This window comes from Apus apus, chromosome 12 (assembly GCF_020740795.1).
Source record: "Apus apus isolate bApuApu2 chromosome 12, bApuApu2.pri.cur, whole genome shotgun sequence".
NCBI lineage: Eukaryota > Metazoa > Chordata > Aves > Apodiformes > Apodidae > Apus > Apus apus.
This window is the reverse complement of record NC_067293.1, coordinates 3,464,974-3,567,290: the sequence shown is the minus strand read 5'-3', so window position 1 is coordinate 3,567,290 and position 102,317 is coordinate 3,464,974. Positions and strand designations below refer to the sequence as shown.

General features: G+C 40.9%; 1 protein-coding gene across 6 annotated transcripts; it reads right to left on the bottom strand.

The window, feature by feature from the left end:
- Positions 1-28,948: 28,948 nt before the first annotated feature.
- Positions 28,949-102,093, bottom strand: KLHL13 (kelch like family member 13). 6 transcript variants are annotated; one of them, XM_051630590.1, is made up of 9 exons: positions 102,068-102,093; positions 91,897-91,961; positions 84,991-85,049; positions 48,032-48,194; positions 46,363-46,495; positions 45,317-45,513; positions 38,413-39,208; positions 32,694-32,807; positions 28,949-30,505 (listed from the first exon to the last, which is right to left on the bottom strand). In XM_051630590.1, exons 3-9 carry the CDS (start codon positions 85,008-85,010, stop codon positions 30,018-30,020), a joined length of 1,911 nt encoding a protein of 636 aa, XP_051486550.1. In that variant the 5' UTR covers positions 85,011-85,049; positions 91,897-91,961; positions 102,068-102,093; the 3' UTR covers positions 28,949-30,017. The 6 variants fall into 6 exon arrangements, with proteins under 6 accessions (XP_051486550.1, XP_051486552.1, XP_051486551.1 ...); XM_051630592.1 differs by having other exon boundaries at positions 48,032-48,173; positions 102,068-102,092; XM_051630591.1 differs by lacking the exon at positions 102,068-102,093 and adding an exon at positions 101,929-101,995.
- Between the last annotated feature and the right edge of the window lie 224 nt (positions 102,094-102,317).

The window sequence follows — 102,317 nt, the reverse complement described above, 5'->3', positions numbered from 1 at the left end:
GGGCATCATCCTGATGAAGTGTCAAATGATATGAAGTGCTAATGAAAGAAAGGAGAATAGACAAGATGAGATCATGAGACCAAGACAGAGAGAAAGTGGGAGTGAAGATGTATCCTCTAATGAACTTTCCAAAGTCTCTCCAAGCTCCTGAGCATGACAAGAGACACCCAAAACACGTTTAAGCACAGACCCAGAAGCCATTCCCTCCCCCACATTTCTGTCCAGGACAGTATAAATATTCCCAGCAAGCTAAGATACATTTTCAGTCTGGCCTAGAGTTTATCTGGGTATAAATCAGACTTTCCCAACCAAACCAGAAATTATTTCTTCCAAGACCTAGTAATTCAAAAGACCCATCTTTGTCAGAGGTGAAGTGTTTCATTATTAAATGATTTCTCAGCTGTCACAGGAGGGTACCAGCATTCTCATTATGTATTATGTATGGTTAGATTATTTTAATCATTTCCCTGCAAGAACAAACATTTCCCAACCTCATTCAAGTCTCTTTTGCTGTAATCCTGAGGTCTATGGGTGAGTCTGAGCCCCCACCTCCAGCAATTGTAAAAATATGTTCTATTACTAAGAGTGCTTGTTAGCAACACGTTCTTCATAGAATCACAGAATGGTTAAGGTTGGAAGGGACCTTAAAGATCATCAGGTTCCAACCTCCCTTCCATGAGCAGGGACACCTCCCACCAGACCAGGCTGCACAAGCCTCATCCAACCTGCCCTTGAACACCTCCAGAGAAGGGGCTTCCACAACCTCCCTGGGTAACCTGTTCCAGTGCCTTCCTACCCTCATGGTGAAGAATTTCTTCCTGATGTCCAACTTAAATCTCTCCTCCTTCAGTTTAAAACCACTACCCCTTGACCTGTCATTGCCCTCTCTGGTGAAAAGCCCCTCCCCAGCTTTCCTGGAGCCCCTTCAGGCACTGGAAGGTGCTCTGAGGTCTTCCCAGAGCCTTCTCTTCTCCAGGCTGAACAGCCCCAACTGTCTCAGCCTGTCTTCATAGCAGAGCTGCTCCAGCCCTTGGATCATCATTGTGCCTGGATTTATGCCTGAGGTTGTGCTGACCCAGGTGGAGGACCTTACACTTGGCCTTGTTGAACTTCATGGGGTTGGCACTGGCTCTCAAGCCTTTCAGGGTCCCTCTGGTTGGCATCCCTTTCCTCTAGGGTGTCAGCTACTCCACACAGCTTGGTATCACCAGCAAACTTGCTGAGGACACACTCAATCCCACTGTCCATGTCTCCAACAACGATGTTGAACAGCACAGGTCCCAGCACTTAGCCCTGAGAGAAATGGATTCACACCCTGGTAGTCTGGTCTGGATTAATTCACATTGTTCTACAGTGAGGGTTCCAACCAGGGAAGAGACCCAACTCTCACTGAAGGGTAAGAAAAACAATCAACATTTTTCACTGACATTAAATTCTTTCTTTTTAAATATGTAGACTTCTCTACTACTACCCTCAGCTTTAAAATAATAATATTTCTGAAAAGGGCTTTTAGCTTTCAAGATTCAGGATAAATGTGCCTTGCTTTTCATGTGTTTTAATGTAGACTGCTATTTCTACTACACCATTGGTCTAAGTAGCTACAATATTCATCTTAATAAAAACACTCAGAGGAAAATGCTGAAAATTGTGAGAAGTATGCATTTTTAAAGTCATTTTTCAATGTTTCATTTTAAAGAGTTGATTTTTACATCATAATTGCTATTGAACAATTTGACAGAGCAAGGGAGAGTGGTAAAATAAACTAGAAGGCCCAGTTCCTATCCTGATTTACAGGGTATGACCCTGTTGCTTTGTACACATTATCATTGGCATAAAATTCAAGAGAAGTGAAAATGTATCACACATGGTATTAACTCCTGTTAGACTGAAGTCCAACTAGACTGAGGCTCATGGGCCTACTGGAGTTTCTAACACTTTTCATTGTGTTATTGGGTCATTTATCATGGATTAGGTGTCACAGGAGTCCTGACTTTGCTGCCTGCTTCCACTGAAGTGGAAATCAGTGGCATCTACCCAGACTTGCTATAAATTTATTATACATCCACTGAAATGAAAACATATCTATTGTTAACAGAGGGGCAGCCAACATTGTCACTAAGCACAGATACCAAAACATTCATTATCTCTAAGAATTTTGATTATATTCCAGTTTGCTCATTTCTACTCTCCCATCAAGAGCAGCAAGGCTGCATTCAGAGGATAAAAAGGAGAGACAGGCTTTCTTTGTGTGCATCGTTGCTTGCCTGCTCTTTGAGCAGCTAATATTGCTTCTCCACAAAACCTATTTACAGTCAAGACTCCAGGCTTGCTTGTGTCTTGGTTTTGTTTGTTTTTCTTTTTTTTTCCTCCCTGCCTGGACTGCCAAGGGGAGCTGAGATTGGGAGATAAATACATGGGCTGCAGTGACTCTGGAGAAGAGCAGGGCTCTCTCAGGCTGCTGCTTGCATGATAAAAAGGATCTTTGCTGGTGAAGATGCTCCAGAAGAAAACATACTAAGTGTGGTGCACAGTGGAGAGAAAAGGGAGACAAAGTCTGGAAAAGAAAGTAGGAGCACTTTGTGCCATAAGAAAAGATCTAAGCTAGTCAGAATGAAAGAGAGGGATTTTCAAAGCACATAATTTCCAGATAATTACGTGGGATGTGGGTGGCTTCAAGGCTACAGCTCCTGCTCTGCCACAGACAGGTTTCAAGGTCAGAGTCTAATTTTATCCTGTGATAGAACAGTCTGCATTCTGCAGCTGCTGAGGCATGCCTGAATCCTCTTGTCCCAAGTGGTTAGCACCTCAGGTTTCCTTGTTTCTCTGAAGCTGCAGAGAGCACAAGAATGGAGCCATTTGGGATCACCCTGTGGCTTTTCACACGTGGACCTCATGAAGTGCAGGAGTGCCAGGGTGGCAGCCACAAACCCTGCCCTGAGCAGCAGCACAGCCACCACTGGTGGCTTTTAAGATGAGCCAGAGGTGATGAAAGGAAGGAATGAAAGCAGAAATTCCTTCAGTGGAGACAAGCTATGGAGAGTGTTGGGGGTTTTCACAGTTAACCCACAGAAGCCTCAGCTTGAAACTTAACCACTTCAGTGCAAGGCAGGGAGATAACATGAGCAGGGATTTTGTGCACATGAATTCAAGAGTTAGTCCCAAATGAGCTTGGCATCACCCTGAGAGAAGCACTGGGATGAAATCTGATTTCAAGCAAACTTAACAAAAAAAAAGGAAGCAAAGGAAAAGCAAATTAAATGTCAGTGTGACAGATCTTGAGGAAGCTGACAAGGATGAACATGCCTTGATGCCTGTTCCCCAGAGAAGAAAGGAGGGTTTGACAGGACCACAGGGCTGGTGGTTGTGACATCTGAAAATTGGTCCATTGAGGTTCCTGAGACAGGCTCCCTGAGATCAGGGCAGGCAGAGACCTTCATGGAAGTGGTTCCTGCTTTGGAGTAAGCACAGGATAAGATGGCTTTCTGCCCTCCTGGCCAGCCCTGTTATTCAGTCTTCTCTTAATATCCACAAATTCCCTCTAATTTCTCTATTGGCAACTGCAATGCAACCCAAAGAGACACAAGGAGCCCCGTGAAAGAAACTTTGCTGATGTTTGTTGGTGCTTAGAAAGCTTTGTCTGATGCTCAAGAGTATGTCACAAGAGAAATCATGTTATGGTAGTGTATTTTCTAACAATGCATTGACAATTCCTTGGGAGATACTGCTGCTGTCAGCCCTCAGAATTAAAAAAAAACAAAACACAACAAACCAAACAAAACAAACAAAAAAATAAAAACCAACCAACCAAACCAACCCCACAAAAACACCTCGATTATGGGAGACTTCCTGAACAGCAGCAGAGGGATCAACAAGAGGCTTGTGTTCACACATATCATGGATAGATCTAACTGAAAAGAAGCAGTCAATAATCCCCTTTATTCACAAAAACATGCCTGCTATCAACACACACGACCTAGGAGAGTTGTGTTGAGCAATTAGAACAGAAAAAAAAAGGGGGGGGGAAATAATAAATAATTTCTTTGTAAAGAACAGAGACAGATGCCAAAAAAATAAGACTTTTTTTTTTGCTTTCTCTCTTTTTTCCACAAAAAGATATACCTCCAGATTCCAGGGCTGTGCAGAAAATGCTGGAGAGCCAAATACCTCCCTGCAGCCCAGGGCTGCTGCTCTGCAATTGCCAGACAGAAAATGTCAGGTTTTGCTGTCCCCACCACATCCTTGGGCTGGCCTGAAATGTGGTTAAACAAAAAAGCAAATTTTGGAAGGGAGGTCCCTTCCCAGGGGAAGGCAGCCCCAGCCCCAGGGAAAGGCAGCCCATTGGGTGCATGAGCACCCTGGGAGGGGTCTGCTCTGAGCCCCCACAGCTGCCTGGTCAGCCCTGTCCTTGCAGCCTCCAGACACACGTGGGTTTTTACACACCTTGCAAGCCCTTTCTCTCCCATGAGCTCACCTGGAGCAATATTAAAGCAGTCTCCTCATGACAAGCCTGCAGACAGATTTCCTTGCCTACACAAGATCACTGCCAATTCCACTCACCAAGAGTATTGGTGGGGTCATGCCTGGAGCTCAGAGACAAGAGAGAGCTGCAAATTGTACAAGACAAATTAAGTCTCCATTGGCAGTTCTGAGCACTAGCACAAAGAAAGCTGCTTCCTCCCAGCATAGTTGTTTTCCTCCTCAGCAAGTTTGCTGGTGATACCAAGCTGTGTGGAGTAGCTGACACCCTAGAGGGAAGGGATGCCAACCAGAGGGACCCTGACAGGCTTGAGAGCCAGTGCCAACCCCATGAAGTTCAATAAGGCCAAGTGTAAGGTCCTGCACCTGGGTCAGCACAACCTCAGGCACAAATCCAGGCACAATGATGATCCAAGGGCTGGAGCAGCTCTGCTATGAAGACCTCAGAGCACCTTCCAGTGCCTGAAGGGGCTCCAGGAAAGCTGGGGAGGGGCTTTTCACCAGACAGAGCAATGACAGGTCAAGGGGTAATGGTTTTAAAGTGAAAGAGGGGAGATTTAGGTTAGACATCAGGAAGAAATTCTTCACCATGAGGGTAGGAAAGCACTGGAATAGGTTACCCAGGGAGGCTGTGGAAGCCCCTTCCCTGGAGGTGTTCAAGGGCAGCCTGGTCTGGTGGGAGGTGTCCCTGCTCATGGCAGGGAGGTTGGAACCTGATGATCTTTAAGGCCCCTTCCAACCTTAACCATTCCATGATTCTATGTCTTTGTAAGACTTTGCAAGACTGAAAAGAAAATCAACACATGGGGAGAGAGATATCTGGGCAAAGGAAAAGCCAAGGATGAAGCTGTTGCACCTAGGGCAGCTGGAGGAGGTGCAGGGCGATGCTGTGGGAGCAGCAATGGTGCTAAGAGCTGCGTGGCCACCTCTTGCATGGACAACAGAAAGCAGCTGATGTTTTTTGGCTCTAACTGAGCTGATACCAGCCACCCAGCCCCCAGGGTCAGCGACTCAGGGCCACTGCACACACCAAAGCATCTGGCAGCTGTAAATTATAAATTCTCCTCTGTAACACTCTGTTCAAGCAAACACTTCACTGTCTTTCCAACACCGCCTACATTTATTTTGCCTTGTACCTCACCTTGTATTTAGTTATATTTAAATCAGCTTGTTGTACACCAGCCCAGTGCTGAATACAAATTATGCTGCTGAAGATTATAAATTCTTCATGTTATTTTCAAAGAAGGAAAGATTTGCAAGGTGGGAGAGTCTCTCCTATAATCCTTTTACCATAATCAACCAAGCTCGTAAACTTACTATAAAGAAGACAATCAGAAAACTAGTATCACACTTGTATGACAAGGTTAGCTTGCCCTCCTTTAATATTTTACTGGTTATAAACTAGGATTTAAAATAAAAAAGCCTTCAAGGTATTTTCACCCCTAGCAGATGGCAGAAGTTGCAAGGCAAGAGCTGTAATTGAAAAATCAATAGCAGTCTCATAATTTACTGCCTCCTGCATCAGTGCTGAAAAGAAAAAGAGGGATGCATGTCTGCTGATGCTGAGAGGACCCTTTTTTTTTTTTTCCTCCTGTCTGAGAGGCCTCCCCAGAGCATGGCCACACCCCACTGCAGTTGTTTTGGAAATCTCCAAAATGCTCAGTTGTTTCCAGGACCAAAGCCAAGGGAAGAGATGGCACTTTGCCTGCTAGTAAGTCCCCAGTTGCTTTTCTTTAATGCCTTTGGAGCAGACTCATGAGGATTGGCAGGGGAAAGACCCTTCTGCTGGGACTGTGCCTTTTGCATCCCCTTGACAGGTGACCAGGCTCAGTTCAGAACACCTGCACGTAGAAAACCTGTGGTCCAAGAAATGCTCCGTGTGCCTACGGGTTAAACCAGTTTGAATTACATGCTTTCACACTATTTTTCTCCCCCAGATTCCCAGACCTATGCTGGACCAGCAGGACATGCTGCAGGACTGGCTCATGATCCCCACATTTAGAAGGAGCTGAATTCTGAAGCCATAAAGATGATCTTGGAGCTGCATCCTCAATCTTTGCCTCCTAAAGTATCAAGTCTTTAGCAGCAACGTGGAAAAGTAAGGAATGAGTAGCAACTTGCCAAGCTTTTCAGCAAGGGCTGAGACCAGCTGGACTGGCTCAGAAATGATGCTGAAGTACCCCAAGCACTGGCTGTGCTTTGCCTGCAGCACAGCCCCCAGACACAGGCTTCTGCAGCTTTGATTTTTGCAAACAAGTCCCCAGAGCGTGGCACAGCAGGCTGGAGGGGTGGGAAGCCAGCCAAAGAAAAGGGAAACCAGCCACAGAAAAGGGGTACCAGCAAGAAAAGATCATGATGAAGAAGTTATCAGGGTGAATGGTGCAGGGGTATAAGCAGAGTTCACTCAGGAGCAATTCTAGAAACATCCCACAGTAGGTAGATGCCAGGGAAGAGCATTTTCCTTTAATGGCCCCTTCATTTCTCTTTTATTGAATCTGAAGTATGCAATAAAAGGAAAAACATTTGAAGCCATAAACAGCCACAAAGAAACAGGCTGGCAGCTCCTGAAATACCAGGCAGGGCTGGACCCAGGCAGTTTAAGGAAGGAGCAGGGAGTTGGTACAAAGGAATAATACCCATGGACCCATGCTGGGGGCAAACCTCATCCTCACCTGAGATGTGAATGAAAATCCCACAGTGTCTACAGTGTCTACATGGCATGTTCCTGCTCCAGGACACTTGCCTGCTGGTTCCAGGGTCATCACTGGGGACCACAATGCCACCAGGGGAATCAGAGCTGGTGGAGACACAGGGGTGCCTGCACTGGAACAGCCCCACAGCAGAACCACATGTTACAGGTCCCAGAGATGTGCCAAGAGCAGATGATTCGGGACAAGGTTGACCACACCTCAGAGTAAAGAATCAACACAGCAAAATTCCACCCCCACGAGCAGCAATAACGACAGAGCACCCCTAAGTGAACTACACCTCACTGGCAAAATTTTGGCCCTGTATCTGAAATACCAAGGGAAAATGTTATTTTTTAATTTTTTTAGGAACTAATAAGGAACCAAAACCCCAGGCTGTGCTACAGAGCCCATCTAGAGGGTTAGGATTTCTGCTCCAACAGCACCTGGAGCAGAGCTGCAGCACAGGAGCACTTTGTGCTGCAGATGCTACAGCATGGCACCACTAAGGCTCAGTGGGACCAGAAAGCCCCACAGTGAAAGGTTTCAGATGAGACTCCAGGACCACAAAGAGTCTGTGCTGGGCTCCTCAGCTGCTCAGAAGAACCTCATTTATAGGAAAGACATGATAAGCAATTTCTCTGCCTATACACGTGGGACGCTGCTGTGTGCAAGGCAGACCTGTTCTCTGCAACTCAGATACACCTTCTGGACAGATCACACATACTGCAGAGCTGCAGAAGGCTTTTGATTTTGAAAATTAAAACCTAGCTCCACTGTACTAATGAGCAGTCATTATTTGAAGATGCCAGCATTAAAGTGAAAGGAGATAGATCTTGCAGCTGGGTGAAAACACAAAGGGGTGTCAGGGAGAAGCACATTTGCTTTGCTTTCCTTATGGACAAGAGGTGCTCTCATGCAAAGGCTGCTGTAGTATATCCCAAAAAGCAGCTAAAATGAAATGTTACCAGATGAAGTAACGAGGAAGAGGCAGAGCAGCAGTGACCCAGTGTTCCCAATTCCAATTCAAGCTCTGCCTGGAGCATGGAAGATGCCCAGGGACTCCAGGGAGGGGGAGTGGCTGTAGCCACTCGTCTGAGTGGGTTTGATCAGGGTGACCCCAATGCTGTAAAGTTTGATCTTTTCCCTCCTTTCAGCTACAATCTCTCCTCATTTAGTCTGTGTAAGCTCTTGCTGCCAGATTTTCCACTTCCAGCACCACTTTCAACAACAGACAAATACGTGTTGCCCAAACCTCCTTCTCCTTCCTCCTCTTTACTCCAGGGAAATCACAAGAAAATAAACCCGCAGCAGGCCAAAATGGAGCCAAAACCCTGGGGAGAGGCAGGGGCTCTGCACCAGGTGCTCAGGTGGGGCAGCTTCCAGTTCTTGCCCAAGCAGAGCAGGCAAGGAAAGGAAGGCAGGACGGGGACAGTTCTGCCCTGGGGGGCATGGAGGTAGAAGGAGGGGTGGGAGGGCAGCACCTACTCTAGGGATGGCCATGGAGAGGGCAGTGGGTACACTGGGGCTCTCTGGGAGAGCCCATCCATTTGGGTTATTCAATCCAGCTGATTTTTGCTGTTAAAAGAGCTTCATAAATCCAAGAAGGGAGCAAACAACATAATTAGCAACATAGCAACATAATGAATAGTGAATAGGGGAGAGGTAACTCATTGACATCTGTCTGCAAATAAGTCTCCCATTGGAGCAGGCTACAGAAACAATTTCTCAGAAGCTTATTGCATCTGCATGAGTCAGAATTGGCTTGAAAGCATTAAAAAAAAAAAAAGGTAAAAGTTCACCAAACCCTAACTGGCAACAAACACTTGATCTGCCTCAGAACTCGTATCATTACTACAGTGATACAAACAATGCTGGCTTTCCTATGAAGTGTGTAGAAAGATGTTAAATAACATCTACTGCTGTTTTTAATTTAGCTGGATGCTGCAAAATAATGTCAAAGTAGGAAAACATACAAAACAACCCAAGAGACCAATTTCCAGTGTGTGTCAGCAACCAAAGACATGAAAGAGTTCAACAATCATAGTTAGTGTAGACATGCATTAATGTTAATAATGGTTGTCCAGCCAGCAACACCTAATTGAACTAAAACTATTCACTCTGCATATCCAAGGAGAAGGCAGAATCTCAAGGCCATGATATAATCAGTCAGTGTTAGATCTGTACATGAGGCACAGCTGATAACACTCACTTGTGCATGGCATGGAGAAGATGCCACTGCTGGAGCTGCAGGTTTCAATTCCAGCAGATATTACTGTTTATGATAAGCCTTGATCTTTTTGTCATAAATTTACAGCTCCTACTGCTGCAGACAGATCTCACAGACTAAATCCATCAGAAAACATTACCCAGTATAGCTCTTGGCAACACCAACTCTGCTATGTCGACCAGCCAAAACAGGGCTCTAAATAAGGAGAACAACTTGGATCATATGTTTTGCTAATTATGCACAAGAAGTAGATGTAAACAAGCTCCATTAAGTTTGTTATGCATGAGCTCATGTTTTTGCACAATTCACAAATTAACTATAACTGCTCCTCTCAGATAAATAATGTTGAAACAATAAAGGTGACATTTGATGCCGAAGCCTATGACTTCATTGTGGTTTGCAGAGAAATTACCCTTAGATTTATGGTCTTATTAACCCATGACCCTGAAAAATATCTGATGGGACTTGTTTATCATCCTAGTCTGGTGGCTGAAAACAGCCCTTTTCTTGATCCAGATGACTCAATGCAAAAGCAATATGGGTCTGAACTGAATTCTTAAAAAGGTAGCCTGAGAAAAACAGCCCCAATTGGGTACCAACATGTATGCCCCTGTTTTGCCTGGGAGAAAAGCTGTCCCTAGATGTAGAACAAGTAGGGTATCTTTCCTTTTGTGATTGTAATCAGAGAAAATGGAAGTGCTAAAGAAGTCTAAGGTTCTCGAAAGTGTTTGTCCAGCAGTATCTCCAGATGAAGCCAAGCTGGTGATGCTCCTGCAAGAGCAGTGCATGGAGAGCCTGTGGGGTCAGGGTGAAGACACAGGGCTCCTCTCAGCTGCATCTCCACGTCCTGGACAAACACAGCTCCAAATTCATAAAGCTGTGGCCTCTCCCAGGGGCTCAGATCACACTGAGCATGTTGCTTTGCAATATCAGTCTCTTTTTAAACCTTCTATCCCTGGCATTTCTGGCTTGACTCCTAACTGCGTGCTCATTTGGGGTTTGCTGTTGTAAACCATTGGGAAGTAACTGCACTCAATATTTCAGTGGCTTTGTGGTTTCTAACAGTGCATAATCAAATCAGGGCAGACTTGGAATTTCTTTAATTATTTTGATACTACTTTCTTCTGGGTTGTCACATAACAGGAACAGCTTCTAACCCCATGTTAGATCCCACTGTTTTAATTTGTACCTACTAAGCACTGGCCCCACTGGCACTAGAAAAGATACATTTATTATTAAGACATTGCCTGGTTTGCTACAGTATCTCCTGGCAGAAAGAGGGAAAGTATCTCCTTGAGATGAAAGCACATCATTTCAGCCAGAACTGCAGATGGCTTTGTTGGAGAAGAGCAGTGGCCAGCAGGTTTCCTTCCTTGAGTGGGCCCGTACACGTGCAGGAAGCCTTAACTAACATTAATTGGATTTTTAAATCCCTAAATGACCTTGATGTCTCTTTCAAGTAGTTTGGAAGCACTGCCAGTTCACCAACCTTGCATCATTGCCAAAACGATACTGAGAGCTTTTGCATCAACAGGTAGTGGAGTAACACAACCTTGTCCCGACTGCTCTCTCCACACCTGAAGGGCTTTAAAAAGATAATTTGAGGATTTCTGCAGAAATCTCATCCATCTTCCAAAACTGTCCATTGCAAGGGATACTACTACTTTACTACAGAGTGCCCTGGGGACAGGAAGGCAGAGCAAAAGCCCAGATGGACCCAACAAGACCTGAGTCTTAACCCAAACCTAACCCACCCCTCTGAGTCAGAGCAATGGTGTTCTCTTCCTTACAGATGTGTTCAGGTATTCAGCTTGCTCAGGGACTCCTGCTCTGCCTAAAACTGCTCCCAGACCCTGAACATAACATTTGCTAGTGGCAGTCATGTTCTCCTTGACTAGGACATTCATAGGCTTCAACCATAGGTATGTTAGAATTATATTAATATCTTCTATATTATGTGAGGTAGATTAGAATTCTGTTCCATTTAATCTTGCTCATCCATCATTTATTTAACTTTGCACATTGCCATTCAAAGCAAGTATTTTAAAATCAAGTCTCTATTAAATATATTCAATTATCTTTTCATCTGGGTAACTGCTATCATCGAGTGCAAGAGCTTTTAATAACTGAAACAGAACATTATGAAAATAAAAACATTATTGCTAACATTGGTGTGTCCCTAGGTCCTCTTTTTAAAGCAGCTCAGGCATTAATCCTACAACTTATAAATAAATTATTATTTTAAAAAGACTAGGAAAACTTGTAGAAGCAGACAACTAAGCAATATCTTCCATCGTTGCTTTTGCTTTTTTTTAAGCAGGTGGGTTTATTTTCCATGCAGCACACAGAGTGGCTTTGATGTTTTATGCAATGCTGTCCCTCACTGCAAGGCAACTTGGAGTTCAGCATAAAATCCAGACTGCACAGAGAGTCTAACCTTACAGCTTCTGCACTCCTGTGTATGAAATGTCTTATATTTAAGAGTATTGATACTGCTTGAAAACTATGTGCAGCACAGACACAATTCTGGTGACACAGTCTTAATCACTTTGTAATTAGATGTGGGTTTAGTAATTTCAAAGGGGAGCCAACCAGTCTATTTCCATACTATTCTTACTCTAGGTCATGCCTGTAAATACTTCAAAGTGTTTTTAAAAACCAGTCTGATTTAATACATAATTATTTATGGAACTGATACTTCCAAGCAGAAGCCTAAGACAATAGCAACCTGCTTCCTAGCACTCGGCAAGGAACAAAACAAGGCAGAGACAACAGTGAGAATTAGCAGGTACAATAAATCACCTCCCTGCTTTCCAGAGTGTAAGAGCTTGGGATCAGACAGCTGGCCATGCTTCTTTAGGTTTCTCCTTTGTGCCAGGAAAATAGTGAGGAAATCTTAGGCACTGAAATGCTTTAAATGGTCAGAAGTTGGTGGCGAGACCCAGAAGCACAGTTGAAACCCAGAGGTGCAGGAAGAGTAACACACTCTAAGAGAAGATGCCCTCAGCCCACCTCTGTGGAGGCCAAGGGTACCTGATACAGCACCAGAGAAAGTGGCTAACAACAAGACAAAATGGCAAGGCTGATTGTACATTTTCATGATGTTTAGATACAGTCATTAGCTTTATCTGGGGAGAACACAAGCTTCCTTGTTACCCTTCCCCTTCTCCAGTGCAAGAACCAATGTGAACTGCTAATAAAGCACATTTGTTTCTGTTGTTCTTCTACCACAGTGCAGAGAACAAAAAAGTACCTCTGAAAAGATGTACATACGAGATTAGGTGAATTACAGGCAATATGAACAGGAGATACAGACAGATATTGACTGACCTTGATCTAAGTAATTCTTGCAGGCTACAGTGAGGAAGCTGCAGTCTCCCAAATACCTTCAATCATACCTCATTGGCCTCCAGCCAGATAAGGCTGCTAGAATTTTTTCATTTGTGGGATCCTATAAAAATCAATTTGGTTTCATGATGGTGATGAATCTGTCCTCTGACTAACCTTATTATTTGCTTCCTTGCTTTAAGGAGATCCAGGTCAGACAGCCTCAGATTTATTCGTACACTTTGGGTGTTTTGTTAATCATGCTGTTGCTTTATTGATGTTCCCATATTGGACAATTTTCTCCATTTGGAAAACACTTTCTAATTGTCAATACTTGGGAGACTGGGCATTTGTGATAAATCTTAATAAGGGGACAGCACTTCTGTTGTTCTATCAGAATGTAATAATCAGTTGTAAGAAAACTGGATAAAACCAAGTGAAAAACAGGATAAAATGCCATGTGTTCCCACCCGTGGGAAATCATGCCAGACCAATAGGACATCATTCCATATAAGAAAACTACCTTGTTGGGCTGGGGAAACACACTTGTCCTCATCTATCCAAAGTGCAGGAGCTGGTGAAATCTCCCTGTGTCAGTTACTGCTGGGAGGTGGAGAGGTTGGGAATTAAGAGCAGGAACCAGCTCCATGGGTCATGCCAGCAGGCTGTGCTGGAATGGGGTTGCTGAGAGCTCAGACATTACCAGTGATGAGAACACTGTTCCTGGTGACCCTTAGGGCCCTGGTCTAGGAAGCAGCTGTGATGTTCAAGGTACACTCTAGGCTCACATCCAAGGCAATAGCTGTCTTACAGAGGAAGATGTAACATCAAACCTGTGTAAAGCTGCACTGAACTGCCAGGCTTTGCTTTACCTTTTTAAAGCTTGAAACGGTCAGTCTGGGAGTCAGAGAAAAGGTGGTGACATCAGAGGGACTAAAACTGCTAAGGACTGGAGTGCACTGCAGAGAGAGACACTCACCTCTGCTCAGCATCAGGCTGGTAATTACTGCCCCAGACCCCTGGAATGGGAAGCAATAAGAAACATGTTTCATCTCCTGAAGAATCAGGATCGGGGGCAGGAAGATGTAATCAGCAGTGCCATTTGCTTCTAATTCAGAAACTTTCGAGGTCTGCTGCTGTGAAGCAGTTGTAATGAAGCAATTTCTACCACCGTGCTGAAGAGGAGAGACATAAGAGGCAGGAACAAATGGAAGGCTGCTCCAGCAGAATCATCCCTCTTGAAGAGCCATCAGGACTGCTGCTGAAGTGTTTTCAGTGCACGTGACTTAGCATTTATGACCCCCTAACCAGCCCCGTGCAGGCCAGTGTATCCCTGGCTCATCTCTGCCATCTGTGCCACCCTGAGCCTGCAGGCTGATCCTCCCTGCAGCTCCTGTGCAGTGACAAGGGACTGGAACACAGGCAAACATGGAGGCAGTGATCAAGCCTTCTGGGAGCACCAAATTTACCCCCAGAGCCCCAGTGGGAGCTGAGCTCCTCCTTGGAGCAAGTAACAGGAATCAAAGAGAGTGGGAGAAGTTCGGGGAACTCCTTCCAGCTGCTGTGGGGTGTCATGCTGAACTCAGGCTGTCCTCAAGGAAAATCCAGCAGAGAGCATGGAGAACAGGGCCCTGGAGAGAAGGTGAAACAAACTGTACAGCCACAGCTGTTGACTAATGAACAGCAACTTATGATCTAATTAATGATCAGTTAATGTTAAAACACAAGGCCTGGCCCATTCCATAAGCCAGCAGCAGCATCCAGGTGGATGTGACAAGGCCTTTCCTCATGGGAATTACTAGCAAAACCAGCAACCTCTCCCATGCAGACAGAATAATAATAATAGTGGAACTAATTTGACCAATTTTGGAACTAATTAGACCAGTTTGACTAATTTGGTGATCTGACCACACATTTAGGTTTTTCCCTCTCCCCTGGATAAAGCCCTTATATTATAATTTATTTATTATCATAAGGCCTTGTTTTAATCCAGATTAACCTCCTCTTTTGCACTGCTGGGAGCTGAAGAAACACAGGGAGTGCAGCACATTTTTGGGGATAGAGAAAAGAAGTATACAGAGACAAATCTCCCCACCTCCTGATAATGTTTCTCTCCTGATAATATTGCAGCAGAGCAGCACTCAGTAAATCCAGTTCAATCTATGGAAATACCTATAAAATCATTTAGTCCCAAGATTTAGCTCATATTCAACCAGACAGGGTGAATGCCTGTGTGGTTCCTCACCTGTTTGTTTGGTTTGTAACAAATCTGGTGCCTGGACTTGAGTAATAATCCACCACCTGGACTCTTAGTATTGATGCATTTTGGTCCAACCTTAAGCCTTCTGAAGACAGAAAGACCATTTTTACATACCTGCTGGTCCCAGCTATCACTCTGTAGAGAAAAAAAACAGAAGAACTTATTAAGGATTATACAAACATACACTTCTTTTCTTTTTGCAGGTGCCTGAATTACCTCTGTAAACTGCCAATGCCAGAGCAGAGCTCTGTAAGGCAGGGTATTTGTAAGGCCATTCAATAGATTTTAAAAATTGAGAAAGTGAGTAAACAAATAAAGAGTTTCAGCTGAAAACTATAAAGCTAGTTCACCAGCAAAACAAACAAAAATAATTAAAAATGAAATTATCAGGCCTTTAATACTACATTTATCAGACAATCTAAATATAGCAGCACTAGGCTAAAGCACTGTCTTTAGCAGGCTTGTTTCAACAATTCATTTGCTATTTAGCATCTACATTAAATTACTCAGCACCTTGCTTTTTTAAAACAAAGACATATAATAAATGTTTAATCTGCTCAAAGAGGCCCAAATCCCAGTGAGCTAAACATAGAAAAGGAGAGCAATACCAGAGAATGGTGTAAAACCTAATTAAAGACCTTTGGCTGCCACAGAACTGAAAACCAATTAAAAACCTCTTTTTGCCTAGAAAAGATGCAGAAGAAATTCCTAAATCTTAATTTGCTTCTGCCTTTATCTGGGTTGGGACAGGTCTCTGAAGCCTCTTCTGCCAAAGCAGGAAGATAAGAGGAGTGAGCAGCAGCTCACAGGGTCTGCCTCCCCCTTGGCAGGCAAAGCTGGGTGCACCATGATCTTTCATTATGGAGAAAAATCAGATGCTCTGTTAGAGAAAGGGCTTTTAAAACCCTATTTAAAATTTGACACACAAGCCTCCACACCTCGCTGCTAAGTACAGATGATGTTCAGCCCAGGCCTTCTTGAACCCACCTCCTTTTGCCAGATGTTTAAGCTGCTCTCAGCTTGGGCTGGTCTGGGTGCACGAACTGCAGTGCAAGCAAGGAAAGCAACCAACATTTTCAAGCTTATTCAAAAAAAAAAAAGGGACATTATAAGGATTAGCACAAGTCTGTCCTGCTCGGGGTAGTGCTTCAGCCAGATGCTTGGTACCATTTTGTCTTATTACTGCAGAGAGTCATGAAGGAGACAGGCTGGGAACACTCAGAAAGCCTTTTTTTACAGGTTTATATTTAAGAATCTAATCTAAGTCCTTAGTAGCCTTTTCTTTTTGTTAAATTAACACTTAATTCCTTCCTTGCTATTTGAATGAATTCATATCTGCAGTCAGCCAGAGGAGATGAAATTGGAAATTACAATTCTGGGGGTGTCATGCTGCATGAGTAATGAGAACTAGGGTTTTTTTACAGAGATTTTTGACATTTATTAATATTTTTTAATACCACCTTTTGTTCTGTCTGACAACCTCATTACAACCTGGGGTGTGAGAGTCACAGCGAGTGCAGAGAACAGAGGCAAGCAAAGGGCTCAGCTCTGCTCCTGGTTCCACCCTTAGGAAGGTGCAGCCTGCCCACTGTGTGCCCTCTGGGCACAGCAGTTGTCCTCCTGAGCACCACCAACGCATGGATCAGAAATCCCAGGCCATCCAGACCTTCCAAAATACCACCGGGGAGCCAGAGGGGGTCATCCAAGAGCACGGTGCCAGATTTGCCCTTGGGAGGTCGGAACGTGTGGATCTTTAAGGTCCTTTCCAACCTTAACCATTCTCTGATTCTGTGATACAAAAGCACCTTTTCTCCTGCGCATCTTCCTCTTCTCATGAACACTCCCTTACTTACATGTATCTCAATTATTAAACTGTTTTTTATCTCAACCCACACCTTTTCCCACTTTTACCCTTCCAATTCTCTTCCCCACCAGTCGGCGGGGAGAGCGGGGCCTAGTTCCTGGCTAGGGTTAAACCATGACGATGCCTTAAGTATTTGGTCCATCAGGCTCAAGACCCTCAAAATTAACCCCTTTACAGAGAGACACCGAGGAAGATGGGGGCCCAAAGACCATAGAGACACACATCCCACCTTGAGCAGCTAAAAATCTCTGCAGAGAGCCAGGTAGCAAGTTGGGCTCCGTCCCCTGCGCACAAGGAGGAAGGTTTCCTGCTCGTGCAGAGGTTCACGGTCCCCGGTACCATCAGGAAGGTGCACACAGAGAGCTCACCGTGCCCAGGGACCTCAGTGCACCTGCGAGCTCAGCACCGTGGTGCCAGCGCTGGAGAGGTGGGCAGGGCAGCGGGCAGAGCCCGGGCTGCTGCCTCAGAGCCGGACGGCGGAGCCAAAGGCAGCCGGGCGCTGGCCAGCAGCACCTGCCTTGCTCTCTCCTCGGTGTCACGCCGTGAAACGAGCGAGGAGAACTGGAAAACCTACCCGCCGTGGGGGCCAGCTTGAATTGCAGCCTCTTCCCCCCAGATGGGAGCCTCGGAGGGCTTTCCTCCCCAGCTGTGATCCTGAGCTCTCACCCTCTGGTGCCCTGGGGAACGTGCTCCAGGGTTCCTGGGGTTCTTTGGCTTCAGGTGGGTGCCCTTCTCATGGCTTAGCATTTGTAAGCAGCCCTCAGGGATCATTGCCATGAATCATCTGATCCGTTTGCTTATCATGCAAGTGAGCTTTGCTGCTGCACTTGTTCCATGAGAAAGGCAGCTTGAATTGGGGAAGGCAGCTTTAATCCTGCTGGAGGAGAAATGCCATCGGGAGCTCATTTAGTGCAGCTTGGCAGGAGCCCTGCATGTCGGTTCTCATGCCAGCAGACACTTGGGAGGAGGCAACTCCAACTGGGAATTAACCCATTTTGCAGTTGCTGCTAAACCTCTGGGTTTCATTATTTTAAAGAAAGGATTTTAGTCCCCATTGCTCATCTCTCGCAGAGACTTCTCAGCCTCAAGGCAGGTTGCCTTTCTGCAATGGCAATTTCAGGACCTTCTCTAAGGTAGGATGGATCCAGAGCTGACAGGCCCCAGGCCAACAGACCAACCCAGGTATCCTGACACCATCACCCTCAAGGGCTCTTCTAGACATAAAAAATAGGCTTATTTTCCAGCCTCCATTGGTACAGCTCTAGCTTATTTTTCTTAATGTCAAGCCTTCACTCCTGAACAACAGGCTGCCCTGAGAGGAGGATAGAGAGGGACTCTCTAGAGGTTTGTGCATTGTAAGGTCACAGCAGGCTTTCCCTGACATAACTCACTAATAGCATGGCTAGACACACTAAATAACTTAAAAGTCTAGAGTGGACAATTAACTATAATTTCAAAGTGATACTTATCCTACTTGGAAAGAGCACTGGATTTACAGTCTCTAATCCTTTGCAAAATGTCTGCATATTAAATAGCAATATTTAATGTCTGCATATACCCTCTTGGTGATCTTGTTAGTCTATCCTCTTGCTAAAAATACTCTTGGTTTGTCTCTGGGAATACAGTAATTCTCATTAGTAAATCATGGTTAGTCTTATCTAATACAACAGCACAGACTAATATACATGGAAAATACATCAAAGAAACTAAACGATAGCTTTGTGCCTTTCTGTGGGGTAAAAATGGTCAAAGTGATCAGTTATTTTCTTGTGAGACTATAACAGGGAAAAAAAAACCAAAACCATGACATGCAAAAGCTATAAATGAGCTTGTGCATCTATAAATCAGACCATTTACTTCACTGTGCTCACACCATGCATGACACCCAAAGCTCCATCTTTTAATTCCCTTTATGGCACCTCTTGGAGGTCCTCAACACGAGCCACACCTACCTGGCAGGGTTATGTGCCAGCTGGAAACAACCTCTCCAAGTGCTCTGCTTCCATGCCAGGCTCATTTTGGTTTCTTCTGTCATGGGTCTCCAACATCTCTTCATTGCAAGGACTTGGCCCCCAGAGAGCAGGCAGTTGCTTGTTGAACTGCTCCAAAGTGGGTGCTGCTTTCACATCATCCCTGCAGAAATTCTCCAGCCTGCAGGACACAGCACAAGTCCCTGTGTTGCCCTTCCACAGGAAGGCTTAATTTGGATAAAAAAACACGCATGTTTTACAGAAGTGTTAAAGCAATCAACAAGGTTGGTTTGGGCTCAACTACTGCATAAATCAGGATCTTCCTTTGTCCCCTCCCTGCCCCTCAAGGTCAGTTCCCTTACTGAGCAGCAACGAGGCTATTTGTTTAGATGATTTTTGGGCAAGAGAAAGCAGCTCATCACCTTGCACAACAGCATCAGGAAGGCAAGAACAATCACACCCACGGGTTTATTTGTCTGGTTGGAACAAAGATAACCCATCAGCAAAGAAACGTAACGACACTTTTTGAAATACAAAACAAGTCTTTGTGGGTAAAAAAAAAAAATAAAATAAAAACCCAGACTTACAGATTTTGTCTGGCAGTGGGACCCTCTTGGGATCTGGTTAGACAGCAAATACCACTTTGCATGCAGGAGCTCGTTTGCTTTCTCTGCTTCATTTAGCTTCTTTATTGAGAAAATGAAGTGACCAAAGTAATTATCATATTCTCCAGAAGGCATCAGTTTGGAGAGCATGGGGCAGCCAGTAACAACAGAGGCAGCCCCAACCTGCTGGGCAGGTGAGTGCTGGATTTGGCCCCTCTCACAAATGAAAATGGGCTGAGAGAGATGAGGCTGAGCACAACTGCAGCGAACCTGGCTGCAGGGGGGATGCTGCCTTACCTGGAGGAAAGCTGTGCCCTGGGAGGCTGTTGAAGCTCGTGGGTACCTTGCACAAGGCCTGAGTTCTTCCCTGGCCTCCACCACCTTCTTTCAGCAGCCAAACCCTAGGAATCTATCAAGCAAGCTTAAAGGTAAGCAGCACTTTCACTACAATTACTTTAAAGTCACCATAGCTTTTATAAAGCTCTCATTTTACCAGTAATATTATCATGTTGTCTTGGTTAAAAAAACCCCACAAACCTCCTTCATTGCTTGGTGACAGCCATGAACAAAACTTGCTCCACCCTGTGCCTCCAGCAATGCTACCCATACACTCCAGATTTTTTTATGAGCCTAAGATTACTTGACAGCTTTTCAAGACACATAAATCTGTGACCCACACACGAACTTCTCACATTGTTCCACATCACTCGCTGGAGTTGGAAGGAAAAGAAACCTTAAATAAACATAAAACTTTGCCTGTGAGTATTTAATATTCCTTCTTTTTCACCTGAGGGAAACCAGTTCTCTGGTTACATCCTGCTTCTTTAATACTTTATTCAGCTCTGAAAACACAATTATTGGTGACAGATATTCCACTAAGTAACCAAAGCTACTTGAACTGAATAAGTAAACTGAAAAGCTTTCTTGGGGGCCTACAGAATATATTTGCACTCCTTGTCTGGGGTTATACTACTGAAGTCAGATGATTATTGTCAAGGAAGCACAAAAATACCTGGTGATTTGAAAGATCTGAATAGGAGAAATGTTGCTGGCGAAATAGCTGAGGGGGCTGTTCAGAACTAAGAACAAGTTGCCTCTAAACTTCCTGCAGCTCTTTCCATAATGCACCTCTGTGTCCTAATGATGGAAGGCAAAGGTAGGAGCTTGTGGAGAGTCACAGAATGGTTTGGGTTGGAAGGGACCTTACAGATCATCCAGTTCCAACCCCCCTGCATGGGCAGGGACACCTCCCACCAGCCCAAGTTGCTCCAAGCCCCATCCAACCTGCCCTTCAACACTGCCAGGGATGGGGCAGCCACAGCTTCCCTGGGCAACCTGGGCCAGGGTTTCCCCACCCTCAGAGTGAAGAATTTCTTCCTAATGTCTGACCTCAATCTGCCCTCTTCAAGTTTAAAACCATTACCACAGGCCATGAGAAGGAGCAGGGCTGAAACTGCCAGATATTTGTCACTGCAGTGTACGTTTTTACAACCCAACATTGATGTAGAAACCACCATCTATGATGGAACGAACACTAAAACTGGAAGAATGACCATTTAGCTGCTCTTTAGCCCTTCAGCTTTTCTATTTAGCCATCCAAGGTGGTTTGATTTTTTTTGCCCTTTTTTTTTTTAAAAAAAAAAAACAAACAACAATGCATCCTGCTCCACCTTGACAGCTTGGGTACGATTTCTTTCCAGCCACAGACAGCTGCCAGATGTGATGTGATTAGCAAGACAAGACAGCCTAAACACAGAGCAGACAGCACAGCAGAAGACACGCAATGGGACTGCAAGCTACTTTGCAGGCTGAGACATACCCACCAGCCTTGAAGTTTCCATCTGAGAGTGGAGATGAGCATTAACCCCTGCAATCCCAGTCGGGGTTAGGCTCCAAAACTGACTGCGTTTAGGAACAACAGTTTCAGTTGAATTACAGAGAAGAAGGTGGATTTCTGTGACTCAGCTCTCTCAGACAGGAACATTTTCTGCTCAGTTTCACCATCATTAGCAGAGTTACTAAAATAATTATTGCAGCTCAGCTTGTGCACTGGTGACCTTCCCCTTGATGCTACCTCTGCAGTGCTATGGCAACAGGAGCTGGCGTGACAGGCTCTGCAGTGCCACAGCTGCTCTGAGCTGCAGGAGCAGAGGTGCCTGTGGGGAAACACTCCCCTCCAATATTCTGAGTTGTCAGACTCAGCCATATGTGTCTTTTCCAAGCAAAGGGGTAGGGACCAGGGGGAGACCAGGGTGAAGAGGGAAAACAAAGGAATAGCTGAAGAAGCTCAAATGAGTATTTCTAGTGGTAGCAAATTCAGATAGCTAGGGTCTCCCTTGCCAGGGTCTTGGCATGGCTTACTTTGGCTTCTCAAAAAAACCCCAAGGAATACACCCAGAGAAGAAGAAGATAGGGCTTGACACTGCAAAGTCATCTCTCTGTGTGGCATGGGAAAGAGGAGAAGACTCAGAGCAGGAACTTCTGTAAAAAGAAACTCCTGTGATTTTTAACTTCTCGGCTAATTGAGAGGCTGATTTGATGCTGCTCAAAATCGTAGCTGCTTTTCCCTTCAGCCAGTGGACTGGTAATGAAGCTGTAATTTGTCCCAGCAACCATATGGCACCCACTATCTCTCTCAAGTCATCTAGATTCCAAAAAGCCCACCTTTAAAAGTGTATAAATATGGAAGGAGGAAATGAAATGTGATTCCTTAAGAAGTGGTGCAGCTGTTTGTGGAATGACATGGGTTCTCATGGCATGTGGTGTTAACGGAAGACTAAAAAAAATTCATCTTAATTTGGAATAGACAGCAAAAATGAGGAGTGAGATGTAGAATGTGAGACATCTTCTAAAGCTCTCAAATCTAACACCTTGTCTGATGCAAACGTATGTTTAGGAACAGGATGGGGTTTTTTTAGGGAGGATGGAAGGAAGGGGAGGAAACAGGGCTTTTTTCCCATCAGCATCACTATGTGCAGGACACATGCTTGGTGGCACAAGGTCAGTCATGTTCCTAACTGCTTAGCTTCTGCCTGCCCCAACCAGCCTAGAATAAGAGAAAACGTGTGAGAAATGTTTAAGGACTAAGCAGAACATGGGAGAAAAAAACAAACATCAAACCGAACAAGCAGCTGATGAGTGATAAAACTGAGTGGTCTCATCTCAACACCCTCACACAGAGACCCCTCCACACAGTGACTGCAGCTTCAGCTTGCCCCACACTCTGGAGAGCAAAGACTCAAAGTGTTCCCATGAACAATCAAGGACTAAAAAAAGAAAACCAATCCTTCTTCCATGCTGTCAGATAAAGATACTTTCAGGGCTCCCCTGAGCAGGAAGCACATTATAAACCCAGCTCGTCCCTGCTCACCCAGGCACAACCCACACTCTGCCTTCACAAACTCATGTTTCCTCCACTGTGACCTTCAGCTTCCCAGTGCCCTGGGCTGGAGCCCCAGTGGGGACAGCAGCAGCCACACCATGGGCCTTGGCTTTGGGTGGCCTCTCTCACTGCAGGGATCCAACCCACCCCACAGGCAGGTGCATGGAAACAGGGACTCCAGCCTTGCTGCCTCCGTGCAGACAAGTGTACATTGTTCTTCCACAGCAGATGACAGAAGTCACAGCTTAGGGAATAAGGCAAAGATGTTTGATTTTTTCCTGCCCCAGCACTCTGTCACTGCAGGCCAAACAGAAACCTCCTGGGTTATTAAACAAGATAAATTTGACAGGATTGTAAATTATAAATTTGTTCCCAATTGCAGAGGTGCTGAGAGCATACCCTATCAGCTGGTTGGCATCTGATGTTTCCTTTTCTTTGTTTCTTCTTGCCACAGGAAGAAACATTCCCTCCTTAAATCTCTACAGCAAAAAGCAACAGCAGCAATGCCAAAAAACCTGAATGATTAACCAGAACCTGACAAGTCATGTTTTTGCTGGGCTCAAGTAAATGCAATAATGCCAGACTAGTTAGAGAAAATAGCTTTTTAAATTGTTTGTTTTGCTTTTCAACAAACAAAAAAATCCTCTATTATTCTATATGATTTTAAAACATTATTCAGAGTTAACTATAAAGAACACACTGGTCTCATGGGAACTAGGGCATCATTCATGTGATTACAGCAGCAAAGTGAGGTGCTTGTAATCCATAAGCACTTGAGACATCCCATATATACACACAATCAAACACTGATAGTGTTGTATCAACAGAAGCAATCTGTTTTGGGGACAGACTGGGGGATTTACTTATTTGCCTTTATTTACAGCAACAATCTTTTCATTGTTAATACCCTCAACTCCCAACAAAACATGCCTGAGAGGCAGCAACTCTCCCTCTCCAGAAACTGAAGCTTTCAAACCCAGACAGATGAGGACTTTTCTTTCTTAACTGCAATTAAGAAGCTGCTTTGATTTTCCACCTGAGTTCAGTTCTCCTGTCCCTGGTGCAGGTTCTCTAATTACATGAAGATGTTCCTTTGAAGCTGGGACAGCATTGCTCTCAACATGCCTTTGTGGGCAGAAATGGAGCCTTGCAAGCAGGGGCAGAGCCAACTTCACAAGCCAAAGCTCTACCCACCTCATAGCAGGGAATAAACCCTATAAAAAAACCCTATATAGGCACTAGCAAAAGTATATCTAAAATAATAAAATACGTAAAGCTGAATTAACAAGCACAGGCCTAAATAATCTGCATTTAAATGCCTGATTCAGGGCAGGTCTGTTCTCCAACACAAACTATAGTATTACCTGGTTGGACCAGATGATCCTTGAAGTCCCTTCCAACTTGGCATTCTATTATTCTGTTTACAAAAAAAATGAGAGGACCCATCTTCACCTCACCTAACAGGAGCCTGCACCCATTAGCAGGAGTTCCATGACTTTGTAATGATATTTCTTGACAAAGGTTTGGGTAAAAATATGGCAAGATACACTGGCAGGCACTGTGTAAAAAACATGGGGAGGGGACTCAGGTGATCAGTGACTTGTTTATTTCGGTGCATAAAACATCTCAGGAAGATTATTTCCATACTTCTAAGAAAAGGTTACAAGCAATGAAAAACAACTGGAAAAGAAACCAAGCAGGTTTTTGTTTGATTTTTTTACAGTGATGTTGGAACAAGGGAGGTAAAGGCAAAGTTGTTAATTCAACAGGCCAAGTGTTTTGGAACAATCCTGGATATGGGGAATACATGCTAAAATGGACCCATGTTCTTTTTTTTTTCCTTCAATAATTGATAGTTACCTGAATTAATGTTTAAAATCTGATGCATCTCCACAGTCTTTTTCCCCACAGTGTTGTTTATTCTCATCCATCTGTCCAAGGTTGTTCTCTACCATGATCCAGCGACCGAACCCTGCCCCTCCCTCTTGCAACTTCCACACGGACAGAAGGACAGAAGCAATGGCCAAGAAAAGGGTATTAAATACCAAAGAGTTACTGTATTGACCTCCTCCCAGAGGACTCAGCAGCTCTGGAACACAACCCTTCTTGAAAACGAGGGGATTTCAGTGGTCTCTAGATGGTAACTAAAATTTTAGGTCAGCCTCAAGAGATTTTCCTCCTGCAGAAATTATATCTGGGTTTGGGGATATTTGCCTGCAGGGCAGCAAGGGGCTGGTGGGTATGTCAAAGGCAAGGTCCTCATTCCCCAGCTCCACATGACCTTTAGCAGGCTAGGGCCATGATGTACTTTAGATAGAAGAATCAAAGCTCAGATTGATTTTGGAATTCAATCAACAGGCAATATGGGCAATGGGAGAGGTGCTTCTACACTTGCCCAGAGGAAACAGACCCCAGCCAACATGGAATGCTGCAGCCTAGGGAAGGGAGAACACAGCACCAGGCCAGCCAAGAGTGCACACAGGTATAAACTGAGCTGTAGTTCAGCTGAGCCAACTACAAGTTCTTTTAAAAATACATAAATAATAATGCTCCAGACAGTCTGTGGGAGCCCAGTGTCCACATAAGCCTCTGAACCACACCAACAGACACCAAAAAATACCTTTTTTTTTTCTGCCTAGAATAATTTTACCCTGCAAATGTACTGGCTTTGCAAGTTTCCAGTCCCAAAGATGTTTTCATCTGGTATCTTTTCACATTGCAATCTGAATTCATCCAAATTCTTAGGTAACAGCGCCCTGAATACAGGACTTTTTACTGAACGTCTGGGCAGGCTGGCAGCACGTAGCTAGCTCAGAAAGATCCAACTGAGCCTTTCACTCCCACCACAGATTCAGAGGGGCATTACTCATCTCATAAATAAAAAGTGGAAAACCCAAATAGCAGCAACAAACACTCCTAAAGATGAGGAAAACAACCCCAGCATTCAAAATCCAAAATTATCCACAGAGGAGGAGGCATTCCCCATTCCAGATCATCCCTTCAGGAATGCAGCCATGCAGGGCTCCTGCTGCTGCACTCATGCTGGAATTCCTGACAAAACTAGACATTGTTTTACTGAGTAAGACACGTTGTGGAAAAAATCCCACCACTTTTTCCCCAGAAGAGGTAATCAGCAGGTCCAACAGGGCTGGACATCAAAAGATGGAGCCTAAGGACTGAGAAAAATTCACTTACTGATCTGCAAAGGCCTGGCAACAAGGACATGTAAACTGATGCCAATCAATATAGTCACCCTAATTCCCTTGCTCATTCTCAAAACTGGGATCACCTTTTCACAGCTGCAACACTCATGGCATCCAAAGTTTTAGCATTAAGCAAAGCATAACTGCATTTTAAGTCTTTTTCTTTTTTTTTTCTAAGTCTGTACACAAGGAACTATCATTCACATTTCAACTAAAATACAGAAGAAAAAGAAAGGCCTAATAAGCTACATATGCTGTGCAAGTGAAGAACACTTTAACAGAGCATGGGAAGCATAAAGTGCTACATGAAACAGCTTGATTCATCCTCCAGATCTCTCTGGGTAATTATCTCTACACACACCTTAGAACACCATGTAAGGTGCAAGTCAGGAGGAAATGGGACACACATGAGAATGAATCTTATGAAGAATGCTTGAAGGAGCTGGGAATGTTTAGTCTGAGGAAGAGGAGGCTGAGGGGAGACCTCATCAGTCTCTACAGCTACCTGAAAGGTCATTGTAGAGAGGTTGGTGCTGGTTCCTTTTCACAGGTAATTAGTGACAGAACAAGAGGGAAGGGCTTCAAGCTGCACCAGGGCAGGGTTAGACTGGACATTAGGAAAAATAAATTCACAGCAAGAGTGGTCAGACATTGGAACAGGCTGCCCAGGGAGGTGGTTGAATCACCATCCCTGGATGTGTTTAAAGGTCGTTTTGATGTGGTGGTGGTGGATGTGGTTTAGGAGTGAACTTTGTAGAGTAGGGATGATGGTTGGACTCAGTGATCCCAAGGGGCTTTTCCAACCTGAATGGTTCTATGATTATTCCTTCACCACACTCAGACCTTTTACTGGGTTAAAGCTGCTTATGTATTTCCAAATATGCACAAGCAGGACGATGATCACATTTTCACATGCTACACACCAGCAGTGGGGCAGTTTTTCCCCATGGTTCTTGTCCTATTTCCACTCTTGAGTGCTGTGTTTCTTTGCAGGGACATCATCAGGGCCTTTTGACAAGCTTTATATGGAAGTCAGCACTTGGGGCATTTGCTGCTAATTGGGCACCAAAAAAGGGCAAGTCCAAATGACTCCTGAGGTTTCAGTTGGGTCTGGCATCCTGAGGCAGCTCCAGCAGCTCTCCCTGCCAGCACACTGATAGGTTCTAGTTGCATTCAGGTTAAATATCTACCTATTGTGTTTTATCCAGATGTTTTCTAATTTAGGTACTGGAACTGCAAAAACAAAAGCATTCAAGATTTATGAAAAAAGAAGCAGCTGCTTTATCATCTCAGATAGGACTGGCTCTAGATACTGATGGGTTTACTCATCATCAAAGCAGCTTTACCAAAAATGCAGATCAAGTATCTGCTGAAGCCACAGCTGTATCTTCAGAGATAGAAAGGGCTGGTTATGCTGTGATTAAGAAATATGTAACTAGTATCAAGTCATTTTACACTGCATTACAAAGGAAAACAGTTTGCAGTTTTTGGCAAATCTTTGATGTTTGCTCCTCAGTCCTGGTGAGTAGGTGTTAACTAATGGCATTATGAACACTTTAATTCAGAGGGAGGTATAAGAAAAACCTTAGAGATTAATTGGATTGAAGCACTACATTTAATCCACTGTGCTATGTCCAACACTGGTGACAAAATGACCTTCAAAAAGAATTCTTCCACTTTAAGTAGAACAGATAATGAGTCACTAAAAAAAAAAATCTCTACATGGTGGTTATATACCAGCTCCTGGGCTACTCCCAGGGCTCAGACACAAGACTTGCACATTCTGACTTCTAAGCCACCTCACAATGGTTAGAACATGCTCCTTCCAAAGGGAGGTACCAATGAAGACACCACTTTTAAACTGCATCTCCTCATCCCCAGCACACAGACAGCAGGATATATGTGCATTACCCAAAAGGAGTTACAACTACTTCAAATACTTTTTAGTTTAATTAATAGAATAGAAATGGAATATGTATTTCAGGGGATACAAGCCCAAGTAGGCTCCAAAATCTGTGGAAAAAAAAAATTAGTAGCATGTGACACTGAAATGACTGACATCCTTAAAACAACAGAGCAACATTTCCCCATCTAGTGCTTGGCACAGTATTAGAAGAGTGTTCTTAAGGTGCTGAACAAATTCCTCTTGCCTGGTTGCTTTCCAAGAGTACCCACTGGTACCACTATGACACCTGGAACAACCTTGAACTGCTATGCAGAATTCAGGTTCTTTTTTTTTTTTAAGAGGAAGAATTGCTTTTGATTTTAACCAAAACAACTAGAAAGCCTAAAGCTTACACATATATTTTGGTAGTGATCACTACGAGTAAACTGCATAAAGAATAAATATCAGTACTTCCAAAATTGACACCATAGTAACACAGATGCTTGATGCATCAAGCAGGGACAAAATACAAATAGCAGACTCCCAACAAAAGCTTAATAGACTTTACCTGGTTATTGGTCATAGGTAGAGGAATAAAATAAGCTAAAGGATTTAAAAAGGTGTCCCTAAATTATGCTCCTCTATGTTTAATCAGAAACCACACTTGTAACATGTGAGGGAAGTTCAGAACAAGCATGATGGTATTAGTCATCAATAACTTGGAGCTGCAACTTGGCAGCAGTGCACCCTATTTTGGAGCAGATAAACATTTCTGGAAATGTACACGACTGCAGACATAAGCAGTAGCTCTCCCAGGAAAAAAAGTAAGACAGTTTGTTCTTTTGTCAGTCCTTAACAATAAAATGAACACATCAGGCCAAAACAGTTTCTTAAAAGTAGGTTAGAAATATCCATTTGTGACTACTTCTGCATTGGTCTCCTACCAAATTCATCTACCCCCACAGATAGATAGATATATATATATATATAATGTGTATCCTGGAGACAGTGAGGCAGAGGAAGAAAACAAAATACATTAATGAGGTAGCTTAGACTGAATAACGCAGTTAAAAGTTTTATTGAACAAAAGAAGATAAAATGTGGTAGTCCAAGTTCACTGAGCAAAAGCAGCTCTCTGCTGAAGCTGCACTTTGTGCTAAATAACCTTATTAACTGAGACTATACAGAGGACACATTATGCAAGTTACCTCAACAGCAAAGGAGAAAAGGTAGATTAAATTTGAACTGATGGAACGGATTTGGTCAAATTCAGTGGCTTATATTAATGTTTCTAGCCCTTATCTACCTATATTCAGTACAGGCATCCACCAGAATATACAACTGCACTGAATTCCCATTAATTGTGTGTGCTCCCACGCAAGTGGAAGCCAGTTCCTGAAAAAACCCAAATTAAAAACCCCAAACACTTTAAATCATTTGTTTGAAGCATCACTCAACCGACCCAGGTAACACACTTGAAATATGTCATAAAAAAACCTCCCTGCCTCTACAAGATCCACTTCCTGGATAGTGGTAAGATTTTAAAATTCTTTTATTTCTCCCCTCTGCCTAAGAAACTTCACATGCTCTGAAAGTACCCACAAAGTCAGGTGGTTAAACAGATATGTCAAAAATACTCTGGAAAGAGGGAGGTAGCTCAGGCCCCTTGGCAACCTTCTGTCATAGTTCACACTGGTGTGATCTACCTCCCCTTGGAACCTGCAGTCAGAAATGGAAGGAAAAAGGATTTCAACTATGAAATTTAGGGTAAGAACATGTTCAATACAAAGCCTTCAAATTTGAATCATTTGGCTTCCAAATGTAAACTATCAGGTACCTCACACCCAATACACAACATGAATAACGTACCTAGGTCATACATTTTATGGACAATAACTTCTCATTGGTTCAACATTTGGCTCGGGCGAGAACATCTTTTTTTGTTAACCACTTGACAAACATTCTAGGCCAAACAAACAGCACAAATAATGTCAAAGTCTTTTTTCTTTTCCAGTAATTGTAGGAAATGCTGTAGGCTAAGCCTAACAGGAACTACTGAAGAAAAAATATTAGACTCCATGATGCAGATCAGAGGTGTTACTACAACATCGTAAGTCCCGGGATGTTCCTAAGGTGCTGAAAGAGGAGATTCTCTAGATGGTGACCCTGTGTTGTCCTCTGGTGGGAAAACAGTAAGAGTGCAGGCTCGAATGCCACCAAGGGATTCTGGGAGGTCAAACACTTTATGCCACTCATCTTTCTCTGGATCATATTTCTGAACTATTTCCACCATACATCGATTATTCCAAGAATATCCTCCAACAACATAGATTTTATTTTCAAAGACAGCAACCCCAACATCACTTTGCCCACGTAACATGGCAGCAATTGGAGTCCACTGGTCTAGAGTTGGTGAGTAATATTCACAGCTTAGAACATCATCATAATCACTCGTTCCTCTAAAGTGGTTTCCACCAATCACATAGAGCTTGTCTCCTACAGTACACATGCAGTGCAGACCTCTGACTGTGGTCATTGGAGCTTTCTGAGTCCATTTGTCTGTGTCAGGGTCAAAACACATAAGTTCCTTTTGGAAAGTATCGTGGGTAATTCCCCCTAGAGAAAATAAACACACATTAGAGCTCACCCTGGTAAGCAGTAATTAACAGAAACAAACATTGTCATTACTGAGTTCAGCCTTCCCTCAACCTGTCTCACATTAGCTTAGATCACTACACATGCTCCATTTCAAGTGACACTTTTTTTAATACACCTTCTTCCTTTAAATCTGAATATGGAAAGAAGCAGTGTCTCCTTACATAAGATTCTACTGGCAGTTTAAAAGAGGAAAAATTGTAACCTGTGCTTCATTTTGGCACAAATATTTCTTGACTTGCCTATATTCGCTTTGCTAGTTTCTTTTCTCACCATCAAGAAACCAAAAATCCATTTCCCTTTCAAATTTTGATATTATGCTATTGTGTTTTAAGGGGTCCTATTACAGAGCAGAATTTTCTTCAGAAAATCTTTTTCATCAACTTCAAGAGAGAAAGGACACAGACTTCTAATACTCTTCTGCTAATAGATGCCTGTTGGTCTCTCTGTATTTACCTTCTCCATGGCTCCCTGCAAAAGCTGTCAGAGAGGCTTCAGGGGAAATCACAGGGCAATTTCCCATCAGAGGATGAAATGTCCCACCTTTTCACAAGGCCACCAGGCAGGTCAGAAAGCAGTCACACCAATTTCAGACACCGTAGGCTTATTAGCTATGGCTTAAGGCCATAAAGCAACTCTATTTGAGGTGCTAGAAAACATGCAGAGAAGACACTGCTACTGAGCAACCTCCTGCTGGGCTAACCATTCAATACTGAATTATCACACTTGGATTATTAGCCAGAGATGGCACAGTGTCTACAGCAGTTATGCAAGACAGTACTTAATTCTTTAACTGGACAGCAAGGATTAAACACTGAAAAAATAGGACTATCCAGCCCTGACACTTAATGACAACCAGAGTAGTGGTGGGAGCCTGTCAGAGATAAGAGGCTTTAATGACAAAGGAACCAATCTTTACATTTGCAACCCCAGAAGTGTCTAGACTCACAGGGGTATCTGAGAGGAAAAGAGGACAGTAAAAATCTATGGGAAATAAGCAGCATCTACATGAAAAGACACACCAGGGAGCATACACACGTGCCACCTGCAGTAAAAGAAGCAAAATGAGCAGGAAATTACAAACAGCAGCACACAGATCAGAAGGTAGCTTCATGGACTTGCTCAGAGAAAAATAAGAAGCTGTACTTTATGGTAAATTTTAAAACAAATCCCTCCTAGTCTCTTGGCCTGATTCGAAATACCCTGAGGATCAATCTGCTTCAGTGCTGCTCCAGACCAGTTCTTTACAGCTGAGCAACATTGTCCTCCCTCCTGCACTAAAATTCAGCTTAGTTCTTAGAAAACATCCCTTAAAATTGCAGAAGAACATAGACAGGTCTGTGATCTCTGTAAAGGTCACTGACAGATAGATTGGAGCTCCTTGAAAAGTTGAACAGATACGAGATTTTCAGAAAACATACGGCCCCCAGTTTGGGAAAAAATGGAATGAAACTATAACCTCAGTGATTGATAGGACTGAGCATATTAAAAATGAAAGACCACTTAAAGTACAGATCTCATTTCTGTATGAGACATAGAATGGTGAAGGCTGGAAGGGACCTTAAAGATCATCAGGTTCCAACCTCCCTGCCATGAGCAGGGACACCTCCCACCAGACCAGGCTGCACAAGCCTCATCCAACCTGCCCTTCAACACCTCCAGGTGCCTCCCTAGGTAACCTGTTCCAGTGCCTTGCTACCCTTGTGGTGAAGAATTTATTCCTAATATCTAACCTAATATTGCTATTACCATGAAAATTTATCACTTTCCATTAGCTCAACGAAGGCAGATGTTCTTTAAAGTCTTAACATTTCCAATGCTCTCCAAAATGTATCAAAGAGGAGGTGTTTAATGGTTATATTGCTATATAAATGCATACATATGGTGTTTCAACAGAAAATTGTATTCTGAGAGTTAAATAGGAAGGACTTTGGAATTCAGAGCTGTCATTTATATGTAAACACGTAATATTATATCTAAAATAATTCTGTCAGACTCGTGTACTGTTTGACTGGCTTCATACAAAATGGCATCAATTTTTACACCACAGCAAACCTACTGCAGGCAGACTCATTTTGATTGTCTCCCACTGAAATAGAAGTTAGGTAAGGAATTGTTTCACAGAGATATGATCATAGGAGTGATTTACCTGAAATATACATTAATCCCCCATACACAGTTCCAGCATGACCATAGTGGGGCTCGTTCATTTTTGCGACGTAGCTCCATTCATTCATCCTGGGATTGTAACATTCCACTGTAGCTGTTGGAAAGAAATGAGAATATAAAGATATTGAAGCTAGCACGGCAGTTTGAGTACAGTCACAGTGGCAGTAACACATTCAGAAGCAGAGGAAGTATCAATGAGAAACACTGTTCAGCTGAGGAAGTGTCAAGGGAATTATGAAGTATTATGTCAAGTGACAAGACAGAAAAACCTCAAGGGCTTGTCCCACAGGAAGAGAGGAAAAAAGAACCCTCCTGCATTCTTGCCTTCCACTTGGCTCATTCCCACTCCTGCTTGACACACAGCCTGCCCCAGGTCATGAATCCTGCCAGGGGTACAGCTGTGGGACACCAGAGAAAATGGAAAGGGAGCTGGGTGAATTTTCTACCCTTTCTCTTGTGCAGCTTCCTTCACTGCCTGCTGCAGAGAGACAGTGAACTTTAAACCTGTGTCAGAGGATCAATGCATCTGGCAATCAGAACAGACCCATGTCTTCAGTAACGTCCCACCCATGCAGAAAAATCAGACTAGATTTTCTTCTTGGTATTTTGCATCAAAATGGTGCTGTACCCTCAAAAGGGGGCAGCAGCTGTTGACTAATTTTCTATTGTCTTGCAGTGTTTTATGAAGTACTTGCACAGCCACATACAGCACAGCAATGCAAGTCACTAATTCAAACAGTCACTCATTCAAATTTTTAAAGTCCGACTTGGTTGGGTTTTTATTTTTTTAATAAAGTAAAAAAAACCTTCTTATTTTTCTGATTTCATGGATTCTATATATCCATCAAGGACTTACACAGCCATCAAGCCAAGGAATGCTGGAGACAGCCTCTTGCCCAAATCAAGGTAAAGGCACAAAAAATTGATTCCACAAATTCCAGCTAAATTTAAATCAATGAGTTGCATTTCTGTGGACTGCTGTTTGACACCACATGCAATATTTGCCCAATCCTCAAATAAACTCACACTCTTTCTTGTATGAATGTATTCATTCGTTCCAATACCCTTTTCTAAAAAGGAAAGTTCCTTTCTACTCCGCTCTATTTAGCAATCAGAAGAAAACAAAGATGTGCAGAAATGTCAAGAACAGAGTAAAAGAGATCTGATGTGCATGTAATTATAGCTGTCCAGGTTCTACCCTGCCAGCAGACCCTTCAGACATGCTGCTCATTGCTATGCAGCTCCTAAATCAGCTTTCTACTTGCTTCCACAGAAACAAAGGCATTCTCCTTCCCACAGAGCTTCCACCCCGTGCTCGGGTGAGGAACTTGAAGTTCCAATACACTACAGGGACAGGAAGAGCTGAGTATATGCAAGGCAATCAGAAAGTCAGCAGCAACCAGATTAACGTGACATTCACCTCTGGACAGCTGTTTATCTCATTCTGCACCACAACCTGCAGTTCAGAGAAAAACCAGAGCCAAAAGATCACTTTAACAGGAAGATAAAACATGCAGGAATTGGTACTCATCACTACCACTGTCCCCACATTGTACAGACACTAATAACATGGGAAAGGACACTGTTGAGTCCAAGATACATCACTTTCTGATGTGGCTTCAAAATCCTTTTGAACATTACCAATACAGCTAAAGTACTGCTTAACAGTATTTCAGACAAGTCACCACAACTTACATCTCAAATCTGCCATGCTCTAAACCAAAGCTAATTATTTCCCAGCTGAAAAAACCCTATTATTCTGTTTGGTTGTTCCATGTAGTTGTTCCCCCATTACCTTACAAGGTCATTCAATTTCTCTCTTTTAACAGTATCTCCCTCTGTACTGAAAAAGGAGAAGTTATTCAAGAATTCCAGCAATCAAATGTACCTGGCAATTGGAGAGGCATCAGGATGTCCTGTGCATCATGTCCAGACAGAGCACAGTTTGCAAAACACTCAAAAGAACTGTTACTGTATTCCATATAGCATGAGATTGATGGATTCATTCTCCCAGTGAATGATTCAAACCAGGCTTTATGTTTAATAGCAGAACTTCTGATCTCTTCATTACCATAATCCAGGGAAGACAGGCCTCATTTTAGTAGAATTAAGCAATCTCAACAAACCACAAAGCTTTGGCAGTCCCAAGGGATGCTGTCTGCTCTCACTTTATTGTGCCATCTGTGATGCTATTTGAGGAGTATACAGATATTTACCACCTTTCTGTCAGCAGCTTCTAATGTGTCTTGAGGTTTATTACAGCAGCACTTAGCAACTGTGTGTGATGTCCCAAAACCCAGGATCTTAGTTTTGTTAGATTATTTCTATAGCACAACTTGCTTCTGTAGAACTCAAAGTTGATTTGGTTAAGTTAAACCTGCATAATTTTGTCCCTAGGACAGCAAGGAGTCACTTCAAAATAAGGACCTGCAAGAGGTCCTCCAGTTCATGCTTTGGTTTGACATTCACAGTACTACACTGGCAGCAAAAAGCCCAACTAGGTAATTATGCTTATTTTATTTCTTCAGTAACAACATTTAAAATATAGACACAAGAAGCTCACACAAGAAGTTTTACATAAACAAGGAGTTGCTTGAATTGAGGGTTAAGCATCAGAGGGCACTTGCAAAATAAATGCCTTCCCACTTGTTGGGCAGGGGATCAGAAGAACACAGAACACAGCCCTACCCTGCACTAGCAGCCTGCTCTTTCTGTCTTCATTGCAGCATGATGGTGAAGCTGTTGATGAATATGTGGTTTAGTCACAACCCAGCATCCCCCCTAAAGTGCTCAGGAAAAGATCATCCATAGACATCTCCAACTCCGCTCAAGCCCGACGTATCTGCAGAGCACCAAACTGCACAAGTTCTCTAACACTTGAAGGCACAGCTTCTGCCACCATCAGCAAGCACCACAATTAACTCTTTAAAAAATAAAAATAACGCTTCAAAAAACTACTTGGCTGAGAAGAGAAAACCACAGTCACTGATCTGAACACCACAAGAGCGGGAAACTGCCGCTCAGCTCCACTTCATGAGTATCTCTGTGAACTACACCTGGTCTTCCCTTTTGTCTCCTTTTCCAAAAAGTCCTGCCTGTTGCACACCTGCCTTCTCCAGGCTGGCCTCCTCCTCATGCTGGACTGCTGTTCTCTCTGCCTTCTGGGAATAACTTTGGCAAGTGCCTACTTGGACGTTTCGAAAGTACCAACCAGAACGATGCACAACCCTCCTAGGAGTGGGGAACACTTCTGCACAGCCCTAACCTGTCACTGGGTTGACAAATCTGAATTATAATTTCATAATTCAGTATCTTTCAAAGACACAGTTACCACATTCCAACCAACGAAGCAAACTTCTCTTGGTGGCATGCACTATTCAAACAGGAGCTGTTCATTACTGCAAAAGCACATACTAGTGAGGTAGAAAGTGGTATTTACAAAGTTCTCAGAAGATTGAACATTTGAGAACTGTTTTCGAAAGGCTTGATAGAGAGCCTCAAAAGTCTACTTTTTATTCTAGTGAATTTCAAGGGAAAAAATAGTAAAGAAATTAATGTTAGTAACTTTAATCCCTTGGCCCTTTTCCACAAGAGATGATCTGGAAAGCTGAATTCAGGTTTTGAGAAGTTTTTCTCTCAAACAGATTGAAATTAGTTTGAACCCAAGGGCAACTTTTTTAATACTTGTCCAACACACATTTGACCTTCTTTTCTATGAAAAGCTTAAGACTTTTTCTCATCTGAAGAGCAAGGGAAGTTTAAGCTGGATTTCATCTTTTGGCTGTCAAGGTTTATGAAAAGAAACCTGAAAATGAAAAGTGACTTGCCTCACAATTAACAAGCAAAGAAACTGAAGCCCCAAATCAAAGCATCAGACAGCTACAATACTTAGCATTTATAGAGTGCTCTTCCCACAGAATGATCAATGACATTTTTCAGGTCTGCGTAGAAATCTTTTCAGCCTTTTAATGATATCTTTACAGAAGAATTTTAGACAAGTGATAGATTTTTGTATTTTAATTCAGGCTGCAGAAGAGTGGACGTCAGCAGAATGATACTGCTTGATCTGATTTAGGAAAAACACTGTGCTCAAAGGCTGCTGTACAGATTGCACTGGCTTAGGGACATGATTATTTTATATTGATTTTGTTAGACTTGCAATTTTTCACCACCATTCTAATAACCCTACCCTGGTACAGTGCACAAGGACAGCAGTCTGATTATCTGCTATTCATTCACACCATTAGAACATAGCTCAATTAAGGTAGTTTCTCATACTCAAAGATCAATACATGTTAGTTTGTACATTTGGCCTTTTACAGGGTATTAAGCTTGCTTTTAGAGTGTATTTTCAGGTGAAGTGACTTAAAAACTGAAAACCTCTGGATCTGCATCAGGAAATGGCTGTCGAAGGAAAACGAGCTGCTGCAAAAGTTTCCCATGATTTTTGGATACAAGAGGGGTTTTTAAATGTCACATTTCAAACATTAAAATGGATTTAAAATTCCTAGAAAAAAAGCCAAGTTTTTTTATAGTGGAAGCAATGCACTGTTTCCTAAGAAAGTCTGAATGTGATAATGAAAAAAATGTACATGTGACTGACTGAACGCATTCATTAAAAAAAATAAACCACAGATACTGCAAGACAAATTAGGTTTTGCATTGTTTCAACGAAACATGTTTCTCGCTCTACTTAAAGATACCAGAGCATTTCTAAAGAGCACATCTCAGGAGCAAGAGATGCTGCTACAAAGACTTGACAAGACACTGCTAAGGACGGGGCTGAAAGCAGCAAACCAAATAATGAAGTGTTGTATCTGATTTAGATACAATATTGTGCTAAAATGCCAAGCATATCACTGTAACTTTTTCATTTTAAAGCACAGACAAATTAAAAGTGAGTGTACCCTCCCAGACCTGGTTGTGATGCTAACCACTATGGCTGTAGAAAAGGCAGTGGATCACTATGGGCCATTCTCTACAGACTTTTGTTACATTAAAAGCTGCCACGTGTTTATCCTTTGTCTCCAACCATCTTATTTCCCTGAGATTGATTGTCAGGTCAAGCCAAATGAATCAGCATTTGCAAAACAGTTAAAAAGGAGGTAGCAAGACAGGGTCATTCATATAAATAAGTTAAATGCATGTTCACAAGATCACGGGCAAAATATAATATTTTTAGTCATTAAAAAGCCCAGAATGTTAGGAGATCCGAATCTCAGTGATTTGTGGGTGAAACAAACCACCCAGTCATTTACTAGCACTGCAAAATTACTATTCCACAAAATACGTCTTTTAAAATGCAACCTTCATTCAACAGTTTCAGTTAGGAAGTCATGACCCCTTAAGCGTGAAAAGAGGGAATTTGATTTCTAGGCTGATTTTTTTGTGTCTAGTTGCATATTTATATATATACATACACACACAGGTAGACACACACTTACTTCATGTCTGGTGATAAAGGTGAAGACATTGGATGTTATGCGTCAAGATACATGTATTTGAAATTCGTTTTGCGGAAGCCCTTCTAAAATTAGCTGCTAACAACATCCAAATTCCTCTAGGCATTTGCAGTACTTCCAGAAAGAAGCTGCACGCCAACAACTTCAACTTGTTTCCTTCTCCACCAGGGCAACCCAGTATTCCAAAGCCCAAGAAGAAGGCAAGACAAGACACCCTGCTGCAGGTGAAGCACTCACCTAGCTCACCCGCTGCGTTCCGGCCACCGACTGCATACAAATGTCCTTTGAGGGCACTTAGGTGGAAGAAGGTGCGCTTCTCGTTCAAAGATGCCACTTGCATCCACTTGTTGTAGCGAGGATCGAACCTGAAGACCGTGTCCACCGCCGTCTTTCCCTTCGTGTCATAATTGCTCTGCCCTCCCACTACGTACAGGAAGTTTCCGATCACGGCGATGCCGTGCTGGTATCTTGGTGCATCCATGGGAGCCAAGGACTTCCACTCGTGGGCCTTCTCGTCGTACATCCGTAACTCCTTGCTGACAACCAGCTGCTGCCTCAGCACTCCGCCCAAGGTCACCAAGTGGGTACTGTCCGACCGAATGGCAGTCCTCTCCGACTGCATAACCGGTTGCATGTATGGCATCATTTGGTAGTTGCTGGCTTCCAAAAGCAAGTTCACACAGGTGTTGTCAGTTCTCATGAAGTCCACTGTCTGAACGTAGTTAATAAGATCCTGGGGCGTCATCAGTGGAAACCTGATGTTCTTCATGAGCTTTGCAGCGTACTCCATCCGCGGCTCCTCATACCGCAGCCAGCGACAAGCCGCCTTGAAGAGTTCAAGTTCAGTGCAGTGCTTAAGGCTATTACTTGAAAGCACAAAGGCAAGACGTTCAAAGGGGAGTTTCACAAATTCACCAGTACTTAATAATGCAGGGAAGTTCTTCAGGATGAAATTATTAACGTATTTATCCACTTCCGTGAGGTTGTAGGTGTTGGCAATTCGCCCAACCTCAACACAGTTTTCCAACGAAACCTATGAAGTAAACAGAAAGAGGAATCAAAACACTTTCTTAATTTGGTGTCTAACTGATAATGTAGAACTTAATTAATGCTACAGACTCAGCAACATCTCATCGTTTTCACAACGCTCAAGGTGATTTACACACGAGCAAAATAAATACTCAGTGCAATGTATATAGTCATGACTGCAAGGGGAGACCCAATGAGACAAGTAACAAGCAGATGGCATATATTAATTATGTCAAATACATTATACAATGATGATACACAGCAATTATACAGCACTTCATCTTCAAAAAGCTCTGCAAACATCTTTATAAGACAAGACACGTGGAAAATACAGTTAAGGGAGAGGTGATCAGCCCAAGGTTACAGAGAATAATGCAAAATTAGGTCTTGCCACTAGATATTTTCTAATGTTATTCAAACGGTATCGTCGTAAAGCAGCCAAAAAGAATGGCACAGCTACCTCTCCTATGCCACATAATTCAGATGACTTCTTTACAGTGCTCAGTCCTATGAATACATACCTTAGAAATGAACAAAATTGGATCTTTAGGTGGTGCTCTTACAGAGTATGTTCAAAATTAAATAAGTGTCAGAAGACAAAGGTAGTGATTTTATGTTAGGGGAAGATTTCCCCTAGGAATCCCCAGCAGATGAAACGTGTTAGGAACATGGATCATACCCTCATTTAATTCAGCACTGGAGTGACCATAGCTTGGTAACCACTTCTTTTACACTGTTGCTGCATCTGCCTTTCTTACACCTTTGGCTCCTACACTTCTGAGGTCACTTGGGATCCAAGGCAGAGCGAGGAAGAAAAACGGCAGGGATGGGACATCACTTTAAGTGGGTCTCCAGTGAACCCAGCCAATGCATTTCAGCAGCCTCTATGGCACATATTCAAAATCAGTTTTCAAAACCTTCTTGCTTAGAATTGCAGCTTTTTTGCATTCAATTCTTATTCTAACCTAAGCTTCATTTACACACACTTTCTAGTCTCTCTGTATACCAGTTCTATTCCACGCCGACAACCTCCACAACTTCGTGATTCTCATTATATTTGCAATGCCAAAAGAATTTAAGCTTCTAAATCTCATGGTGATTTAAAAAAAGGAATATAACCTGATTGCAGCCTAAGAATTCAAAGACCTTCAAATGACCTTCTGGTCATGATGGGGATTACAAGATTTTAATACTGTATAACTCAATCTGATCATTGCCCTTTAATGCTAGACAATTTAAAAGTCTAATGAGTATTGGAACAGGAGATTTTTTAAATCCACTAGAAACTGATCTAATGTGCCCTTAGAGTTAAGATCTGCAGCCATCCAAAGTCTTCACTCACACATCTTGAAAAGCCTTCATACAGCCAAAGGTTCCAAATCTTATTCTTCATCTCCAGGAATACTAATCCTGTAATAAGGTGCTATCTATAAAATCAATGTGTGGCAAACTGACAGAAGCTCTGTTATAAAAATATCCATGCAATACATACATGGAAATTATATTTGTATTACAAGACAGATCACATTTTTCTATACCAAAATATAATCACATCAGCCAACAATGACCTGTAAAACATTCTATCATGCTTAAGAAATGTTTTTTCTTCCTTTGACTGTTTTGGAGAGTCAGCATAAAACTAATTTCTGTTCATTTCCTTTTAGGCTTTTTAATTCCTATAAATTAATTGCATAATGGAGGTAAGAGAACACCTTAAATTAAGGAAATAAAACCAGGACATTCTTACTTGTAAAATTTCTTTCAAGTTCTGTAACAAAAATAAAGCAAGGGGAAAAAATCACCTTTTAACAAACAGCTGACTTAAAAACTAACCTGGAATGCATTCACTACAGAGATGCAGCACTTTCTCCATATCAAGGTAAGTGACAGAAAGATACTATTGCAGACAGAAAAGGCATGCTTGAAGTTAAAAGAGCAAAGCAAAAAAGGTACAGATCATGTTCCAGGGGTGGATGGTGTTCAGGTTGCAATGCAGTATCCAGACCTTGTGCAGAATGCAGGCCACTGATCCAGTGCCCAGCATGCATCTAGTTGATGTAGTCTCATAACTATGTTACACTGCAGATCTAAGCAATTGAACATATTCCTGGAATGCTTACATGTGAGAAACATTTTGAAACATGACACACTGTTAATGACTGATGAACATGTCATCAGTCGTTTCCAGTCATTCCCTAATTCTCAGAAAATTTAACTTATACTGCCTTAATTAATTCACTGGAATTGTGGATTCCAGTAGGGTTATTTTTTTTTCCATACTGTGCTTGCAAGTACTCCTCGTTATGCTTATGAGATTGTGCTCTTTGCTTGGCTTGTCAGCAAATTCTCCCACTCACCTCAAATCAGGGTACCATAAGAAATACTTTCTTAAGGGTTACTTTCCTTGGCAAAAGCACTATTACCAGTTTTATTGTGCTCGAAGGTAACAATCAATGTACCAGGTTAAACTATATTGCAAAGACTTCATGGTCATAAAATTATATACTCTGTAGAAGTCCTGAGCCAAAAAATAATCCTTCAACAGAAGGATATGCAATAGTAACTTCTGCCTAAATACTCAACACTGAACTGTGTTCAAGTACAGTAATGCTATTTAAACACTTCAGTACTTAAGTTAATCAAGTGTTGGTTTCCAAAAAATCCAGTTTGAGTTCTGCTATGGTAGTGAGGAGAGGTGTGGAAACCAATCTCTATGGCAGTCAGTCCATCAGGCACCCATCAACAACCAGAAGGAACTGCTACTTCTGGAAATCCCACTGCAGTGAATGGGAGGAATGGAAAAAATCAGATAAAAAAAACAAGACTGGCAGTACAGTGAATCCAGTAACTAGCAAAGATACTCACACAGAAAGAGTTAAAAGTCATAACTGCTCAAACAGTTAAAAAAATTCATAAGAAGTCAAGAATTTTAAATAAACACTATTTTACTTGAGCTTTGACTACTGAGCAGAATTGCTTATTCACATTACTCACTGTAATTGCTCATTACAAAGCAGAAGTAAAAGGTCCAGAAAGTACTAAAAAGCTTTTCAAAAAATAAAGGTCAAGCACAGCACAGGATTGTTACAGCCTGAAAAGCCAAATGCAAAAGCCAAAGCACTTTCGGGAGAAAGCAGTTGACTTAATTTTTTGAAATTTTGAAGCAAACACTTTGCAGGCTCTAGTAAATACTTAATTGACTATAAAATACCAGAAAACTGGACACAGAGCAAAATTATCCCAAGCATAAGAACCCTGGAGAACAGCTCAGCAGGAAAAACATGCACAGAAAAATGAAGTCCTTGAGCCCAGTACCATAAAACATTCAGCCATCTAATTTTCTTTTATTTCAATGACTGAGCACTTCACGTGGTGATTCAAAGCGTTTGTGTTGAAAAGAGCTTACATTCCCCTGAAATCCTCACATTTTCTATGGCTTCCCATACACAGAACTCCAGAAATAACAGCACAGAAATTTGACCAGCTTGGAAAACAGAATCAGTCACAACAGAAAAGGTGAATTGCTGGTGGCTGCCAGAGCTGGCCCCAGTGTTAGATCCAACGCTCCCACAAAACTGAGACCATCTTGTTCCATCCTTGGTTAACAAAGTTCTTACGCCAAGACAGGACTTCCAAACACTGAGACCACTGGACTATTTGCTAGTTGTTACAAAAGTGTAAAGCACAGAACTACAGAAGGAATGAAATGTTCTTCTGCAGCTGTGTGAAGGGTACAGCCAAGACATTGATTTTCAATGTTTTGGAGTGTTTTCTTTAATTCCAGTGTAACGTTAAAGTACCCTTTAATTTCCCAAGTGCTGGAATTTCCTTGGATATGTTTCTCTTCTTTCTCCAATTTGTGCACTGCTGCTACTCGTGCACTCTAGCACTCATTACTCTGAAACAACATTCCCAGGGCATTTTTATAAATTTTAATTATACTGTGACTCATTTAGGTGTGAACCTGGGCCAGTCCTAGTCTATCATACAGCTACAGATGGTTAAAACCAGTACTAAAAGCAAGACTGAAAACATTTTAGGAAATATTCCAGTGTTTCTCTGGGAGTCTGTTTGGCTGCAGAGTAAAGATTATCAGAGCAATAGGCTGCTTGACAGGAGGTGTGTAAAGGCAGGAAAAAAACACCACTTACAAGTCAGCTACAATACATACTATTCTTAAAAGGTCTCTTTTTTTTTTTTTTTACACAACTGTTAGTTCAAGCTAATGTTTTTCTTTGTAAATACTTTCAATACCCTCTTATGAAGTAACACAGCTACATTATGCTTTACATAAACTGACTCCTATAATCTCTTTAATAATGGACTCCCTAGGCAATTCCAAGACAATTGAACCGTCTGGGAACAGTTACATCAGCTTTCAGATGCTGCTCTCAGTCAGCTAATTTCACTAGAAATCAACTCAAGACTTGCTCAGAAAACTCACTTAAATTACAGGAATGTTCCTGTATAATGGGGAGTAATCTTTGTGAAACTAAGATATGGTAATTAAAAAAGGAAAAAAAACAACTCCAACCCATTTGGTCACCAACTCTTGTTCCTGTTCCAAAAAATTCAAAAGGAAGTTAATTCCGAAATTCTTTATACAAGGGAACATAACTAGCTTAGCAGCACAAACTTGGTTTTGCACTTCCTCTACAGTTACACAATGAATGAGATTCTGTTCCCTTAGACATAGGTATAAAGTGAAGTACTTAGGAAAAGAGAATCAATAACATTAAGAGAATTAATAAAGCCTTCCTGGTTCTTTCAAAATGCAGTGTCAAACAAGACGTTTCTTACTTGAAGCAAAGTGAGTCAACATGGTAAATGAAGGACCCTTCAGAAACAAGTCTTTTAAACATTCAAAAAATTCTTCCAAATAATATTATCTAACAGGAAAGAAGCTCCCTAAGACAGCAAAATAAGCAACCAGCTGCCCTACCCATAAAGGGAAAAGGGCAACACAATATCCCTGGGGCTCACCTCCCATCAACGGGAGGCCACTCCAAAAGACACCAAGACCTTATTACACTTTGGGCTTTAAAGCAACATTAACCCTGGAAAGACAGACTGCAGCACTTTGAAAAGTAAAAAAAACACCTGAGCAACAGAGAATAGGCTTTTAATAGAGAAAAATGCAAAACTGTTTGACATTCAACTTGAAATCAGCACAGCGTTCTTCTCCAGAGCACAGGCTCAAACCAGAACAGGACACCAAGGAAAGGAGGAGGAAAAAAGGTTGCCTGCAAAGTTCCCTTCCCCCAAGAGTGGGTTCATGACCTAAGGCTTTAATCTCTATAATAAATAAAAATCAGCAGGGCTAAGCCATAAACAGACTGTACTGCATTGGAACGCCAGTAAGGCAAACTTTCTATGTGTTCCAATTGCAGAAAAACAGCTGTGCTACATAAGTATTGATCTTTTAACTAACAATTACTGGTAGAAGTGGAAAGGGCTGCTGCTCTGGGGGCTGCCCCCTGCTTAGAAAAGCACTTAGTTTGGAGATCGTGAAAAAAACACTTCCCAGTAGGCACTGAAAGCCATTTTTCCTTCTAGCAAAATATGGCCATCAACATAAAAACCTTGTAGCTACTCTTCTCCTATAACCAACATTTCCATAACATCCCTATTAGAGGATATATTATTCTAAAGGACTGTGTAATGGTCTCTGATGATCACTACAACTGTGGGATTCATTCCTCAAAACAAAGAGGTTCCAAGAAAGTACATTAACAGACAGCAACAGCAGCTTGCTCTTCTATTACTTCTTCCAATTGAACTCACCATGTAGCTTTCTCACAGAATGATACAGAGCATGAGGGCATGAACTAAGAAATCCAGTAATGAATCTAGGAACCAACATTATCATTGCTGCTATCATCACTGCAATACACTCAGAAATTGGAAAAATTTTCATGTGGTATGACATTTCTATCAGACTCACACTGTGCAAGATACTAAGAAAAAAGATTTTCAAGCAAACTTGTTCTCAGTGAATCCAAATTATGAATATTGGCAAGTTTTAGAGTTAACTTTTACTATTACATAGTCATTGTTCTTTAAAAAACCCAAACATAATCATTTTAAACGTGAAACAAATAGTAAGTCTTACCCCAGAGATAAGGAACACTTTGCAGAAGTCCAAAACAGGTAAAATCTGCAAAAAACTGGCAGCTTCCAGAGTGTCCTGAAGGTTGTCCATGTTAAGGGAAAGTTTTGCAGTATAAATGAAATCAATGATCTTTTTTAGGCCTATTTTGTTGACACCATGAAGCTTAATGCACATCAGATCCTGTTCCTTCATTCCTCCTGAAAAAGACACGTAGGTAAGTTTATATGATCATTTTGATTGGGTTGAAATAATTTCATAAACTTACAGAAAATTAAAATACAACTTTATAGTCTAATTTTAAAAGCTGTAAGCAACAGTAGAGTTGTTTGCAGCCCTGATTCCCACACCCCGCTGAACCTGTGTCTGAGTGCCCAAGCAATGGCAATCTGGAGAGAACAGAATGCCAGCATTGTACACTTGCAGCCCAGAAACCAACCATGTCCTGGGCTGCATAAAAAGCAGTATAGCCTGCAGGTCAAGGGAGGTGATTCTCCCCCTTTACTTGGCTTTTGTGAGTCCCCACCTGGAGTACTGTGTCCAGTTCTGGAACCCCCAACATAAGAAGCACATGGAGCTCATGGAGAAAGTCCAGAGAAGGGCCACAATGATTATCAGAGGGCTGGAGCAGCTCTCCTGCAAGGACAGGCTGAGAGAGTTGGGGCTGTTCAGCCTGGACAGAAGGCTCTGAGGAGACCTCATAGCATCTTCCAGTGCCTGAAGGGGCTACAGGAAAGCTGGGGAGGGGCTTTTAACAAGAACTTGTAGTGAGAGGACAAGGGGTAATGGATCAAAACTGGAAGAGGGAAGATTTAGGTCAGACATTAGGAATAAATTCTTTAGTGTGAGGGTGGTGAGACCCTGGCCCAGGTTGCCCAGGGAAGCTGTGGCTGCCCCACCCCTGGCAGTGTTGAAGGGCAGGTTGGATGGGGCTTGGAGCAACCTGAGCTAGTGGGAGGTGCCCCTGCCCATGCAGGGGGGTTGGAACTAGATGACCTTTAAGGTCCTTTCCAACCCAAACTATTCTATGACTTTAACAGGAACTCCACCTGTGAACATGGCCTTGAAGTAATCACTTGCTGAAGCCATCATTGCTCTATGAACTGGAAACACTTCGTCACCATCTCCTGGAACAAGTGTCACATCACAAAGCAAACCTTCCACTCGCAGCTGGTCAAAACCCTGCAAGGAGAACACAATGTGGAGCAATCACTTAATTTGGGAGGAGAGCAGGAATCACTTTTGTTTCCCTTACTTTTCTGCACATATGCACCGTAGCTGCAAAAGTCACTAAGAAAAAAAATTAATATATTGGAGATAATGGTGATGACAGAGATAATTATTCATTGGAAAACAAGCAGAATAATTATTATTTTCCAGAAATGGCTGAAGAATGCGAAGTGCTAAAGCAGTTATTTTCAGGAAGGAGGTATTTTGTACACTTGCAGGTAAGGAATGGATCTTTTTTTTCAACCTACCCTTTATGGACATGGATGCATTGGAGACACATTTAAGTTCCACACCAGTGAAAGTGCTTTGCAACCTAAGAGGCTGCAAAATACTGGGGTCTGAAAGGAAATCTGTCATCCGGTTCCATGATTATCAAACTTATTACTGATGATTACTGGGCAAAAACTCACCATATATATATATTCTTTTCTAAATTACTTATAATGGCTAACTGCAATAAAAAAAGTCATCTACCACAGCATCCTGGAGCAAGATTTTCCTCCAAAGATATGCCTGGTTGAGGATACTGGTGGATGGGTAGAATTCTCACCTCCTTCATGCCCTGTGGAACAGTGGCTCAGACACAAACCAATTTCCTTCAGCCACACGTCTGCATACCTGATGTTTTTTTAGTACTGCCAAGAATATAAATATTGTCTTTACAGATTTAACACTTAGAGAAGTATTGGAATCAGCCCAGATGGTTTTAAATCTAAGGTACAGTAAGGCTGTATTTCTAGAACTGCCAAGGTAAATGAACATTCAGATTTGCCCCATAAAAAGTAAGAGTGCATTTGAAAAAAAAAAATAGTGTTAGCTTCAACAAATCAGAAGGTAAACATAGGATTATATAAAACTAATGTATTTCAGTGACTCAACTTGCCTACAGTTTCTACCAGAAAGGCTTTAAAACTACTCATTTTTTTAAGACAAAAATTGAATGAGGAGCAAAAAAGCTCTAAACACTTTGCTTAGTGTTCAAACAAGGCAGAACAATGTGCAGATGACCAGGCCTTAGAAACTAAAAGAAAAGAATCACCGAGTTCTCTGAATTAAAAAAAAAAAAAAAGTCAATTTTTACAAAACTTAGGCAATCTATTTAGGCAGCAAATCAAAAAAGTGGCAGTTCTCCAAGGAGTCACACCAAACAGAAGTCATCTGCACTCCTGAGAACGACTGCATTGCAAAGTAGCAAGAGCTCTGCAATCTGTAAGCTTGACTCAGCATGACATGTAAATCTCCAGCAGAAACAAGAGGAAAAAATGACTTTACTTCTATATTCTTAAAGCTTTAGAGAGGATAACACAGGAAAAAAAGTTACAAGCCATGGTTGCTTGTGGGCAGTGTCAGCACAGCACACTGACGTGTGCAGGGTTTTCAGGTTTTTTAGGAATTACTTGTCTGATAAAGTGTATTGAGTGGAAACATTGTTTAGAGCAGCCAAAATTCTGAGTGCAGATCAATACTGACACAAGAAAATTTAATTACCTGTAATACCACAGAACTGTGAGTATTGCTGGTGAAAAATCTTGTGGTCCCTGTCTTAGAAGACTGTAGGTGGGCAGAAACGCCCATATCGCTGCTACCAAGAGATACTTTCATATGAGGATCCTCCTCTTCCACCAGAGATCTAAGATTAGAACAAAGAAACCTTAAGAAGAAACTCATTGTCATTCAGTGCTCTTGTGTATTAAAACCACAGTCTTCTGGGATGAAACATAACAGCACAGAGGCTAGAGGTCAAAAATTAGCAGGTGACAAAATTGGTCCTTAGTGGTCCCCTTCAGCTAAACTAAGGCAGTGAAGCACTAACAGTCTCCAAAACAGTGACACTTCAAAAACTCCTTTTTAGCTAATAAATGTTTCCTTTTCCTTTCACCTCCCTGATTAACAGACCTGCACACTACTTGGATTCTATATGTACTTCCAGTGTTGTGGGACACTTGCAGGGGTTTCATCCAGTTTCCAAAATCAAGTGTCTCGCCAGACTGCCAAGTAAAGCTACAGGATTGAAACTCTAAGTGTAACATTAAAGTTCAGTGATTTCATTTTTAGGGCTTGCATTATCTTGTTCAAGTATAAGCATAATTACAGAAAATATATTTAGTGGAGTTTCAAGCTGTAATTTTAAGCCACCTTTAGAAACATACAACTGGAAGACAACTCATTTGTCTGGAAGACAACATACAACTCATTCAGGACACAATATCCAATATTTTGTTACTGCAGGCAACCACTTCATGATTTTGTGGGACTTCAATACTTATGTTTTTGATTCCAAGCAATTACTGTCCAAATCTAGATAGGAAGGACTAATTTTAGGTAGAATTATTTAAAAAATTAACTGTACTATTATTAGCCTTCCATTGTAATCTTGAGATGTAAATTAGGTTTTTATATAGAGATATGCACATGAAATTCTAACTACCCTCACCTGTAATTATTATAAAATGTAAATAATGTCATCTCTAGAAATATTAATAACTACTTCCTGTGATTTCCATGATCTAATGTACTACCTATTAGCATGCATAGTGCTATAATGGATATATACACAATATTAATTAGCAAACATAAGCTGTTAACCCACAGATGAAGGCATCTTCATTATTAATAATGACTCCATGTTTCAAAAAAAGATTCATAGCAGTTTGATATAATTGCTGCAGAACTCAGGTAGAACATTTTACAGATTTTAAACATGCAGGCTAAAACATTGGCTTCCAAGCTAGTTTCAGAAATTACTTTAAGAAAGTGACAAGAATATGCTTAGATTTCCCCCATCCCTCCCACTTTTGACTGCACTCATGAACAAATTTGGAATTTGCAGATCAAAAATAATTTTCATAAGTTGTTTTTTTCCCCAAATAAAAATTTTATTCTTTTTAAAATAAAATATTTATCACCCCTTCTTTGGGTGCATGGACTTTGTGAAGCAGTTTCTGAAACTCGCATGCCACCTTGGATAGCACTGATGTGCCTTTTTCAAACCCATGAGTACATAAGGTCAGCTATGAAAACATGCTCAAAACAAATTCACTATTCAACAGTGTACACGGGTCTGAAACAGGGAGATTTTATGCAAACAGACACAACAGATTGTAGGAACAAGGGTACATCCAAATGGCTTTGAATTCTAATGTTGCAACCCAATAGTCAGACATCTGAAAAAATGGATCAGTGTGGATGTACTGCAGCAAGCAAGAACTGTGACTGTTCTTAAACAGAACTACCTCTATTTAATAAAACAAATCCAGACTGGAATTTAGAGAAAGTTTTACAAGGTGTACCTTAGGAAAATGCTCTCCCACCTGTCTCTGGCACCCAACAACTCTGGACAATGAAGCAGCACAGCAGCAAAGCAGCTGCTTGCTCATGACCAAACATTTTTGTTCATTTTGTTCTGGGGTGGTTTGCAGTGGGGGGGGTTGTTTTAGTTTTAATACAGTCACCTCAAGGACAAAGACTAACATCATTTCAAAGGACACCTAGTCCCTACATTGGTACACGTCTTTCGAAGACGAAATATAACGTGAGGAGACTTGTAAGCATGGGTGGGAAGGAAGGGCAGCTTCAACCAGCATGAATCTGACTATCTGCTCTAGAAAGATCTTCCTCAAACATCAGATCAGATAGCCATTATATGAAGGAGCTTTTAAAACTTTTTCTAAACTCAGAAGAGAAGATGTACACATCAGTTTAAATCATTAAGAAAAGAAATGCACAAGTAAACTAGCTGTCCTGGCTGTCTGGAGGGGGCTTTTCACCATGTTTGCCACATACACCATGCTGCTTCATAAAGCATGCTGGCTGTTGGAAAATAAGTCTGACAAATGAAGATAAAGCCCTTGACCATGACTCATTTATTCCAAGAACAGTAAGGATAATAGAAACATTTTTCTAAACAGGCCACATTCCATACAACTCCCCAAGCTTTGTCCTAAGTGGTCCTAAATAACACAAGACACTTTATTACAACTGCAGAGGCAACAGAGAGGATACAACATAGCACAAAATTCCTGCAATACTCCAAAGTAGGCATCTGACAGGCCAGGTGTGCCTATAAGCACCTGATTTTCAATACATGCTAGGCAGTTGCTTAATACCTGTAAGCTCAGGAGCTCACAACTGTGTGCTCTTCTGGAGAAGAGATTTCCACCATTTCTCTTCCACATTTGCTGCTCTGCATGTACAGGAACTTGCTTACGTGGATTAGACATTTAAAAAATCACAAACTTCCACATCATAAAAATCCACCAGAATACAAAAAGTTACAGTAAGCTCTACTCTCAAACATTAACTTGGCTGAGTATGACTCCACAAGACTGAACTTGATCCAAGATTATATTATTCCTATATTGGGTTTTGCTTTAAAACAAAATAACTGTGGAAAAAATTGAGGGTTGTTTGTTTGTTTGTTTTTGGGGGGGGGTTAAATACATCACCTTTTTTACCTGCAGCTTTAAGAATTTTGGAAGGCCCAGCACGCTCTCCCATTATGCACAAAGTGACATTCAGGAGCTGATTTTGGCAGAAGTTACATTGTAAGTCAGCAATAAGAGCTGGCAACAGCGTGCTGATCCCCTGAATCCAGCCTTGTGACATTCACCAAAAGGGAAAGAGCACTCCCAGAGAGACCAGAAATGATGAGTTTGTCATTGGCTTTGTACCAGTTCCAGCATTTACCTTCACGCAGCAAGAGAAACCAACCTTTGCAAGACAAAGTGAAAATGCAACAGCTCTGATGCCCAGTGTTGATTACACAAAGAAACAGGAAAACATAAGCACTGTATCATATTCAATGAGAGTAATTTAAAACTATCCTGCTGAGGAATTTCAAAGCATTCAGAATATAACTCCTGTTGGGAGGGGCTGTAAAGTGAACATCCAGAAATAACTCTACTATTCACATCCCAAACAGATGGGTAATACAGTTTAGATTCGACTGAATTCCCAAAAACCCCACAGTAAGTACATCTGTCTTGTTGGGACATTTACCAAAGGTGTTATTTACATTCATTAGCATAGGTCTGCTAAGCACTACAATTAATTAGATAATAATGAATGTAAACATATAGATTTTTTTACTTTATTGTAAATACAGTAGAACACAATGAAGTTTACTACCAAAGAATAAAGCTAATTAATTTTCTAATTAATTTTATTGCTCTGATCAATAGGAGTCATTCAGTGAGGCAGCAGCAGCATTTTTAATCAGGGTTTAAAAAAAAAAAAAAGCTGGAGGAAACAGCCAAAACTACCTTAGCCTGTAATGATAATTCACAACAAGTGGCTCTGAAGGTGGGTATTAACCCCACTTCCAATGCATTCACTTGGTCTGGGGAGGGGGTTGAACATTCTAGCATTTAGAAGAAGGGAATTCTGGAGTTTAGTGTGAAATTAATATTAATACTGCAACAGTGAAACAGAGGATTGACTTAAGAACAAGGGAATTCTGGAGTTTGGTGTGAAATGAGTATTAACGTTGCAATAGTGAAACAGAGGAGCTGCCTCCTTCTGCAACTCCTGGGAAGCAGTGGCTCCCAGTTCAGAGAAAGGCACTGGAGGTTTAGTTGCTATCACAGAAGCTGTCAGTCAGAATTTTCTTCCTAACCTTACATTGACTCTTTCAAGTGCAGTATAGCTTTTTCCTGGCTACTGTAACCAAATGTGCTTTTCTCATGACTCCAAGTATGCCCAACAGGTATTTTTGTCAGGATGAAATATGAAATATGCATTATGTGGATATTAAATATCTTACTTTCCTAACTTCCTGTCAATTTTGAAGGAAGATAGCTTTGCTTCTTACCGTTAGAAAACACGCAAATGTAAGTTTTCTTTCTGTAGATGATTGCCAACGAGACTCACTTTCATTTATTTTCTCTCCGAAGATATTATTTCTAATCTTGTTCATCTAAAATGTATCTGAACACTGACAACCTGTGCAATTAGCAATTACTTCAGAACTAGCAAAACGACTAAACCAAATGTTAAGCTACAAAAAAAACCCCACTACAATAGGTCAAGAGTCTTGCCAACCTAACATGAAGCTACAGTGACTTTCTAGTGGTTGGATTTTTTAGGGGGTCTTTGTTGTTTGGGGTGATTTTCATGGCAGAGAAAAACCATAGCTAAGCACCACCCTAGCAGAGAAAATAAAGTTCAAAATGGAACAATTCAGTAGGATTATTCAATATCTCAGTGATCTGAAAGATACTAGTTCAGTGGCTTTTAAGCATTATGAAGTTAATAAATCCCTAAATCTTGTCACAAGGCAGGACAAAATATGGTGGGGAAACAAGAACAGTTGACTTCTGCTAATGAGAAGAAGATAAATCAATTCCATGGGTCTTCATGAGTTTCCAAGTTTAATTGCTAGCCCCTGCACATAAAGAAGGGGCACAAGCAAGTATCCAGACTGGCACAACCATTATAAGAGTTCAGTATTTCAGGGGAATCCTAAATAAGCAATTTGAAAACACACAAACTGGTCAAAGTATTTACAGGACTTCTGTCCATTCCTGCTTCAAATCCCATAGGAAATCTCTGTAGATTACTTGCAGTGAATTATGGAAACTGTGAACTGACTTTAAAGGAGCAACTTCAATATGAATACAACAGAGGAACCACTAACCCTGTAACCAGGACAGCCCAGGAGACCCTTTATTCAGATCCAGAACCTGAACCTTACTCACTTAATCCTCAGCTGAAGGCTTGCTGGCTAACACAGCTGCCCACACCTCCAGTCTAAGCTCAATTTGTACCTTCCTTCAAAGATGTTTTCAGTTCTGGAACTTTCCAGCAAATACTGACAAATATTTCTTAACTAGATTAAGTAACAATATAATTCACAGAGGCAAATTGCTTTCTAAAGCATATAGCAAATGTTACCCTCTTCAAAGAGGCATCCAGATGACCTATGATAAGCAGGGATCTGTGGAAACTATGACAACTTTTACTGTCAATTAGAATATTCAAATTATGGTGTTGCTGTTTTGTAGAGAGCTCAGTGGCAGGATTGAAATAAAACAATATTCTCTTATGATGTTTTCTGCAGAATCAGTTGAACTCATTCTGATGCAACAGAAGCAAGGCAACTATTAATAATATTGGGGATTTGCTCATTTACATCAGTAAACCATTGGTGTGTTTGAAGTTGTCAGAGCACAGTGCACAGGCTGAAAACAAAGTGAGCTCAGCCTACAGCTACAGACATTTCAGAGCTCATGTTCTCTGATTTATTTAAAACCCACAGTCTTTACATAACTCAGTAAAAGCTTGCCAAAGCCATACTGGCCAGACAATGAATTCTTAATTTCGTGAAGCTCAATAGCTTCTTTCTGAAAGGATTGTAACCTTATTTTTTCTGTCAAATTACTGTTCAATGAACCATGACTGCAAGTGTTCTGGTCACTGGTAAATGGCATCTTCAGCAATCACTCCTGGCAACTGTCAGTACTCTGGTATTCATCAGCAAACCTGAGTTCAATTTCTTATGAAGATATTCTTATTACAAGACAAATGTTTACTGTTTTATGACCTACCAAAAAGCCTGGTGTATTACAGGGCTATCCTTAACATGCAGCTGTGCATGTATTTTGCTAATGAACCTATTAATGAAGAGGTCAAATACAGTGACACTTTAATTTATTATTAGATACAGATTCATCCTTTCCTTTGTATGCATAATCTGCCAAAAAGTATTTTAGTATGCTTAGTCTGCCAAAAAATAATTTAAGTATTGACTATCTTACTGTCTTCCCATTATGAACAGATGTTCCAGCTTTGAGACTAATGAATTCAGGAATTCCCCAACAAATTACATGGCCACCTAGGAACTCAGGAAGCATAACTGATATGGCAGCACTGCCTGAAAGAAAATATATTGTTGTCTCTATTAAGAAATAGAGACAATAAGAATTCAAATATTAATATAATGTAGATGAATACATTACACAATCACAGTATTTCCCACTTCTCCTATTCCATGTCTTCTACCCATAAAGTTTTACGAAATTTTTTATTCTGGCAAAGAAGCTGCTTTTACAGTTGTCCTTCCCTAAATTAACATCTCATCTTTTTATTACTATTTTTTAAACAGGAATTTCTAACTTAATTCCTTTGTGGTAGTAGTAACCCAGTAGAACTAGCCAGTTTTATAACTTGTTAATGGTTTCTTATTACAAAAACACAACAAAACTTCATATAAGAAATACAAGTTTACATTTTAAAATAGACACAACTCCAGCTAGAAGAGAAAACAAAGACAAAAGGTAATTTTTGTTCTAATAGCTTGACAGAGCAAGTTAATTCCTCTTAACAGCCCAACTAAGTCTTCAGCAAAGTTCAGTTCATGCTTTGAGGGCATTCAGGTACTCACCCAGGCAGGACCTAAATCACTTTGTGGGTACCACAAAGGTGATACACACAAAGTATCAGGAGTAGGAATCATGCCCATTTTTCTTTCTTGTTATGACCACTCATTCCATGTCACTGAAGATGTCACTGTTGCTGCTGAACAGTTTAAAAGGCTGTATTTTTAATAGATGAACTAAAAGCTGGTAACATAACTAGGAACACTTGGCATTTGTCAGGTTATTGCATTCCTTAAAAATGACATTTTAATGCTGTTCACTTGAAAGGAACCACCACAACCAAAAGCTGGAAAACTTTTACCTCAAGTGAATTAACACTGCATTTTTACTACTGTGGATGCAATTTTCAAAAGTAGCTACTGCAGCAGGTGCAGAATACTGCTCACCCTGGGCAATGCTCTTGACATTTATATTTGAATATCTCCCCTTTTACACCTGACCTTGTTTATAGATAAGGACATTAGCAACAGCAGAACATTTAAACATCTTTTTTGTAACTTGATCCTGAGCTCTTCCAAATCTCCACTCTGGGAGAAAGGCATAAAATAAAGCTTAATGTTTCTTAAATTAAAAAAAACAAATACATGTTCCTATATCCATTTTCCATCTTTTCTCTAAACTAAGAGTCTTTTTTAAAAGCGGAACAGAAAATTCAGCTCAATGTAGCAGAGCAAATCGGTGAGATGGGGCATTTTACTTTCACAAGACTTTGGCTCTAGTCAAGGGCTGCAGGAGAGGAAGATACAGGCCTTCCAAAACCCCAAAGTCAGCAGAGAAGGACAAAGATCATTTCTGGACACATGCTGATGGGTAGCAGACACAGAGAGCTTCCCAACTCAAACTGCTAACACAGTTACAGCATGAGATGCTCGTTGCAGCTTAGAAGGTGTCTACAGGGGAAATCAGGCACCAAAGCAATGCAGCCTGAGCACCTCTGCAAGCCCCATCACCAAACACAGCAAGGCCACACACAAAGTGATTTGGAGGACAAGGCCACTGAACCTTGTTCAACCAGAGTCAGCCTCAAGGTAACCTAAAGTTATTATAGAAGCAACGTCTTGTAACTAGTGCATAAATGTCAAGCCTTTAAATGCTTTTGTTCTTTTTTTTTAATAGAGTCAGGTCTCCTTGGACTTCAACAAACCCAAGTACAAAGGCCCACAATTTCAATGGAAATTACCAAGGCTACTAGAAATACTCAGATGATCAGAGATGCCATCACTTTCCAAATGCCGATGGATCTGGGTGGAAAGCAGGACAACACAGAAATGAGAATATTCCCAACATCACTTGAACCTGCTGCTATCACTTGGTAGTAAGGCCACACTGTGACCAAAGGTAGCACAAAATTAGCCCCCACAAAGTCAGCAGAGAGACTGAGCAACAGCATCAAATGTTTCAGTATGATTTCCCAAGGACATGCACACAGAATCTCCTCAAAATTCGTTTTTAAACAGCTAAACTATCAGAGGTCTCAAGCTGTTTGCAGCATAATTACAGCCTGCTGGTTAATTCAAATTTGTTTTCCACATAAACAAAGCAATATTTGGCTCAGCCATTGCTATCAAGCTTTTGTTCCTCACAGTACTTAGTCCCTCTGGGAGCCTTCGTATCACATCCACATTTATCTGTTTGACAAAAGGTTTACATTCACTGGACCATTTGTAGCTAAGATTTGCAGACTCAGATAGTTTAATGATGCTAAATTAGAAATGGTTCTCTAATGACTTTTTGCCAAAGCTGGTGTTAGTCTATGGATTCTTACTATTAAAAACAAAGAACTAAGCAAGTGCACATGCTTGGCAGCTTTTATACAGAAGCAGAACTACTTTATTTCTTTGATGTGTAAAAAGGGAAAATACAGCAGTCACTCAAGAGGTTTCACAGCTTAGGTTGGACTGACACTGCATATCCTATTCTCTGCCCTTTACATTTTGGTCTGAAGTGTGCAAAAAGCCAGTCAAAATTCTAGCTAGGCAGCTAACACTTCCTGTGCATTGCAAAACACTCAAGAAAGACATTTTACTTCCACTAGCTGATTACAGTTCTCCCTGACTGTCTTTAAGTTAGTTTTCATACACACAGAAATTGGTAAATCTGTAGAACGGTTCCTTAGAGACAAAAACCTATTTATGAACAAGGTGTCACCTGCACAGTCAAGATTTGGTCATAGAATACACATCCCACAGGATTTCTTTAACAGATTTAGAAACAACTCCTGTTCAGAGTGCTGATGCTTTTTTCCTGTACACTGTAGAGAACAATTTTGATAGCTTAAAAGCCAACAAAAAAGTAAACAAGATTCTGATGATATGTTTAGGTAATTAACTCCTGCTCTTTGTGCTAGGTCTGCTCTATCATTCCTCTTGCTTTGTCACTTCCCACGGTTGTTTCAGCATTCCTTTATTACAATTTTCTGGGGATAAAGTATGGGGCATGAATTGGTTTAAAATGTAAAATAATTCCCCCTACATGATAGAGTTTAAATCTAAGCATGGCAGATAACAGGTGTGGGTAACCTGTCCATCCCACGAAAAAAACACACACATTTTTGCAACTTAGATATTGCAACAGTCTCAGTCACTGCTGGCCAAAATATTACAGCAATAATATAGATGTGCACTTCCATTTTAGTGTTATAGCTGCACATTATTACACTACAATTCCCACTACTACCATTTAGAACAAGTGACTATTTTAAAACCCCAATATTCACCAAGTATTTTATGAAAATCCATAGCTAACCCCATCCAAACTTCAACAGAAAATACTGCATAACACTAGAAAAGCCACCGAGTGGCAAATGCCTGGACAACAACATGTTTCCACAATAATAAGGAAATAATGTCAAAAATGACAAACTGGCAGAACTGACATTTTGGCCGAACAGGCTGAGGAGCATATTCAAGACAATTCAATAAAAGATGCTTTAGCTTGTCACAACATGTCAATATTGCAACATCATCCAAGGAGGGGAACATAATTTTGAAGACCACAGCATCGCCTATAAAGGTCTGCCCAGAACAAACACGAGCACTGAGAAACTCCTGACAACCAGGTTTGTTGGGGGTTTTTCTCCTTGTTTTTACCAGTTTGTTAATGCAATGAGATTTCATATTTCAAACTCAGAATAATCTACTGAAATACATATTATGTAAAAAGCAAAAGTAAGATCAACAGACACAGATGAGAACTCTATATACAAAATTGCTGGGATTAAAAGCAGTCTTCTAATTACACGATAAGCCCCCTCTATTCTCCATCCACCCAACTCCTCTGTTTGCAGGCACTATCAGATTAGTTTTAAAAATACTTGGAGTGACCTGCACATTGACTTTCAACATGTTGAGATTTGAAATACCTATGAAATTATTGCTTAAAATTGCAACGTTGCCAAAGACAGGCAAGTCTGCTTTGGTGTGAATCCCACGTAGTCTGTGAAATGCTCAAGAGCCCAATGAAAGGGTTAATTTACTAAAAACGACCAGTGGAGATAGTAGAGACACAGGGTGGTCTCCCAAAAGAGAACTAATAGACATGCTGTGATGAAATATGCACATAAACCTTTTCCCATTTAGGTGTACTTCATTGCATTGCATAAATTCAAAGAGCGCATTGTAGAGCAAAGCAGAGATTTGAAAGAGACACAAAAGTATTAACCTATATAACCTATATAAGCAGCTAAAACTAACCCTGATTACTCCAGAGTATTATGAATTTATTCTACTTTTCTGCACAGTAACTGATTTCCATGACTGCAAAGCATTTCCTATCAGACAAGTTTCACAACCGCATCACTCCGCAACGACAATTCCTGTTTCAAACCCTTGGACTGCAATATATTTGGAATATCACATTTGGTTATTTCTCCTAACATTAGTCAATTTTTTTATGAAACGGGATGCAAGGGACAGCATCCACTTAAAATATCAACACACTGTTCCATGTAAAAGGACAGAAGGTACAGAAGTTTGATTATTTTAAATCCTAAAAACCAAATTTTGCATTAAGAATTTTTTACCTTGGCATGTTGGAATCTAAAAACACGTATCTGAACACTTAACTTTTCAGAAAACAGCCAATCATTCTCACATGACGTATTTTTGAAAATGCTATTTTTGCATTATTGAATTCTTTGTAGATGTCCATCGTAGTACTTTAATCTCCAGAGCCTCCACAAACATTTCTTCCATTCATATTAGTGGAAGATGTGCACAACTTCAGGAAAGAATATAAATGTCATTGCTAGTGTGAATAAGAAAGAATTTTCTTGGTTCTGAATGTATGAGATGACATAACCCATGAACAATAATTGGGGGACATATTGCTTTACACCTCAAAGCCATTACGTGCAACAAATTCTGCACCATTCCTCACCCTCTCTGAAGAGGTGCTTCAGTTCTTACCCTCTACTTATGTCAGTCACTGCTTATTTTGGTTTTAACATGTGGCCCTCAATACACAGCTGCAATGCCAAGGAATACCACTTTTCCAACTTGGAATGATTCATTTTGTCCTTTGCTCTGATTCACTTGGTAAAACTGCTCATCTTGCCTACATAATATATTATGACTGTCCCCACACAGTCAACCCAACTGTTAACCTAAATGTGATTTCACTAGGAAGCACCAATAGCTTTCACAGTTCTTTTGACAAAAGGAATCTACATTCTAAACGCCAGTGTCATTAAGAGCCATTAAAAAAGGGTAAAGCAGCCTGACAAAGGCACGTGTATACACACATCTGCACATTCCTAACTCATGCACTAAGTCATGCTGCACTACACCTACGTATATTGGTCACATGCCAAGGATCCAATTCTAATACTAGTTTTTCGTATGTAATGTCACTTGATCTCCATCAACTTGGGGAAAAGCTAAAGCTACTCTGGAGAAGTCCCACCAGAAGAAAGAGGGTTACTGCATTCCCCTTCAGAGGGACCCTTCGCCCTCTGTACAATGTGAACTTAACTCCTGCAGCCAGGATATGCTGAAAATAATTCTAATAAATAACTGGTGGTAAATACAAACACCAGCCAAGAGGCAGCAATTCACTGCTGCTCCTTCCCGTTGCCAGGAATGCAGTAGCAGACCCAGCAAAACCAGCAGACTTCCCAGTAACAGAACCACACCCTCACCTACAAAGTCACCAGCTCATCTTCAGCAGGTCCTTTATTTTATGTACTACCCAGCCACAAGGTTCCTGTAGCAAAGGATGTTCTGGAATAAGCTCTTTGTACTCATTCCCCATCTCAGGAACTACCACAAACTTTTCAAGCAGAGACTACAGCTCAACTCCTCCAGCTGCACAAGCTTGCAGGAGAATTAACTGTTTCCCAGTGGTATTTTGTATGGAGATGCTCTCTGCAAGAAGCCAAATGTGCTTGTAACCACCAGTCTGGGCATTTCCATACCAGGAAACTAAGGCAGAGTCTGGGTATCAGGTACACAGCCCAAATAAAACTCTAGTAAAATTTGTGTGTCCTGACAAACAGTTTAACCTTCAGATAAGTTACTCGTAAATCATAAGCAGGATGAAACTTTTAAAGTTCAGGTCCACTTTATTAGAAAAATCTGAAAAATTTCAATTCCATTTTAAGTAAAAAGAAAGTTACCTTTAAAATCTCCCTATGCTGCATTCCAAATTACACTACAAACCTATTTTATAAGATTAAGATGTCTAATACTAAAGGGATTAAAAGTTTAATTATAACTTTGCATACTCTTGATCCAAAATAAAGCATATAAGTGCTCATCTGTGAATTCAAGAGTTTTATTGTAATTTATTTTACATCAATACATGTTCTGTTTCACACACCACTTATTCCTGAATCTTTTTCTTGAAATACAAGCCTTGTGTCAAGGTGCAGAATACTATTGATGAAGGAAAACTTATAAACATGAATATGAAAACCATCACATCGCATAAAACAGTAGCAAATTCACTGTAATCTCTGCAAGGAAGATAATTAATTCCATCACCTATTTTACTCATTAATCTAAATTACAATATACAGTATGTCTCAGTTGATATACACTGTCTAATCAAATAGATGCCATTTTGTAATGCTTCTCATTCTTTATAATAACGTATATAAATAATTTAAATGCTAAATTTAAGAGTCCTGCTCACATCAGGATCGTGTGCCAGTGAAGAAATGTCTCCATAAACACCGGGATAAACTGACTCATTATAAAAAGATGATTAAGGCTGCTGAGCACATATTTCTCATGCTCCAGATAAGCTCAGCATCATATAGTTAAGCATGATCACTAAAACCTGCTCACATGCTTTCAGCACACTGAAATAATCAGCTACATGATCCCCATCATAAAAGCCAGGGCACACAGAACTAGATGAGCCATTTAAAGGCGACACACAAAAGAAATGCTCCGTTTCAGCAGCAGATAGATCAGACTGGGTTATTTCTGATCTTTCTTGCATTTAATAAGTATTATAGTTAAAAAAAAAAAAAGCAAAACATACAACACTTATAGCAGTGTTTCCCTGAAAAAGATTCAAAAGACTCAACTCTTTTTTTATCATTATACTTTGTATTTAATCATATGTTTTTTTAAAAGCCACGACAGTAGCAATTTCTTGGAAACAGCTTATTTCTGGTAGTCTTAAACATAAAAAAAAAAAGCCTGAAGCACTTCCATGAAAATTAATCTGCAAATTAAAGCATGCACAGCACAGGTTCTAACTAGCCAGGTTAACTCCTTAGCTTTTCTGACAGAGAACAATAGTGACCACGCACAGGGTGTTTTATTGTCTCAGCTCCGCTGCTTACCGATGCAATTCTCAGCACCAACCAAAAAAAGAAGACATTTAGAGGACCTGTAAATACCTATTTCTTACAGCACGTCCCTACAACAGCTGAAGCAAAAGCCTATTTGCAACAAGACAACTGAAGCTTAAAAGCACGAATATAGCAGATATTAGGCTGGAATACTACTGGAAAGTAACAGTCTTTAGAGTCATTCCCAGATCGGGAAGTCATCTACACTGCTACTGGTGTTTTTTAAAGCAATTCTTCCTCATTTTCAAAAGAACTGCTTTCTTAAATCAAAGCTGAAGCAATTCAGTATCCTATGCTTGGTTTTATTTCACAGAAGGAAAAAAGTCACCTGTGTATGCTAACAGAACTCGCAGCAACAAAAGGTGAACAAAAGATCCATCAAGATCGGGAAGACAAAGGTACATTGTTTCCATGGGTATTAAAATACTGTTTTATGCTAAGCTACTTTACATGGAAAATCAGCATAACTATGTAAGGGTTCAGAGACGGATGATTTATATTTATTTTAAGTTCATAAAATGACATTCAGCTTGCGTTGAGGTTAAGATGTTCAAGAATAAAACAAGACCAAAGCAGGATGATTTCTTTTACACAAGAACTTACATGAACAAAAGTGTAATACAATACAGCAGGTGATTCCATGTTTCAATTCCAAATGGAATAGTAAGGAGGAAGGAATGTTAGCATATCCACTACAAATAAAGCCTACCTCAAAGCTTCACTTGTCAATTCAAGCTCAGCACTACAAATTAACAGCAACACGAACTTTTCAAAGAACATAAACTGTATTATTATGAACACGGCTTAATTTGCACAATTTCTCTACATTTCAACAAAGAGGGAAAGACTTGACACAACATCCACCATGAAACATCCAGGATAAAATCTAGGGGGATCTACATAGATAACAAGGTAAAATTCTGAGTGCCAATGTCATTCAATACAGAACAGGGTATTTTGCCACAGGGTAGTCTCACGAAAGCAATCCCACCTTAATATCCTCATTTCTCTCACTTACATGTATGCTGGAGAAAGTGGCGATGACCTGGATGTTTTAAGCACAGGAACTGGGAATTTCCAGATAGCAGGAGAGCTCGTTTTCCATTTCAATGGCATGTTGTCACCACGGTACTACAATAACAGTAAACAGCGTTTCCATAACAGACTACCAACTAGGACTTCCATTCCACACACTACTGCCACAGCAGTGGCTGCTGCTAAGAACAAGGAGATGATTCTGCCAATGCCTTTAAACCGATGCTTCCAATCTGTAAAACAGGGCTGCAAGGCATCTCCTTTTAAATCCTGCTGTCCCCTAAAGCAATATGATGATTCTATCCTTCTAACTCAACAATAGTGCCACCTCATTAGGGAAGCGCTGACTGCAGTATATGTTTAAAAAAAAGACTGCACTGTGCACACCAGCACAATGCAGCTTTATTTAATAAAAGCAGCTAATTTTTTAAAGAACTGTTTCTGATGCTATTGTTCTACCTTCACAGGGACACTGCAGCACTGTACTATATTCTCTTCCTATTAACCTCATTTCTGACCAATGGAAGCAGGAAAAAAAACACGGGTTTCATATGAAAATGAAACAACATACCTACTCAGAATACACTTGTCATCCTCTGAACATTCTTCTTTTGAGCTGCAACAATACAAATGGGATATAAATCTCAGCATAGCCTTAGGCCACGGCTAATAGAGATCAGTGACTAAATTCAGCAGCCTGTTTTCCTCCTGTGCAAGCTCTGACCAAACAATACAAGAATGCCATTATGGAAAAAGCCCATTGCAAAAATCAGTCCTTCTAATCCATAGCTAGGAAGACAAAATAAAGCATAAATCGCTGCAGGTCTCTGCATGCTCTTCTATTAGCTTCTGGTTCAGGATGCTCTCATTTTCCTATTCTCATTTCCAAGGAAGAGGAGCAAAATCTCATGCATTTTACAACATGCTATAGGAACACAAATATCAGTCTTCTGCAGAAGAGAAGCAGAGTAGCATGCTGTTAATAGCAGTCCTCGTAGGGACGCTACCAACAACCTAATTCTGAACGCCCCCCCAGCAGCTCACAAATTGCCTGAAGAGCTGCCCAAGCAGTCGGTCACGCAGGTGTCCATCAGGGACCACTCTGCAACTCTGTGCTCTGCTTGGTGACCTCCCGGGGCTGATGACAGCAGGGAGCAGGGACAGAAAGCTATTAAAAAGGGAATGGAGAATTTAATAGCATATTGGGCACAAACAGAGCAGGTTTCTAGGGAAAAGAAGGCAGAGCTTCAACTATATTGACTTCCCTATGGGGGAAAAATTATATATATTTAAAAAATCACTTGTAATATATTACCACAGGAGATCAGAACGACGCTAAGATGTTTCTTGTACAGGTTTCAGAATAGACTTTGTGCATCTTGACAGTTTCTCTGTTCATCAGGACAGCCTAATTCTATCACAAAAAAAGCCAAAACCCTGTCATAATACTCAGCAATTGAGAACCACGAGCAGAATTTCTATAAATTTAAGCATTTTAATAACACTCTATGTTTTTCGTAATGATGAAGCCTACATTGTTACATTTATTTTGGGGGTGAAATCACCAGGCAATAATTTTTGCTTCTCATCATTACTGAAAATGTTTGCGTAAAATAATTTGGGACATTTGAAGCTGTTACCATAACCACAGGCAAGGATCTAAACTAACCCAGGATGACCAGAGCCAAGGGTTAATTCAAAACCTATTGGACAAACAATTGAGCTCTCTCCCACTTCTTTGAAGAAGTTCTGAATTACACACGAGCAGCATTAACACAGGCAACAAATCCCACTGAAACTGCTACTTGAATGCTGAGCAGACATTTGCTGTGCAGAACAACAGTGTTACTATGCTATAAATATTAAGTAACACAGGGCCTGCAGAGAGCAAATATACAGTTCTAGCATAAAGAAGTCTTACTTTCAGTAAAAGAATGTATGCATTTACATTCCAAGAGCCATGCTTGTCTGCACACATTCTAAATATTGCGTGCAACACTCTCACACATCATAACCCCAGACCACTAGTTCATGTCTTCTCTGCTCTGACAGCCTGAGAGTGACATTGAAAGAGATTTTAGATAGCAGCTTTTATAACCACTAGGAAAAAGATGATAGTCTTGACTTCATGCACTCAATTTTGCTTTTGCATTTGCAGTCATACAGAACCTGTATGAAAACACAATAAGCAAATGCTGCTACTCCCTTCCTCACGCTGACTGGCCAAGAAGTGCAACCAACTGGAAACAGCTTCCTAAGTCTGGATGTCTCTGCTCTTCTAACCCCCAGGAGCTAATTAAACATTTTATTTATTAACAGCAGCATTACCAATATAAAAGAATTGGGCTAAGGACGAGCAGTGGGCCATTTTTTTAAAAGTCACTCTTGAAATACCCTTTTGACCAATAAAATATGAAAGCCAACTCAAGCCACAGTCATTCCCAAGCACTCACTGGTACTTGAGGCAATCAATGCACATCTAGAAAGTTCTGTTGCATCCCACTCCTGACTCCAACAAGATCACCCAACATAGAGGGCAGCATTAATGCTCAAATACTCTCCTGTGGGTGCTTCTATTCCATTTATGTTTCATTTAATTTACAAGATTCCTAATTAAAACCTTTACAGAAATCACAGTAGCAGTACATTTAACTTCTTTTTTTAAGTGTATGAACCCCAAGCACTGTCCCACTATCTCCTCCTAATGTCCAGCACACACCACTTGATCAAATGGCCATCAAAGCAAATGCTTTTCACTTGCAAAAGCACCACCACGTGAGAAATGAATCACCCATCTACACATAAGGAGGGGAAAAAAAAAATCAAATACCATTTTCTTCCTGTCAGTCACAAATCAGATACATATACCCAAGGAAAAGAAAACCTAAATGTGTTCTATGCTTTACATAAGCTACTCCTAAGACAACTACAAATCACAGAATATTTATTTTAATTAAAAACTTCAAAATACAAGTTCAGTTACACATTTAAAAATATGAGAAAAGTAACCTCATCTCCTAGACTACCCTGTAACCACTGAATATACTATGTTTTCTGTTCTCACCCTATACTGCTTTAACACTTGTCCCCAAATTAACTGGTACTGAAGGCGAAAAGCAGCATTATAGCTTTGTGCAGAATCCTACTTGCCAAGGAAACAGTTTTTCCTAGGCAAGCAGTATGAAAATATATCAAACTGGATCACCAAACTGCAGACTTGCTTTTAAGTCTAGAATTCTCTTAAATGCTGAAGTCCCATGATAACTGTAAAGATTAAACAGCTTCTTGGGACCATTCAAGAGGCTCATTTTCTGTATTTTCCTCACAAGTTCACATTCAAGATTAAAAGCATCTACCATTTGTAACTTGCTTAAAGCTGCCTTCCACTTACAATCTGAGTCTTTTTGCATATCTTTTATTCTGCATACATAACATGAGAAAGAAGAAGTCTACAGCTTTTAAGCAGTCATTTCCACACTAGTATTTCCAAAGCTGCACTGAGCAGACTGATGGCAAAATAACTGGCAGGGTTATCCAACAGTTCTGCAAAATATTCCTGCATAAAACAACTGCACAGGTGACATAAGAAGGAAAAAAAAAAAAGACCAAAAGCAAGATCCCCAGCTGCCATTTTGCAGACCTGAGCTGTTAGCAAGAGCAGAAGCTATTGACTGGGGTTGTACAGAAGGTACATCTAAGAGTGCTTTAAAGTGCCAGGCATTTCTTATCCCTCCTCTTCCACTTGCCACCCCAAATCCTTCTTTGCTGTTGACCAACAAGCAAGATTCAGCCCCAAATGAGGGAAAGGGACACACAGCACCATCGTCTGAAAGTACAGAAACAAACCACACACACAAAACAGCCCTTGGCAAGCATGCTGATCACAGCATCTTTTCTTCTGCAAGCTGTCCCTGATCTTCAGGGTAGAAATGCGCTAAAACATTTCCCTTATGATTTTCTTTTTCTTGTGATATCCTCTTCTTTCCATTGTGCAACACGAAGCTGCTACCACATTGTCCTGTGCATACAGACTGTCAATATGTATGCCTTTGCTGCCTTTTACATGCATTATAATATCCAAGTTCTCATTTTACAGCCTGGTATGCTTACATTTCTGGGACACGTGTAATTCCAACAAGCATTTCCTAGAAGACTTCCCTTCATGGTTGGTTCAAAGAAGAACTCACAGGCAGAAAGATGTATCACAGGCGAGTGGCAACATAAAACAATACTAGTCTGAAAATATTGATTCTTAGCCACATGAATTTTTGTAGGAAAACTAAGAAGAGTAAATGTTAACTTCTAGATATGACACTGGATTTTATGAGTTTGCACAGACTGAATTTCACTACTTCTTTCAGTCCTTAAACCATTAAAAACAAAATAAAAATATTTGCTGAGGTTAAAAGATGTGCTGTTCTGTTCTAACAAGCTGCTTACCTCTCTCCTTTCACCCACCTACTATGTTTCAGAGGAACCAAAAACAGTAGGGTGGAAATAGGGTTATTACTACACAGAAACTTCCTCAAGTCTTGCAAACCCTTTCTGGGGCAACCTGAAAAGTCTGCTGCACTTCCAGAATCCCAGGCTTCTTTTAGCATTACACAAAGAACAACATTCAAAATTGCCATGTTGTTGTGATTTATATCTCCCATTGTAGACAGAATGGTCTAAATACTTGTCACAAGTATTATGCTTTCTAACACTAGACTATTTCCTACTGATACAGTGTTTGTGTAAGAAGAGATGCCAGGCTCCACAAGACAAGAATAGGTGTAAATGGTGGTGTTAAGCTCAGTAAAGATCTTCAGACTTTAGAATCTAGTTGTTGGGAACAGAATCTCTAAAAATGCACTGATTCAAAGCCGTGTTTCCATTGTAAACTGGATATGTTGTTATATAATACAACCTCTGTTTTATTTCATTAGCACTAGCAAAGCTCAGTCCAGACTGAAGGCAGAAACTCAGTTTCACATTGGAAGGAATTGCTCAAACCTGTTGCATATCTTAGAACCACCAGCCTGCTGAGCTACTACACAAGACCATTTTGATACAGAAGAAAATAAAACAGAGCTCCCAAAACCGAGTAAAATATTCAGAAGGCCATAGAGCTCAAACAGAATAAGAATTTCAACATCAGATTATTTCAACATTTCAAATACAGCTGCAAAGGCACAAGTCTAGAAACTGAACAGGAGCAAGTAAGGATGTGCAACGTTTCTCTTCAGGATCCCAAAAATATTATGCTAGTTTAATTGGCTTCTTAATTCAGTTCTTTCCCCCTTTACATGGATGCTTCTCTTGCCTCTGCCTCTGGCTTTTCAATCTATTCAATTGCAGCTGTTCCAATTACTATTAGAGAATAATTAAAAGATGGCATTGACAGTACTGTCCTATATACAAGTCAGGTAATAAATACAATTATTTTGACCATACAATCATGAAAATATTAATCCCAAAATTCACATGAAGGGAAAACAAATCTTTGCCTAAGGAGGAATCCAAGGGAAACTAAAGCAGTTATGCCTGCAGTCCCCTCACAGCAATGTTGCAACACTCCCCAAATACTCAGGCAGGGGAAAAAAAAAATTAAAAAAAAATGCATCTGGCAATACTTCGATTGAAATTGCACCTTTTCCAGAAACTTCAAAGATCTATCTTACAAAGAAACAGTTTTTCAATTAGACGTTTAAAGTAAATTAAGAAATAAGCTTTAAAATAGCTAAAACCAGTTCTGAGAATTACACGTACTTTGACTCATCTGCTATCTTGTCTCAAAAGAGATTTTTCTTTTATATAACTGGGGAAAAAAAAGCCTTGGAAGCAGTTGCACTATGGACATCAAGATGCACACAAATGAACAGAGATGCTTATGAAATAGTCACAATTAAATATATTTTATTACTTGACTGCTCAGGGAGCAAGGAATAATCATAAATTGTAAAGCATAAAGAACAACCCCTCCTGCTGTCAAAATGCATAAGCAGCACAGGCTCTTGTCTCTATAGCAGTATGTGTAGGGTCATTTCTAAAACAGAGGGGAAAACAAATAAAAAAATCTTAAATCTTTAAATAATAAGTTAAGCAGTCAGGGCATGTACCACATGTTTAACAAGAAGTACTGCAGTTTGTCATCCACACACTCAGCATTTTTTCCTGGATCAATGAGGAAATTGCTGCAGCAACATTTTAGGATGCATCATTTCTGTGACAATTATTTTTATATATAAATATATTTCTCCATACTATATATACACACGTGTGTTCATATATATAGCTTGTGTATATATAGATGCACTATATATACACACACATTATTTACATGCGTATATATATATATAAAATATATATAACCCTGCATCTGACACAGCCACTTCCCCTTCCCTCCCAGACACCTCAGTTAGGAAAGATTTAAGTTCTTGCATGACTTTCAGACTACCAAAATGTATGTTCTTCAAAAAAACAAAGAGGCAGCAGCTGGCTGGCTGAGAAGTGTGCTAAGAAATTACTCAATTTCACACTTTCTTCAAAAAACCACAACCCTGGTCTTTGCAAGTTTCATTCATTAACAAGAAAAATATCTCGATAGTCTAAGTATGAAAGTTCTCAAATTATCCAGCAATACTAAACACTTTAAAAACCCACACTGTTTCCTATCAGGTCACAATCAGAAATTTTTAAAGCAATTTAAGCTTCCCAGACACTTGCACAAAAAGGAGGGATACACAAGAAATTAACAAGCCCAATCCCTCTAGTACTCCCTTTTAATATTTAGGAGGGTTAATTTATTAAAATACTAAATTCAGTTTCAGGTATATTTTGTAAATAGAGTCTCAGAAATATCTTAAATCTATTCCTAAGTATGTGTTTCTGGCCATGAAATAGTTATTTTATTGCCACATGTGGATGCCCTGCATTTTCTTGTTTGTATTCTTGGGGCTTTGCTCTAGAACTGAGGTAAGATTTCTAGCAAGAAATAACTTCCAAGAGTCAAGATGCACTGTTAACTTAATGACAAGTTACTGGTTATAATACGAAAAAAAATAATTCAGCTTTTCTTGGGCAAACTATTCTTACATAAAAGGCATGAGGGAAAATAAGGTCTGAAAATACTTAGTAGGAGGTAAAATCACCAATTTAATGAAGGTTTCCAACATCTGATCTAAGCCCCTGCACTGTGCTGACAACATACTACTAAGAAACCCTTCTGAATTAACTCGAATTATTCAGAGACCTGTGCTCATCTTCCCCAGGTGATTATATTTGATAAATCACCACAAAAATGTGAATGCACAGTCACAGCAGCCAGACTGACCCTGCTGAAAGTGACCAGTGTGAAGCAACAGTTATTTTTACCAGGTTAAGCTGTGAACTACAAAGAATTTCTTTCTAAAACAAGCTCTCCATAGCTGTTATGGTCTGTTGGCTGTGCAATTTACATTAGTAAAGTAAGCCTAAACACATTTACACATCTGCAAATATATTAAACAATTATTAGAAGGAGGCTTGGACTAAGCACCAGTCCCACCAGGAGCTCCTGTACCACAGACAGCAAACTGCAGATGACAGTAGTCATGTGTGGGTTTAAGTATTTTGAAAATATACTTAAAAGTTTGTAGGCTTTTTCATTATTCACATGGCATTCTATAGTCATTTTTTACTCTCTAAACCTTACTACTATCTTTGTCCACTGGAGTGAGTTTGTGTGGTCCTGTACCCCTATAAAGCAGTCCCTACTGAACAGAGCAGCATGAGGAGGCAAGAAGAAAGCACATTGATCACTAGTTTTCATTGTGTGCTTCTGTAATGACTCAATTTCTTCAAAAGACAAAAAGATGAGCTTTATCTGAGCACAGGAATTCCCACAGAATTGTCACCTCTGATGGATCCAGTCTGCTAACCACAATCCACTAGACTTCCAGTGTGGGCAGCCTGAGGTCTTTTTCTGAAGGCCTGAGTCCCTGGGGGATAAACCTGACAGAGAATGAGATTGAAGAGGTTTTGATAAAGATGCTGGTGTTTCAAGCCCAAGTTGTACAACATCCCTGTGGGCAACCTGGGAACTAACAAACAGCAGGAACAAGTCTTCTAGAAGATTTGAAGCTGCTCATGGTCACTGCACTGCTGCTGGCTCAATTCCTTCAAAAAGTCACAATAAACATGACACTTAAATAGATCAATTTAGTTATTTGCCATCATCTAGTCTTAAGCACATTAAATGCATTTTTTTATGAAGCAGCAACTTGAAGTTCAGCCTTTAGATGAAACTAGATGATTTCTAAGGTCTCATCCAGCCCAAACTGTTCTATATTTCTATACATAAGTATACAACACCAAACAACGGTGAGAACTTTGAACTGGGACAAGTCTCTCTCTGAAACAATTTGAAATATGACAGTTGCAATTCAGGTGTTTGCCTGCCAGAGGGAGCTGAAGGAAAGAAGAAAAAAATCCATATATATCAGTATTTTAAAAGTTTGGTTTCAAAGTACAGTCATGATAGCCCACCTCAAGCACTGTGTCCAGTTCTTAAGTTCCCAACACAAGGACTTGTTTGAGACAATCCAGAGTACAACCACAAAGATGATCAAAGGGCTGGAGCACCTCTCCTGTGAAGACAGGCTGAGAGAGCTTGGGTTGTTCAGCCTACAGATGAAAAGGCTCCAGAGAGAACTTTGTGGTCTTCCAGTATCTGAAGGGGCTACAGGAAAGCAGGAGATGGACTTTTTAAAAGGACATGTTCTACAATTCTATGATATATAGTGATAGGAGGACAGGTAACTGTTTTAAACTGGAAGATTGTGATTAGATGCTAGGAAAAAGTTCTTTTTACAATGAAGGTGGTACACTGGCACAGGTTGCCCAGGGAAGCTGCAGACGCCCGCTCCCTGGAAGTGTTCGAGGCCAGGTTGGATGGGGCTTGGAGCAACCTGATCTAGTGGGAGGTGTCCCTGCCCATGCAGGAGGGGTGGAACTAGATGATCTTTAAGGTCCCTTCCAACCCAAACCATTCTATGATTCTATAATCTCTGAATTTATATGTTAACATGTTAATAATTTATTCTAGCATAGCACCAGCTAACCTGAAGAGTTTAAAAGAGGCAGGAATTGGTCTCATTTTGCAAACTGGTAAAGTAAAACATCCAAACCATGTGTCATGGGAAAACATGATTCTGTAAGACAGTTCAGGAAAGCATTCCATTGCACACAAAGGACAAGCCCTTCTTTCCACCCTGTACTTCAGTTTAACTGCTTCAAACTTCAAAAACTTTACATCTAAAAGCCATCAGGACTCCCACCAGAGTTTTCACATTTTGAACTAGAGCAGTGTTATGGTTTAAGTGGCCTTGGCAGTGTTGACACCTATAAGAAGAACTAGAGAGAGCATCTTTAGGACTCTGAAGGACCCAGGAGGGTCAGAACAGAGTGGGGTCCATATTCCCTCCCACTTCCTGCCATACTCTATAAATAAAGCCAGGAAAACCAGAAGCTCAGCCCTGTTTTTCCTGCACCTTTCTTTCCTTGCTGCTGCTGCTCTGAGGTTCTTTAACTCACCAGGTGCTCTGCAGAACCCACCTCCATCAGGTGCTGTGAGGAGCCATGGACCCTTCTCCTGAAGCAGCCTAGCCACAAGGAATCCTCATCCATCTATTCTTACAATCACCATGATTAGTTTTTGTATATATCTGTATGTAAGTTTGTAGACCTGCTATTCCCCCCATGTTACTCCCTTTTCTGAGCTACAGTAAATTTGTTCCAGTTTCAGTTTCCAACCCTTAAGTCTCTCTTCTTTATTATTCTCCTTTTATCTTTGCTTGGGATGGTGGAAAGGGTAACAGGTAACAATTCTGCCCTCTGGTTTGTGGTTCACTCTGATCACTAAACGGGGACAAGCAGAATGATTATACCTTTAAATTGTTTCCTTGAATATTAAGGGCTAAACAGATCCAATTTTCCTTAGATGAAAATCTGACCAACAGCTTAAAAATCAGCTTAGTCACATCATATGTATTTCTTGCAATCCTAACACTTTTAGGAGTATCAGTTATGCCACCTTCTGGCATTCATAAGAACTGCTCTACGATACAAATACTTTCATCAATTCCTATTCTTGCAGTTTAGCAAAGCATTTCCTCACTCCCTTGGAACACTGATGCTGAATTTCAAACCTCTGACTGGAAGCACTGTTGGTGTCTAGCAATTCAAAGGTAATCTCAGATGAACTCGGTACTTTCATGATGCTGAAATCCTTGAAAGCTGAAACTTTGAGGCCTTTGAATAGCACACACTGGAAACATGAAAAGGAAGCCAGATTAACTCTGGGTGCGCTCGGGAAATCTCTGCTGAGGCAGCCATGTGCTTCTCCAAATCCAAAAGCACAGGATACAGCAGCCAGATTAGGAAGGGAGGAAGGCAAGGAAATAAACCAGATGTTTATTCCATAGGGTCAGCACTGAACTTGAAGCGAAATGCAGTTCGTAGCTTGAGATAAGATGAACATTTGCCACAAGAGTCTCTGTAAACACTGAAATAAAACTGTCCTGTGAACACTAAACTTGTGCAGGGAAACCAACACAGCAGTTCCTGAGCCACAGCAGTACCACAGAAACACTGCTACGGAGGAGTGTTCTTGCTTTAGTGCTTCTCAAATTTCTGCAAACTTAGGTTCTGGCTCATGTCCTAAATCAAGCAACAACATGCACAAACATACCTTCTTGTTTGATTCTTTCACTGAGGTAGAAACATAAGCTAACTACCAACCCTTGGCTGAAGAAAAATCAGCTGCTGGGGAGAATTTTTTTTCTAAAACATAACAAAACTTCCCTTTTTTTGAGGGGGGAACAACAGCAATACCCAATTTAAGCTCAAAATACTGATTTACTGAAAAGACAAGACCTCTTTGAAGACTACCAGGGATGTTAAATAGTTACAATCAATGAACAGTTACCAAGTGGTTCAGGATTCTCAGCCATCATATCAAGCACCTTGACGTAAAATAACTAAATCCCGTATTTGCAGATAAGCAGCCTATGATTATCTTTTACCAACACCCTAGAACAAAGCACAAGGCACAGTGTGACTAAGCTTTTACTTCATTGCTGTAATCTGATGCAAGCATACAGTTTTATTTTTGCCCTTCAGATTCTACGTAAAATTGAGGCTTAGCCATTCAATTCGCATAAGAAATTCTTTTTAACACCAAATTCCAGTAATAGGATTCAGCTCATTTACCCCCCTCCTTCCCTTTGCTCCCAAGTTCTGCACTGTAAATAGTCTTCTAATCCAGTACGTTAGCTGTCCGGAGAACAAGGCCATTCCTGTTCTTTAACAACACTCCTCATTACTCCTAAAGTCTGAACAGCACAGAGATGGCTAGTCTAACTTCAGATCAAGCCAGCAGGCATCACCTAATTACTCCTCATCAGCCAAGGTCTTTGTCACAACCCACTGAACAGCAGCAATGAAAAGGATTTCCGGTTTACAATGACAGACCAGTATGTCCTGGAAAAGCCTCTGAGCAAAACCCAAGACAGACTACTATGTATTTTACTACATGGGCCCAGCTCTAATTATCTGAAAACAGAACTGAACAGGTCACTCTGGTGCTCTAATTACTAGGGACACAGAAGAGGAAAAAAAAAACCCTTTCTGCAAGAGCGAAGAGGAACCCAGACAAAAGTCAAGAGATTCTGCTCTAGCCAAGAGAGAACAGCTTTACAAACCCTGCAAACTCCTCTGCTTCAGTTCTAATGTTCTGCTTTACTCCCACATTGCTCTGACTCACTCAAGTCATGTCAATCCACAGATTTAAGCAACTGCAAACACAGCTTTGCTATCCTCATCCAGCAGAGGTACTGAGGAACTCGCAGACTTGTTGATACACGACCTCTACGCTCCTTGGAAAAAACAGAATTGGGAGCTTCTAAAGATTTAAACACATTCACTTCAAATTAAGTTTCCTTCCAGATCCTTGGGCAATACACCTCCACTCATCTGGTTGTCAGCTTTGATTCAGCTAGCCTGCAACAGGTGAGCTGGAGCAGAAGAAAGAAAGTAGAAGTCTGGGATTTGGAACAGGGCAGTTGCATGCTGAAAACATTTGGAATCCAACATGATCAAGTTGGATGTGATAACATAGCTTGGAAAGATTCAGGGAGATTAGCAAGATGCTCAGGTTTCAGAAATCTCATGGGAAGGTCAGTCATAAATATACACACAATATTGTAACAAGGCAAAAGAGAAGCTATAGCTGAAAGTTTCCCGTGACAGACAGACTTCTGCATTTTATCAATGCACTGTTCTTTTCAGTTGTTAAATTTACTGTAACCTGCAGGAATCATGCTGCGATTTGGATTTCAGATTTCTATGTGCAACTGCTTATTAGATTGGTAGTCACTGTGCTGTAGAAGAACATACTTTCTGAGAAACTTAGTTATTTCCCTCAACAACCTCCACTGGTTCTGTAGGACGCTTCAGCTTTCACTATCCAGGACAGGACCTCAGTGTGAATAACCAAGCACTTCTCATTTTTACAAGATACTCTTAATAATATTAGCTCAAAGTGCAGCTCATTAAAGCAAATCAGTTTAAGATGTAAAACCTGCTCGTTTCCCCATACAATGAACAGCCAAGCAAGATATATTCTGTTTTTCCAGAACGATTTTATAACAAATGCCTAATTTTGCATCCAAGTGAACTAAAAACTGAATCACAGACATCCCAGATGTCTAAAGACAATGGAATAATCAGAAACCAACGTATTGCTGATGCAACATTAAAAATGGAATACACAAGTGGGGAGTTGTTTGATTAGTTGGGTTTTATAATGCAGTTTTTTTGGTGTTCAGGTGTGAAGGGTTTGGGTTTTTTTTTCCACTTACCTTCACTCTACTTTTCTTATTTTCACTAAGGCATGAGTATTATGCTTTGTTTTTAAATATATGAAGTACCAACAAAACAACAAAGTATACTTCCCTTTTCAAAACTAGGTAACTTATCAGCAAAATGAAATAAAAATCTACCTGATGCACCAACAGAAAAGTTTTGTTTTCTTCCCCTTCCCTTTATGACTAAAGAGCAGGGTAATTCCTCCATATTTGACTATACCACAGGTGCACTGGGTTTGCATGCCAGGAGATGAGTAGCAGGGGAGCTAGAAGGGTGGTTTCTGTGAGAAGACACCAGAAGCTTTCCCTATATCCAACAGAGCCAAGGCCAGTCAGCTCCAAGTCTGAGCCACAGCCGGTCAGGGCCAAGCCATCAACAACTGCAGCAGCACCTCTGAGATAACATATTTAAGAAGGGGAAAAATACTGCAGCAAAACATCAGCTAGAGATAGGGGTGAGAACATGCGAGAGAAACAACTGTGTGGACATCAAGGTCAACAAAGGAGAGGAAAAGGTGCTCCAGACACCAGAGCAGAGATTCCCCTGCAGCCCATGGAGGTCCATGGTGGAGCAGATATCCACCAGCAGCCCATGGAGGACCCCACACCACAGCAGGTAGATGCCTGAAGGAGGCTGTGACTCCATGGGAAGCCCTCACTGGAGCAGGCTTCTGGTAGGACCTGTGGCCCCATGGGGATTAAACTGCCTATTAAAACAATTCATTTTTCAAACAACAGAAATTAAAGTTTTTGAATGACCTGTGAATCACCAGTTCAAGAATCATGCCAGAATCATGCCAGTCTGTGCCCAAAAGTGTCCACTGGACGTATGTTGCAATGGACAAATTATGTGCAGAAAAACAAATCCCATTCTCCCTCAAAGGAGAAAGCTATACACACTATGTGAGTAGCTGTTTTAGATTCAGGATTCTACACCTCTTTAGACTGAGATCAAAGTACACAAGGTCAGTCAATGAAACCACAGAGACAGATCTGTTAGATTTCTTTAGTCTAAGCTTGCTAAAATAAGGTTGCTTAATGTCAATATAATGTTTGAAGCAGAAACAATTGAGCATTTATTCTTAAGAAGGATGCTCAAAACAGTTATTTAAATATATTCATCTAGTTAAAAGAAAGATTTAAATGTCATTATCAAAATTAAGAATATGGAAGTCTTAAATGGCATGAACAGAAAATGGCTAGTCATGAAAGATGCCATTGGATGAAGCAATATTTTCAACGACCTACAAGAGAAAACAAATCCTACCAACACTGTTTCCCAACTGAAACACTTATTCATGCTGCTGTATTTCATACAGCAGTGAAGAAAAGCACCCAACAGATCCCTGCCATGTCCTCAGGAAAAAAAAAAAAAAATCAAATCAAAAGAGAAATTCTTGGCACAATGAAGTTCCTTTACAAAGGAGTGTCAGAAACCTTTGTCCCAGCAGCTTTCTCATAAACTTAAGGAATCGAAGTTTATCTTTTCTTTTCAAGCATGAAGTTCCTAATTCAACTACAAAAAACTTGAAAACAAAGATATAGCACACATCTTAACATATTTTCTTTGCAAAGATACTGCACTAGAAACACCTTGTTTTTCTTGTTTCTTTGAAAGAATGAAACCAGTCACTCCAACAAATTCATCAGATCAGACAAAACTACCTTCACAGGTGTGCAAAGTCCAGCTCAAGATAAAAATGTAAACAATTTTATAGCTTCCTGAAATCAGGTTCAGTTACTTAAGGCACAATTGGTCCTTTGTTAAAAACTTGATGAAAAGAAAGGAAGACACTGAAATAAGGTTGGTGGTGTTTCTTCTGGGACAAGGTGATCATCTCTAATCTTGCCTTAAATCTGTAGGGGGTTTTTCTAAATATAAGCACAAAAAAGATTAAAGAGCAAGTAGAGTGCAATAAAATAAGACAAGATATACTGAAATCAGCTGTTCTAAGTCAGAAATCCCTTTCCAGCCAGATAAGGAAAGTTTTTATCACACTGAAAGATTTGATAAGTTACTGTTATTGCCTCCTTGTTCTAAAATTGGTCTTTGGATACTTAAAAGCAGATGCAAGGGAAGCTGGATCAACCAAGTCAGAAAAATCCACAGAAATCTTGGATTACAGAACCACTAAGGCTAAATATCTAGGGTTTTTTCTGCTCTGATAAAAATCACTGAGCTTTACTATTTGTTCTCCTTACCAAAAAAGTGTCAAGAATTAAAGTGAAATTCAAAAGTTGAACTAGGCCTTCAGACATTAAGATTATAAAGCCTTGGGTGAAAGTGACAATACTTAAATAAAAATATTTTCATTTCTTCTTTTCTACCCACATACTAATGTGAGTCTTTGGATAGATCTACATTTATGCTTTTCATCTTGCCTGCAGTGCTACATCATTCAGAATGTGCAATTTTGCCTGATTGGTAATTTGTTTGGTGGGGGGAGATAAAGGAGAGTGTTTTGTTTGCAGGATCTTTTCCCTTCCAAAGAGACTGAAGATACAGGAGACAAAAAGGTACCATTTCTCTAAAGATCTTAGACATTCAGGGTAGTAAGAGCCTTAAGCAAATGCAGTTACATTGATAAATTACTTTCATCAATTTATGTCATCAAGTCAATAAACTGTGGAAAAAACCTCTTTCACAGGTAGATCTTTCTTGTATAAAGAGTTACTGTCAAATACAGGACAATTTTTTCCAGAGCTATTTCTCTTGCATCTTCAAGATGCAACCTCTCCTCCCTTGTTATCTGCTCATCTTTCCCAAAACTAAATCCTTCTGGTTTCAGAAAAGCTCCACACTTCTTAAACCTTTGAAAATTCTGACATGTCTTCCTGCCTTATTCATTCAGTCACATTCATTTACTACAGAGCATCCATCCAATACTCGTTCTTCACAACATTAAGCATAAAAAGCTGCTCCCTAATGCCCTTCAGGGCTCAGTATTGCAGTTTTTGCAACATTAGTTCCCCATGGGCCTTTGGCAAATCGTCCAACAAGCACCTCTGTGTTGTCTTTCATGTGACCCCTTACGCACAAAGGTCCCTTAAAAAAAAAAAAAGCTATGATAAGTTCTCCTTCAAAACCACAAAGTCAGCGATGACACATGGCACTTGACATTTGTCAGTGCTGAAACACTGCAACTATTTCCTCTTAGTCATTTGGTTTGATTTTTGCATAGATCCCCACGTGCACCTGCTCTCTTTTTGCACTCCGACTTAGAAACACTTCAGATGAAAGATGCTTTATTTTACTTTTGTGTGCCAGCATTCCTTATAGGCAAGTATTCAAACAACAAATTACCTAAGTAGAGTTTCTGCAAACCAGAGATTGAGCTGTAGTTTTCACAGCATTTTCACATACACACGAAATAAAAGCATGGGATGGTTAAATTGCAAAGAAGCTCAACTTGTTGCAGAATCAGTCGCTCATCGAGATGAAGTACAAATGAAAAATCTGCTTCATTGGGAAGTTCGTACATTTCTTCAATTTTAATTTTTTAATTTAAAACATGAGACTGCATCCAGTGAGATAGACTATCCATAAGCCTTTGTAGCAAGAACCAGGAGCTCAAGGCTGACATAGCACAGGAAAGCATTACACATGCAAGTAAGCAGTAGTTGTTAAGGTAGCACTTTGCCTCTTGCAAACCAGTACAAAAAGCTCTTTATCTCTGCCAAAAGCCACTGAAACTAAACATGAGAAGCAAACTGATTACTGAGAACTCTGCTAGCATGGTAACAGGAGAGACTCCGGCCTTTCCATCAGAGGCTGTTCTGATCCAGCTGCAAACACCCATATGCAAGACCCATTGAGTCAGGGTTGCTTGGGAGCAAGTGTTAAAGAGGGCATCAAACACACATTTTAAAAAGATTCCCATTGGATTTTTCTCTGTAAGTGAAAAGACATTATGACAGTGTTACTTGCTACTTTAAAAAAAAACAAAAAACACCAAACTTAACAAAACAACACACTGTTTCAAAGCTATTTAATTTTGGCTCATTGAAGCCAAAGGAAGAGATCATTGTTAAAAACAGAAGTTGTGTCAAACTGCCCAAATTCAAAAATTAAAGGAAGCTTCTGTTACTAAACAACAAACACACTTGAGATTGCACACAGTTCATGAAAAGCCAGCAGTAAGCCTATGATGGATCAGTTCAGACTTCCCAAAATGCTATTTACAAGCACTGTCATTTCAGGAAAGCCACATATACTAAAAAGGAAACAAGACTGTTTAAGAGAACAGGACTCACTACACCCAACTCAATCATACAAATCCCTATTTAAAATTGTACAAGTAACTCTTGTTTTATGCAAACGATTCTGCTGCAAAACTAGCTTGTGCAGGACACAAAAGAGCACTATGAAAGCAATATAAACATCTGGTTTGTCAAAAATACACTCTAACATGCAGGACAGAAGCTGGCAATTAAAATCTTACTGATCTGCAGAGTATAAAGCTCCAGAAGAGCCACTGCCTTGCCCTCATCATCCTAAAACATGTCCCAAAACAGTCCAGAAGGATGCCTGCACCAAATCAGAATACAAACTGCTTCAGTGCACAGCTAGAGGAACCTTTAGTAAGACATTCTACAGACAAGAAAGCAAGATTGTTACATAGGGAAAGAAAAACCTTGATATAGTCTTAAAAAGCAACCAAGCCCATAATCTCAAAACCATTCAGCAGTTTCAAACTCTGCATAGCATTTGCAGCAGCACAATCATGTTTCTGTGCTCCCAAGCTAAAAGAGGATTATTTCATTGCCTAAATACACCAGCATCTGTACCCTAGTGGATCTTGGTTCTCAAATCAATCTGTGTTTTGGCAGTTACAGGCTTTCTAATTTGAATGTTAAGTTCTCTTTTATCAGATTTCCAAGGCTTGAAAATATTACCTTGCTATATGGCATCACATCTTTCCCACAAATGGGGCAGGGACCTGAAGCTCACCCAAGCAGCTGCACGTGTGACACCAGGCATAGGGCACTGTGCCAGGCCAGTCTCAACCCCCTGCATTGAAATGAAGCAGCAGAAAGGAGAAAATTTGCAACACTGATAATCGTGTCAAAGTGTTCTTTTAGAGGAAATCCTCTTTCCAATTTTAAGTTACCTGATCAACTCTTTCATGCCTGGATTTACACAATGAACCAAATAATTACGACAAAGTGAATCTAAGTTTAACCAAGTTTTTACATTGGCCCAAAAATATGATGTAAAAGTGTTCCTAAAATGTTTACGTCCTTACAGATTTACCACATCTTCAATGTTATGCAAAGGACTTCCATTTCACCTGCATTTTTCATCCCTCATAAGCCTTTTCTCCAACACAAGTCACCTATGGCTACAAATTCAGCATATTAAAGCTCAGTTCATCACCTATATTTAATAAATCCACACCAGCCTAACTGATTCCACTAACAAAAGTCTGATTAGACCAGCACTGCATTTTTAAAAAAAGCACACAGAAGCAATCCAGCAAACGCTAGTAAAATAAAAACTTATATTATCTCCATTAAGACAACAGGATTCCTGACATTTGGATCCCACTTTCTCTACACTCAGTGAAAAAAAAATCCTGGTAAGAAACCAGCTGCTGAGTGTCAGTTATTTTAAGAGCATAAAGACTCGATGTGGTCACTAAGATCAGGGCAGGCCAGTGGAACATATTAGTCCACTCAGGAGGAAACTGAATAGCTTAGATACAGCATGTCCCTTTGGTGTCCAGCTTGTCACATACACTCCTAATCTACTGATTACCAAGGGTACAGCTCAAGTACCTATTACTACTGCACAAATTAGACTTACTCAGACATGGGCAGATGTCAAGTAGAACAAGGCACCCTCATTCAGCCTGTCAGAAAAAAAAAAATCAGCCTAGGGAATGAGTGTGCACCTCTGCCTTTTGGTTTAAGTACATGATTTCTACAATTTTAAGTTAAACATTATCCAGCATACTTAGGAATCCGTATTTTTTAAGTTTATAAATGTAGGGAGTCAATACTACCAGGTGAAAAAGCTTTTATTGTACATTCACACTTTATTAACAAAGCCACATTTTTACTTAATGCACTGAGTTGGAATGTATATTTTAAATCCTTTAAAGTTTGCTGCTTGAGCAAAGGTGAAGCATTTTTCCACTTTTAACCAGACACAGGACATTTAAAAATGCACAGTAATAAACTATGTTAAAAGCTGTAACAGGTAAATAGCAGTTTTCATTATACATCCCACAAACTTCATAGAACTGTAAATACCACTTCAGCACAAAAGTTCAAGCCAAGGTTGTGACCATGTAGAACTGGGAAAATCAACTACTTCCTGCACTTCCAACCTGCAACACGGACTAAGCTCTATTGCATTCACAAGCTATCCCATGACATCTTACCCATACTCATGCTTGCAATAACCCATAAAAATTAACAAAACAAGCCACAGAGGTATTACCTGTTATTGCAGCTACTAATGCTGACACAGAGGAGCCTTAATGTAGGCAAATCCAGAAACACTCTTCATGGTGGGTGTCACTGCCTATAAGCCTTATCCGCTCTCTTAAGTACCAGGGCACAACCTGACCCAGCCACATGCTGAAGACAGGGAAAAGCTGCCTGCTGTGCAACTAGAAGATCCTTCACAGCAACCATCTGTACAAATTACATGCTAGCCCCACAAAATAACTTCTGTATTTTTCAGAGCCTTTTCGGAACATTGCAACACTAAAATATAGTAAACATCTGTAAATACACTCAGAGAAAAGTGTATTACCAGTAACTGTGGCATCACTATGAAAGTATTTTAAGCTATGTAGACTGACACTTGGAACATTTATATTTAACTATGCTTCTTGTGTTAAAAAAAAGGAAACAATCAAGTTCCAGTTGTATGAAGTTGATAATAACAGGTATCTTATTTTTAAAAATAGTGACATTATTTCTCAACAGCAAGTTTTTCCAAGCTCTATACAGTGATACCCAGGAGACAAATACACCTGCACTTTCCTAACAAAGTGCCTGCCCAAAGCACATAAAACTTATGCAGGCCTGTACATACCAGATGGCCACACAACTTCTACTTCCTTAAAGCTCCTAGAAGCTACAGCAAGAGTTTAAAGAACTTACTTTTTTTTTTTAAGAAAGTGTAAAGATGTTTAGTTATGAATAAGCTTCTTTGCCCTAAGAAAGCAGCCTTGAAAGTTGGAAAAAAAATAATCTGAACCAAACCAAATATTTGGTAACATACCCTCACCTCATCAGTAACATCAGAAATCTCTGCTATTAAGTTTAGAGAACTTAAACAGGGACACTTAAGAACAGTGTTACTCAGAGGAAGAAACCTAAGGAAGTAGCAGACACCTGGGCAAGGCCTACCTGACTTACTGGGTCAGAGGCAGGACTGCCAAAGGAAGACTGTCCCAGGGGCAGACCAGAGCAGTTCCAGGAGATGTCAAAGAAAGCTCTGCCCATGAGACCTAACCTGGGTACTGAGCCCTGATCAGAATCTGAAAACAAGAACAACATGCACCATGACCAAGGAATCAAATACTCCACTACTCTGGTTATCTGCAAAAGGCAATACAGAACAATATTTTTATTTAAAATATTAACTATTCTTAAAAGTTATGTTATCCTTATATAATATTCCATATTATCGCTGCCACTTAGCCAACTGTCACAAAGCCTTCATGGACTTGGGCCACAAGACAGTGATCTCAAGGTCACAGGGTAAATCAAATCAACACTATCTCCTGGGTAAGTCAGCTGGATCAGCACAAGGACTTCTGCTGCTTCATAAAGAATCCAGCACCTGGCCAGGATATTGTTACAAGGAAATCCTCCTGCAGCCTTCCTGAACTGTCAAGCAGAGCCTGGAAGAAGCCAAGGAAAAGATTACTACAAGCCAGTATTATCCTGAAGTAGATTTTCTCTTGACTGAAAGCAAGACAGACTATCAGCCACAATATACAGACATTGAACCTCATCCTAGACTGAGGAAATTAAGCGTTAATGACTTTAAGTAATCAGTGAATTTCAAATCACAAAATCTTATCTATAAAAATATGCAACAGGTTCCAGAATGAGAGGAGCCTAAAAACCATTTAAAAACTTTTTTCTTAGAGCTAGGTAACGAAAAAGGCAAATCCCATGCAAGAATCCAAGCTAGCTTCTTCCTTGGAGTTTAAGACATTACTAGCCACCATAATAAAAGAATATATTTCAATTAAAAAAAAAAACAAAACAAAAAAACCCAACACTTAAATTTTCATGGTATAGCATTAATACTACAAATGGAAAAATTAGAAATTGAGTTGCCTGAGGTAACAGCTGTTCTGATTTTCTTGGCACTGAAGAGCTCAAAGCACTGAAGTTGCCCAGAAAGAAACCATTCTCCTAGATTATTACCATTAGAACAAAGCAGTAGCTCCAGAGTATCAGAACTTATGGTTGAATAGAAAGCACCCAAGACCACATTACTACTATTACACTTAACATACTAGAAAATAAGCAAAAATACTATAATGGAAAATCCTAAAATAACATGCTGCTTTAATTCTCAACTGTTACTGGAAATTTGGCCAAGAGAAAGGAAACACTGGGATTAAGCAACCTGAAAGAAAGAGGTGGGTGATGAGTCTACAGCACAGGAAAACCGCATATTTATGTAGTCCATCTGACAAAGAAGACATTGCATCACCTAACTGTGATAATAAAAAATGATCTTGTTTCCACAAAAATAAGTCCTTTAAGCACTTAATTAGGTACATTTATATTCTGACAAAGGCTCCTCCTTTCCTATTTGGGAGTGCAGCTTAACTGCATATTCCCAGACTATGATTGTGTTCCAGCAGGCAGGAACTGAAAACTTTAAGGAAAGCTTCTACTGACTGCTACTACTCCTATCTTCTTCACAGCAAACGTAACAGGCTTCCAACCAAAACCAGAGAGGGACAACAAACATTAGAATGTAGAACAGGTAGCACCTACAAGCTTGACAGAACAGGCCCCCTAAGTCCTGAGTTAACTGTACTTAAGGTTGACAATATACCCAGAGGTTTTTACTAGTGTCTAGAAGACATAACAGCAGTCATCTGCAAAAGCCTTTGGTCAACTGATCACTGTAGAAGAGCCAAGCGTCATGGCTCATCACTTATGAAACCACACATACACAGCTGCTCTGTCTTCCAGCTCTTTATTTCAACAATCAGCTTCGTATATGGATTCCACAAAGGGCTTTATATTCACAGCTTTCCAGAGCCAAATGAAAGTGTTTTGCAAATGGACAATTACTCTAAGTTAAGAAAAAAAAATCAAATCCCACATTAGCCTTTTAGAAAACACACATCAGTTACTCACAAAGTGTCTCTCCACATCATCTCTGGTAAGCGAAAATATCTGCTCTGTTCTTCATGCACCTGTAGTCAAACAGAAAAGAATTGAAGCAGAAGTGAAGAATTGTCACAGACATCCCAAAAAAAAGCATCTGCCCCTCAGATCCCACAGATTTTTACAAAACATAGTCATGCTAAACATCGACAGACAATAGGACTTCTTCCCTGTTCCACTAACTTTCTACAGTAAAATTACAGAGATAAAGAAGCACCAAAGAAAGAAAAATGCTTCTTGTGTGCACGTATTACTCTGTTCTTTGCTGTGGAAAGAAGGATGAATTCTGAAACCTAATCAAGTGAGCAGAGAAAGCACATGCCCTAGATTTTTCAAATAATCTCCTGGTTTAACCCAGTTGCTCCTGAGCCAGACTATCCCACGAACAATTTAATAAAATGGAAGCTGAGACTCATTAAAGCCACCTTTTATTTTAAGATGGAAACAGCTCAAATTATTTATGTGCAAGGCAGAATCACATTAATTTGTGCACAAGAGGTCGAAATTTTAATGAGTTCCATTTTTAAGATCAAATATAGTTGATCAAGAACTCCCTGTTCATTTTTTTTAATGCCTCAAGAGTATGATATCTTACAGCCATTAACCAAAATGAAAGCCTACAGACTATATTCAAGTTTGTGAGCTCATACTTCCACTTCAAAGGACAGGGAAAAAGTTGTAACATTTCAGCTTGGACACACCATTTGGCAGCAAGCTTTGCAAAACAAACTATGCACAACCCCTGAAAAAAGCCACATGTGGGCTTTTTTTCTCTTATATACTTTACAATAATATGTCAGTGAATAATAAAAAATTAGTAGCTGTATAAATTAAGATATTTCTTTAAAGCAATTTACTATTAATTCACAACCCAAAGCAGAAAATCCTATTTCTTAATTAATACTTTTAACACACAAAAGTAAAATAGAATTTTTTAGATGTAGTCACAAAACAGTAAATGTATGTAACAATTTGAAATAACAAGTCAGTTTACATATAACAAAAGAACCTCCACAAATCATCCTCTCCCCTCCCATTGCTTTCTGGCAAGAGGACAAGTGGTAATGGATTAAAACTGAAAGAGCTGGATTTAGATTGGACATTAGGAGAAAATTCTTCACTCTGAGGGTGGTGAGACACTGGCCCAGGTTGCCCAGGGAAGCTGTGGCTTACCCCTCCCTGGAAGTGTTGAAGGGCAAGTTGGATGAGGCTTGGAGCAACCTGGGCTGGTGGGAGGTGTCCCTGCCCATGCAGGGGGGCTGGAACTAGATGATCTTTAAGGTTCCTTCCAACCCAAACCACTCTATGATTCTATGATAAAATTCTAGCTTCAAGGAGTAGGTCACAAGCAAAGTTAATTTAAGAGCCTGTCTAAATTTTTGCCAAAGTAGATCTAGACATTTAGTGGAAAGAAATCACACACAATATTTGTAAGCATGAATTATAAATTCAGTGTGTGCTTTGCAAGACTTTAAACATGCCAGAACTGAGACAGCATCAAACAGAATTGCTTAACAGCATCTCACTTGCTCCTTTTCCTTCCAGTGATATTAGAGCAGCTGGTAGAATAAGGTGGTTCTTAACTCCTGGTGTTGCTGCACCTCAGGACCTCCTTATTTCAAATAAACTTCAGGTTTTCCTCTGTTAATGAAGTCTGCTGAGTAAACAGAATCATAGAATGGTTTGAGTTGGAAAGGACCTTAAAGATCATCTAGATCCAGCCCCCCTGCATTGGCACGACACTCCCCACTAGACCAGGTTGCTCAGAGCCCCACCCAACCTGGCCTTGAACACTTCCAGGGAGGGGGCATCAAGAACTTCCCTGGGCAACCTGTTCCAGTGTCTCACCACTCTCATAATGAAGAATTTCCTCCTAATGTCTGAACTAAATCTCCCCTCTTTCAGTTGGGTATTGCATTTAACCACACTGTGGGCATGGCACGGGCTTCTCTGAAGGGGCAAGTACATCCACACCAGTCGGAAGGCATCAGAAGACAGGTGGCTCTCAACTTCACCAAAATGTACGGTTGGGATTAAATTAATACTAAGAAATAAATTAAGTTGGCCTCTTCCAAGAGGAGGCCACTGTACATGGTTTGCATATATAGTTAAGCAACCTCTTTCCATACACCTGCTTGGTGAGGTTAAGACCATGTTCCTTTGATATGGCCTTTAATAGGGTTGCTTATCTGTAAATATATATCAACGATGATGCTCACGCCACTTTTCTTAGATTGGTAAGAAAGCCTGGCCTTTCAATGATTAACTACAAATAAAAGTAACTTTTTTTAATACTTCCATTTAACAACCTTTCCCCAAACAGGTCATTCCAAGTCAACTTAGCTAGAAGGCTGCTAGTTTTTTGAGAAACAAGTGTTAGCAGTACACAGGAAATTTGTGCTGGACCAAACTAGGCCTGAATTCCTGAAAAGATCTGTTTCACCTTTTCCAGAGTCTATTTAACACAACAGACTGGATAAACTATTTAAATACACTCAGTACTAATTCTAATGACTATAACCCTAGTTTCCAATAAAGAGCTATTAAGTGTCATTTAAAAAATTAAATCCCTTCTATCTGTATATTTCCTCCCCTCACCTCAAGGTTTCTCTGTGATGGGGTTTCAGCAGAACAGCTTATGTTAATCCCCTCACATTATTCTCCTTGTGAAAGAAAGCTGAGCCAATTATGCTGCAAGGTGAAAGCTGAATTTTTCTTCTCTTTTTTTTTTCAAAAAACCACTGCTTATGGGACAAAAGAAACTCCCCCTCTGGAGCTGCATGGGTGGTTTGCAGTAGAAAATCATGAGAAATGCTACAGATATTTTTTTTTTTCTTGTATGTAGGAGAAAACTAAAGACTATAAAAACAAACAGCACAGGATGGACAAGCCAATGCACACGATTCTACAAGTGGCAACAGACAATTTTTCTTCAAATAAAGTACGAAATTCAGTAAGTGCACGAAGAATAGAGCACTAGTCTCACCACCACAGAAATTCAGATAGCTTGAATTCCATGTAAAATACAAAGTTTTCCATACTCAGAAGAGTTTCAGTTAATATTTAACTTTAATGATAGAGATGATACCAACTTTTCCATCCTCACCCTTGATTACAGATGCCCAACACACAAATATGATAAAACCACACCTCCAAATACAATTTTACAGCTTCACTACAACCACAGAAAGCACAAATCTGATCACCAGCATCTACTTGCTGCCTCCTGCCACAAGCTGTGGGCTGAATTTCTCACTGCTGTGCAAGTTCTTCAGATCTCTAGTTTGTGATGTTTGCTCCCGTTGCTGCAGTTATATTTTTGCTGTCATTCTTTCAGATATACAAAAGGATATATATTTATGAATAATAATTCATTTCCTATACAACCCACTATACCATAGAATCATAGAATGGTTTGGGTTGGAAGGGATCTTAAAGATCATCTAGTTCCAACCCCCTGCATGGGCAGGGACACCTCCCACTACACCAGGTTGCTCAGAGTCCCATCCAACCTGCCCTTCAACACTGCCAGGGATGGGGCAGCCAAAACCTCCCAGGGTAACCTGTGCCAGTGGCTCACCACCCTCACAATGAAGAATTTCTTCTTAATTTTTGTTAAAACAACCTCCAGCATGAATTTAGAAAGACAGATTAAAAGAGGTGTGGTTAAGACCCATGTAAACTTGATTAGCATTTCACAGAGAAGTTAAACTACTTCTAACTCCAACTTCATCAAATAAAAACAAATACTGTGTATCTGTCATACACCGGTGCACACAATTCAAATAGCAGACACCCTGTGAAACAAACTGGTTTGTTTTTATGCCTATATTTTGTCTTCTATCAGAAATCTCTACATTTTTCATAGTTGACAGAGGATGCCTACAGCTCACGTGGGTTACTGAAATCAGTTACAGTCAGCTCTGCAGAAATAGCAGCAAATTAGTAACAAAAGATGTTAAAGAATGTACAATAAAGTGTGGTGGCACTGTGGGAGGGCAGGCAGTGTCCAGCAGAGCTAAGACTGTCTCCCACCCAAGGAACAAGGCCAGCCCACCCCCCTGGTGGCAGCCCCATGTCCCCAGCACCCACTGAGCAACTGTGGAGAGCACATGAAAGCAGCACTGGCTCTTGAGGCAGCACACAATTAAATCTGACATTGACCTATACTCTTAAAAGAACAGCTTTAATCTCTGAATAGTAAGAAATAGGATAATCTTTCTCTAAATACAGAGAAGTATATGCCCAAAAATGCACTTCTATCTTAAAAGTAAGATGTAAAATAGCCTACATCAGTAGGCATTTTCCCAAAACATTTCCCAAGGTCAGCACACTCTCCCATTTTTTATAACAGGCAGAGTTGCATTACCTGAGAGCAGCATTACCATATATCCAGTATCACCTGATAATCAATAATTAACAGTAGGATCAATACTGTTTTCCACATACAAAGTAGAAGTATGTAAGAATTTACACATTTGCAAATTAAAGCCATTCCATGCACAAAAGAAATCCTGGGGTTTTTTTTTAAACTAGATAAGACACAACTGAAGCTACCAATTTCCTCCAGTCACCCATGGCACTGCATGCTGAAAAACTCAAGCGTGATAAAGGAAGCCACTAAACTGCTGAAATACAACTCTAGGTAGTGGAACAGATCTTATCCTAATGGAAATGTAGTAATTGTATTAAGTGAAGAACTTTTACCCACCAGAAGCAACGCTATCATGCTCGTTACCTTCAGTTACATAATGGCCTTTGCTAAAGTACTTTAAAAATGTGTTAAATAAAAATTTCATTCAACCTATTTCAGGAACACAAAATAAACCAAGCTTCAGCACATTCACACAAGCCTAGAAGTCTTCACTAATATTTTACATATAAAAACCAAGTTTCTCATTAGTTTGGTATTTCACTCATATAGCAACATAAAGCAGTTCTCTGAAGAAGACTGAACCATTACTACACTGCTTATAAACCACACTCAAGTACAAAATACACAATTTAAAATGGTACCAAAGGCTGCAGGAAAATGTGATGCTGTACTGGACCACGCTGGACATGTGTAATTACTCTGACATTAAGAACGTTTGTTCTCAAGTCCACAAAAAATCACAAGGTTTTGTCAGAGCAGGTCTGTAAACAATCTTACCTTTCAAACAGTGAAGCTTGCTAAACAGGACAGTTTGAAATAACTGTCCAAGCAGGAGCTTAAGCTGTTAGCTCAGTTTATCCATGATCAGGAAAGGTAAACTGAAGCTTTAGCAGCATTCTAGTAAGATTCCAAAGCTACTTAATCTACAAGTACATACATTTATCTTTTTCAGCTAAGCTGAACAAACCTCTAAAAAAGCTGAAAGCAATCTTAACAGTATCTCCTTGTGTTATATGCACTGTACAGAACTAAACAGCTTCTATGTCTTTATCAATTTTCCTAATAAATAACCTAAGGCTACAAAACTTGATCCACAACAATGGAGAGTTCTGAGATTTTCAAGATATTAACAGTGTTAACATTTCAAGTCTATAAACCAGCTTTGGAAAGCTCTAAGTAAAACACTGCTCCCATGGAAGAGTTAAACAGAACATGGTCAGAGAGTTCTCCAAAAGAAAATGAAATATTTTTCATTCAAACATTTGGATGTTAAGTACTTAAACTGCTGTGAAGAGTTTAGATACAAAAGCTTCCAAGAGATTATTTCCAGTTTGCTATATCCAAATAATGATATTTAACAATACAAAAGCCTTCTAGTTTCTGTCCCAGGGAAGGCTGACAAGTATCATCAACAGCACCTGCTAAAAACCTACACTTTACAAACATGCTACTCACCCACACAGTCTCTCATAAGGCATTTATTTTGTACTGGGAAAATTCAGAATAATTTTCAATGCATCAATTTAAGGATGCCTACTGCAACATCTGGAAAAGGCTACATAAATAACACAGAAAATGTACATAATAATGTACATACATATTTATTTACGAAACCTTCAAACTAGGAAGGTTCAGGCTACCAACACAAAAATATCCAATTGTTTTGGTCAGCACTGAAGAACAGTTTTAAAGGTGCCTGCTTTCTTAGAAGCATAAACCATTTAATCAACATTTATTAAATGCTAAGTTTCACGTAAGGAAAACACCACACAAGCCAGCTATGAAAGGTCAAACTGAAGACCTATTTAGCCAAGCTACCTGACAGCAGCCAACTTAGTAACACGACACTGCACTCCATCAGCTTCCCTCAGCCAAGGTTCCAGTGACTTCCCACAACTGCATCCAGAACATATCCTTCACCACTCTGCCATTCACTTTTTTCTTCCACTAATTTGTCTAATCACATCTCATACTAATTTGTACTCAAGATACTCCATGACAATGCAGTCTTTATATAATTATACAGTAGGTTACAGTGAAATCTCACAATATAATGACACATTGCAGGAAAGCATTCCTCAGCTACCACCTCAATAATTTCGTAACACACCACCCATCGTAGCCTTTGCATCTCCACTGGTTGCAGAGACTTCCCCAGCATTGTCTTTCAAAGAGTGCTCCCCAGCTGAGCAACCCCTGAAATAGATTGCCCAGAGAAGCTGTGGATGCCCCCTTCCTGGAGGTGTTCAAGGCCAGGTTGGATGGGGCTTGTGCAGCCTGGTCTAGTGGGAGGTGTCCCTGCTCATGGCAGGGAGGTTGGAACCTGATGATCTTTTAGGTCCATTCCAACTCCAACCATTTTGTGATTCTATGAAAACACCCACACTGAACACCACAATGTGTTGCCTGGCTATGTTAATTGACCAGGAACAGTTTCACTGAGGTTTAGCCATTAAAAAACAATAATCACTTGCATACACAAAGCATCTCAACTTTCTTACTGTTCATGCCAGGATCCCAGGGCTATGTTTCGCCATTCCCAAGTAGTCCAGGTTAATTTTGACATCTAGAATAAAGTTCAGGGAGAGAAAAAAAAAATTGTCACACAAGTTTGCACACTGTTATTCACTGTAGATGTTATTTTAAAGAACTGCAGGGTACAGCATCTCTAAAAGAGTTAACAATCAGCTTCCACAGCTCTCCAAGCTCTATCTCTCCTGTGAATGGAAAACTGGATAGGCCCACTTCTTGCCTGGAGGGAAAATTCACACCAGTGACCACAAATCTGTGGCATCCTTCTCTTTTCCATGAGTATTTCACACACAATTCTGCAAGACCACAGCTTCAAATCAAAATCAATTTCAACAACAGTGCAGATGAAAAAAAGCCAGAGTTAATTTTTGCATAAAATTAGCCAGTCTCTCAGAAGTACAGCCACCACTTTTATAATTTAAATCACTAAATGCTTACAAGTCACAGGAGGTACAGAAATCCTAACAGAAGATACTAAGCCAACCATGGTTTTCATAAATTCATCTCACAGTTGCCATCACAGGAGAAAACCATCCAGGCAGGACTTGCAAAAGAAGCACCACCCACAACAGAGTTGAAATAGCACAAAGTCACAGCAAAAGGTTTCATAGCCATCCTACTGGCCAGAAGGAACAACTGGAGAGCAGAATTTGGGGACACACTGCTTTTCTTTTTAAGGCTCAAAAGATAACATGTCCAACTGAAAAGGAAAAAAAGAGCAGCAAGTTACCCCAAAGTACAAAGTACAATTAGTAGTATTGCCATTTGCAACGACAGACACATTTTTTGTCCATTTTGACATAAAGCAGAGTAAGGAAGAGCTGGCAACAATGCTGTGGCTTATGCTTCCTCTGCATTTCTTCTCAGCAAAGAAAAAACCTGGCAACTTGTATTCTCACATCCAGTAAGCAATATTGAGGGTCGCTTCTATTCAATGAACAAACTTTTTTCAGTTTCAAGCCCTCACCAACCTGATATTATTCATCCAATTAAAACAATAAAACAATGCTATCAACAAAACCACATAGGAAACCCCAAGTTAACCAATAGTATCAGATAAGAAGCATTACAGGGCATTCAGAAGTCTTAATCAAAACAAAGGAGCTACCTAAAGATTAGAGAAGCTACTGCAGTCTTATTTCATGAAGCTTTCTTCCTGTTGACACTCCCCTTTTAATCTATCAAAGTACTTTGCTTTTTATAAATGCACAGCTATGCGGAAAGACCCACATTCCAGAATTAAAATATTAATGTGCTAGGAATGACACACGATTCCTCAGGAAGCCTCTTAAACAGGTCGTTTCGGTGAAGAAAGCCAGGATAACAAGGTTAGAAATCAGCAAGAAGAAGCCTGGGAGTAAGACCCAGGCTTCCCTCCATGATCTGTCAGAGCATTCTGCAGAACCTGTGTCCCTGCAAAGCCATGTCAGGCTCCTGACACACACAAGCATTACAGTGCAGGGTCCCATGAAAGGCCCTCAGTAATGAAAATCTCAAACAACGTCAGACTTGTTAGACACATCTGGGATGGCACTGGAACAATCCAGTCAATACAAAGATAGCATTTTTCCTCCAACCCACTCATTTTTTCCTCCTCCCATTTCCTTATGTGCCATTATTTATTCTTGACTCCATGTTAGTACTGTAAAGTGTTGCCGTGCAACATCATCTTTTACACATGCACATTTTCCAGCCCAACTCCCTCCTACCATTAATTTTATTAATGAATAAACAATCTGAACCAGTGATGGGAGCTGGTTATAACCATAGCATGGATTTTTCTCTAGGCATGTGGGGAAGACAGGACAGTGTTCCACAGCAGCCCTGCGCCATATCCCACAGCATCCACCTTCAGCAGTTCAGAAGAATGCTAAAACTACTGCCATCCTTGCATCCCCACAAACCATGTCTACACTTAACTACTTTTTTTCACTCCGCACCAGCAGACTACTACAGCCTAACCAGAAAAAAAAAAAAAAACAAGACAAAAAATGAACAAAAACACTGATTCCCTACAAGGATGATGAACTGGGATCCTCTTCTTCCACCTGTAACCACAGGGTTATTTGCAGGGGAGAAGCCAAATTTCTGCCTGTCAAGCTTCAGCTTGTGAACCTCTGCCCTAGGTTTGATCTCCTCTAGACACAGCAGCTGTGCTGTGAAAGAGCTCAGCACCCTCAGCTGCTTGTCCCTGCTCTCTGCCAGAAGGCTACCAGCTGAGATGCTCTTAAGTACTTTTTAACCCATTTACTCAGGATCAACTGATACAAAGAGTGATTATTTAGGCTGTTTAAACCACTCCAGCTTATTTTGGTTGGAATTCTGTAGAATAGCTCACATAACTGTCTGAGCTGCCAGAGGTAAGGTTTACAGCCCCCTTGCTGAAATATTTTCTCCTACAAACCAGGAATGATGGCCAACAGCAAAACCAGACAAAACGCCTGCTGGGATTCCAAAAGAAACTGCAGCTGCTGGCACACTCATCATCACCTAAGGAATGAACTTTAAGAAGAGGGTAAGCCTTGCTTATGCCTGCTCAGCCCTTTCCAGGGAGGTATTTTCACCTAGCTCTCAGAGAAGACATAAGGCAAAGCTCCACAAGTGAGGACAGACACATGAGCACCAATAGTAAGAGCATGCAAGCCTTTGCCGTTGAAGGAAGGCAAGAGATGTTTTAAAATCCATTTGAGTTGCCTGAATGTTACAAGTTTTAAATGAGAAATATGCTACCACCACAGGCTAAAGTTAGACTACATGCTTACCAAGATCTTGCCAACAATATTAACCATTTCTTTATTTCAATGTACCCACCTTACCAACAATAACACACAAACCCCAGAAAAATAACAGGTGGAAAAAAGGCTACAGTAGCATAACAAGATTTAGGAACAGAAACTGCCTTTTTGTTGTGTGCAAATGAAACACTATCAAACCAAGGTCTAGATCCAGCAGCAAGGCTCTTAAACACCATCAGGTCTACACATCAGCAAGAGCATTAAGAGAAACTTAAGGAATTGTGGTAGGAAAACAAAACCTCAGAGTCTCTATTTTCTTGCTAAAAGAACATGCTAGGGGAGCTGAACCACGGTTGATTTAGAGCCTCACAGCAAACTCCTCCACATATTTAACCTTACATTAAGATAAGCTACTAAACCATTCCTGAAAAAGGTTGGCCTACTTGCAAAGATACAGGCCAGGCTCTCTTGTAGCAAGTGATACCATCACCACTAAGGTAACTGCTAATAACACTTCCACCATCCCCAAGATAGCTGATAACATGGTCATCTCAATACTGCTCTCCTTTAAATAACACTCCCTGTCTGGACACTAAGGACAAAATGTTCTGGCTCAGGGGATAATACAGTATCAATTTTCCCCAGGATCACAAAACTCCCCACACTGGCCCTTCCACCATTAAAGATGTCAGTGGTTTCTATCACCCCAGCCTCACGAAGGACAGCAAGTGCTTATGCATTTGCTGTTATTCCTCGGTGACAAATGTGAGCAGACACAAGAGACTGCTCTCACTGCTCTCATTTGCATAGTCACTGAGGGGGCAAAGTAAAGTCACTTCAGCAATCTAATAAATTCAGTATTACTGAATTATCTAGATTTATCCTCTAATTCTTTTGCAGCTCAAGTATTAATTCCTAATTTCCAGTTTGGATGTGTAAGCTTGCGGTCTTTAGCTTATATAAAATGTAACTCATTGGGCATATACCCTGATGGAAATATTTCAATTCCATTGTATTAAATCAAACTTAGAACAGCAAACACAAGAGCCCAGCTTAAATTTCTAGATACAAGAACATCACTGCTGAATTACAAATTCAACATTAAAGAGAACAGAACTGGTTACATTCTGTTCCTGCTAAAAGTTTCCAACATAAACAAGCAATAAAAGATAGTTGTTAATAAGTGAGAGCAATACAACCACATAAGCATTTTCTAACCTTTAGTTGCTGCTACCTTAAAAGTTACTCTGTAGTAGTGGGTGGAAAGATGATCAAGGCAAGGCAGGAGGGATAGACTATTAATACAAGTCTCCTACAACTGGCACTGTGCTTGGGTAATCCATTGCTACAATAATACACATATAGAGAAGACATGCCAACGTCTGTAGGATTCAGTTGCTACTCATGGCTTTCTTTAAATAACGGATCTGCTACTCACTTCCTCTCTTCTGTTCAAAATCTGTGGGCAGTCATAAGCTTGCCCAGAACCGTGCCTGTTTCATAACACCAAAGCTATACTTGGGAGTCAGGCACCGACTGAGAAGCCAAAAGTTGGCAAGACAGAAGAGTAACCCATTTCTCCCTCTCTTCTTCCTTCGAAAGCCAGATAACACCTATGAGCAACAAGATGCAGGTCAGTGTTCCTCCAGAGTTGAGATAAATGGCTTTCCCCTAGCTTATTGTTAGTGCAGAACTTAGGCTTCCATGGAAAGATTTTACAGAAAGAATGAATTTATATGGATCGTTCACTTCCTACACAGATGGAAAACTAACTGGAGAACAGCAGTCCCAAGAACACGTCTCATAAGGCATCTGGAAACATGACTAGTTTGAAGTGGGAGCACTGTCCTGGCCCTGCTGCGTTAAATTCAATGCTCCATCTTCAGCACCTGCTGGGAGAAGCAGTCCTGCTTTCCCCTCCACTCACCTCCAGCCACATCGTTCCTGGTTCTCCCTGTGAGAGCAATTGCAAGGTATAGCCACAGGGTGAGTTAGCAAACTGATAAAAGCACTGCTGAGTGGGTTAGTTTCCCATGAGATAAGCAGCATGAAAGAAGTCACCCTGCAATCACACAAGGGTTAATTCTGCCAAGGGAGCTGCAGCAGATCAGGGCACAAGGCAGGACCACCCAGAGATGCATCAGAGGAGGTATCTGCAGCACTAAACTACCTGCAAAGCCTCTAGCACCACATTTTGCCCTGCAAGTGAGAATCTTCTGGTTACTTTTTCTATCCATTACATGTTTACAAAGATAAAATTTTAAAAAAGTGTTTCGCATTCGTTTCTTACAGAATTATTTAAATACAAATAAAACAGACTGTAACAATGTGTAAGAGAAACAGCTTCAATTTTAGAGAGTTGGGGTTTGTGCCAGTACAGTAAAAGCCTGCTGAATATTTCAGATCATCATCTTAACATACTGCTGGATACGTCACATTAGCATTAACAGATAAGGTCAGTTATTCAAAAGAATCAAAGTTCCCACGATGCTAAACAAAACACACATGGAAAACATTCAACTGAAGACTAGGACAGACCATGGATTTGGAGACCCTAAAAAGCAACCAAGAAAAAGGAATTGCATTGAAATTCACATGTTTACCTTGCTTTCTTTGACCTACAGGATTCTCTCTAATGCTTCATTATTATCAACTCCCCCACCACAAAAATTCTGCTTTATTTTATTCATGACATGGAACCTCACCGTCCTCACAACAGTTTGCATGTGACCAGATGGAGGGGTAATCAAGCTCATTAATAGTGTAACATGGTTTTCATTTGCCATATTGCTAAACCCTGGTCTGCAATTTCCAAATTATACAGGCTGATAAATCTTGTCCTCTCAGTTTCTTCTGCTCACCAGGAATAAAGGAACAAAGTTCTTCTCTTGCTTCCCAGCAAAGATGGAAACTTACATTCCTACAGGGAGTAACACATTGAGATGCTGAGCACCCCAGTATCACTTGCTCTTAAGCCCTCAGAGCTAGGACAAGCACTCAAACCACCACATCCCTGATTGTAACCACAAGACCTGTGCAACACATTCCCACCTGCTCTGTGCCAACACTTTTCTTCTAGCGAGGTGGAACAGCTTAGACAGGACCTCCATCCTACAGCAGCTTATACCTCCCACCTTCAGCTAATGAGAGATTTCTGAGAGGCAGGAGAAACAAGTATATACACCAGAAGGAGCCAAAGGAAGGTGGGTAAATAGTCCTGCTGCTTTGACTACTGATAACCAGTTACACTTCTGGTCCCATCCACTCTTGCACAGAAACACATCAGCAGTTTTGCCCTGTCAATAGCCTTCCATGTGCACCACTGCCTGAACATCCCTCGAGAGCAGGGTTCCTTGGAAAGGAAGAGCAGAACACACCACCTGACAGTTCCAGCAGGCATGGGCCACCTTGTCAGACTGATGCTCTTGAATAGGGAAAAAGGTTTTAAGCTTTCCCCAAAATTTAAGCAACTACAAGCAAGTGAAAAAGCTTTGAGAATTTCTTTGGCACAACAACTTGTGTTCACAACCTATTTTCATTTCTGCTCTCACCTGTACTTACGCTTTCTCAAATTTTAAATATTTCATAATAAAGAAAACAAGCAGAATAGCTTTAAAAGGCAAGAGTCTGTTGGCATCACCAAACAAATCTCTCATTTCACAACTACAGAATGCACCACCAAGCAGCTGCATCCATCACAAAGAAGATAAAACAAAAGCCTCAAGAAATCATATGACCATGCTGTTAATATGTACAACAAAGCACTGTTCCCACAAAAGGAAACAAAATGACACATTTCCCACAGCAAGTTTAAAGAAAAAACATTGACAATGCAAATCAGCAGCTGATGCATTCTTCAAAAAATTAGTACACCTGCTTCACTTAAATGCTGCTTCTCAAAAGCATGGAAGACATCAAATTCAATACAGGACACTGAACATGTGAAATCTTGCATTTTGTTACTGTTAGTCTCTTCTGAAACACATAAGTCATTTTAAGTAGTCAGACTTAAATTTTGTTCCAGCTTTCAGGGACAAAACAGATCTCTTCCTACCTCCTAATCCAAAAGGTAACTTCAAGAAAACCACTTCTGAAGAACTCCTGTCTTCAGTTCCCTCTGTCTCCCACCTCAGGACACTTACAACTTAGTTCCCTTGTCAGATCCAAATGACACAGGATACAGGCTACCCACACTATCTGGCATTGGTGGCTTTTACCTCAAAACTTATTACCATGTAAAACCCTTAGTTTTGTAAGTTTTTCATAGACACTTTGCTATATATACTTCAAAAATCTTCTTCCACACTAGTGTTTTTAATTTACCCATAAAGCTCTGCTCTCCCAGTTTTAAGAAACCTGTTGCATCACAAACAGTTAAAAAGAAAACCATACAAATGTTTCCATCCAGTACTGACAATGCAATACAGCTGTGAGAATTAAAAAAAGCTGAAAGTAGAGAACCTTGAAAGGAAAGCAGAACATGTGTTGCACCATCTATTTAAGCTTTTACCTCACACTGACATCCACATACACCATGTCAGATCTGTGATAGAGGCACCTGTCCCTGTGAACCTAGCCTGAGGGCATCAAAGTCAACTTCCGTCAACTATTAAGAGTCATTAGAAAAGTTCTGCACTATCGATACAGTGAAACAGCCGAACACCAAATACTCTCTCTCTCTCTCTCTGAGGCTGCTCTTCAATTGTTCAATTTTTGCCACAGTGCACCTTCTCAGAAAGTTCTGCCAGCACAGATACATCAATTAAAAGAATAAAGAAAAAAAAAAAAAAACAATGTACAAGAATAAAGGGAAAAAAGCATCACAGCTACTTCAGCAATGGAACAACCATGAAAAAGCAGAGCATTTTTAAGAGCTTTGCTTGTGGTGGTTGTGGAAGTCATAGTAGTGCTAGCAGAAACACCCCTAGAAGAATACATTGCAAATTAATTTTGAGTCTCTACCAACATGTTTCTTTGTAGCATAGACCGATTTATCTTTTTTACTAGCTAGACCACACTAAGAACATATAGCCCTTGAGATAACATCATTGGAACTTTTAATTCAGAAAGCAGAGGTTATGCTTTTAAATCCAGACATCCTGGGCTTGATCGCCACTGTCAAAGAAACAGATACAAGTATTACAGTGAGATACTCTCAACGTGTGATAGTCTGTATATTCTTATTTAAAGAACTTGAACATCTTTCTGAGCTTGTTGCAAAACAAAAAAGAACCACGTTTCAGGTTACAAAATCCTCAGGGGGAAAAAAACAAGGCTTTACTTTGTACACTCAATCTCACAGTGCTTCCAGCCAGTCCACAGGAGAGCACAGGAGCCCTTTCTGCAGCAGCTACATTTCACCTCCCTTCTGAGCCCCCCTAGAGCTTATTGCAGGATTCAGCATCAATCTCACATGCTGTGTCTGTAGAGATACCAGCTGAACATTCTCCCTCTCTTCTCCACCCTGCTCAGCCCTGCTCTGAGTGAGCCAAATCCTCACAGGCTGTTTGAGATGATCCCAGAGCTCGTCATCTCCCCGCAGACATGCTGTCCTATCATTTGTGGGACTGCATTGCAAACTGGATCAGGGAGTCTGTGTATGATCCTTTTTTCCCAGCTGGGTACACTTGCTGATCTGCTTCATACCTGGCATCTCCAAAAGCTGTTCCAGTGACACCACAAGTCACAGAACTCCCAAGCCACCATTTCTGCTATGGAATAGATACAGGTGAACTATGGCCTCACTTGACTTTCAGTCAGTTGACTTTCAGTCTAGTGAATCTTTTACAGAAGAGCAGAATAAACTCTTTAAAATTAAAAAAAAAAAAAAGCTTGCAGGGGCAAAGCCACTTTATTCCATTTTTGACACCTGGTGTCAAGCCAAGGCTCACTAGAAACAGTCTTGCTTCTTTGAAGCAGAGCAGCATGCTAATTGGCACTGGCAGCTCCCTACAAGTTTTTTTGAACTTCAGAAGGGAAGGAAAATGTTTGGAAGCACAATTTTGAAAATCACAGAAGCAAAGAGATCACAAGAAGTGCATTCAGGATAGCGTTTAATCCTAGTTACTACCTAAACTTTTTACTATCAACACTCTGCAGTGTATTCTAGTATTAAATGGGATTGCAGAACAGGCTTTACCATGAAATCAGAGAAGTAGGGAGAGTGCCCTGAAGGTTCTTCATTAGCATTATCTCTATGTGTAGCTCACTGGAGAAAGCATAAGGAAGATTCCTCTGTGGCATTCTATTCAAATGCATGAGCCATATTAAAATGGGAAGATATTCCCAATGCAGACTCCACAGCAGGTCCCAGTCAGCATCAGTTTCATTAGCACTCAGAATACTCAAGCTGAAGAGCCCTTTGCCATACAAAACTGAGAAAGATGTACACCTTGCAGCTCCTGAATTACACAAAGGACTCCAGCCAAGACTCCAAGAGCTCTCAAGTTAAAGTCACATTCTTATATGGAAACGAAAAGTCCTGAACAGTATCTAGGAAAAACAGAACTTGGCCTAAATCTCATGTGAACAGGGAGAAGAAACTGGCAAGTTAATTACAACCTAAGGTTACATCCTCATTTCTAATGGCTGCATCTCAGAACTAATCCCCCAAAACTCCTTCCCGCACCCAGACCTCAACCAGCCCATCAAAGACCAGGGAACAATGAGCACCGATGAGCAGACAGGGTCCGGGGAAGGAAAAAAACAACAACAACAACCAAAAAAAGACCATTACAATGGCCGCAGAACAATGTCTGGAAGAGGCGAGCTGAAGACACTTTTCCAGAGGCACAAAGCGCCCGGTCCCGGAGCAACCCGCCCGCTGGGACCACCAGCCGTGCCGGTCCCGCTTTGCTCCCAGCCCGGAGCCCGGTCCCGCCAGAGCCCTGTGCCCCCCCCGCCCACCGGACACCCCCGGAGCTCGGCCGTGCTGCCTCACCCCGGCTCCCGGCTGCCAGGGGGGACCCCCTCCCCACAAACCGGGTCTCCCCCACTGCCACCCGCTGCTCCTCCCCTCGCAGAGGGGTCACCCCGGAGGCCCCCGCGACAACCAGCGATACCCGCCCCCGTCCTCAGGGCAGCCCGGCCAGCACCGAGGCAGCCGCGGCCCCGCCGCCCGGGCCCCGCGCTCCTCACACAGCCCAGCCACGCTCTGCCCCCGGCCCGGCCCGCTGCCCCCGGCCGCACAGGCCCCGCAGGACACCGGGCCCCTCCGGGACCCCGAGCGAGGTGAGACTCCAGAGCGTCCCGGCGCGCCCCGCTCACCTGCAGCGCCCGCCCGGCCCCGGCCCCGGCCCCGCCGCCGGCCGCGGGCCCCGCTGCCCGCCCAGCCCTCCTCAGGAGCCCCGCGGCCCGGGAGCGCGCCCCGCGCCCCGCCCCGCCCCGCCCCCGGCCCGCGCCTCACCGCCCGCGCCGACATGGCGGCCGCCGGCCCTCTGCGCATGCGCCCCAGGCGGCGGGGAGGGCAGCGGGCGGTGGGCGGGGCTGTGGAAATGGGCGTGGTCTTGGGTAGAGAGTGGGCGGGGCTACAGGGAGGGGGCGGGGCTTCTGTGCCCGCGGGGCGCGGGACGGACAGAGGGACGGGTGGGTGGACCAAGCATAGAGGCATAGAATGGTTTGGGTTGGAAAGCACCTTATAGACCATCCAGTCCCAA

Coding starts and splice junctions, on each gene's coding strand:
- KLHL13 (XM_051630589.1), bottom strand. CDS start 62,836: ATGCCATTGAAATGGAAAACGAGCTCTCCTGCTATCTGGAAATTCCCA. Junction 45,514..46,362: donor CTTCAAGGCCATGTTCACAG/GTGGAGTTCCTG, acceptor TGTCTTTTTCAG/GAGGAATGAAGGAACAGGAT. Junction 30,506..32,693: donor GGGATTAATGTATATTTCAG/GTAAATCACTCC, acceptor TATTTTCTCTAG/GGGGAATTACCCACGATACT.